This window comes from Pangasianodon hypophthalmus, chromosome 11, assembly GCF_027358585.1.
Source record: "Pangasianodon hypophthalmus isolate fPanHyp1 chromosome 11, fPanHyp1.pri, whole genome shotgun sequence".
Lineage (NCBI taxonomy): Eukaryota > Metazoa > Chordata > Actinopteri > Siluriformes > Pangasiidae > Pangasianodon > Pangasianodon hypophthalmus.
The window spans coordinates 9,814,539-9,958,717 of NC_069720.1; the positions used below are offsets into that span (position 1 = coordinate 9,814,539).

Genomic DNA, 144,179 nt, shown 5'->3' on the forward strand with positions numbered 1-144,179 from the left:
CTCTAAATATATAGACTTTTACACCTCACCATCATCAGTCCATTATGGCCTTGTCACAATCTACACAGCCTTTTCAGTATATAGGTCATATATACTCCATTACAGATGTCTCTGCATCATCAGTCCCTTGTGGATGTGTCCCAAACCACACACTTTACTCAGTATATAAGCCACAAAAGCACCATATGTGAACATATCCGAAACCACATTTTCTGTACACTATATAGGAAGTAGTATGTCTCATCATCATCAATTCACTGTGAATATGTTCCAATCCACCTTCCTTGTTCACTATATAGGCCACATAAGCATTACATCTGATCATCATCAGTCCACTATGGTTGTGTCCCAAAGCACATGCCCTATTCTTTATATACAACACATAATCACTATTATAAATCTCAGCAACATAAGTCCCTTGTGGATGTATCCCAAATCACTTGCACCTCACCTCATTTCACACACTTTATTAACTGCATAGGCCATAAAAAACACCATCACAGATGCCTCACCATCATCCTACCAGTGTGGACGTTCACACACCCAGTCCACTGTACAGGCTACATGAACCCGATGACAAACACGTCACTGCCATCATTACAGGCATGTCTCAAATTACACACACTGTAGGCCAAAAAACAATCACAAAGGTTTCACTATTACCACTCCGTCACATCATCTAGAAAGAACACAATGCATTATGGGTATACCTGCGTGTCACTGTTTGGACACTGTATAATGTGGTGCATTATGGGTATACCTGCGTGTCACTGTTTGGACACTGTATAATGTGGTGCATTATGGCATTTCAGGAGTGCAACAGATTCATTCATTCATCTTCAGTAACTGGTTTGTCCTGGTCAGGGTGGATCCTGAGCCTATCCCTGGAAAACTAGAGACATGGCATCTCTCTCTCTCTTTCTCTCTCTCTCTCTCTCTCTCTCTCTCACACACACACACACCTACGGCCAATTTAGAATGTTTTTGGGAGGAAGGAAACCCACACACACACACACAGGGGAACAAACATGTGAAACCTCACGCAGGCAGTATCGCAAACTCAACATCGACCTCCAGGGCTGTGAGGTGGCAACGCTAACTTTTGAGGCAGGTTCCTCCAGAGTACATGACTTCTATTCAATTTTATTTGTATAGTGCTTTTAGCAATAGGTATTGTCACAAAGCAGCTTTACAGAAATCCAGATAAGCAAGCCAGACAAAACAGTGGCAAGGAAACTCTCCCTCAGATGTCATGAGGAAGAAACTTTGAAAGGAACCAAACTCAAAAGGGAACCCATCCTCTTCTGGGTGACACCTGATAGTGGAGTTCTGCAACTGTATACTATAAGATTAAACAATACTAAATGTGCTGAAAGGATGTTCAGTATGAGCTTATTGTGAATAAGAGTCATGGGATGAGCACAGGATAGTCTGCTGATTATAACAGCAGTTCTTAGGTACAAGTCTACAATATTGAGGTGAGATTATACACTGAAGCAAGGGTGAGACCTGGGCATTTATGGCATCCATGTGGGACCATCCACAGCAGCAGATACTGGATATTATCCATTATATTTTTGGACATGACTACAAAATTATACTATTATACTACATGCAAGTGCTTTAGAATGAAGTTTTCACTAGCTAACCAGAAGGAAGTGTAAGACACACCCTCATATTCACACAGAGACACAGACAGTGATATGTAAGCGTGGAGTAAGTGATGATACACAGGGGTGCTACACACACCAACTATTAATGATACAACTTTCAAACTCAGGTGACTAACGTGCACTAGAGTGCTGAATAACTCATTACTCAGATCAATCACATTTGTCTGTTTGTTCATTTAAAAATGAAATCTACACAATTTGTTCATCTAAGATCTGCTTTGATGTCCTTCTTTAGTCACTTCTTTGGTTTTACACTGAATCCCACAGTCACAATTTCATATGAATGTTCTAACAGTTTTGAACTTTTTATGTAGTTTTTTGGCTTCTATGTCATTTTTCCCTTTCAGTTTTGTTCTAGTTAGATGTCATTTGGGGATTTTTTCACTCAGATTCATTTATGCATACTTAACTTTCAGTTTTAGTACTGACATTCCATTAGTAGCACAGTGGAATAAATGACTATCAACATGCCTGTATAAGCCTTAAGATAAATTCTAACTAAACATAAAATAAAAAATAGAATAAAAAAACAAACAATCAAACAAAAAAAAATCTATCTATATTAGTAGAGAGAATGCTTTGGGCTTAATGCTCATTTACTGCAAAAAAAAAAAAAAAATCTAAATATTTTCAGTTAAATTAGCTTTAATTGCAGTTATATTTACTGGTGCTACTTTTACTTTTTCTTGTTTTATATTTTCCTCTTTTCAATATTTAATTTTTTTCCTTTCATATCTTGGTCATTAATATCCTTGTTTCACATCTTATTTCTAAAAGTGAATTTAAAATTTTCCATTTTAAAAATAAATTCTCTTTCACTTTTAGCATTATTTGCCTACCAAAAATACATCTTCTTTCTTGATCAATCATGCAGTTCAACCACGTCTAGAGATGATCTTACCAAGCAAATTCTAAATACCTGATATGCTGTAATATTAGTTTTAACCAGAAGATGGAGACATGTGAGTGTGTTTTTGCCTGCAACATTAAACACACTGAATAGATCCACCTCTCTGTGGACTCATTTAAAGGAACAGCTTGGCCAAAAAGATGAAATGCACACCATTTCTTCTTCAGTTTAATGCTTAAACTATGAGGCTAATGTGGCTGCCAAGTAATGGGAGCTTACAGCTACCAATTTAGCAAACTTCCTGCCTACATTATCACACAATCACTTAGAAAGTCATTGTTTGGTTAGGAAATGCAATTTGTGCATGAACAGTGTCAAATTGCAGAATAAGTCTGTATTTTAAAAATGAATCCAGTAGTATGTAAATCCAACAAGCCTTGTCGTTCCAGTACAAAACATTTTAAGCACCAAGCTAAGGGGTAAGAGGGAAATTCTCATCATCTGCTAACTGAAGTTCACAAAATCTTGGTCACAGACCCTTCTTGATCAAATCTGTGCTACTAACAGACTGCAGTGTGTATGCGTGTGTACACGGTTCAGTCCTGTCTGTGTACTGTGTTTGTTTAGGCATTCCTGTCCACCACGTGATTCATGTGATTTGTTCACACAGGCTGCATTCAGGGCAGCAGTGTGCATGCATGAGTGTATGTGTGTGTGTGTCTGGGGTTAATCAGGGGAGAAATTCCCTCCCAGACCTTTTTTTTAAATCCAGACTCGGGCCAGCTTGCGTCCACTTTAACACAACACTCACACACCGCATCACCACAGAGTCGGCGAACAGAGAGCCCTTTATACACACTCCCACAGTGAAATCCTCACACACTGGCAGAAGGCACTAGGTCAACTAGGAAAAACCCAGCAAGAATAAAAAATCTGACAAGTACACATTTTATGGATTGTAAAACTACTTTAATGTGCTAGAGAAGGTGAAAGATGTTCAACTACAAATTTAAGCTTAAAGTTGAGATTATGAGGCTTTCTCCTTAGATTTGAACTGACAGCTCACTCTGTAATATAATTTTAAAGGAATCCTCATTTATTCACTGTTATCTTCACCCCACATGTTGTCGATCATTTTGGGTGACAGTTATCTCTTATTTATTAGCTACATTAATCTTTTAGCTCCAGTACAAAACCAAAGAAGCAAATGTCAACTAAATACATCTTGACCGATTGACAACATTTGTGGTACAGGGAAATTAATTAAGGAAAAAACACAACAGGGAGTGCTGTCATAGGAAAATAATCAACAGCAGGGTGCACGTGATGTGTCCTGACATAAGAATGGAGTTACTCTTATTACCTGAAGTTGATTATTTTCCAATAACACACATCCCGATGTGTTTTTATTCCGTTTATACCACAGCAATTTGCCAATTATTACAGTTTTTTAAAAAAAATATAATAATAACTGATGCATCAAGCTTTTTAACCATTAGCTATAGTTACATTTAATGTTGTCGAACATCTGCAAGACAAGTTAGTTCCTATTATCACTTATTTTATAGCAGCTATAAACAGTTGTTCCCTCATCAGTCTGTTTTTTTTCTCTCTCTCTTGAAGTTGATAAGACAAAAATCGCAGCTTGTCATGTTAGAGAGAAACCAGAAAGCACAACTCCTCTAACTTGAAGGCCATTACATGGTAGAAAACTTACTGAGTGACACTAGAGACTCCTTCAATAAATGTTAAATAAATGTCTTCTTACAGAAAGTCTCGTTCAGCATCCACCTTACAAGTCCCTGTGAATGAATTGTTACTATAGAAACAATATTGTATTAGAAAGAGTGCATTAATATAAACCTGCCATTTGAATTATAGCTGCAACTACTGTCAGAGCTGCTGTTACAAAATTAATACAAAATTAATCAACACCATCTGACCAATCAGATTTGAGCAGCACTGTGGTGTAAGTAAATGTTATTTTTTGAAAAAAAAACAATCATTTCTTTAGCTGCTGAGCTAACACATTTTAGGTTAGTTAAAATTTTAGAGCTTACTTTACATATAAAATCTACATGGCTGATACAGAGTCATCCTGTTACTTCTTTTATACACTTCAGACAGGAGCGAGATCATGTTCTTTATTGTCATATGCGCAGAAAAGCTGTTGTTCAATACCTCTACGTGAACCTTTGTGCAATTGTTTTAGAATAGTTGATGCTGTCAAAAGCTGACACGAGATTCTTGCAGCATCAACTTACATAAAATATATAAAATTGTCTTCGTTAAAAGCTGCTTTCTTGTATTTAGCCTAATTACTGATGAACAGAATGGAGCATTGCTACTGAATGTAGCTAGCTAGTTTGCCTAACTACATTATCAGCATACATATACGCAAGTAGTACTGATAAATGCTATTTAATTGTATTAATGCACATAATATTTTATTCCATAGGTTTTATGGCTGTCTCTTGTCTGCTTCTTCTACTGTGCCACATGGGACACCAGTCCAATACATCAAGCACCATGCACACACACACATTCACAACTAGTGTGTTTTTGGGAGATGGGAGGAAACTGGTGAACCCATAGGAAACCCACAAAGACATGAGAACATGCGAAACTCCACCTAGACAGTAATCAGGATTGAATCAGGCATCCTGGAGCTGTGAGCTAGCAACACTACCCACGTATGTGAGCACCACCATGCTACTCCTAAACTCAAAAATTAAGCTTTATTAAGTATTAACGTAAAGTATTAGCTTAAAGTAAAAGCCTAATGTATTAACATAAGTTAACAGTGTTAACATTTTGTTTTGGTTTTTGTTATATTGTAAAAAATAAGTGCAGTTACCATATACAAAAAAGTTTAAAGGATTATTGGATGGATGTTACTTAAAGAGCACTATGACTGCACCCCTAACAAAGCATAGTAATCATACATATCATACATTTCAGTGGGTGTGGTCGGGTAGCTCAGCTGTTTAGATGTCTGATGCTACAGTAGTAAAAACAGGACTGCTGCTTAGAACCTCTTCTTAACTTTTGCTCTATAAAGTTCTACATAATTGCTGTTCTGTGAAGCCATGCAGATGTGGTATACAGTGGATGAGAGTAGTGAGAGTTCATAGATTCGCTGCCTGAGATGACTGCTGTGAACGTGTGTGTGTGTGTGTGCGTGTTCAGGAGGAAAGACTGAAGCAGTGTGCAGCAGAGTAGGTGTGAGGTCAGTGGCCATGAAGGAAACTCTCTCTCTCTCTCTCTGTCTGTATGTGTGTTTTGATGGCCACTCTGCTCCATGAGAGGACTCTTGTATTCAGCTGGCTGCTTCAGAGGGCGGGAGGGTTGAATGGGTGTGTAGCTTTGCCCAATCTCAGCTGAGAGAGAGAGAGAGGGAAAAGGCACAGAGAGAGAGGGAGAGAGAAGGGAAAACTTGTTTCACAGTGCACCTTTTATCATCCAGCACGAAGAAACCCACTTCTCCTTCTTCACTCTTCTGGATGGATGAACTCCATGAGCGCCTTTTAAGGAGTAGATAATTCTCCTCCACCTGGATGTTCTCATATGAGCAGATGATCAGCGCCGGTGAGCATTTGTCTCGTTCTGTCTTTCTTTCTCATTTACAACATAATGTGAAACCCAAAGGAAAAAGAAAACATTAATTAAATGCTGCCTCGAAGCAGATGTTAATCTGGGAACAGGCTGAGGTTGGTCTGAATGAAATAATGGAGATCAGCATACTGGTGTTCTTGTGATGGTTTATAAGTAAGTAATGGTGGTTTTTTTTTTTTGCTTTCTAAATGGTTTGATCTCACAGTGTAATGTAATGTGGTCATCTTTGACCTTGTGTTAATAAACTATGATTTAATGGTGATTCATTGGACTTACTGGATGTCTGTAATATTTGCATCTGTAATTCTGCACAGTGATTCTGTCTGTGAGGAAAGTGTTGATATGTAGTATTCACAGTTATCTAGACAGAACTGACAAATATACCATTAATATAACAACTTAAAGGAGCAGTTTGTAATGTTGGGAATTCGTCTTCTCCCCATCTAACCGTGCCCTCTCTGTTGAAACTGTGTACATCTGTGAGCCGCCTTTTAATGAAATGGGGCCGAGCTGAGGGCGGAGCTAATTTCCGAGTCAGAAATATATACACTAGTGAGATCCATTACATGGCACTATTGGAACTAAGCTATTTTTGAAAATTTTGAATTAAAGACATTAGGTATTTAACAGAAACCACATCTATCTCCATTTGTATGTGAAACAATAATTTTTTGCAGTAGGGTCCGGTAAGGAAATGACTATCACTGAATCAATTACACAGAGAAAATAAGATATTATAGAATATAAAATATTGTGATATTTTATATACTTGGAATATTCTTGTGCTTGACATACTGCTGCACTTAAAAAACTGGTAATAATTACTGCTAATTATAGCAAATTAGTAGCATTAGCTATACCTGACTGCTAACTAAACACAGCACTGTTCTAATGTTAACCAGCTAAAAGTCATGAAGACTCCCCTTCACCTCATGGTTGTTTTGGTCTCCCCATGTCTGTTTGCGGTTCCTCTGGGTTCTCTGGTTTCCTCCAGCCTCCCAAAAACATATTAAAACTCATGATTGTGTCCTGTCTCCACCCCCATCTTGTCATTGGTTTGTTTTCTGAGTGTGCCCACCTATTTCTTGTTACCCCTGGTTTAGTTTGAGTATCTAAGGTGGCACAGTGGTGCAGTGAGTAGTTTTGCCACCTCATAGCTCCAGGGTCCCTGGTTAGATCCTGAGCTTGGGTTACTCTTTGTGCAGAGTTTATGTCCGTATTCTCCCCATGTCTGTTTGGGGTTCCTCCAGGTTCTCTGGTTGCCTCCAACCTCCCAAAAACATACCAGTAGATGGATTGGCTAAGATAAATTGTGTGGATGTGTATATTCATGCTTCCCTGTGATGGCTTCTCATCCAGGGTGTATTCCCACCTCACACCCTGTGTTCTCGGTTAGGCTCCTGATTCACCGTGACCCTAAACCGGGATAAAGTGGCTACTGGAAGTCAGTGAGCAAATATTGTACTTCTAGTTTCATATCCCATGTTCTAGTTTTCTCTGAGTTATGCATTTCCTGGTTTAGAACTTTACCTGTTTACATTGTTTCTGAGAATGGTTTACCCTAACTCTGTCTGCCTGTGTGTTGAACTTTTGGTTGTGATCCTAAGTTTGCTCCTAATAAACTTGACACCAAGCATACGCATTGCATAATTTGCCTCATACTTGATGGTACACTAACTAGCCTGCTAATGAAAGATACAATGGAAATCAACATAGATTTCTATTGCTTGCTGGTGATCTCTATTAGTATATCCCTGATGTTAAGTAGCTAACCATGTACATGAGACAGCTAGTTAATTTTAGGTAAACTATTGCACTGATGTCATGTCAAGGTTGTGATTAGCAAATTAAATTTTACTCAAGGTCCACCCATCTTGACAAAGAAATGCTTGTCACTCTTTAAAAACAGTACGTGAGAGAAGCCTCGAATCCTGGAGTATGTATGTTTGTGGGGCAGGTTACACTCCAGATACTGATTTTTATCTTAATAAGATTGGGCAAAGACAGAATCACGTACTGCGGTGTAGGAGTGTACATGAACACATCACTCTCTCACAACCAAAAAGACATTATATATTCAATAATTAACATGACTAAAACTTCACTTTGTAATGTAAATTTGTTAAGTACTTTTAAGCACTAAGTACTACATACATTTCACTCTTTGATGCTTTTGCATTTGAATGAGATGATTTAGGTTTCTATACAGAACTTTTCAACCATACTGAGAACTGTTCTTTTAAGTATGCACAGGATTGCAGATAAGATAGATTATACATAAGAAATATTGCCTGTAAAGTGTGCCTATCAGATACACATATACACATATTCACCACTTACTTGGCTGACAACTTAAATAATTATGTCTTTCTACAAAACCATTCACATAAAATATGGTATTCACCCATCTGGCTAAACGTCTGTGGAAAATGAAAAATAAAATATATCTTTTCTAATAACCAACAGATGGTTTGGAATGATAAAAATATGTATATATATATTATATTGTCATATATTATATTAATATTTCAATCTGAGAACAAGAGTAATCCTCTTTTTTGAGCTTTGAATTATGCAATAATTTTTTTGACCTGATGCCAGTCATCTTTCAGAAGGCTTTACTTATACAGCAATTTAATACAACATTCAAAATGTTTAATTAAGCATAGGATTGTAGATGTCATGTATATTAACACATGAAATATGCATACTAAAGCATGACCTCTCCTATAACATACTTTGTGAGGTCTTTCTGGAGATCCAGTCACAAATTAGGGCATAATAAAAGAATACAGTATTCACCTAGTTGGCTGTGACACCATGGAAAGTAAATAATGAAATACTTCTGTAGTGGAAAAAAAAATAGTTTGCTATAACTCAAACTGTGTCAATGAGCAACCATGGTGGCCCTGTCACGTTCAATAATCTGACTATTTATAAGGAGCCACAGGCACTGAGAAAATATGTGGAAAGAAACATGTTCCAACATTTTAAATACCTAGGCACAATGCAATTTTAAGTGCAGTAGATTAGACAAATAAAATAAATTTGATAGATGTTAAAAAAACCCTAATTAATGCATGTTTATCTTAGCTCATAAATTGCTGAATCAGCTTTTCATTTACTCATTTGGCAGATGCTTTTAGCCAAAGTGTATTATAAGTGAGGAGGATTTAACTGAGAGGGGAAACTGATGTGTCTTTAGCCCCCTAAGTGAACTCAATCACATGCTGTTCATACATTTCCAGTAGTTTTATGATTGCACACAAAAAGTTGCTTTTCTACAAAAAGAGTTTTCTTAGATATCTGGTCATGTTAGCATGCATCTATCTATCTATCTATCTATCTATCTAAAATTAGGAGGAAAGGGTGAACAAACTGTTCTGGAAAAAACTTAATGAAAGACATTATTACTCTAGAAATGGACAAGAGGTGTGTGTGTGCTCATACTCAACATCAGTAATGTCTAGACCTTTGTTCTAATTTACCCTGATTAGCCCTCTCTCTCCATCTCTGTCTTTTTTTTTTTTTGCTCTCTCTCTCTCTCTCTCTCTCTCTCTCTCTCACTGTTTTGCTCTCTGACTCATATTATATTACAGCTGTTTGCCATTACGTCAACATCACAGTCAGACTATTTCAAAAGAAACACACAGTCACCCTGCTACTGTAATAAAGGTACATCGTACAGTCTTCTACATACAGTATACAGCGTACATATGGAATTCATGAGCAAACAATTAAGCTCTCAGCATATAACACTACGACCACTGAGAAGATGTTTTAAATTTACAATACAAAGAATGTTATGTGGGCCTACACTGGATGCACACTTCGGCTTCAACTATGAACGCATATAATAATGATAAATATATCGTCTATCACTCATGTTAATGCTTAAAATGGAGAAGCCCAAAAAAGACATAAAAGAACATATATTGCATTTATATTCCATTAAAGGAATACACTGGCCAAAAATGAAATTTACAAAATGTACCTTTTACCCTAAGTGTAGTCCATCAGTCAAGACCTGGAATTAGCCCGAAAAGTTTGGACATTAGAAAAGGGAGACTAAATTTTGAATTAGTCTTTGCATGGGAGACAATTTCACCATGGTGCACATGCATTTCTGATTTTCAATATCATTTATTAATTTGGGTTTTTGTCACCGCCTACTACGAACACTATCCGCTCCATAATCCCCTTTTCCCTCACCCAATCTTTGCAATATGTCTTACATCAGAAATGGTTATATAGATGGTCATAGATACACTGTATGCACTTACATATTCCCTTTGTTTGTTGAATTTGATTAGATTTAATTCTGAATGAAAACAAGATCTTGGTGGCTACAGACTATTTTTAAACTAGCTCCAAAAAAAAAAAAAATGCCATCCATAGACTTTTTCCATTTGCAACCTTGTTCTGAAACTAGTCCAATTTGGCATAAAACAATGACCCTAGCAACCCTGTGTATAAGGCTAATATACTATATGTAGTTCCAATTAAAAATGTTTTTTTTATTCTAATATATTATTAAACTGGTTATGCACAAATTATATTACTGAGCCAAACTTTATCTTTAAGCTGAGTGTATGATTTTTTTTTTAGATATCCTAAACAGGTAGCTTTATTCCTCATTGCTTTTTAGCTACATTAGTCTAGTAGCTTCAGTGCAAAACAAAAAAAGCTAATTTCAGACACCAAGATTCAGCCATATCTTGCCTGAAACTGGGTAAATGCCTAGCTGACCTTTTGCTTTAAGATGCTCAGGTGCCCACCTACACTCACTAATGGAGTGTTTATGCACATTTGAAGCTTGTGCTGTTTGAAGCATCCCTTTGCCAGATTAAACAGAACAGCTACAAACCAAAAGTAGAACCTGCTGTCATAATACTACCTCTGTGTGTGTGTCCTGCAAGGGAAAAGCAGGCTTTGAAAAGGAAAACAGGATTTTTTTAAGTGACCTTTTTATTTGTATGAGTCATATGGGGTTTGTGTCAACCAGACGGGTGTTAACCAAAACTTTAATATTTGTGCTAGTACATGTAAGCATCTTGCAAATGTGTCAAACTACTGTTTGGGTCAGTTGCCACTTCCTGCCATATTATACAGTGCTGTGAAAAAGTATTTATCCTGATTTCTTCTGTTTTTGCATATTTGTCACACTTAGTTGTTTCAGGTATTCAGACAAAATTTGATATAAGACAAAGACATCTGAGTAAATACAAAATACAGATTGTAACTGAAATTTTTATTGAAGAAAAAAGTTATCTAACACCATCTTGTCCTGTGTGTGTTTGGGCCCTTAATTAATCAATGAACCAATTAGTCAAATTTAATTTAGACACACCCAGGCTTGATTACAGCCAGCCCTGTTGAATTTAAACATCACTTAAATAGAACCTTTCCAGCAATGTGATGTAGGCTAAAAGGTCTCAACAAACAACACACTAGCCAGCAAAATAAATTCAAAAGAAATTCATGAAACGAGAAAGAAATTTTAAAAAATATATTAGTCTCTAAAGAGTTACAAAGCTATTTCTAAGGCTCTGAAACCATGAAATCTAGTAGTTGGCTTATCCATATTTTAATACCTTTCACTCCTTTGCTTTAAAAAACAATTTGGGGGAAGAATTTTTACTTTCAGAAAAAAAGATTTAGTTAGCTCTATTAGCCAAAGAATCCTTGAAGAACCATTTTTTAAAAAATATATTAGTCTGGAAAGAGTTACAAAGCTATTCCTAAGGTTTTGGAATCACAGTGAGAGCCATTTGGAACAGTGGTAAATCTTCCCAGAAGTGGATTTCATACCAAAGTACCTCTAAAAGTGCATCAAAGATTCATCCAGGAAGTCACAAAAGAACCTAGACGAACATCTAAGGGACTGCAGGCATTATTCTCAGACGTTAGAATTCATGATTCCACCATTAGAAATAGACTGGGCAAAAATATTTTCCATGGTAGAGTTGCAAGGGGAAAACCACTGCTAACAAAAAGAACATAAAGGCTTGTCTTATACTTGCTAAAAGCACCTTGATGACCCCCAAGCCTGGGATAATGTTCTGTGGACTGATGAGCCAACAGTGCAAAATATATGGGTCCCATTATGTCTAGTGTAAAGAGTGTAACACAAACATTTATTAAGTTTAGGAGCAGTTACTTTTATACATGGGTGATATATAGGTGTTGCAGAACCTTTTCCCTTCAATAAAGTGTGTTTACTGGGGGGTGCAAATACTTTTTCATGGCACTTTACGCTGGGAGCATCAATAAGCTGCATAATAAAGAATGTAATAATCAATAAGGCTCTCTTAATCTTGTGATATGTTATGAAGCACATCTTAACTCATGGCAACTGTGATATACAGCAGCCAGTTACTCTATACAATACATTAGGGGTTGCATGATCATTTTACTAGTCAACCAGTAATTCAAAACAACAATTAACTAGTTGACTAGTTGTCTTTTCCGGACTTTGCTATTTGTAGGCTATTTTGAACACATCAAATTTTACCTATGCAGATACATTCAGATTCATTCCTTTGCCTTTGCTTGACAACTTTTTCCCAGTATCATAAATATCGCCAAGATTCAAACTGATGGATCTTTTACAGCACGTCTCTCAGTGGTAAATAGTAATATTCAACTTCACCACTAGGCTACTTTCATGCTGGCTGCTCAATTCCCAATGTAATGTGGCTTTGCTTCAATAGGGTTGAACCCCCATACATTCCCCCCGTATATGTCCCACCATTAGTGTATTAGTCTCATATAGCTCTGCAAATGCACATACAGAAAGTCATTTATTATGCATGACCCACAGAAAACTTTGACCTTCAGTGAACAAGTCCTGCACAGAAAAAAATAAAAATGAACGTTATAAGGTCCTTGTTGTTGCAGCATTGTTTATACATACAGTACATTCAATCAACTAATGTCATTTTGGAATTATAGTCATTCGAGAATGGCAGTTTGGGGTTCTACTCAGAGCTGTCCATCTCCTTAGATGTTTCTATTGCAGTGTAGACAATGCAAAGATTTATACACTATGACAGCTAGCAGTTGGCTTATCCATCTTTTAACAGCTGTCACTCCTTTGCTTTAAGATCAATTTGGGGGAAGAACTTTTGCTTTCAGAAAAAAGTTCTAAGTTAGCTCTATTCGCCAAAGAATCCTTGAGGAACCATTTTTTTTAATAGTGTACAAAATTCTAGGAAATCTGATAGATATGTAGTTGCCTTGCACTCCAGACTACCTTTAAAGCCCCAGGGAACTGAAGTCCATGATTGCTTTCTAAGTATGTTAGTGCTGGCCTTGTGTGACCAATGTGCAGTATAAATTATGAATAACTGGTGACATTTCAATCTCTCCCTGTACATCACTAGACTCTCTCTCCTTTTCATGTGATGTGTACAAGGTTAATCTTGGGCAAAGCTTGCATACACATTCCCTTCACCAAACACAAGGCAGATGTTGGGGAGGGGAAACATGGCATGATATAACTGGGTATTTTTAAAACCATTACACTCTGACAGTTAAAAATCAGAGGCTGTTTAGAGGCAGAAAAAGTGGCTGAAATTAAGTCCAAGATTACTGATGAATAATCTTTTTTTTTAAATGCTTTTTAAATTATGAATACAAATATTCAATAGTGCACAGTAGTGATGGGAATTCTTACTCTCTTCAGTGAGCCAGATCATTTGGCACAGTTCAAGTATAAAAGCTGACTCTTTTGGCTCCAAAACAGCTCATTGCCATTTTTTTTCCTAAACAGGACAAAATTTGCAGTATTTTGACCACTGGTAACTTTTGGTTGACACAAAATAGCATTACTTTTACAAAATATATTTAAACACCTTTAACCTTTTGCCTCCCCTAATACACTTCACTGTATACATCCGTGTACACCAGTCATACTAACAAACAGCTCAGCAAAAAGTAGGTGGTCCTACTTAGGTAGTTTCCAAGGAAGCACTTTGATTAAACTAAACTGCAAGAGTTATGGATTTGCCTGCAACTACAAAAAAGGTAAAAAGCTCAAGTGAGTCAGTTCTCAACGTTCACATAAGATCTCATTCGTAAAGCCAACATGTTTGAGAATGAAACATCAGGACATGAGATAATAAGTTAAAAAAAGGTTAGTTTTGTTTACAGGTTGTCCCTAAACTGACTGAAACCCTGAACATCACTATTGCCTGATGCTTGATTTGCCTCTGTTTAACTTGAGTGAGATAACAGACTGGAAGTCTCTGTTAGTGGGATGTCAATCAAGAATCCTTATCAAAATACTAGGCTATGCCCAGACATTCAGACATTGCTGGCATTATTCATTCTTTAATTCATTTTTAGTAACTGCTTTATCCTGATCTGGTTGCATTGGATCTGGAGACTATCTTTGGAACACTGGGTGTGAGGCAGGAATATTCCCTTGATGGGACATGACAGTGGTATCATAAACAAAATTTGTGATATTAAATCATATGTTCTCTGTGTGACTTTGGAAGCTGCTTCAGTGTTTTGGTCATCTTATATTATGCCACACACAGAGTTGGAGCTTTCAGAAAATTTCAAGTTTCCAATGGTAATTACAAGCTCAATAAAAACATTAAAAGGTTGTTATAAGTCGAATTTTGGAATTACCTTAATTCTAACATGATTCGCACACACTATAAAACTAGACTGTTTCTAAACAGGTTCGTGTCTTGTGTTCCCATCGCTCAGGAGCTGAGAGCATTATGTAAAAAAGAAGTCAAACAGGCTATGCAATGGCAAAAGTACAGAAATCTTTTGGTATACCAAATGATTAATTCCAAAGAGATAAAAGGCTTCCAGAAAATATGGCTTAGGACCTAAAAATTGGGCTGTCTGGTAGAAAGTTCCAGAGTACCTAAAATGTACCTGGTTCCCTGTAATGGTTCCGGTGGTGGTGGTGGTGGACAAACCCTTCAAGTTTCATCTTCTATGATATGCACAATAATTAGACTCAAGATATATGATTCAGTTCAAATAAACTGTTGCAATTGTCACAATTATTATTAATATTTTTTAAATATTGCTTCTGTAATACAATTTTGAGCAAAATAAAAGGTATAAAAATAAGAGATGAAGAAAAGTTTAGGAGACACTATAAAATGGGGGCTGATGCACCACAAACATTCACTATATTTATGAGAATATGAACTCCAGATTAACCTTTTGAGTCTCTATTCTCTAAACAAAGGCATGTTCTGGCTTCCAGTGCACAGTAAATTTCAGTTCAAACATTCACATTTTCCAGTCAAGTCATAGTCATGAGGCAGCATGCACTTTTTTTTTTCCCCGAACATGGTGGAGAAAAGAAAAGTGCTTTTCATCTCTGCCTGTAGCCTCCTTGCTTCCTGAGAACACTCTGGATAGTGGAGGACGTCAGGACAGGACTCCTAACTGAATTTTCTAATTGCTTTCTCTTTCCTGCTCGCTCTCTCTCTCTCTCTCTCTCTCTCTCTCTCTCTCTCTCTCTATCTTTGCAGAACGGCCCCCTCCATTAGCAGCCGTTTGGAGTGGGAGAGAGCCTCCCTCAGCGGCCATCATGCCTCTGAGAGCCACTCAGACGCAGCAGCGGCTAAATGGGAGAAGAACCAGGAGGATGGAAAGGGCCAACACTGGACAGCGCTCCAAAAAGCTGGCCATCATTTCCCGATCTCTCCTTATCTGCAGCTCCAGGAGCAGCGATGACGCCTCTAGCCCAGAAGATAGGTATGGATACGAGAACTGGAAAGAAAGGTACCAAGGAGACCCTCTGGAAGCCAAGGCTGGACATCTGGAAATGAATTTCAGCAGGAGTGTTAGCCTACAGGGATCCAAGTGGAGTGAGGATCCCAAGAAGAACTTAAGGAGGTCCTTTTCCATCAAGGTAGGACAATGAATTTCTTCTGCTGCAGCTTCTGAGCTGTTGGTTGAACTTCACCTCACAGGATGGATAATGAAAGGCATGCTTTGGGTTTTATATTAATTTCACTAGTTTATTGGAAATTATTTTAAAACAGAGCAACACTACAGTCATCTCTTGCATGAGTGTTTACAGCGATGTTGTGCCAATTCATAGCCAGAAGTAAACATTACAGTAGTAGTGCATTAAAAATGCATGAACTCCTCATTACGCACTGCAAGCTCTAATCAATGATATGAAAATCTGATGAATCTCATTTAAGGTCAGATGGATATAATAAAACATCTCTTAATTCTAATAATTAGTCTCTAGTGAGCTAGATTGTGTAGCACAATTGTTTTGATTACTCTCTTCAGAGCACTTTCCAGAACCTCACTATTAACTAATACTGCTTATATATACTTATATACGAAAAAGTACAGAGCTATTTTTTTTGCTCCATGAATCACAATCACATGGCTTGTGTGTTTTGGAGGCTTGTGTCTGTGCTCTACCCATTAGACCTGCACAAAAGAGGACTTGTTATAGTCTGTAGAGAATTGGGAACTTGTGCAGGTCTCATAAGACATTCGAGTGATGTCATGGAGGGCAGAAGCATCGTGCTGGCTGCCCGATATGCCTGTAAAACACCTGCCTGACCTTTGCACGACACTAAAACAACACTGAGGCCAGAGAGGGCATTTTTCAATTACACATATAAAAACAAGTACTTCTCCAAACCTGGGGCCAATATAACATTCATTTTTCCTTGACAGACTATTTCAGTTAGCCAGTTCATATTGGCTGTGAAGAAACAATAAACAAAGGCTAATTAAGTGAGGGCTTCGTCTTATAAATATTTGACAAAAATATTTTAATTTCAACCAGTTGTTGACAAATATTAATATAAAATTAAAATAAAGATTATATATGTATATATTTATATATACTTTACTGGTAGTAGTGTCACTTGTGATGCAGTGTGCATAACCAATCAGCAATGAACAGTACTTCTAGCCCCACCCTTAATTACTAAGTACCATTAATTAGTAAATAATTAAGTAAGTAAATGTGATGTATATAAGTGATGTATATAAAAACAGCATATAGATATATAGTTAGATATACTGATATAGACACAACCATACAGATTAAAATGATAATAGACTTGCCACAGTCACTGGAAATGCACAGTCACACTTCAGCCAAGATCGTGGAACAGCCAAAAGGTCCTGTTTATGCGACTCTTGTGCAGGTACCAAATACATTTGGTACCGGACCAGTGGCTGATGAAGAAAGTGCAATATTTATGGTAATGAAAAGTCCAGTATTTTGTACAGTGGACCAAAAAGGGTCCAGAGACGCTGCTCTTACCATTTAATGTCAGTTCATAAGCTATACGACTTAGATAGCAAGAAGGTGTGCTACCTACTTTTTGTCTACATGCATAGAAAACTGTTTTACTGTGGGTTTTTTATGAGACCTGAATGAAAGACTTGGCAATTTTATTAAATTTTTATGCAACCACAGCAATAACATGACCCTCCAGCTAGCTTTCCTGTGTGAAAAGTTCATTAACATGTGGCCTCATTGTAAGTGCTCTAATAAATGCTCAGGCTTGTGGTTCACTCTGTAATAAAGCAAATCTATTAAAGCTGCACTTCACACAAATGTTGGGGGGAGAAAGTGGATGACAGAACATAGTAGCACCCTTGTTTGAGTTTTTTTTTTTTTGTATTGCGGCAGGAAAGCAGTTTCTGGAGAATGTGCATTGCCACCGGGGAGGAGTGCGGGCCGCTCGGACCTCAAGTGGCTGATAACGACCTCCAGCCTGGTGACAATATAGTCAGTGTGCGAAACGGAGGCCAATTACACAGGTGATAAAAAACCCCAATAAAATCTGATCATCAACCTAGCATTCTTTTCTATTATGTGCATTTGGGGGATGCTGTTTAATGGTTTGTGTAAATATATATATATACACACACACACACAGGCCCACAGGCTCACACACACACACACAAACACACACATACACATATGCACTCACATAAATACAAGAGGACTAATGGACATTATGCACGCTTTTCTCACTCTCTAGGGACACTTATATCCACTATGGCGAGAGGCTGGTCCCGTTTAATGGGCAGGTTTTAAATGGCCACACAAAACTTGAGTCAGAGAAACAACCAGCCATGACAGCTGATCCCAGAACAGCTAGTGCTGAGGTAAAGCACTGGATTCACCATTTCTCTCATGTTAACATTATAATGATACTAATCTGTACCCGTTTTCAAGAGTATACCGTAGCTGAAAAAGCTAGTCCTTTATCGTTATGACAGAACCAAATGCATTTCAACATCAGAGCATCAGACTCTGCTACTGAAGGAGATCCCTCCATTGCTAAGCTAATTGCTAATGTGCAAGCAGTTTTTCCTTTAACAAAACCTTTGTTGTCTTTATATTAAATAAAAAGTCTGTCTTCAAATAACTGGCTGTTCATTTGACTATCAAATTGAATCAGATGGGTTAGATAAAAAAACAAAAACATCAGCATTTACTAAACTTGAATAACAGCACTGTGTGAGGGGAATTTGTTAGCAAGCTAACAAACACTTCTTTGAGGAAACTGGGCTAGCTGAACAGGCAGAACTTTGACCTCCAATCCTGATATTTTGTTGATGATACACAATAGTCGGTCTAGTCCAGCTGGAGTGGGATGAAGACTTGGTATAAACAATTTTTAGTGATTTAATACAGTTCCTGTTCTGAGCTGTTACTGTTCATTTTTACAAATCCCTCCCAGATCAACACTCATGAAAAGGGTGCCATTATGGAAACTTGGTAAACACTAGAGATGTGTTTGTGACTAGGTGTGACCAGTTTAAAAAAAGAATACCCTTTACACTGCTTTTCCCTAAAGGGTTTCAGCTCATGCGAAAAGAGTGGGCCACTACTTAATAGTATTTCAGCAGACTCTGTGACCTACAGGAAAGAAGTAGTTGGAAACAATGGTAATTTAAAGGTAAGTAACACTTTTATCTTTCTCACAATATATACTATTGACTCACAGTATATACTTTACTATATGTAATAAATAAGCACCTCTAGGGTGGGGGTTCGATTCCCGCCTCCACTCTGTGTGTGCAGAGTTTGCATGTTCTCCCGTGCTCTGGGGGTTTCCTCAGGGTACACCGGTTTCCTCCCCCAGTCCAAAGACATGCGTTGTAGGTTGCTCGGCATCTCTAAATTGTCCGTAGTGTGTGATTGGGTGTGTGAGTGTGTGTGCGATTGTGCCCTGTGATGTGTTGGCACCCCGTTCAGGGTGATCCCCCATCTTGTACCCCGGGTCCCCTGGGATAGGCTCCAGGCTCATTAGACTCATCAAGGTGCATTAAAGCTATTCCAGAGTCTTGTGGTGGCCCAATACCTTACTAAGACAATTTACAGTATGATAGTTTTTCCTTTGTCACCAGTCTGTATATATTTTGTTTGGAATTTATACACTCTTGATGCACCATATGGCCAAATGTTTATGGACACCTGACCATCACACCCATATGTGTCCATTCCAAAACCATGAGTATTAACACGGAGTTGGTTCTTTGCTGTTGTAACATCTGCTCACAGCATAAAAAGACATTTTATACAATTGTGTGCTTTCAACTTTGTGGCAACAGTTTGGGGGAGGACCACATATGCGTGTGATGGTCAGGTGTCCACATACTTTTGGCCATGTAGTGTATTTTTTGCATATTTAATGAGAATTTTCTTTTTATAAATGGCTTATTTGTAACTGGTGTAAACATGTAGTGTATAACTTAAAACTATGTGTCTGTGTGTGTGTGTGTGTGTGTGTGTGTTTGGGTATGTATGAAGAAGCCCATTATAGAAGTAACAGAGGTCAATAAAAGCTGTGAGACGGAAGATACTGAAGGGACAGCCTGCAAAAGGAATCGCTCAAACTCTACAAGTAATAATCACACACACACATGCAAAAAATAATTAATGTACAAACTTTTGTTATATATTTATATAAACTCAGGCCTTTTTACAGAGAGCCACACTCATCTCTGTGTTTGTTTTGCCCAGTGTATTTGTAGCGTTACTTCTGTAGCTCTTCCCCAATCATGTGATGCATCTTTTATATAAATGCTCTCTCCCTCTTCTGTCAGGTGTTCACCCATACTGGATTGGAGATTTGGATGCCATCATTATGAAGACACCAGGGCTGTTTCCCTGTCATGTTCCCACTGCCACTGGCATTTACGGAAACAGGAAGTCTCTTTCTCAACAACTGGAGTTTCCTCCCAGCGTTCCACAGGTGCGACAGTGAGATTATACAGTGCTCATAGATGTTAACCCGTATGTACTGTTCAGGTAGCAATGACCCATGGAGTAGTACTAAATATGATTTCTCTCAATATTGAGCTTGGTACAACTCCTCCCATGGACTGAACATGCAAACACAGACAGTAACCCAAGCTCAGGATCAAACCAGGGACCCTGGAGGTGTGAGGTGGCAATGCTACCCTTTGTGTCACTGCGTGAATTTTTATACATGTCAGAACAGCCCAAGGAGTAGATGATAAGTGGTGTCACGGACCTCCTCTCTGCCCTGTGATGGTTTCTGATTGGCAGAGATGGCCTCCTTTTAGTGCAGTTGTCTTCTCTGTCCATCATGGGTGCAGTGTTATAGGTGGAATGCTCCATCCTGATGAATTTGCTCTCTTGTCTTGGAACATGAAGTGTTGTGAAATGTTTTGTGTTACCAGTTAATCCAGATAATTCATCTCAGATTTGTCAGCTTTACCATGACCAATCAATGCTGCAAAACTGTGTTTACAGGCCGATATGATCTAGTCCAACAGGGAGACACCATTGCACTGCTCCACTTAATGTGATTATAATACAAGCAATCTAACCATAGACCATCTCAGCAGGTAGTAGGCTGGGATCAGATTCTCTGTTAATCGAAGGACTATTTAGTCCACACATTTGCTTTTCTAAGCAAGACTAGCATAACATGCAAAAGGACAAGTCTGACTATAATGAAAAATTGATTACCTAGCTATCTAGTAACTTAACATTACCCACTTCAGTTGAAAATTATTACATTGATTCAGTTGTTGCAAGTTGTTAGAATGTGATATGTTAAAACAATACCTTCTTATTTTTTTGCTGATGCACAGACTGTTGTGATTTTTGGGTTCTGCAGCCTACTGTTTTTTTTTTTTTTTTTGCATGAAAAGGATCAGACTACACAGTGTGTTTCACTATACTGTGTTTCACAATGTGGTGCTCCGCTTGTGTTTTGAATTACACTAGAATGCGATGTTTACCGAAGATCTTTCGGAGCCTTTCTGATACCTCTGGCACACAGTTGATAACAGTGTTGTTCTGCTTGCTCTGTTTTCCTTCTTTGGGTGTTTGTCTGTTCCTGTTGTGTTCTAATCGCTGTTTTGAGAAGAGCCAAATTTGAGTAACTGCAAGCTATTGTCAGATTTTTGCATTCCAACAAGAACAACCAACTCTGATCACTGTGGGAGGTCTGCAATAACATCTACCATCTATTTACAATTCTATGCTGACATGTTTACCCCAGCTAAATGGCAGCTTTGTGCCATTATATCCTGGTATATAGGTGAATCACGCATTGTTTTACTAACTGGGATTTCGCACCATCCTGTAGAACTCTCGAGTAGTAATACATTTTCATGTTTGAATAACAGGTCCTGTCCTCCAGACTACGAGACATTCAACACCTGGATAACTGAAAACCTTCATAGTCATTAGTGACTGATATGAGAATTGTGTCTGCTATATAACACGTTTAGCTGGTTCTGTGTGAAAAGTTAATGTACTGTTGTTTTTCCACTTGTCATGCTGGTTTGGTTGGATGTTGACTTGTTTATTTATGATTTTTCACAGGCTGTGCCAAGGCCTTCTCGTTCACTCAGTTCAGCACATCTGGTCCATTCCAGCAGCAGTGTCCAAGCCTTCATCATCTGTAATATAGTCTTAATGAAGGCACCTGGCAAGGTAATCTAGATTGCACAAACACACACTCGCATGTACACACTCTACAGGATAAAGGTCTAGTACACACTCTTACTTGCTAGCATACTGACCAGTGTGTGAGTGTAGCTGTGTGAGTGTAGCTTCTGATACCTGTAGATTCTCTTACCTTCTGTAGTTATGGATGTTTGTGCATAATAATTTCCTTCTGTAATAACTATAAGTCTGGTATTTTCTATTGTTCTGTGATCCTTACCATGTTGCTTAATTATTTTCTAAAATATGAACTCAAATGTTTGCTTGAAATATGCACCGTTTCTTCTAGGGTCTAGGTTTCAGTATAGTGGGAGGCAGGGACAGCATGTATGGTCCAATGGGAATCTATGTAAAGACCATTTTTCCTGGTGGAGCAGCTGCAGCAGATGGACGTCTGCAGGAAGGTACAGATCAATTAAAACACTTGAGACTTTCATGAACCAATGCTTTGATTGATGCATATGAGCTAGGATCTTCAACTTGATTAAGTATACATTTAATATGTCCATCAATCAGTTATGAATAGATAAACACTGTTGGGAGGAATAGTATTACTGAAAGTGTGATGTACATTTTTAAAGAAGCTCCAATAGCTGCGTAATTGTCTGTTTTTTGCAGGAGATGAGATTCTGGAGCTGAATGGAGAATCTCTGCATGGTCTTACTCATGAAGATGCTTTACAGAAGTTTAAAGTGAGCTCTTCACCAACCTTCATTCCTGTATTCATTTGCATGGTAAAAAAAATATCCTGAATGTTTGGATTAGTTTGGTATTACCAAGATTTCTCACTTCAGTCTTTTGAAGCAGCCTTTTAGAACCTTGTTTTGTACACTAATACATCCATCCATTCATCCATCCATCTCTCCAACCATCTATCCATCCATGGTACCTTCCTGAACATTCAAACAACATTTAGAAAACACATGAAATTAGAAATCACATGCATTCATTTATCCATCCATCCATCCATCCAGCCAGGTTACATATTCAAAAAACATTAGAAATCACATCCATCCAGCCATTTAGATAACTCTAAATTTGCCTCACAACATTAATCCAAGGGCAGCATATGACATAATGGGCAGCATCCCAGGTTTGTTCCTGACCTCAGGTTACTGTCTGTGTGGCGTTACCTCTCCCTTCCAAGCATGTTCTCGTCTGGTGCGTGTGGGTTTCCTCTGGGTTCTCTGGTGTCCTCCCACCTCCCCAAAACCTGCCAGTAGGTGGATTGGCTATGCTAAATTGCCATAGGTGTGAACGTGTGTGTATGCTGTCCTGCGATGAGGTGGCGCCCCAGCTACTCTAACTCTTCCCTGCAAGTTTTCTTTCCGGGCAATCAGCAGCCATACCTGATTGTTAGTTAATTAATCTTGGTCATTAGACATCCTGTTTGACTGTACTGAATACTTGCAGCCACATCTGCCCTTTACGGATAAGATTGAAGACCCAGGAATATATTATAACACTGAAGATATCGTAATCCACATCATCCATTGTTGCTCTAACCATCTACTGTATCTATGCATTCATCCATCAATCTGTCTATCTATTCATCTCTTCATGCATCTATGCTTTTTACCAGGCTACTCCAAATTTTCCTTACTAAGCATACTGGAACACCATCAATCAAACTGCAGTTCATGTGCATCCATCTATCCATTTGTCCATGTATCCATCATTGTTCAAATCCATTTTCCTCCCTCTCGCTCTCTGTGGTTTCTAAAGCAAGTGAAGAAAGGTCTGCTGACGCTAGTGGTAAGGACCAGGTTGGGTGCTGTAGTTGGCAGTCAGACTCAGGTGGCCCAGCTGTGCCGCTCCAAGTCTCTGAGCTCCACCGCAGGTATCAGCAGAGCCAGTGATGAGCTGGCTGACTTCCCCAACTTGGGCACTCACGCCAAGCCCAGAGACCGCATCATGATGGAATTCACCCTGCAGAAGGGTCAGTATAAGTGTGTGTTAGAGCAACGGACATTAACGCACATTAACAATAATATGAATTTCTCAGCATTTTCGATGACTGTGTGTGTATAGAGGTTGGTGTGGGACTTGGCATTGGGCTGTGCTGCGTTCCGTCTGCTGAAGGTGGACCTGGAATCTACATTCACACACTGTCACCAGGTTCAGTGGCACACATGGATGGGCGCTTAAGGTACGGAGACTAATTTGCACTGCATGGGCTAAATAGAGACTACATTTGTATTTAATGAGTGCATAATAATAAGCGTCTAGAACTGCACCTTAAAATTTATTGAGATGACTTTTTTCTTTTCTGCCTGTCAATCTTCTGGTCTCATTTAATGTGTTTTTCAGATGTGGAGATGAGATTGTGGAGATTAATGACACTGTGGTTTGCAACATGACACTCAATGATGTGTATACAGTTCTGAGTCAGTGCAGCCCAGGGCCAATTCAGCTCATCATCAGTCGACACCCTGACCCTAAAGTAGGTTTTGGCAGCTAATCAGTAAGCTATACCTGTAAAGCTTTTCATGCACAGTTGTAAATGGTTCTACAGTATATACTATGTGCCTATCTACTCTCAGTACTAGATCAGTGATCTGTACGAAAGATTCAAAATAGGACAATTACAATTTTATAGTTACAGTGTGTGAATACAGTATTGCTTGATATAGCCAGTGCTGCATCATCAATACTGAGACTGATTTGAATTGGCCAATGATTATACCCATACTATATGCCAAATATATAGTATATAACAAACACAGTGTGGGTTTGTATATTATCTCACTGCAAGGCTCTTTGCCTTTGCCTTATATGTTGTACACTGAAATAACTGCACTCTCATTATTTCTTTAATGTTATTTTTTGCTTAATTTACTTTCCTCATTTGTCTTTCAATGATGGAATTCATGACATCAGGACTGCTGTTATTCAATCACTAGTTTTATGTTCTGTATTCCCATAAATGATTACATGCTTTGTGAGTTGTTCTGCTGTATTTAATTTAGACCTGCCCCGGGACTACATATGGAGCCATTAGACGAACTCTGGTGCATCTCTTGTAATGTTGATTGATGTCAACATTCCTACTGATTGATTTTTCATGTCAAATAAAGTATAACAAATTCAATTTTAAAGTCATTTTGTATGTTTGTCTGTGTCCAGGTTTCTGAACAGCAGTTGAATGAGGCCATTGCCCAGGCAGTAGAGAACAGCAAACTGAAGAGAGACAAGAGTCATTGGAGTATGGAGGGTAAGTATGATTCAGCATGGCTAACCATAGGCTGTGATTATACACATTTTTGTATAAAAATGCACCATGGTTAAAAAAATCTCCCCCTCTAATGAAATAAAAAGCTCAGTAAATCAATTTAGATACATAATTTGTTCAGCAGCACTTAAGAGACTACTGTCAGTTATTTAACTGTCGGGCTTTAATGCAGTCTGAGCACTAACCTATATCCAACCTCAGGTTTTAGATGGACTGACCCATATTTATGCAGAGCACTTAAACTGTCTGATATAAGTGGTTGAACTGGTAGGTCATGATGCATTTTGAAGTTTAATCTTAAGTTTAACCTCAGGTCTGAGGAGGATGGAGCCATGTTCCCACAACAGGACAAAGTGTGAGCGCTGTATGGAGAGAAGCCACAGCCAGATGAGCTGCAGGCGAGCCCAGAAACCCATGATCCGTTCCTGTAGCGAGGGTGCATACAGCCAGCGCAGTGCCCTAACCAGTGCCAACATGCTGCCCATTCCCCCACACCAGAATGTCACTCGTGTACATAGCATGGACGCCTCCATAACAGCCAACTGTGAGGCTCAGACCAGCAGCAGACCGTCCCCGACATCATATGCGAATGATGACTACAATGTGCCCTACAACTCTCAAATGAACTTTGTCAGTTATGAGAGGTTAGATGGAGGTTTCGGGAGGACAAGGGGTTTTAAGGGTAGGCCTCGTTCTCTACCACGAAGGTACTGTAGACGGCACGGTGTCACCAGTGAAGAGCCACTGACCGACTCGAGTGGCTCTAATGGAGCTTCACCAGTGAAAGAGGAAGATCCGTTGCCTTCACAAAGCTGCCAAGTAAGAATTTCGGTTTACGTCTCTTGTATTGCATAGTGAAATGTCAGCATGAGAGGGTCAACATTTTGCAACATTCTTTGAACTTTAGCTTGGAGACTAACTTCACAGGACGTTCTTCCAGGGGTAAAATACTGGATGTTTAGTTGTTTTCATAGTTGTTTTTAGACTATTAAAGCTGTTCGTGAAAAACACCATCCAAAAATACTTAATTTAATGCTATCATAGACTGTTAACTGCATCTTTTGTGTAGTGCACTTCTGCATTAGCCCAACACCACCAAAGAGGAAGATGTGGCAAATTGGGACAAGCAAACTGTCCATAAATGGTAGTTGAGTAAGAGTAGGTGTGATCAACTTGACTGCAAGCCTCTTTCAGCATTCAGAGTGTGAAAGCACTGCAAAGTTTAATAACTGAGTTATAAAATAACTGGTCTTTGGAAAACAGTTACATTTATTAATTTCATTTACTTTGCATTTGGATAACCTACTGCATATGGTTTACACATATTAGTCTATATTATTCTGTGATTTACCCCTTGACTATATTTGAAATTCTTGGCCTTAATGTGTTGAAATGAAGCAACCAACTCAATAGTACATATTTAGTGTTGCCAGATGTGTTTGCCCTTGATTTGCTCATTACATTTACCTTTCAGTTCTTCAGTCTAAAAATGATTCATACTTAACCAACACATTTCCTGCTTTATGAAAACCACAACTAGCAGTCAATTTGCAGGATGTTTTGCTCTGCATGATGGAATTAATAAGTGGCATTGAAGGTATAATCCATAACTAGGGTCTTAAATCATCTTTAAACCAACCAATCATTGTCCTGTTCTTCCTCTCTCCACATGCTTCTAGTTGTTCTGCAGTATATACAAGGCTTTGAGAAAGATCTCAAGGCTTCTGTTTCAGAAAGTATGTAGCATTTTACTACTTCCTCTTTCTGCTCTGGTGAATATGGTGCACGAGGATGACACTAAATTGCACAGATTATTATGCGAAAGTTGCCATGGTGTCCCTTGTCTTGCTGCTTGGTATAGGGCATGCTTCTGCAGTGTGTGGTTGGGTTGTCCATGTCTGCATCAGTGGTGCATGTAGAAATAATACCACCGGATGTGTTTCTACACCTTTCTAGAGGCTATGAAAAAAGCGTTGAGATCACCCAACCGTTTCCTGTTTGTGTGACAGGAAGCGGATGAGTGTTCAGAAGAAGCTAAAGCAGCACTCTCTGAACCTGTCGCTGCTCATACAGCTGAAAACATACACAGGGAGGGCAGACAACACAGAGGTATGCTGTCAGTTTGATTGCTGTGTGTTTACTTTTATTGGTTAATATATCATTTTATTTCTCTATAGAGATTGCAAATTATATAGATGTGCCTATTTTTAGTGAGACTTTGAACATGAGATTCATTATTGAAACACATCCTTAACAAAAGTTTTACAACTAGTTTTCCTGATAGTTTTTATTCTTTAACAGATTATATCTTCCCAAAGAGACTGTCATATTTTTATTGAAAGAAAACAGTCATTGCAGATAGTGGAGCTTTGCAGTGTGATGTGCTAGCTGTGTGTTATATAGCATAGCCATTTTATTGAATGGCCACTAATAGGCTTATACTGAATACATGACTGGCATTTCAGAGTCTCAGTCTCCCAACAACCCGTGCAGTCCAACCAGGAGAACCAGTCTGAGACGTCAGGACTGTGTGGAGTTGAACTCTGATCAGCCAGTTGACCCTTGGGTGAGGCTAACAGACAGTCTTGAGAAGCGTCTGAACCATCGAAAAATCATGAGTGACCATAATGGGAATAATGAGATAAATGGCACAGTCTCAGAGACCACAGACCCCATCTCCAGCTCAAAGCCAGAGGAAACTGCTGATGTTAAAAAGGGGCCTCCAGTGGCTCCAAAACCTGCTTGGGTACGCCAAAGTCTTAGAAGCATTAAGTCTGGGAGGTCGCCAGCTGAGGCCTTTAAAAATCAATCAAAAAGCCAAGATACTGGAAAGACCTTTGGAGTTAGTCTGAGGGCTACCTCATCAGCAGCAAATCTATCTTTCAAACAAAAGCTCAGCTCATTTGAGACCTTTTCTAACACTGATGGAGCAGAGAGGACAAGCAGAAGATCGGCTCCATCCTCATCGCTTCCTCAGATGGAAAAAAGTCCAGCTAGGTTTGAGAAAGCTCAGCCTGTAGAGACCAGCAGCACATGGAAAAGTAGAACCACTGTGATTAACACACATGACAGTGACAAACCTTCTTCAGTGATAGATTCAGCCACCACCACCAAAGCATTTCCTGAAGAAGAACAAGCAACCTCAAAAATAACAGATTTCCAAAATGAGACCCCAAAAACAGATGATACAACTGCAGCCACAAAACCGACTGAGGGTTCCGCAAGCCCTCCAGTAGAGATTCCTTCTTCTTTGGAGGATGAGAAGGAAACAAGTCCTGTTCAGAAAGATGAAGAGGAAACAAGTGCTGCTCAGAAAGATGAAGAGGAAACAAGTCCTACTCAAAAAGATGAGGAGGAAACAAGTCCTGCGCAGAAAGATGATAATGAGGAAACAAGTTCTGCTCAGGAAGGCTTACCCCACATTGATCACTGCCCTAGAAGGTCCAGCAGTTCTAAAGATCCTCCTTCACAAAATAGATCTTCATTGGAGGGCCACGGCAGTCACACTGCAAGCTTAAGAACCAGGAGTCTACCCCTGAACACCACCTCTTTGTCAGATGCCCATGGCCAAGGTGGACTGGAAGGGGAAACCCTAGAGATCATCCTGTCATTCAGCAACCAAGTGTCCCATGCCCTGATGCGTTCCATGCAATCCCTTCCTCAGTCCCCATGCCTAAAGCTTGGTAACCCATGGAGTGCGTCATCTGGATCCCCTCACCATAACCCCACAGAGGAAGACATTTCTCTGTCTGAGACCTTAGTCTCACTGGCACCAGACAGCACTGAGAAGGGCTTCTCTGTAAGGTATGGTTTTCTTTCAAGTATTCCCGAAAACTAGTCAAGGGTAGCTGTTGTCTGTTTAAGACAAGGTATCTTTGATTGCACGTTTGACTTTTGAAATTTCTTCCATCCTGTGCACTAGAAGCATGATAACGGAACTGTCTGATGTAAACCTAGAAGAGGAAATGAATCTTGGCCACCTTAGCCTGCAATGCTATAGACACTTTTATCTGAAGTTCTTGCTCTGTAAAATGATAACAACATGCAAGCACTTATCAATTGCTCCAATAAAGAAATACAGCTTTATCTTGAAGAAGGCAATTGAAATCTTTAGAAGAATGCTTTGAAGTGTACAATTGAAACGTAAAAGGAGTTTGAAACTCCTGACAAAAATAGGCAAGTGGTCAAAAGCAGGTATCAGATCAGCAGCTCAGGGCAACCTCTTACTAAATCTGTTTTTGATTTGGCTCCCAGCCTGGCTGAGCTGAGAGAGCGCACTATTGAGAGAGGAGAAGAGAGTGACAAGGCTGAAAGCGCATCTGAACGACCTCTCACCACACCCTCTGAAGTGTGTGCCCAGTCTGTGATCTCAGCACTTCCACCTCAGGAGATCCAGCGGCTGATCCAGGAGGTCAAGGATCTTGATGAGGACACCCTAAAGGTGACTTTTACAGTGATGTGAATGATGAAATGTTACATACACAAGATGCATGCTATTGCATGTTCTAGATTTTCCATCCAGCTCAGGAAACCCCAGGAATATGCATCGTAATCTTTATTTTACATGGTGTCTCTTAGTGGTGGGCAGTTTGACTATATGCTATCAATATTGCAATAGTTTACACCACAATGGGTTTCTCTAATAGTATAAAGGATATCATCAGTACTTTCATAACACCACTGTTAATTGCTTACAGTTAAAATGTTTGAGCCTGTTTGTGTACCTATTGTTCCACTTGTTAAATGTATTGTGGTTTTGCTGGCACTGTTAAACAAACATTAGTATTGTTATACAAACTGTAGCATGCCCTGTGAAATGCATATGATATTAGACAGTAGTTCTGGCTGCAAGGTTTATATTAATGTGCTCTTTTTAACACATTATTGTTTCTATAGACTTGTATGTTGGACATGCCATGTAAAGGGATAAAAAATTGGATGTAGTCATTGATATGGTGACAGTTTCTGAGAAGAGAAAACATTTTTGGAAGGAGTCTCCAGTGTCAGTACTTTGTTAGTGGTTAGTGGTTAAGCTGTAACTTTTCAAGCACAGGAAATTCTTCAGAATAGAGGGTGTTACGGTTTTTATTTCTTATAAAATTCAAGAGAGATAAAAAAAAAAGAGGCTGGTGAGGGACCGACTTATAGCTGTCAATGTAAATAATAACAGGAACTATTTTTTGTGGATGTTTAGCAACTTTAAATGTAAGCATAAATGGCTAAACAATATGATTTGACATTCTTTAATTAATAAAACAATGTCATTATTGGAAAATTGCTGAGGTATAAGAGGAATAAAACACTTTGGGATATGCTTTTATTGGAAAATAAACAGCTTCAGAGTGAAAACACATATCACCCAACCTTATTCTCTATCAGAAATAATCTAAGAGGTTAAAAAAAGTATTGAATGTGAAGAATTGAACGTGAATTGCAGGATAAGGATAAGCACTGTAATACATGGTATTAATACTTGGGAGTGCATCCACCTCCAATATAATTATCAGCATAATGAGATCTATAGCAAAGTCAGCCCTTATCTGTAAAGAGCCTTAGTGCAGGAGGCTGCAGAGACAGAAACACATTAGCAGCTGAAGTAAGAAATGGTGGACCATTAATTGCTATCGCAGAGCACATAAAATAGTTGTCATTATATCAAGATCCCTTAGTAACAGAGGAGACATACTCCATGAGCTTTCAAGCCTCTCTTAGTGTATTATTTCTCTGCCCTCCCTTTCACTGCCTTTGGTAAAGTGCAGCTTCTACACTTTGACAGCGATCCCTGTTTTCCCAAAGGAGCTCTTGGCTAAGCTGGATGTCTGTAGGCATTTCTTTTGTTGAGGCTGTATATCTGCACACACTTTTAGTAGCTCTTTTAGAGCAATTACCTGCGTATCGCTAACGTGATTGATAACTTCCTGAATTTAATGTACCACAAGAAATTTTTTTGACAGTCATTAACCAAACCCTTGACATAGCAGTGGTACATAGCACAGGTTAAAACAGAAGCTCCCTTTAGCAAAAAAAAAAGGGATAAGGGTTATTTTAAGCTGTTAGCCTTGCAGCCTTATAAGTAAGTTAACAAACCTGACAGGTTTACTATGAAGGATCTGGAAATCTTCGTAAGCACAGTAATAAAAGTGAGATCTCTTCCTGAATACTAATCATTTTCTAGCACACCATATACAACCACATCTGGCAAATGGATTACAACAACAGCACTAAATTACCAGTGTAGTAGCATACCACCTTTAAGCCATTTGGACCTCATATGTTTAAATGGCTTGAACATACTGGCTGACAGATTTACCATTACTCTCATGCAGCAACTGGAAGACATCCATGTAGTGATTCTTCACAAGGAGGAGGGAGTTGGCTTGGGTTTCAGTATTGCTGGTGGTATCGATCAGAACAAAGCAACTACAGTGAGTAAGACCTTTACACCCATGTTAGCATCCACTACAGCATGGCTAATCATCTCCACCCAACCACATGGTTCACTTTAAATAATGTTAACTGACAGCTAATTGGGATCTTATAAAAATAAACTACCAAGCATTGAGTTACTGAACACCAGTTTTTCAAATGTTATCCACTTCTTTTTGGGATTGGATTCAATTTCCAAATCTATCTTGCAGGCTACATCAGGGCTGTAATCCAATCTCAGAACATCTAATCAGATAACTTTTGGGGAACTGACCCACCCAGTTCACTTTTAGCTCCATCAATCCCTGGAAGCTAAGTAGATTTTAAAACAGCACTTATTAGTCCTCAGTGCTGCTTGAAGTTCATAACACATGCTTCTGGCTCAAAGCTTGTCATAATTTGCTAATTTGTTAGGTTAGTAAATCATTCCCATCATGTGTGACAGCTCTGCGTCTGGAAATTTTCTTACGTTTTGCAGGTTCACAAAATCTTTCACCAAGGCTTAGCTGCTCTGGAGGGCACCATCGAGAAAGGAGACGAGGTGCTGTCTATCAACGGACAGACAATGAAGAACGTGAAGCACAGCGATGCTACAGCAGTACTCCGGCAGGCGCGTGAACTGAAGCAGGCAGTGGTGGTGGTGTGCAAGAATAAAGAGGCAGAGAGTAGCATAGATGCTAGCACTACCGAGGCCAGCTGCGGTACTGACACAGAGCAGAGCTTCACAGGTACACAGCTACACACTTAACTGCAGTGTATGCTGTCCATTTTTTTCAGATAATCAGCCTATGTATCATCCATTCAGTGATATTTAGTATAATTGCTAATAAAGTGTATGGTATCAAGGCCAGGTCTTTTCATCTTCTGCTTCAGTAGATGAGAGTGGAGACGTCCTGACTCTAGAGTTGGAGAAGAACGCAGGTGGAGTGGGTTTTGGGCTGGAGGGAGGAAAAGGCTCTATTCATGGAGACAAACCTTTGGTCATCAGCAGAATCTACACAGGTATAACCCTTCAGTTTCTTAAACGCTGTGTTTAATATGCAGCATATAATGAAGTTTTAAAGGAGCAGTTTGGCAAAAAAAAAAAGATTTTTTTTTCTTTCAAAATTCTTTCCTTTAACCTGGATCAGTGGTGTCAAACTCAATTTCTGCCCAGGCCACGCCCCCATTTTTGTGAGGCCTTGAAGCACATAATCTAAGGCTAACATAAGATTAACACCAATAATTTGAACATAGAATGGGACATTTCTAGGACAAAGAATGGCTAACATTGCATCCTGTTGAATAGTTTCTATTAGGTGATAACATTTATTATACTGATTAAAGGTTTCTTTAATATACATCTGTTTTCCAAATATCGAAAAAAAAAGAATTCACACTGGCTTATCTCATACATACTGTACATGTCCTTAGTCACTTGTCGCTTTCCCCCCATCAGCCTTTTGTCATTGAATCACACTAAAAAGCCAACACCGGACATGTTTGCGAATTGTTTTCAGACCCGAGTGTGAATTCATCGCAGCAGGCGCAGCAGATAGGTGTTGGTTTTAACTAGCATTTCAGAACTGTGAGATGCAATGCACATGTCAGCTGCATGTTGTACAGTGGTGTACAGAATGCTATGCTGTGGGTCTGGTGTGAATTCTAGGTATTGCTGGTGTCATGTAAAAAAACCTACAGCATTTTTACATATAACTTTTATAAATGTATTCTTTGTTTGCAAGTTTGCGTGTGCCGGCTGAAACAAGGTAGTATGTCATGTTTGGCCTGTGAGCCAGGAGCTTGACACCTGTGCCTTAGTAGTCAGTCAGCTACCAGTTTAGCATAAATCATTGATGACTAAATCATCACACACTTGTAAATGGTATTATCGAGCCAAACAATGTGTTATAAGCTTCTCCTACTTGCTAGCTACATTAGCTTCACTGCTAATGAAGCAAGCATTAGATACCAAATATGCATTGGCTGATCCACTACATTAGGAGGAAGTAAAATTTTGTTAGAAGTAATTTTCTTTCTTGGCCAAAATATTCCTTAAAAACCTTGCTGTAATGAGTATGTTTATGTGTGTTGGTAGGCAGTACAGCGGAGCAGAAGGGCCTTCAGGTTGGTGATGAGCTGCTGCAGGTCCAGGGCTCCACAGTGCAAGGTCTTTCACGTCTCGAGGCTTTGACTGTCCTCAAAGGCCTTCCTGATGGATCATTCACAGCCATCGTGAGGAGAAAGAACGCTGAACAGAGCTAAATTCTGAAAGTATTACCAGATAGCTTGAAAAGTGTGAAAGTACTGAATTTTAGGAAACATAGTCTTAAACACTTTCAGTGGAAAATCCCACTTATGCTGGTCATTTCATGCAATTTTAATATCAGGATTATATTTACGTAGATAAGGATTATTATTGAAAATATCTTGATTACAGTAAAACATATCTAGTATGTCCTATTATAAGATTATAGTAAACCAATTATAAGATTATTAAACCTATTTCTAGACATATATGACAAATTTCAAGCTTGTTTTATTGGCAAAATAAAACAAAATTATCTGCCAATAGAATAAGAAAGACTAAAAGATTAAGACAATACAAAATATTGAAATGAGTAAAAATGTCTACAAGTAGGTTTAATAATCTTATATTTGTTTTATTGTAATCTTATAAAGGGAAATACTAGATCAATTTGACTATATTCAAAATATTGTCACTTGCTAAAATGCATTTTTTTTGCAGCACTCCAATGCATTACATCAGATTGCATGTGGTTAGTGACTGCTGAAGACTGTGCCTTTAAGGAAACAGCATGCAGAGTTGTGATTTTGAAGCGACAACCAGGGTTTGCATAAAACAGCAGAAACAAGGAACGATACAGGAAGTTGGTGGTCAAGTGTAATTTTCATATTCAATGTGTCACACTGTCAGATTTCAGTCTGTCTGGAAAAGCACTTGATTCATGAAAATCTTATCAGTATTAATCTGTGTCCAAATACGGCCAATTTTGATCTTTAAATATTAGCTATTTAGCACAATTATTTAAGCATCTTTGAACAGCCCATCTGCCCAAGACTCCAAATTGCATTTAGAAATTACATGTTGACACTAAACCCCAACTATACCAATCCACCTACTATACATGCTAGAATTATTGATATTGATTTTAATTAACTCCAAATGAAGAATTTTTCAGGTTGGTAAAATGGTACACTCAAATTTACACCCACTCCGACTAGATATGAGTGATCATACATATAATCCGGAAATGAAATTGATGAATAAGGAAATGGTTGTGTTTCTGCCAATTACGTTGTGTTAGGCTACGTTCACTGCTTTTTATCAGCCACTCAGAACACTGGGCTGATGGACAACTCTGGCATAACCAGTCAGCCAATAGGAGACAGTCTGTTACGAGTTTCAGACATGCCTACAATAAACCAGCAAAGCTTATCAGTTCATTTTCTAATGGATACCAATATATCCATGTGAACGAAGCCATATAGTACTGTGCTCACTGAACTACAGGGGAACGAAAAGAGGAATATTATAAGAAATAATAATTTGCTATGCGTATCTTCCAGGCTTTAAGAAATGCCATGCCATTTATCTGTTTTTGTGTCAATAACTGGTCTAATCCTAGACTAAGAAAATGGTCTATAGAGAAACAACTCTTCTGCATGAATTAACCCAAAGCTGAGATTAATACATGTCCAAACACGGTCAATTTTGATATTTGGATATCAGCTATTTGTCTATTCAAATGATTCACAAGCTCTTATTGGTGTTACTTTTTTAAATAAATAATTGTAAATAAAGATTCAGAAGTTTAGCCACGTGAAAACAGCGTAACAGAGTACAGTTTCTTTGTTTGCTGATGCATAGAAATATTGCCTTTGTACGGTTGTACTAACATGGTCAGGGATTCCCGGAAACTTGACTGTACTCAAGTTTGCCTGTTTTGTTAAGAATTGCACAAACACTGTAGAGTAAGATATATGCAAAAATATTTCTATGGAATCTAAACAAGTGTATTTGACCAGATTCTTAATGGAGTAGATTTTGAGCTCACAATAATGTCATGTTTTCACACATGCTTGCAAGAACCAAAGATAGGAGACTTTTTATGGCCTGCCTTTACATTCGATGTTTTATGACCATATAGGCTTTGTGCCTGATTACAATAATTGTCATTTTATTTATTTAAGTTCTTAAAAGAAACAGAACATCCAATTTTAATATAATTGAAAAAAAAGTTCACATTAAAGATCAGATGCTGTTAATTTTTTGTCTTTGTACAGAATAAGTTACTAATATATCAGAAAGCCCTGTTTATATTGTTTAAAATGTCACTGTATTACTTTTTCCCCCCAAAAATACCCTAATAAAATAATTAACTACAAACATTTGACCAGTCTGGTGATTAAAAATGATTCAGATTAATACTGGCTGCTGTGCAGTGTGAAGTGATTGTGACTTTTCATTTTGTTCTGTGAACATTTGCTCTTCTATGGCAACTCTTAAAATAGCCTAGCTAATGAATAGCTTGGCTATACACCTTGAGGTAATTAGCTGAAAAGTTGGTGAGTAAATGAAAGTCCATTTTGAAAGGATCAACAAATGGACTTTTCTTTTTGCTGTAAACAAATTTTTCAACCCTGTCTCACAGAAAAAAAAAAGGTTCACACACAACTGCTTTGCAGCACCTTATATATGATGAATATCAAGGTTTTGTCACAAGCATACGTTGCATATCAACATATGAAAGTTTCACTCAAATGCTCAAAAAAGTCTTTAGACTGTAAATTCTTTAGGCTCCAGAGTCTTTCCAGGTTTTTGTTATCACATGACTTGGAGGCCTGATTATGTTTACAGAGGAGAAGAGAAGTTAGGTTTGTTTTATGAGCCTGGTCAGTCTAATCATATAATTGTGAGAAGCACTTTACACATGAAGTGGGTTACATTCTATATGTTTAAAAAAAGAGATAAGATTATTTACTTCTTATCAGTCTTATTCAATATGCAATATATGCTTGTGACAGAAAGTTGATATTCATAGTATATAAGGTGCTGCAAATACGTTGTGTGCATGTATGTATGTATGTATGTGTAATATATATATATATATATATATATATATATATATATATATATATATATATATACACACACACACACACACACACACACACACACACCAAAAAACAACAGTACCACCAATGGTCATCATGAGTGAAAATAAACAAAATGGTATGTGGTATGAAGTAAAATCTGGGCCTGATTTCTTTCTAGCCCTGACTGTAAATTCATGCAGCAAATCATTAACTATTGAGTGAAAACACCCCCTAGATTTAGTGTCCACTGGGGTTAATTTATTTAACCCTGTTACACTGAAACGTCCATCATCAGCAGTGATTAAGATGGCTCATGTGAAATACAATAGTGGGTGTAATAAATATGAATGAGACGGATTACTTCAATTCAATGCCTGTGGAGGAAACACTGGAACTAAATAGAGTTATCACACATTGTCCTATCAAAGTACAAATAACTAGTGTTGTGGTACTTGGTCTTGATACCGCACATCAATGGTCTCAGTGTTGTCATAAACTTCACTGAAATTTTACTTGGCCTTGTCTTGGTCTTGGCCTATGAAGACTTGAAATATTTTTTCAACACCACCCGAGACCATAATATCACTTCCATTAACAAGTATTTGTTCCCATTGTAATGCTCCTGTTACAGTACAAAATGTCAATGTCTATCTGTGCATGTGGAGTTATATAGCGCCTATAAATTTCAAGTGACTACATTTCAAAATACTTCATTATCTTATGTTCAAAATAATATAGCGCAAGTACGCACAGCTGTATTTGGTCACAAAGTTATATGAGCCTACATCCTATGTATGTAATGTGTACTTAATTGTACAAAATGATAATACCAAAGTAGATTTTAGATTTTATCATTCAAGAGAAATCTCATGTTAGGTTAAAAGATACTACAACTAGCAAATTAACACATCTGAGCATCTGATCTCGGACTCGGACTCGGCCATGTGTGGCGTTGGTCTTGTCTTGGTCATGCCCCGCTGTCATACTCAGTCCTGAGACTTCACTGGCTATGCTCTTGGTCTTGAACCCAAATCTACAAATTACACCAAGGAACAAACGGTGGAGCTGTTTTGTGTACAGCAGGCAGCTGTAGCAGGAAGTGTAGTTTTCTATTTACCATATTTGCTAGAAAGGACATGGCATGATTACGGACTTATTGCTCTTGACTCTATTAGGAATTAGGAATTAGCACGAATGGTGCTGCCTATCTGTCTTTCAGTGAATGTGTTCCTGTAATAAGTTGATAACCTGTTACCTGCATCATTCCTGCCAGATCATTTAAAGTAATAATAGTGCAAAGAATCTCAGGAGTATCTGGAGTGTCCATCAGTTGGTCCCTTCAAAGCACTTTTTAAAGAAACTGTGCTTTGACTCTTCCAAATGCAGTGCCCTTACAAATGGCTGTCCTGAGCATTGTTCCTTCAAAGTCCCCTGTGTAGGCATCATCACTTCAGAATGGACCACACCGACTTGTCTTGCTGACAAAAGACAAACAAGTCAACAGATGCCAATGGTCTAGAAGGTCATCATTTATTCATTGGAAGCTGCTGGAATACATTGTGTGGGATTATGTAAAGGGCTCTGTTTTGTATTTAGGCAAACAGTACAGTAAAGGCATTTCGTCTCATTCCAACATCTATTCAACAAAGACTGTAAAGAACACTGAAAAATTCAGAAAATCTGGAATAATCACTAATATTTATTCATTTGGTCAAAGCGTTTATCCAAAGTGATCCAAAGTCAAATCTAAACATAGAGCTGAACAGGAACTGCATTGGATTTCAGGCAGTCCAGGGATTTTAATCTTCTGATCTGTAGCCCAGAGCCTCAAAGCGGCAGTTAAAAATCAAATCTGCAAAATTTTCCTTTAATCCCAATGACAATGAGTTGAGAATATGTAGCTCAAATCATCTGAAGCAAGTATATGTATGAAGATATAGGATATTATTGTATGACGATATCGTTATGGAAAGGAATTTGAAGTGAGAGAAAGTTTACATGTCAGCTAAATTACCTGCATAGTTACAGCAAATGTCAGTCAGACATCAAACATGTTTTGGCTGTTTTAGTACATTTGGGATAAGAGGAAAATTGTGTAAACCTGATTTTTTTTGCTGAACCATTCCTTTATCTGCTTAGCTATTCAGTAATAATAATAATAATAATAATAGTATTTTAAAAGTTAAATTACCACATATGTTCAGTTAAAAAAAAATAAAAAAATGCTCCATTTTCACAAATTTCAATTATATATAATTCTAAAGGATCCAGGCACTGGAGATAATGCCTCCTTAAAATGAACAGCAAACACATTTCTAGCCAGTGGACATGCATTCAGGATAATTAACTTCACTGAACAACACACAGTCATGCTCTTGAATGGAACAGTATAAACACAGAAGGAAAAACACACACATGCACATTGCAGCAGATTACACACACAAACAGCATTTGTCCCTTTGTGCAACTTTGAATGATTCAAGCTTTCCATCAGTATGTAAACATCACAGTGAAATTCCTGACTATTGTTTATTGTCCTTTAGATCTTTACCATTTAATGTTTGGGAATCATGCAAGTCCTCCCTTCCTATTATCTCTGTACAAGATTCCCGTTCTTTATTTTGAGAAACGTGATGGACTGCATAAGTTATTATTTTTTGGAAAGAAAATACTCAGCACCTACGTGAAGTGCAGAATTACGAATAAAGCCAGTAACACCTATATAAATTGTTTTAGCTGTAACTCATCTGCATGTCATTTTCTTTTCACTCTTCAAATATGACTAGGCATGCAGACACGAAAAAAAAGACAACAGGCACGTACCGGGTACAACTAGCATTAAAGCCAGGGAACAGGAATGTCAGACAAGATTGAAAATTGAGGTAATCAGTTCAGAAGTAATATAAAATGAACCTAAAAGCTGGAATTTGCAAGTACTAAAGTAAAATGTGAGGTTCTTAATTATAGAGTATGGAGTTTATATGTTTCTAAAAACTAACAAGTAGCCATTTTGACCCCATCTGTGTGACTGCATGTCTGGAGTCGAGCACAGTTTGGTGATCTCTACCTGCAGAATAAACCGCGTTAGAGCTCACCAAGCAATGCTGGACTACAGACATTGGCTGGATTCGAGTTTTATGGCACATCAGTCATTATGGATGTGTGTGAACATGATATGGGACACACACCATAGGATAACTACTCAGTTTTCCACTAAAAAAATGACCTGCTTTAATTTAGCCATGTTTGGGTTCGTTCAGGTAGAATGAGTACACGTAAGGTTGAGTGCAAAAGTGTGTATTTCTCATTTCTTCTAAGGGAATGCACAAGCATTTAAAACTCTTTCACATAAATAATAACAACAAATGATTAATTAAAAATATATTCAGATTCTTTAGATTCTGTATTATTTATACCTAAAATTAAAAAGGAAAAATTCCAATGTGTATATAAATAAAATATTGGACAGTGAAGTCTAATATTTCATTTTGATGATTAAAATTCTAGGAATTACAGTTTTTGAGCAAAATATTCTGGATGTACAAAATGTACTGCTTTGGACTATTATACACTGCCTGGCCAAAAAAAAGTCGCACAATCTAATATTTTGTTGCACTGCATTTAGCTTTCATTACGGCACCTTATGCAACTTCACAACATTTATTTCCATCCCGAGTTGCATTAATTTTTGGCTGAGATCTTGCATTGAGGACAGGAGAGTCTAACCACTCTGTAAAGTCTTCTCCAGCACATCCCAAAGACTTTCAATGGGGTTGAGGTCAGGACTCTGTGGTGGCCAATTCATGTGTGAAAATGATTCCTCATACTCCTTGAACGACTCTTTCACAAGTTAAGCCTGATGAATCTTAGCATTTTCATCCTGGAATATGCCTGTGCCGTCAGGGAAGAAAAAGTCCGTTGACGGGATAACCTGGTCATTCAGTACATTCAGGTGCTCAGCTGACTTCATTTTATTGCCGCACAGTGAGGCTGAGGCTCGACCTGACCAGTTGATGCAACCCCAGATCATAACACTGCCTCCAGAGGCTTGTACAGTAGGCACTATGCATGACGGGTGAATCACTTCATCCATTTCCCTTCTTACCCTGACACGCCCATTGCTTTGGAATAGGGTAAATCTGATTTTATCAGATCACATGACCTTTTTCCATTGCTCCACAGTCCAGTCTTTATGCTCTCTAGCAAATTGAAGTCATTTTTTCCGATTAGCCTCACTAACAAATGGCTTTCTTGTGGCCACACAGCTGTTTAGTCCAAGTTCTCATCACATTGTGCGTGTGGAAATGCTCTTACTTTCACTATTAAACGTAGCTGTGAGTTCTCCTGTCGATTTTTTTACGATGTGACATCACCAAGCGTTTTAAAGATCTCCATCACGATCATTCAAGATTTTTTTCCGACTACATTTCTGCTGTAAAGTTGACGGTTCACCACTATCCTTCCAGGCTTTAATAATGCACTGGACATTTCATAACCCAGTTCCAGTGATTTCAGCAATCTCCTTAGTTGTTTTCTTTGCTTGATGCAGGCCAACAATTTTCCCCTTCAGTAACATCTTTTCCACGACAATGGGATACGTAAACTGCCATGGTTGCTTAAGAAATGAGAAGCTACACACTGCATCAGTTAAGGTTAAAAGAATTGTTGCCAGCTGAAACATATTAATCACTGCAGTAATGATCCAAACATAGGCTCTTAAGTATTATAGTTAATTTAAATTACAGTAATGCTCTCTAGTGATTTGGAGGTGAATGTGGAATAAACCAATTTCTTAAGTCTTCTAAAATGTCTCATAATACTTGAATCCACCCTACAGAACCACACTTGGGGTCTACTCATTGCATAAAAATTGTCATATTGCACTATTTTCTCTGTAGAAGTAAAAAATGGTTTTGTACTAGGGATGCACACATCCCCTTTTTTTTTTTTAAAAACATAATACCAGTATCAGAGCTGTTATCTGATACTGCTCCGTTAGTGACTATGTACATATTAAAAGGTGTTTAAAGGTGTAGCTATGGAGACACCCTGTTAGCTTCAAGTTGTTTCAGCTAATGATGACAACAAGTGTCATCCTCACAGTAATCAAATCGACTCTGTGAGCTTCTGTTGGTCAGTGATGCAAAATATCACAGGCACGTACATGTGCAAGATTTGTGTTGTGTCAGGCAACGTCACACATTTATGGAATGTTTAAAACATCAGCGGATCAGATCTTGAAATTTTCAGATTGTAAAATGGCAAATCAGATCTGATACCAGTCCAGTGATTCAGGATATCTTCGGTCTGATTACGACACTCAGTATCAGATCGGTGCATCCCTATTTCATACCGAGACTTTCTTTCTTTCTTTAGGTAGCAGAAAAGGCTCTCGAGCCATATGTTTGCACCACATCTTATTTTCCTTAATGTCTTCACAAATGTTATTTTCAAAAGTACAGAATAGAAAAGTAACTCCTATAAAGGGCCAGGCTTTGATGTCTAAAGATAACTAAGCAATAAAACATAATGTGATATGCTGTTATAGGAAAATAATAAATCAATTAAATTAATTAAATAAGGACATGTCATACTTTTTTTATCAGTTGAATATTATGGAATGTGTGCAAAACAAGTTGGTTCCTGTTATCACTTATGTTGTAGCAGCTATAAACACCTGTTCCCTCAGTTAATAAGATAAAAAAATCTCTGTCCTGAAAACTCTCCCATGGAGGAAAACTTAATAAGCAATACGTATGTTTACATACATATACATTTGTCTTTGTTAAATAACAGTGTGTAATCTGTTTAAGTCTATTAGGCTTAGATTATGTGCCATACAAGTCCCTTTGAAGGAGTTGTTATGATAAAAATGATAGCGTACTAGTATAAGTAGAGTGTGAGGTGTATGTCGCATTTCTCTCAACTTTTTGCATCCTTAAAGTGCAATAAAATATTGACTTTAGTTTTGGGTTATAACTGTTAATAATTTTACTGCTATCTAAATACTGTACATGTATTGCATCACATACTGTACATGTACTGTATTGCCTCTGTGTGTGTGTGTGTGTTAGCCTACATTGCTGATAGTTTATAAAACATACTGTTGTAGTACAGTGTATTGTTTTACTTTTTTTGTGTTAAATATGGGGCCTAGAGATATTTGCGGTTTTTCCACATTTGCAGGGGTTAGGGGTGCAGGAGGGCCCACTGTAGTTTCTTATAAAGCATCATATCTGCAGATGCATTCTGTATCTGGTCTCCAAGAGCAGATGAATTAGTACCAGTACTGAAAAATTATTTTCAGTAATTTGAAATCTTAATAGGAAATTTTTAATATCCTATTCAGATAAGCACAATGACTTAAACTCGTTCCCACCCATGGAACACTTCTGACGTAGGTCAAACTCTGAAAAAACTAGAAAAGTGAATATTTATGTAGTAGTAGTTATTTTTGTAGACCAGCATGCTGGTGAGAATGCTGGTGATCTGATATTTGTGCTATTACCTGTCCATGCCACATTTGTGCTTTTATCTATAAGTGACAATTAAAGCAATTTGTTCAAATTTGTTGTTGAGATTTCTTTCACAGTAATGTTTTTATAATGTGATGTAATGTGAAGTAATTTATGGCCAGTGAACCTCACTACTTAGCTCCTTTATCTCATGTCCTGTGTGTAATTCTATTATTACCCACAATCCCAGTTTGCATGTAAAGTGGGCTTCTGAAGACATTTATGCTCATGCTGGAATTTTTTCATTTCCTCAACCACAGCTGCGCTACACTCAAACCAAATATGAAAACAAACCTGAAATTGCTCTGGCCTTTTGAACAAAAGACTAATAAAAAATGTTTCTCACATGAGCAATACAAGCAAGTGGAATAAAAATAAGTACCACGTGAGTCAAAACAAGGCTGACTACAGTAATATGGGGAAGGTGTGGATCCGCGAGGTTTTAGGGAGAAATTATTATTGGAAGTTATATTCCAAAATTTGATTAATATTAAAAATATAAATCATGAGGGCTAAGAAACCATTAAAATGTTGGTTGGATAGGCAGTAGTGCAAAGTATCTAGTACCAAACCCTAGCTATTTTTGTAAAACAGAAAAAAATATATACGTGGCAGTTCCCTTCTTATATCTTTTTAAGTGTTTGGATAAAATGGAACTTAAAAGGTTCAGAAAACGTAACATGACACTCACTGTTCACCTGGTTAGCTTGTCACTTGATTAGCGTCTTATCAGTTATAAATAGTTCCAGATAGTTAACTGAGTTGTACAATCGGTGAAGCTTATGACTTTGCATGTGATTTTTTGTGTGTTAAGTTTCTAAACAGCCATTTTTGACAAATGTTCAGGGAAGTTACTTTTCTGTTCTGCTCCTTCTGAAATCATATAATACATTTAAAAACCCATGAAAACTACATGTGAACCCAGTGAGCACAATAATGTTTAGAAGAAGTCAGAAATCTCAGAAAAATAAATGGTTTCAGAAGAGACAGCTCTTCTGGTCTCACACAAGAGGTCAAACCTTATAATGGACTAAAAAGGACATATTTTGTAGAGGTCACATCAAGGCCCAGGCCAGGACTGACTTCAGTTTTAAATCAATAATGAACCCAGTAGTGGTCAGTTAGTGCTCACTGGGAAACACAGCATCAGAAAATACCTTTTTGTTGAACAGTTATGGAAATGTATATTCTAGAGAAAGTGCCTTTAGTGCTATTTGAGAGATTTAACAGCTTTAGTGAGGTTTGTGTAAAACTCAATCATACTGACGGGGAAGAACGAATCCACCACGGAACGAGGAAGCAGACCTCCAAGATCGGTCTGGAAGAAGCTGATGAGCTGGGTTTTACCTGCTTCCCTGTGAAAATTCACAAAATTCACATTAATAATAATAATAATAATAAAACACTTACAATACAATGTGGCACTGTATTTCAAGTACAGTATGTATTAAGTCAATTTAAGGATCAAATATTCATATAAACTTATTGGTACGTAATATAGCCTATGCTCACGTGTTACTCTAGTATTATTATTGCTTTACTACAAGTATAAGTATTGTCTACTAGTCTTCTTCATTGTGTCACTTACAGTTTGACTGACTGCTTTGTGATGAGCTCATGTCACAAAAAAACAGGCAGATGTTTATTTCCTGTATAAGAGCGAATTGTGAAGAGTGAATTTCCCCAAACTGCAGCAAAAGTAAACGAGCAAATGGTGGCACAGAAGATCTCGAGTGCATTTGCTGTTAAGACCATTAAAAGCTTAATATTTGCCATTTTGAGCTTGGCCCATTCTTTTGCCCAGGAGTGTATAAATTATGCAGTAAACCAGGCTTTATCAACTGGTGGATCGTGGTCTGGATGCAAACCCATCAAAGTATTTCAGTGGACTGAACCAAGTCCTTGAAAAAAAAAACTTTTTGTAGCTTTTATGTAGCTGAAGGCAGCTCATCGGACCAAGCTAGCTACAGGGCTAGAGATATTAGATTAGAAAGAGAAGACTTTTCACAGACTTCACAGACTTTTTGCAAATGGGCATGGCTTGTTTAAAAAAAAAAGATGACAACAGAAACAGAATGTTTGAAGATGACTGGACAGAGAAATGTGTTCATTCTCCCTGCATCATTTGAAAACGGTGGTGTCTCATCAGTTCAGAGTCCACGGCACTAGTGAAAAAGTGGTAGTGTGAAGTATAAAACATAACCACTACAGACAGTAGTATTTGTAGCCATATGATAACTGATCATTAATGCTTAAGCATTAAAAGGTAACTGTTGTTGCCATTCAGTCAGGGTAATTGCTCTTCCGGACCCTGCAGTAGACTGTATACTTTTTGGTTACTACCATTTCTTATAACCAGCATGCCCACAAGAGACAACCCTGAACATCAGCATGCATGTGTACACAGTTACTCTTAACCCTTGGGTTAGTCGTATCTCATTCTGTGACTCTCTAAGTTCGTTTAAAACTATCTTGCCTTTGTTTCTGGCCCGCTGGTGGAAACTTAGACTTGCAGCATTTTCCTGATCTTTCTTACAGCCAGATTGAATTCTATCTCGCTGTAAATTGCTTCAGATAAAGTGTCAGCTGGATCAATAAACATGAGCTCAGTGTTACTGAAACTCAGTTCAGCTTTGTAATGGACAGTTTTAAATGCTGACTGTAAAAACAATAATAGCTCTTTGCTGCCATCTGCCTTCTTTGGCTGGAAATTCATTTTGCCATTCACAGGCGCTGCTGTTAGTAAATAAGGTTTCTGAAATTCAGTTGTCTTCATAGCTTACCCTGGTACAGGCACACAAATGCAGCCGCATGGATGATTAAAGCCACGCACGTAGCCAGGCTGGGGAGGGCAAGCTGGATGGCTCACATGAGTCGCTAGAAAGACGTAAACACAATACAGTAAGAATTTTAAATAATCGCTTATAATGAGATTTACAGATCTTATTGTAAATCAAATAACAAATACTGATTCAGAAGCAGGACTACGTCATATCTAGAAGAGGACTACAATGTGGAAATATAAGTGTGGATTCTGTGCCATTCAGTCACAATACAGGAGGCGTGGCCTCTGTATATGTCAGTCACTGTGAAAGAGATGTAGACTTGGTGCCTTTCGGTCCAACTAAAGGAGATGTGGGATCTATATTTGTCCATCATTGTAAAGTAGGCGTGTCATCTGTCACTGTTAGTCCTAGTGAAGGAGGTGTGATTTTGAGCCTGTCAATCTCGGTGAAGGTGTGGCCTCTTTAACTGTCAGTCCCAGTGAAGGAGGTGTGGCCTCTTTATCTGTCAGTTCCAGTGAAGGTGTGGCTTTGTGCCTGTCAGTCCTGGAGAAGAAGGTGTGGCTTTGTGCCTGTCAGTCCTGGAGAAGGAGGTGTGGCCTTCCATTTCTCAAAGCTAACAGTCTTATATCACTTAAAACTGAACTGTCTGAAACAGCTTTAAATGGTATCATAATAAATCTCTAGCTGCTTAAATGTATCTTCTAGACACAAAATCATCCATCATGTATTGCAATGTGCGTTAAAATACAGAGATACACAGCTGAATAAAAGGATAAAACAAAAGGATAAACATGATACCATTTGATGTAATCGTGCCGTCTTCATATTGCTTGACTAAAATAACATCGACAAAGTCCCGTGGTGATATAACACCCATAGCAGCAGAGGGAGTGACAGTTCTGCATACTGTGACATCCTAAGGGAGGAATATCAGAAATATCAGTTAGACACGGCTGAAAACATCTGGGTGTCAAAGAAAACAAAACTGTACACTACATTTATTTTTGCCTTCATAAATGTGATGCCTCAGGTGAAGATGCACAATCTATTAAATCACTAGTGTACTTAAACCACAGCTACAGCAATAATCTTGTATGTGTGTTTAGTAAATCAGTGTCACAATATGGTGTGGCATTTCGGAGTGATAGACTATGGGATTTAAACTTAAGCTTATCCGCTGAGAGATTTGGTGTACAGAGGAACCAGCTAGACATGAGAACTCATGAGAATAAAGTCAACAGCTGGCACAAAACCTACTGTAGAAACTTGTTCAAGGAGCTCAAACTTCTTCACATTGTTGTCCCATTTGAGACGAAGCCCATTTGGATCTGGTTTCAAACACTCCCAGACTTTCTGTGGACTGCCGTTGACTATCCCCTCTCCCTTATACCTGCAAAACACATGATTAGTATTGATATAACTGAACAAATATAAAAACTTAGTAGAAAGACTTGAACATTCCTTGGTGAATGCTCCAATTCCCTCTTTTATTCTGAGAGCTGCAATTTGCGTATTGACTATATACCTTAATACTATAAACCTTAATATTATAAACCTTTGCCTTTGTTTACTATTCACAATAACAGATCTGAAGATTTGAAGTGTCATCTACACATGGAAAAACAAGTTGCTCAGTTGTTTGAGAGCACTGGTCCATTGTTCAGTCAAAGGCTTATCTTATTTAAAAGCATTGCACCAATGTTTCAACAACTGAGGATGTGTTATTCTGCCTTCACGTCCTCCAAGAAAGCTTACAAACTTGGAAGTTGTGATTAGGGTTGGGACGCTGTTGGCTAGTCAGTAATTATATTATCGAAGTATAAATGTGCACCTATATGAGAGGTTTACTCTGTATACTCTCAGAAAAAAGGGTACTAAACTGTACCTTTCCTTGTCACTGGGATGGTACCTTTTTTAGCACTGAGAAAGAAAACACAAATCTACTTTATCTTTTTTTTTTTAACCCATTAACCATGATTGAACCATACTAACCATATAGTATACCATAGTACCCCTAGTTATAATTAGGATCAGGGATGGGCAAAATGACAAATATATATATTTTTTACATTACATACATACATTTCTATGATACATGATATATATCACAATATATAGGTTTGCTAATAATTCCCCAACAATTCCATCATGTTGCACTTAAAAATTAAAACTATATTCAAAAATAAAGATTTCATTAATTCATTCATGCATTAAATAAATAAAACTCAGAAAAAATTAAATGAAGTATCAAATTTTAACAATCTGCTTCCAGTTTGCATTTATTAAATTTTTTTTTAAAAGATATGATGATACCATGATATCTCAGAAAAATGTATTATGACATCATTTATCGTGATATTATATCATCATGTTGTCCAGCCCTACTTAGCATGACACAGATAGAAAAAATGAAAACAAACAAAACTAAAAAGAATGATGCCTTTGCGAGCTTTGCATTACCTACCAGTTAAAATACATCTTTAAATTGGTGATTGTTCTGTGTGTGCTTCTCTGAATGTGCATAATGGACATCCAATAATGTAATTACTTTAATTATTAAATATTTTTCAAGCTACCTCAAAAGTGTAACACACAGTGTAATAATTGTAATACAGGTCTCCTTTTGGTTTCAGTGACAATGAAAATGTCCAGTACTTACTGACAGTATGGGTAAACCTGCACTTAATGAAAGAAGTAAAGATATCCATCCATCCATCCATCCATCCTGTGTACCGCTTATCCTGGAGCCTATCCCAGGGGGTTCTGGGCACAAGGCAGGGGATCACAGGGCACAATCGCACACACACTCACACACTACGGACAATTTGGAAATGCCAATCAGCCTACAACGCATGTCTTTGGCCAGGGGGAGGAAACCGGAGAACCCGGAGGAAAACCCCTGAAGCACGTGGAGAAAGTGCAAACTCCACACACACAGGACGGAGGTGGAAATCGAACCCTCAACCCCGCAGCTGCGAAGCAACAGTGTACTGTAAATGTGTAACATTGATGTACTGACCTTGATTGATTTTTAATTTGTTTATACATTTATTTGAGTTAATAATTTGTATCTGCAGGTGCTGTATAATAACAACATTGATCTTCAGAGGCACAGGCATGACATTTGTTCCAGTGTAATGAAATGTGTTGTTATAACACGTCTTATATCATGTAATGTGTTTTACTTACACATTTCCAGGGAATTCAGATGAAGGTCGCCAATAAACAGCAACTTCATTCTACACAGAAGACAAACAGCAATGTAACCCAAAACTGTAATGTAAATACAGCACAAAGGAACAAAATAAATCCGTACTCACCGATTTCTTACAGACTTTCCAGCCGGATTCGTCTTTCCTGTAGCTTACAAGACGATCTGCTACAGAATTGGCCTTTTCCTCATAATCCATAGCGTGATGTTTTATTGCTCTAACCGCTGCACAGAGGAACCGTGGCTTTTTTCATTAGCTGAACGAGCTAATACCGACAGACAGCGATATAATTTACACTCGCCTCGCTAAAGCTTGCCATAAAAGCACAAACTGACACTTACAGCCCCTATAAAACCCGTAAATCCCTCATTCAAATAAAGGAAATCCTGAGGACTCATTCATTCGTTTCTGTCCAGTCAAGTGAGGACATGGTTCTACAAGTACTGCGCATGCGTGGAAATGACGCGCATGCGCGGTGCTAATCGGGAATTTGCAATGACATACTATATGTACTATATGTACTGTACTAACTGGGGAAAAATAAATAAATAAACTGGGACATTTCGACAAATAAATAAATGAAAAAAAAAGTTAAAGTTAAGTTAAAAGTTTCATCTCCAAAATATTGTTATAATTTGGCAAAAATGTAGGTTTAAATGTAGGGTATTTTTCATATAAGCAATATATAGAAATATAGAAAGGCATATTAAATGCCCATGTATTCTCTTTTTCAATAAATTTACATCAAATTATTAAGACCAATTTTTCCACCCTAGATACTTACAGAAAGATGATTTATTCCCCTTATACCCTCCCCACCTCCCCCCAAGCATTATGTATGTCTTTGTTGTTGTTGTTGTTGTTGTTTTCATGGATGTCAGCAGAATTTTTCTATGTATCTTTATATTCTTTTGTATTTTTGTATCGTATGCTTTTGTATTTTCCCTTAGTATACTCTATATATAACACATAGTCCAGTAAAATACATACTTATTTTAATTAGTATGAAGAGCAGTGTGCATTAGTCCCAGCTTCTTTCACATAACTGTAATGATATTTATATACTGTATAACTGTCATCTCATTTATATTTCAATTCTAATGACAGTCTCAAAGCAGTTTCTCTATGGTGTGAAGTACATGTGAATTATTACGTTTGACACAGACATGGATTTTCCTGTGTAGAATGGTGTCTTGCATATTGTAGAACTTTCCATCATCATAACTTTTTACGATGACTTTCCTTTCCAAAGCTTGTTTTATTAGTTGCAGATCTTCATCATGTGTGATATGCTTGTTCTTCCTCTTCTGTTTTGCATAATTTGGCTTTTGCTGCTTTTCTGCCTTGCTATCTGAATTTGTTGTTGTTTCGTGTGGTGTTATTAGTTATTGTATATTTATTACCAAATATGGCTACTAAATATGAAGTATACTAGGTTTATCTCTATTTTGTTTATTCTTACTTTTCCGTTTCTAAATTTAGCTGTGGCTTTAGTCCCAAGAGGATCTTTATTCTTATTCTCAGAACCTAAAGATTCAGTTTAGACACTGATTCATCTGCTAGAAGTTTATCTTGAGGGATTTTTGTCTTTAGCCCAACATTAGGTCACCTGATGTAAACGGACAGACTGCAACCAGGGACTTTTCTTTTATTTAAATTATTATTAACTGAATCTAGCTAAGGGCCTCAAGCGCCCTCAGCCATCCTCCAGCTCCATTGCACATATGCGAGACACTGTTATTGCACTTAAAACATATCACTGTACCCTGCCATCCTAGTCAAATATGCGAACAAGTGCCTGACAGGTCATACTGATTAAACTATTTTCATTTGGATTTATATACAAGGCTCACTCTGTCCAAGTGCCACGAAGGAGCAGACCGTTTTGACCAGATCCAGCTTCCTCACACACAAATTGCTGCCTCATGGTGTCCTCAGATAGAGCTTTCTAAAACCACTTTATTTTTGATCTCATAAATGATATACATTTAAGAAGTCATCTTGGTGCTGGGACTGACAAAATTTCTCTAAACTTTATTTGCCTCAGTTTCACCAACATGGTCATACACTTTTTAAAAAGTTTGTAATTTGTAACTGATAGACTTGCAGCCTTGCAGGGTTAGATGTTCTGGATGTTCTTATTACTTCATTTGTAACAGATTTAACTAAATTCACCCACATCACAATTGTTTGTTAGAATTCATACAAATTTCTCATGAAACCAGGTTTCACAGTTTCACTGGTCACAGCCATGCACCTGTAAATGATTTTGCCCGAGTAAGGAAGCATCAAGTTTGTCACCACATTGTGTCTCTCTGCTCAGCTTCTAAACTCATGCACCCTCGAGGACTGTTGCATTATAGGTCCCTACTTTGTTCATGTCAATAAAGTAGAGATTTGAAGGAAGACCACATTGCTTAAAGCAATATATTTGTCATAGATGAAAAAATATCTAGATGCCATACAACATTTGTCCAAAATGTGTTTCCCATTAGAGGTGATGTGGGAAAAAAAATGCTTAACATGCTCAATAAATGTGGCTAAAAAGTTGTCCCTACTTGAATACCATGCTATGTAATCCAGAAATGCATGTTCCAAAGTGTTGTAAATAAGTGTATAATAGGTGTGTATAGTTCTTAAATTCAGATGAAGTTTTTCATTCTGTCTAGTTCACAAAGTATGTAGTTCTTCTATAATATTAATTAACAACACTTACCTTTATCCACCGTGTATATCTCAATAAAAAAATTAAAGATTATGTGTGATCTGAAAATTTTCTGGAATATAACTTGTGTCTATTATATTATTTATGCCATTGGGAGATTCAATTCTAAATAATCTTTATATTACATACTGTATATAGGTCTTGATATAGATCGCTTTATAATATCATATACACAATATATTCCATTTTACTTTTGCAAAAAATGTAGGTCCTACATTTTGGTTGTTGTAGTTTTGCCTAAAATATGTGCTTTAAAACATGATAAGACAGCATATGTGCAACACAACTACTGGAACCTTCAGTGTTGTTATTATATAAGCAGTAAATTTAGTCAAACATTTGAGCACACTAGATCTTTTGATCCAGTTGTGTTCAGTTCAGCGCTGGTTTTGGTCTTCTTTTTAGTCATCTTAGTGCTGTGTTTTAGGTATTTCTCTTTGTTGTGGATGACTTGGATGTACTGGTCAGTGCTGCTGTTCTGCTGGTCACTGCTGGACTCTAGTGAGGCCGAATCTGACTCGGTCAGTGACGGCTCCCCCTTGCGTTTGTTCTTGGGTTTGACATGAGGTTCCCCATGCCTATGTGGTGTTTCCGTGACCTTAATACTTGTCCGGGAGCGGGTACGAGGGCCTTCCTCTTCCCACTCTAGATAATCTTCCTCTTCTTCCTCTCCATACACTCTCCGTGCTAGGCGGCTCTCCAGAGTTTCGCCAATGTAAAAGCGTGCCGGTGATCTCTGATGGAGATCGGAGAGTGACCTCGGCCGGTGTGAGTGCCCTAAAGACCCTCTCTTTCCACCGTCGTTGGCTTCATCTTCTTCCTCTTCTTCGCTGAGGTGGGGTTGCTGACTCCGGGGAATGTAGCACTTCACATTGCGGGGGTAAAGCTCCACGATCTCGGCTGGCTCGTCCACCACGCGGTAGTGCCTTGGCAGACGCATGGTGGAACGCATAATCTTCTTGCGTGGTTCGTGCTCGTTTAGGATGACGTACCGGGTGGTGTGAGCACGCCGGCCCAGGTAGCTCTGTGCTGTGACAATACCAGGCTCTGGGTGCATGGGCCTGAGGCTCTTCCTGAACACCGGGTCTGAGTGGACACTCTCAGAGAAGCGCACAGAAGGATTGTAGGCCATGTGATGGTATGATTTGGAGCGGCCTGGATAGGCTGGATGCCTGAGAAACAGATGGATTTTAGTAACATAACTGTGTGGTATAAAATCTCCTATACAGTTTTGATTGTCGTGCTCTCTTCAAGACCCTCATGACGTCTTTTAGAGCCTAGATGCCTAATAAACAAAAGGCAAAAAAAAAAACAAACAAAAAAAAAAACAATCTGGCAAAAAGAAAAAAAACAAGCTTAACAATATTCTATTTGCCCCAAGACATGTTTTGTGTCCAACATTTGCTTCTTTAGTATTACACTGGAGATATCAGTCAAACGTAGATAACAAGTAATGTCAGTCTAGTCCCAAATATTTTCCATAACTACACACATTTTCATAGAACACTGTTGAGCAACATAGAAAAAAAAATTTTTTCTCAAATTTCCCCTTGTGGATGAATAAAGCCCATCCATCCATCCATCCATCCAACATTTGTAAGTGAATGATTTTGTAAATTATACAGATCCATCTTCAAATAACTGTAGTGTTCAGATGCATGGTAATTTTTTTTTTTATTACGGTCCTACTGGATTTTGGTGAGCTACACTTTTATTACTTGTTAGCTACATTATCCAAGTAGTTCCAGTGCAAACCTCAATAAGCATATGTCAGACATCAGATGTATCTTTGGTTATTTGCTACTTTTGAGTTAAGGTGGGAAACTGTAAAGTTGTCCTTTTGCCAAACTCTCCATATAAAGTATACACAAGTGACCCAAACAACTCTCTTTTTTAAACACTTAGATGAATGAAAATGAAATTGCGGCCTCAAGCTTTTATGCTGCAAAATTGTCAGCATGATGGAAGATGCTTAAAAGCTTTAAATTATGACAAATGAATGACTTGCACTGCCATGAAGCCTTCTAATGATTACGGATTTGTCTTCCTCAGAGATGTTTATAAGCAACAAGACATTTTTTAAAGGACATATTCAAGGTCAATATGTTTTTGGGTAATCAAACTACATTTTGGGAACCTTTAAAAGAAAGCCAAACCTGATGGGGATGTATTCCACCCTGTGAATCTCCCTCTGGGGAATGGAGGGGCTGCCGAATACTCTGTAAGCACTGCACAAGCAGAGATGGACGTGGGAGGTTTATGGAAAATGTAAAGCAATGTACTGAGTGTTGAAGGGCCAGAGAACAGGAACGGTTATTAGAACAGACCTGCTAGGCTTGGGTCTCACAAGGATGGAGGGACTTCTGTCATCAGGCCGAGAGGCTGACTGGGCAATCGTGCGGATGCTGTTGCTGCGACGGCCAGGTGAAACGATTTTGTTGACGCTGCCGTTGCGACGTGGAGGGGAAGCAGACCGGGCTGGTGACTCCATGCTAGTGATGTCACTCTCCTGCTCGGGTTTTTGCTCACCACCCTCCGGTGGCTGGAGACGTGCTGCAAGGAACAAACCCACAAAGGACTACGTAATGCTAATTGTGTTAATGAATGACGAAAAACGTTTGTAATCATGACTCCAAATACCATGTCATTAATAAACCATATGTGAAACATTTGCTTTCATAGTTTAGCACTTGACCTACAAGGCTAAAAACTAAATTAAGTAAATCACTGTCAGTATTCTATAAATATCTGCCTTCTCTCTCCATGAGCAAGTCACTGTCACTACCAATACAAAAATCGACAAATTTCAAATTAAATTAACACTGAGAAGCACTGTAATGAGAATTACTATCTCTCTGCATACAGCCATGCTTTCTGATTGGTAATTTAATTTGTAACCTTTCTGTATGGGTAATGACTCGATTATGGACTGTGACAGTTTCTGTATAGGATTTCAAACCATTAATCATGCATCTGTTCATGATGAAAAATTGACACAAACTCAGGAATACACAAAAGCATATTATATAATTAATATACAAAAAATTGTATACTAATGCACCAGGGTTTAAAACAATAAAGCAGTTACACTTGAGCCATTGCTCTGTCTATAGAATACCCTAATCTCCACCTGTTATATTGCCAAGCCAAGCTTACTGTTTTTATTGCTTTATTTAACTGGCTTTACTAACTCTGAGTCATTACCAACATTAGAATTCTGGGAAGACGCATTTCTTTTAAAGGAGCAGTTCAGAAAAAAAAAAAAATCCTCTAATCACAGTTGTAGCTAAGATATGTTTGGTGTCAATTTCCCAGGACAAGTTTGCTTTTTAACAGACCTATGTACTTTAGCTAAGTAAAGGAAGCTTATAGCAGACCCAGTTTACAACCCTGAATGCCTTAACCATCACAAATCATCTGCCCAATTAATACAATGTGCTAATGTTTGATGCTTTTTTTCATTTATTTTAGCTCTCTGTCATGTTTTCGTCCACGTTTATTGATAACAGTATGTCATATATGGTTAGATGCAGTATAAGCGAGTCTATATGAGATTAATGGACAACTTGATGTGGTTTGAGGTGAAAGTGTGAAGATTTTGAAATGTTTGTCCATTGCTAGCTATAAGTTTCCATTATTTGTTAGACACATTAACCTGAATAGCTCCAATGCAACACCAGAAACAAATGTCTCTTTTGGATGATTGAGGAAAGCTGTCAATATTGCGTTGACTCTTTTACCTGCGGCCAACTGAAACACTTTCTTCTTGTCTTCTGTGCGTTCCTGCGGCAGTGAAATATCAAAATCACATTTCACACATTCTTAAACTAACCAAACAATGCAATAACTTTTTCTTTGTTTAGATTTCAACCTCAATCTTTTATTAGTGATTGACTCACGGTCTGAAGCTGCATTCTCAGCTGGTTGTTGGTGAATTTGAGAGATCTGGCGATGGACTGCAGGTAGTAGATCAGCATGCTGAAAACAATAAGACCATGAAGAACCACACAGATAACAGCAGCCTCCGAGGACTAAATGATAAGCAAAGCGAGAGATTTTATCATCTGTTGAGTTTATTTATTTTCCTGAGGTAATTGAGCCTGGATAAGTGCTAGCGTGACTTACAAGAGGAGCAAGAGAGCTGGCAGAACCACCACAGGACTTGTGACATAACTCATCACTTTACTAAACCACGCAGGAAAGTCCTTGTCTATTGTCTCGGAGATGATGTCATAAATCTTCTCTTGACCACTGTAGAGGCAGTAGAGCAAACAACAGCAAACTGTGCATGATTTCACTTTTATAATGATGAATTTTCTAATTAGTTAGGAGATAATCATCCATGTGAAACTGTTGTTTACCCAGCAGAATTGTTGGTATCACTACTATTAAGCAATAGAACATGAGCGGTCGTGTGCTATCATGAATAACATCATGGCAGTGATGTGATACAGTGAGTACCATAAGTCACCACAGCTATGATGTTATTTGATGTCACAGCCATGATGTCACATGACCTTGAGTGTTCTACTGCTTTTATTTAACTGTTTACAAGCTTAAAACGTAATGCTCAGAAACTATAGACATGGTTTCAAATGTCTATTTTTGATATCATCAAGTTCTTCCACCACAAAAAAAGAATGTTCTCTACAAGGACTTGCTCTAAAAAAGTAACATTACGGTAACTGTAGAAATTAAAAACTTAATTTTGCTGAGTCTTTAAGCTAATGGATACTCTAGAAGCTTTATTAGCCAGATCCTCAGCATAGCAGCTTATATACTTATCATTATATACTTTCTGCAGAAAAACACCAACTGAAATTCTATTCTTTAAAACACTGTATCACTTACTTACAAATGAAACATAAAGTCCTGTGGGAAAGGAATTTTACCTTTGTGATCAATGTAAGCTTGCTGAAGATTCCTTTGCAAAAAAAATTAAAAAAAATTTTTGGAACGAAATTTCAGAATTAATTTGTATTGAGTTCATCCACTTCCAGTGGCAAAGGCTAGGTGGTCAGTGACTCTTCTTCTGAATCTGACCTTCTAGTCAGTAATTCTGAATCGGTGTAGGTTATATGGATTATATGGATTTAATACATCCTTACTTTTGGTATTTGTTAAAGTATGGTTAACGACATAGCTTGGAGTAATACCATTGCTGTTACTTATCAGAATGGTCAGTGGAAAGATTTGGTAAAAATGTCTTAGAAAGCTTTTCAACCAAATTGGGTGTTAGGAACTAACTTAAATATATCGTTCAGCAAAAAAAAAACAACAAACGAATGTATAGAAAATACCCTTCCACTGAATGTAATCAATCAGCCAAGACATGCTAGGTGTACAAAGTTTGTTTCATTAGATTTGCATTGGTGTGAAGCTAACAAGTAACAGAAACTGTAGTGTGTGAGGTGATCATCGCACAGTCGCCTCAAATTACATCATTCGGCACAGTAATAACATCTGCACATTTATACATAATTAATATTAAATTAATTAATATCAAAATAGAATTATATTATAATCCAAATCACTTCTAGAGTACAATTCATTCTTTACATTTTAATCTAAATAAACCCAATGACCCAATGATTTAGCTTCTAGATGCATTACTAATGCTGTAGTTCTGTAATGTTAGTTTGTCCACTTTTATAGATAAAAGTGTCTTACATGATCGGAAATCACATACACAAGACATTTCTGATACCGAACAACTAGAAAAGGCTTGAAGCCAGTGATAATTTAGACATGTGGTTTGCATGATGCTAAAATGGTGGCTATAAGCTTCTCTTACATGTTACAAAATTAGCCTTGTAGCTTTACTACAACACTGAAGACAAGCTAGCCTCAGACACCTAATAAGTTTTTGCTAATGGACTACATTTGGGGAAAATGACAGTTGTGCAAATTTCATTTTTGGATGAAATAATCCTTCAAAATAGAAACCTAACTGCACAGATGCAGCACCGATTCAGTACAGTGAACATACTGTCACTGCAGGGAAATTAACCTGCTCTGAAATCGTTTCTCCTGCTAAACATCACTCTGGATATGGTGAGATTGTATGCTGCTGCTGGCAAAGATTAAGCAGGGAGGCTTAATGAAAGTGGCTTTAACGGTTTGTGCACACACACATATTTCCCTTCAGATGGCGGCTTATAAGTCTGACTCATTTACCTAAAAGGTCCGCAGTGCTGTGATGGCCTGTACCTCACAATCGCAAAGATGGTTGGTAGCATGCAGAGGAAGAGCATGAAGAGGAGCATGGCCAGGTAGAAATTATTAGATCTGGGAATTAAAAAAAAAATAATAATAATTCAGAGGTGTCAACATTGCTAACAAGAAAATCCTAGTAGGCAGACAAAAATATACCACAAAACTGATATTGGACTGATATAAAATGTCCACTTTTATTATTGATATGAAAGGAAAACATCAAACCAGCAACTTCTCTGCTCAAATAGGGACACAAATTAGTTCAATACATTAAAATCAATGAAGAAGGCCTATGCAATAGATATTGAAAGAAAATATATTATCCAGTGATTCACATCACATTTTATCCTGTGCTTTTATTATTGAACAGCCTGCTTCTCAACATAGAAATGCAAAATACTGGCTCAAAAGCCAGAGGTGTGCAAATTCACAGCTGTAAGTTCACCTAGATAAAGTCAGCACAAAGCAAAGCAACCACAAACATGTTTTTCCACATCCCATGCCCTTTCCCTTTCAGTGAATTGGCACTGCTTCATATAATTCCGCTAGGAGAATTTTATTTTTCCTTTATTTGGTCTGACCACTGCTTTAGCTGAAAAAAAACATAAAAGTGTCATTTTTAGGTGGCTCCTGTATTGCTGTAGCAAGGGGTTATTTCATTATTCAGAAATCTATACAGGACTGTACATAACAATTTCTGTAGCATGGCTGGGTTGAGAAATGTAAATACAGTAACCTAAATTATCTCTCATGGCCTTTCATGAATATCTTGAAAATGCACAGCTGTTATGAAATACTCAATTGGATCCGAATGACTGTTTTTTTTCTTCCCTAATTACTGTATCGCCTGATGAGCTGCAATCATTTCGCTGCATTCAGGGTTTCATGGCGTTATATGAAAGACCCAATGTCAGAAGATGGATGGTGGGTGAAAGAGATGACATTCTCACCTCACATCTGTGACTGACTGATAAGCCTATAACAGTCTATGACAACATGGCCATTAAATAAATCAGATCAAGAAAGCAGAAGAGCAGGATGGAGGAATACACAGCTCGGCAGCACTGCAGAGCCGATAGAAAGAAAGAGAGAGAAAGGGAGAAATGAAAGGGAGCAGTAAGCTAAACTGGACCACTGAGACTTACTGATCTTTGATCTAAATGGTGCTTGATAAAGTCGTGTTTCACACTAAATTAATTTCATTTAGTCAGAGATCCCAGCTAATATATAGAGAATGCGCTCAGTGACTCACACAATGACTGAAGGTTCACTGCTTCACAGATTTATATGGCCTGTAAAAAAAGGGGATTTCAGCAAGAACAAGTAATAATGCTGTCCAGCCTCCGATCCTACCATCTAAAATTTAGACAGAGTTTTCAGGTTTTAAAAAATGTTCTCCAAACTACAAGAAGTCTAAAGAGTCAATATAAAGTGCTGATGATGCTGTTTCACCACTTTCACACATCACATTCATTCGTTTTTCCTCTACATTCACACAGTATGCTCTCAACTTCACCACTTTACCTCTCATATACACTAGCTTTCTATCTTGCATATACATTCACTGAGCACTTTATAAATTTATTATATTTATACTCAGGGATACCTGTACACCTACTCATTCAGCCAATCGAGTGGCAGCGGTGTAATGCAGAAAATCATGCAGATACAGACCATCAGCTTTGGGTAATGTTCAACTCAACCAGAATGGGGAAAAAATGTGATCTCAGTGATTTTGACTGTGGCATGATTGTTGGTGCAAGATGGGCTGGTTTGAGTATTTCTATAACTACTGATCTCCTGGGATTTTCACAAAGTGGTGAAAGTGAGAGATTTATATTTGTGAGAGATAATCCAGTAATCGTGACAGTATTTTATGTGAATCTGCAAAAATGTTTAGATGTGAGAGCATTTGCTTATAAGGCACCTCACATACAGTGGCATTCCTGGGTTTTTGGGAATAAGGTTGTAGGGCTTACATTGCATGTAAGGTGACTTATAGGTAAATGATCTCACATCTATATATTTTTGAAGATTCATGTATAATGTAATCCCAGAAACCTTATTCCCAAAAACCCAGGAATACCACTGTATGTTGCCGTAAGTTGTTCTATTATCTTCTATAGATAAAAATCAGTATATTTCTATAAATCCCATGTACTAAACACCAATATTTAGTGCCACCTTCTGACCTGGAAGCCCGGAAGACCTGTTGATGAGGAACATTACAGGTGAGCACAGCCCAGCTTCTCAGGTACATGAGTCCGATTAGCTTCAGCACATTGAAGGCAGGCAGGCAGGGTGAGAAGAAAGCCCCCATCCTACAGAGCCAGGGAGATGACATAAAGATTTATATGTGCTATTGGAATGCTCTCTCATTGCCAGAGCTACTGATACTGATCCCAGCCAAAGGCAAGCCATTATTAACAGATTACAAATCTGAGGGCCAATGGAGCACCGTGTGTCCTTGTGAGAACTGTGGGTAAAATGAAATCGAGCGAAACAGAGTTTAGAGGGCAGGGAATTACGAGGTGGAAAGATGCGGCAATGTATTATGATGCAGAAAACGATGAAAACATCATTAGATACCAAATGCATTCATTGGAGTTTAAGTAAAAAATAGAGAAGTTATTACAGTGGCCTTTCAAAACAAATGCTAAGTTCATTATTACTCTTACATACCATATCATTCCCTGGTTGTATATTAGATGTAGGACATTTTCAGCTATCTTGAATTCACCATATTCAGGCTGTGAGAGAGATGTACATGAAGTTTATTCAGTATGCAGGAAAAAAAAAAACTTGACAACAAAGTAATCATTAGATTTTACAAGCTGCATGGCATCGGTAAACAAGTTACAGGAAGTAAGGTTTTACATAAAAACACTCTTACAAATTTGCTCTCCAGATCCCAGCAGCAGCAGTCGCTCAGGTATCGAACCACCAGGCCCCGGATAAAATCGATCAACAAAATGCTAGCCACGGTGAAGATCATGTCAATGATCGAGAGCTTCAACATTTCCTGGAAACAAAATAAGCAGGAGACACATTTACTCTACCTAGCAGAGCACTGTCCCCATCTTGTGTAACAGTACTCCTCCAGAAGAGTCTTAGAAGAGCTCCTTAAGGAAGACTATTAAATCAGCTGTATGGATTGCATCATGGAGAATTGATGTGCGCTGTCTCTGCCTACTGATAGTTTCATTAAGTAACTGTCTGGCTCAACGATTCAATCCATGCATCCATGTATTCAATCCATAGTCATTTCATTGCCATCCAGAGGAAAACAATTACTACAGGACATTACATTTTCATTTTTCTTCCTCTGTCAGCATTAATGCCATATTTATGATAGCTTTTGAGCAAATTGATGACATTGGTTAGCTTAAAGACTGAGCTACTACAGGAGCTGATAAGTGCTTGTTAGCTTTAGTGCTAGAAGAAATTGCTTGGTTAATAGAGTAGAGTATTTAAAATGTGGGTTCATCCAATGTGAATCCACAGCAAATGGAATTAAACTAGTGTTGGCACTCACTATACAACATTTTGCCAACATTGGAGTGATGTTGGCAAAGGCACACTTTTCATAACAAACTGCAAAAATTCACCCAACATTAGCCCAGAATTAGCCAAGAAGCACTTCTCATAACAGCCCTGCCAACAAGGTGGATTTAAAGTTGGCTGAAAGTCTGTTGGCCCTGGTGGCCCAATATTGGCCCATGGACAAAATTATGTTGGGCCAACATTGGCATCCAATGCTGACCCAACGGAATGACTTGTGTTAGCCCAACATTAGCCCAATGTCTGTTTGCTACCTGGGGAGACATCTGCTTACCTAATGTTCATAATACTGGCATAGTTTATTCTAGTGTACTACTGTATTATCATCTAACTTTTTTGTAAATGGTTTTCTATGGTGTACTGACACAAACATTTCTTTAATGGACAACATAGTATAATTTTAAATAATATTAATGATAAGTTAAATAAATTAAAATATTACTTTTGATTTAAATAGGACCAGCTCTGCATCTGTTTTGGTTAGTTAAACCTCTTCTTCTTATACTTAATACATATACATGTATTAAGCTTTACAACTTTTCCAATTATAGAGCTTTTTATGTGAAAAACATGTGTGCACACTTTCGTCAGTTGTTAAATCTCACCTGCCCAACATACGTCTCCCAGCACTGATCCTGCTGGGTTTTGCCATTGTATTCATATAGTATGGACTGGTTCATTCCAGTTAGGACTGGTGCTGACGGTCCAGACACAACAGTGTGCTTGACACTGAGGTTGGTACGGTTTAGGTCTATTACAGCCATGGTGAAAGTACCATTCCTTCCCTCAGTGATCTCTGGGACAATGGTAGACACGTTGGTCTCTGCAGGCTGGGAAATGGTGGCCAGGTAAGACGTGGAGTCAGACCAGTTCCCTGGAATCTGAGACAAAAATGGAATTAAATAAAGCTATCTCGGGAATTTAGTAGGAGCTGAACATCTTGTCATATATGAATATGCATGGATTGTTAGGGCACTAATTCAAATTTGTAGGAGCCCCATCATTCTACTTGGGTCATTTCTTGTATACGGTTCATCTGTAACCAAGACATTAAAAAAAAAAAAAAAAAATGGTGCAAATATGGTGCATCTGAATATGTCATGTACTGGATATCGTAATAGCTATGTCTCACATAATTTAATAGAAACTCACATTTAATCGATTTCCGGTGTAAGGTAAAATTACGACAAAGTAATAATGGAGACAGATAAAACACACACAACATAGTGTATTACTAATTTGTCCTGGTAGTGCCAGTAATGATGCTACACTACCCATCAGCCACAGCATGTCACATGATCATGTCACGCACCAAATCACATGACCACAAGAACCTGAATCACATTACTTTTCAATTAGCACTAGTATATCAGTTTTGTATAGCACTCATTGTCTAGCTTTGCCACCCATGTTATGGTTTGTTCCTTGTCTGTTGTCTAGAGTCCATGTTCATGCTTATAGTCTTGTTTTGGTTATTTGTTTGTGTTTCACTTGCGAATTTAATAAAAATCCTACATTTCTATCTGCCAAAAAGTTCATTTAAAAAAAATCCAGATTTATTCAAAATGTCTTAATTAGGAGAATGAACTAATTTGTTTATTTTTTAAAATATTGGATGTTTTTATTGTCATGCCTGGATCTGCGACCAATCCAGAAGCCACGACATCTTAATAAACCACCAAAAATTCATCCTGGACTTCCTGCCATTCACCCTTTACCTACTGACTGCACAGACCTATTTCACAATCCCTCTGATTAGACTCTGTACTCTGCACACTATACATCTCCACTCACAGATATTCTTTGCAAGGTTTTGCCAATTCTCTATTTCACAATTACACAATTTAGTGTCCCATTTATTTACTCTGCTTGCGTTTTGGCTACATTGCCTTGCTTGCCTGCTCATTGACCATAGCCTGTGTGATTATGCCTGTCGCCTGCTGATTTGGATTTCCTTTATAAACTTCCACCTTGCACTTTCAGAACTAATGCTACCAAACTGTACTTTTCCTACTTGTCATTACAGTGGTACTGTAAGGTGACCTCTTTTGTACGTTTAGTATGTGTCTGTTGAAGAATTAGAGGATAATTCAGAAAAGTCACTTACTTCAGAGCTCATGCTATTCACTTTGTCCAACAGGGCGATTATCAGACTATAGAGGTTTCCAAGATACAACACCAGCACCCTGATCAAATCAAACCCAAAATGGATAATCAGATAAGCCAGTTCACAACCTTAACATTTTCTTTAAACTTTTGCACATCTTAGTCATATCAGACCTGGCAAGTTGGAAACGAAGGCTGGTTCTTGGATGGTACATCTCCAACTGGGCCACCAGCTCAAAAGCAGACGGAGCGATCATAGTAATGAGGGAGACCACTACACTCACCTAACACACAGAGAGGATACACTGTAATATAATATACACAAGCAGGTCCTTATTCTTTTTACATCACTGCTAATTATAGAATTATTAATTACCACTTATAGAATGTCCACATTTATCTATATATTCAAAAATTTAACTTTGAAATGTCTAGAGGAAAAAATGATGACACATTATATGAAGTACAAAATCATTACAACTGTGCTTTTTTAATTGCTTATAAGCATCTTATAAACTCTTAAAAACCCTTTATAGCTTCATGCCTCATATAGCTTTAATAATATGCTTTAATAATTCCTTGATAATTTATAAATATGAGTTATAAAGTAACATTATGTGTCCTTTGTTTATAACAAAACAGCCATTTCTTTGTAATATATTATTTTTGACATTAGTTTTCAAACTTCAATAATGTGTCAGTATGTGGTTTTGATCAAGACTTCAGAGTTTCCATATTACAGTACGAAAATATAATAAATTGTGTCTTGAAGGAATGAGGAACATATTCACTATATAAACACTCCGTGATAACATTTTAAATGTTTATGTTTTTTTTTTTTTAAAAATAATTGTTAATAAATAATACAGTTATAATTATTATGCACAGGTCAGTATTCATTTCTATAAAGGCTATATGTATAATGACCTATGAATACATTCATAACATATAAGGCATTTTTTATAAGGCATTTTTACGCCTTGTTATAATTACTTATGAAAATGCATTATACTTTATAGCATGGGTTACAATGCATTATGAATATTAAACAAAATCCCTTGGTAGTGTTCACCATCACCAACCAAAGAACCTTTTAACAATTAACTAAATGTATATACTTATCATATGAGTGTAGATTATTGACAGACATATTCTATTATAACTTAATTGTATTATCTTATTAGTTGTATTTGTAAGTTCTGAGTAAAGTGATACATATACTAAACAAACAAACAAACAAAAATGTTTCATATACTGATGATTTTCTAATAATGACTTGGAAAAAAACACCCACACGGTGGGGTTGAGTTTAATATAATGTGTTACAAACACTGGTTATAAAGCTATATGCTAAGAATTCATAATACAGGTTTCTATCAAGTGTAGTGTATTTTCATAAATGATTATTCATAACAAGATTTACAATATCTTATGACTGCATTATAATGAATAATGAATGTCTTCATAGTTCATTATATACATTGTCTATGGTTACCAAATCATTTTCTTCTCTGTTTGAGAAATCCTTGTATTAATCTGAAACCTGAATATTCTTTTCACACATTTGCTATATTGTTTGCTGCATTGCTTAAAATGAGCACCTCTCCACCTGCAAAATGTGAGTAAATTTTGGCACTGATGGGTAACTTCATTAATCTACCAGTTCACTTTGAAACACAAATCAAATTTCAGTAAGACCTCATTCTTTTCCCACAGAGTTAGCTCTGCTTTCTGCTGCTCCAGCTTCTGCGAGCGATCCACAACAAAGTAGATGATGTAGATGCTGCCAGCCAGCGACAGCAGGACCAGGATGTTGGCTAGAATCCGCAAGCTGATCAAAACCGCTCTGCATGGGAAGAGCCAAAAAAAAAATTTCCATCTCATTTGTATGCATAGATAGAATTTCACTAATACAAGCAGTTAAATTTAAATTAGATTTCAAGTAAATAATCCGTATCACAGGCTTATGTAAGAAGAAGACTTGATTAAATAATTTCCTCTTGACTAGATATTAACCCTCATTGATCCCAGAATGAGGATGTTGGTCGCAAAATAAAATTTAATTGCATGCTAAATTGTATAACGGGTACAAATATATGGAGATTGATTGATGAGGAAGCTCTATAGAAATACACATAAAATCAAACTCATCCAAGTCATTGCTTGAATATATAGCATTATTGTTATTTCATACCAAGTTTCCATAATAATATGACATAATTGCTTAGGTTTGTTCCATTTTCTATGCGTTGGATAACAGGATGAACAAACCTATTAATAATGTGAGTTACTGGTTCGAAACAAGACTCACTGGAAGTGAGTACAATTGTCAATTTGAGGAGTATCTTTAGTAACAGGCTGATCCAATCACGGTGCAAGCAATGCTAATGTCTGCCTATTGTTTTCAAAATGTACAAGTTCATCAACTCTGATTCTGGCCTTCTGGACAAAATCATGTAAGCTTTTAATGTATTACTATTTTGTTGCTACTAATGTATGCACTATATCTATCTAATAGGGGTGTGTCACAATGCCATCTATCTATATCTGTTTAGTGCTCCAGTTTGGATCTCACCTACTGGAAGCGGGTGCTGTGGGCCTCAGCTATTTCAGCCACTTGAATTCAACTTCAGCCATTATTAGGCTTAACCAGAAGCCCAGTGGAGCTTTCTGACAAGTTTTCTATCTAATCAAACAACATCTTTCCCAAATCAATGAACTGTTGACAACAATAGCTACAGAATAATATTTTATTAGATTTACTTTAGTTTTTGGGGTTTTTACATTCCAGAATCTACTACAAAGCGGGGATGCAGCGCTGCTGCTAATCTAAATAGGGTCCTTTTCCTTATAATGTTTGTATGATGTCCCTGGAAGACTTTCTTTCAATAATGATGGAGGACATTCATTTAAGAACAATGAAACACACTCACTAAACATGCAAGTTAATATTTTTTAAATGAATAAAATTATTATTATTATTATTATTATTATTATTATTATTATTATTATTATTATTGGAGACTCCAACAATGAAATATGCTGCCCTGTGTGGTGCATCCATCCTTTATATATATATACCCATCACCTACCCATTAATAGGCAATCCTTCCATCTATTTATCCATCCACCTAAACATCTATTTATCCATGTTTTGAACCATCCACTCATCCATCCTTCAATCCACCCATCCACCAAACCATACATTCACAAATCACTTTCTCCAACCATTTGTCCATCCATCTTTACTTCCTCCACCAATTTTGCCCTTCACTCATTCTACCATTCATGCACTCATTCATCCAGCAATCCATCCATCCATCCATCCGTCTGTACATATGTGTCACTCTCTTGGTTTCCCAAAAGGTCCATTAGATGGCAATTCCATATGTGACTTTATATGTTTGATTTTTTCTAACATGATTAGAACATTAATACAGATTTTGGATGCTAGACAGTAATTTTTTTTAGCCTTTGAGCGTAAACTGTAGCTGCTGGTCAGCAAGGAATGTATGGATCTACAAACCTTTGAAAGGACTAATAAAATAAATGAGACAGCACAGTGTCAGTTTTGGTGTGCATTAATTTGCATGGTTGTTAGTCAAACGCATGCATTCCTATGTATGTATAAGTGTATCTGTGCAGGTGTGTATGTGTGTATGCATACACACAGCTGAGTAATCCACTTTAATATATGAGCAGCTCTGATGGTGATTTAGGAGCAGTCATCTGCTGCAGTAAAAGCTGTGGGTATGAAATACGGTGGGAGGTTTTGTGCTGCGATTGCAGTCGATGTGGACAGAGCGAGTAAATCAGAGCTCTGCACTCTACACTAAGAACAACACTATCACCCTAATTCATCCACTGATACTGATCATTTCCCTTCCTTGAAAGCAAACATTAACAAACACTCAAATGACCCTCACTGAGAAGGGAAGAAGGGGCAGAGCTGGAATCTCCACAGTCAGCACAGGCAGAGAAATTGGGTTTGAGGAGCAATTTGAAACAGTAAATGATAAAAGTTCTGAAAGAAGTGTTGAAAAGTTGGTAAAAGCACCCACAGGCTGGTTTCTTTCTTCTTCTCTTGCTCTTCCACAATGGCCTCCTTCAAAATAAGACATTGAAGAACATATCAGTACCACCTGAGATGCACTATAGACAACACAACAAACACATCTACATGTAATACAGCTGAGTAAATAGCTCCATTTAGTAATGGTGATGGGCTGTAGATCTACCCAGACCTGCCGACCTTTACACATTTTGTGTAGGAACTCCACATATTAACACTGGGATACTCTGCTACGAGTTATCACCCAAAAAATCAGCAAAAAACCCAGCTTTCTTTTTTCCCTAATAAAAGCTACAAATGAGCCAATCAAAATGTAAATCTAAAATGACTGACAGTTGCACAGGTGTTCTGATCTCTCCAATATTAATGGACACCCTGGAAGCCCCGCCCACGTCCTCCATCTCACATTAGAAATCTTTTATCTCCTATTGATTTTCCCGCTTGAAAGATGCACAAGCACATTGTCCTCATTTTCTGTCAAGGTAAATGGAGAATGTGTTGAGTTCATTAGTGTGAAATAAAATCTATGAATTTATGTTTCAGTATACAAGTATACAGTTAACATCAGTTAAATACACATTATTGCGCAAAAGTCTGCACCCTGTTTTTTTTTAGTACAAACTTTGTTATAGACTTTTATTTTATGACTTCTATATTATCCAGTCAGTACAAAAAACATTTCAGATTTCGAAACATTAGTTTTCCATCACAAAATTAAATGTTACAGAAAAATGTTTGTATGTCAGTAAAGGAAGCAGCGTATTACGTAAGAGTATTATTTCATTTATTACAGTTTACTGCTCTTTATAGTATTTTTAATGTAGAAACATTTAATTTCATTATTTTTGAAAGCATCTTTGGTCTACAGCATTTCTTTGCATGTGCCTAAGACTTTTGCACAGTAATGTATTTATTAGGGATGCCACTGAAAAATTTATGCTAAGAATAGTCAAAAATGTCTCTATTTTGGCTGAAAGAGAAAACGAAAAGAAAAGATGATCAAACAGGCCTACAATAAAGTGGACAAAAACATAGTGAAGGCTGCTTGGTTTTGCTGCAGAAATAAGAAGCAAGTGAGACAGTCAAAGTCTCCAGAAGAACTGTGGCTTGTTCTGCAAGATGCTCAGTAAAACTTACAGCTTATTTCCTTATAAAACTGCACATATTGTACCTGAGACTACTATTTATATACATATAATATATAATATACTTATATATATATATATATAGCTGTCTTTGGTGTGTCTTTGGTATTGAGTTTGTTTCATTTATTACAGTTTACTGCTCTTTATAGTATTTTTAATGTAGAAACATTTAATTTCATTATTTTTGAAAGCATCTTTGGTCTACAGCATTTCTTTGCATGTGCCTAAGACTTTTGCATAGTAATGTATTTATTAGGGATGCCACTGAAAAATTTATGCTAAGAATAGTCAAAAATGTCTCTATTTTGGCTGAAAGAGAAAACGAAAAGAAAAGATGATCAAACAGGCCTACAACAAAGTGGAAAATGTAACACTACAAAAAAAAAAAAAAAAAAAAAAACTCATGGTAATGATATCTAGAAAGTGATTAGAAATTCTGCTTGCTCTCTTGTGCTCATCAGTGCAGCCATCTTCAATCAGTATGGTCAAGCCCATTACCACTACCTTACGCAAGGTCTGTCTATAGCTCTGTCTACCTTTATGTCTACCTCTATCTATCTTTATGCTTCTAATATACTACTTGATTGATTTTCATTTGGAAAAAAAGATCATACTATCATTCTAAATGATCATACTATCACTAGTAATAAAAAGAGCTTCAGTCATGGTTGCTTTCTAACTTTTGGTCTGATGCACACTGCTTTGCAGTTATATTATAAATATTGAGACCAGTGCATCCCTTTACACCCATAATCAGTAATACTGACAGGCTCTCCATATGGAAATTATCACTGGTATGAGAGAACATAAAATTCCCTGGTAGATTATGCTGTAATAAAAGAAGGTCAGTGGATCATTGGGAACCAAATCATGCAGATCAGGATGTCTGTGTCATGGGTTATGGCATACACTCACCCTGATGTTATTGACTATTGCTGCTCCTTTGCTCTCAGCAGCCTCAGGATTACCGATCAAGTAGTCCCAGGCACAGAAGATTCGCCAACAGAATGTGTAGTTCTCACTGGAAGCGCTGGATAGACTTAACCGTGAGTTCTTCGCCATTCTGGAGAAAAGAAATACATTCATTACATTCATCCCAGTGTGATATAACATTTATAGTATGATATTACAATAATATGTGATCATTCCATGAGTGGCACGACTGACTACTAAATTGTGTTTTGTTTGATTTTCAATACCCACGTATTATTTGAGATAGTTGTCATGTTGAAATGTCAATACTGAATATGTCCCACCACATTTGTTAGGAGTTTTAACATGTAACACATAAGAACTAAAGGTAAAATCTTTACTGGATTTCTTTATTCTGAGTGTATTTCCTGGACTACATTTGTTCATTACTTATGTAAAATCATTTTCTCTAAAGGAGTATGTAAGTATGCAATTTCAGACACAGCTACTATAGCATGGTTTGGCATTGAAGGTTGACTCTAGAAGATTTAAAGATACACAAGACAAACTGTGGGGATGTTCCACAACATTATATGTAACTACAAACAGTTAAAAGTACATTGTTTCATTCATTAATAAATTTAAAAAATGTCATTTACATGTTTTTGTAATTTAATTGTAACTGTTGTCAAATTGCTGTGGTATAAGAGTAATAGAACACATCAGTACATGCTGTTATTTTAAAAAATCCACTTTAGGTTAGTAGCAATAACTCTGCTTTTTGTCAGGCCACATCACACCACTCCATCATTGATTATTTTAATATAACACTGCACCTCATCATATTTTATTCCTTACTTATTATTGAACCGATCACTGATTTCAAGCAAATCTGTAATGATTACTTTCTTAAGAGAGTGATGAAACTGTAGGCAAAAACAGCCATCCCAACAAGAAAGTAGGCCAGGGGCAGGCGGTAACCGGCGCTGCCAATCTTACGCACGTTTCCGTAATAGCCATAGAAAAGCACGGAATACTGCAGGTAACCCTAAAAATGGAGAACAAATGTGACCACAAAGTAGTCCAACATTGAATACTGTCCTTAAAAAAATCAGACAAGCTACAAAAGGTAAATGAGTAAATGTCTTGCCCCAAGTGACCAGATGGTGTCAAGGTCCTGAGCTGAGGCGATTTGGTCTTTAGGGATGGTTTTGCTGCGTGTGGTGCCAAAAGGAGCACCAGCGAGGAGCTAATGGAGAGACCACACATAAGGAGGAAGGGGGGAAAAAAGGATGAGTGATGGAGGCTGATACCGGAACAGGGAAATTGCTTTGTGTCCCTGTGTCAGGGAGCAATATAAATCTGGCCTCTTTTTACTGACAAAACATAGCATGGAGACGTGAGAGGTCATATTAAGGGCCAAGTGCAGAAAGGAAACTTTGAAGCCACATACAAAACACTTTGTTATATTGACGTCATAAATTTTCTACTAAAAAAGCAAAATTGTATTGAATATAAGAAGCTAATCAGTAAAATATCAATAAGTAAAATGTAGCTATATGCAAAAATCATGGAATAATCTTACAAACCAGTATCACAATATACACTAATACATGGTGTACACATTGTTATTTTTGACACTTTTTGTTACGCAGGTTAACGACTGCCTTGGTTCATCACAATACATTGCTCTAAATTGTATTGTATTAAATTATTTGCTGCTTAAAATGTATTCTTTGCAACATCAGATCCACATATTGTTTCATTCGTAGACATACACCCCTAATGTCTGTGTATTACACATGAAGGACTAAAAATACTATAAACCTATAACATAAAAACTGACAGAGTTCTGCTTTTTAAAGACATGACAAACCTCAGGAAGGACAATAAAAGCTCCAGTCATAATTGTGAGGACGATGTTAATCCCAAATAACCATCGTAGGAAAATAAAGTATGAAGCCACACCGGATCCAAAGTGACCTGCAAACAGGGTAAAAGTCTATATATCCTAAATTTTACAGATTTCTGAGAGACTGGTAATCTTCAGATGAGGATTTATTTTTTTTGTGCTATCAAGAAAATAAACGTCCTAATCTTGAGATCACTGGAGAGAATATTGTATGGTCTGAGTGCACTTCTGTGGACTACATACCACAAGGATCAACAAAGTAATTTCTAAACATATGCAATTATGGATTATATAATATAATTCATATGTTAAAATATGGCAAAACATATTTTCTTACTTTCAATCTTTTTAATCCTCATTTCCCATGGGATGAATAAAACAAGGATGTTGTAGAGGACTCTTGAAATCTTCTTTAACAGCTGCGAAATCAACAAGCACAGATAAGGCTCTCTTACAATCAGACGAGACATGCTTTTACAGGCTTAAAGTCAGCAGAATCCAAACTTCATGTATAAATCATTACAAACTCACCACAGAAGACATTGTTTTTCTCACTAACACCATTTGTGCATGAAGCAATTTCATAAAATTGCAAGTGTTCATAAAATAGCATAAAATATAATTTTATATACAATTTAATTTGAGCTATATTATCATCTGAATCACTTCCAACTTATAATTCCACTTTAAAACTCTCGGTCACCATCAGTGAGGAATGCACAAATGAAATTACGGTTTAAAAGGGGCTATGCAGATTATCAGATAAATTAGCAAGATCTTAGGTTATAAAACATAAGACAAACGTATATGTGCAAGGCTGTTTGGTATGCACAAAATGTTTTTTTAAAAATTAAATCATACATAACCCATACAACCAAAAGTATGATCTAACATTTGCAATGTCCTTGTCCGAAGATTTAAACTGGGAAAACTTTTCCTTCAGTTGAAATCCAAAAATAATGAGCAAAAGTCTGTTATACTATGTCAGTCTATAAAGACCCCCATTGCCAGGCATTTTCATGATTTGAATCATAGCATTAGCCAGTTAGAATGTGTAGGAATTGAACAAAGTAACATATCACAGAGAAGAGGAAATAAGAAAATTGATCTAAAGGTATTCATGTAATTACGTCTTTGGAGAAACAGATTTACATTAACATTCCTACGTGTCCATTCACTTTTTAATATAGATAAAGTATAGTTCACTGGGAATAAATAAAGTAAATTAAATGATCGGCATTGCTTAAATTGTATATTTTCAAAGAACACCGCTGTTGTTAAGTGTCACATGGTGTTCTGTAGCCTTGTTAAGCAATCAAACGAATGTCCTGTTAAGCAGGTCACATGGGACCTTACAGCCTTTAAAAGAGAAGTGTGATCTGATGAAGGCTTAAAGCTGAAACATTTGTGTAGCTATTCCTGTTAATCACTGAACTGAGCAAAATGTGTGCAGACTTGAGTATATCTTTAAGATCGAATTATCTTTAATCATTTAAAGATTAAGATTTGTATGTGGACCCCCTGTAGAAGTAATGGAATCTATCAACAAAGCGAGACTGCAGTATTAGACTTTATCCAAATACAGGCCATTATGACAGGCCATTTTTATAAATAACATTGAGATTCCTTAACAACTTGTTTGTTGCGAGTGTGTGACAATTTATGCATACAGATTGCTGAGCGCTGTAAATTTTTATTTTTGGCTGAATTATTCCCTTTACCAAGGTTTGCTCAGTAATAGAATTCAGGATGCTTTCAGTTAGACATGCTTTTAAACCCATGATATGACAGTGACATGAGATGAGCAAAAGCGAACATTTTCAAAATAAATGTGCAATATTTCTAATTTCAATATTCAACCGAGCCATTTTCATAATTAGTCATTTGTCATCAGATCCACTTGCTAAAAAGTCAATTAATTTTAATGCCGCTCAGGCAGCCTTGCCGAATGCCGCTGGAGCATTTTAATTAAATCGAGCCGTAACAACAGGCTGTAAATCTGAACGCAGAGTCAGGGGAGAGTGAGTGAATGAGAGCAGTGCAGGAAGAGAGACAGTCAGGAAAAGGTGCAGGACCTCAACATAGACATCCCATGAAAGAAAGACAACATTTCCATTTAACCACTTGCTAGATGCTTTCACCCAAAGTGAAGCAGAATCCAAGAACAGAGAGCTGAGCATCTGAGGGTTAAGGGTCTCACTTATTTGCTCTCTGCCAGTCGGGGAATTTGGAACTTATCACTGTCCAGTCACTAAGAACAGAAAGTGCTGAAGGTTCAGCTGAGGTGCTGCTTCTTAGTATTCATCTGCATTTTGAGCACCACTGAGATGTTTCAATATTTATGGCTACACTGGAATGTTTCTTTGAGGTGAAGTTGAGGTGGGAGCACCTGCCGCTCTGCTGTTTACAGGGTTTTTGTGAAGTAGTTTTGGATTTTTTTTCAAAGATATTTTCAAAGAGTTTTTTTTCACCTCCACACAGACAGTAATATGAGCTCAGGATCGACCCATGGATCCTATAGCCATGAGGCAACAACAAGCTTTGGCACACTGCAGCCAAATATATAAAGAAGTCCAACTTTCCAACCGACTAGATGCTCACATTTCCAGTCTTGCCCTCAAACTATTTTTTTTACCTTGAAAGAAAGAGTTTTCTATTTTCAATCCTACCCCAGCCAATGTTTTTTTTTTGTTTGTTTAATTATGTGCAGTACGAAACCAAACCAAAAAGCACAGGAACAACAACAACAACAAAAAAAATCAAACCTGCTCTGATTCATACTCGTGTAAAAGTGCCCTCAGACTTGTAGATCCAGTGCATAATAAGAAACTACACATCAGACACCAAACATGTCTTGGCTGATATTTGTGGAAAGTGTAGAGAATTCTTCTAGGTGCAAGTTCACTCTCACCTGTACAATATGGAGTTTAAACTTGCAATCTTCTGGTCAAAAGAAAAAAAAAAAAGCTTTGAAAATTGAGATCGGACAAATCTGCAACTGGAAAAAACTTGAGGTTACGTGCTGAAGGGTAGGAGTCGCAAAGGGATGCCAGTTATTCTAACCCGAGGGAAATCATAACTTATATATATAAACTTCATAAATTTGAGAAAGAAAAACATACGTCTGCGCCTGCAGCCTGGTATCCTCGTGTCCTGGTCAGCCTACCTTCATACTTCAGCACAATCTCCCTGGCCTGCCTGAAACAAGCACACACACACACACACACACACACATATGCAGATAGCCAGAATCAGCAGTCTGGCCCATAACACATTATTCCTCCCTGTGATCGTAGCAGTGATTTACTGTTGTGCTCGGCTCTGATGAAGCCATTAATACCAAGCTTTAATGCTTCACAGGACATTTCACTGCTGTAGGCATTCCTCTAGGATATGAACCATGCTTTTAGCTGGGTTTTCCCCTGAATGGAAGTTTTATGGACTAAAACCTGTAAAACCCACATCTTTGCTCTCTTTCCTAAAAGATAACATTACTGTATTACAGTACGATGCGATCTGTTCTGTGAGAGTTTCACCGACAAGCATGAAGTGGTCAAGGCCAAGAATGGCTTACTGAGATATTTATAGCGTCTTGGATTTTTAAGTGTATGTGTGACTGATATGATACACAAAAACATCCGTTTTCTTACAGACGGCTATAAACTTGTCATCTCACAGATGAGTTGCAGTGTAAGCTGGATGGTCAGGAGCTTTATGCGTTACTGCTGGCTCTGAATGTCATGGACCTTGAAAGGAAATAAAGCTGCAGATACCTCATCTGGATAATTTACAAAGGGGCATTGAACATCACTGAGGGCAAAGTTGTGGAAGCGACATGCGGGCAACACAAAGTCAGTTATAAGTTGGAGTTAACAATGTCGCTGGGTACCTTGTGCTTTTTTTTTTGAGCATGTCTGTGTGTGTATATGACTTGTGTGTCTCAAAGGTAAGCGTCCCTGGCCCTTGAGTCACCTCAATCAGTCAAATCCAGTTAAGCGTAAGATGATGTCTTATACTCAACATGTGACCTCGGTAAAATGAGAAAGCCAGAGATGGGATAATGAAATAATTACTCAAGTTAGATTGTTTTCCAGGCGCCATGTCATAAATAAGGCTAGAGCTCTCATGAGACAAGTGTTAATTGTTATTTACCTTGCGTCGGTACATTTCCTCTCCATTAGCATCAGATCAGCAGCACATAAAAGCACTCATGACCTAACATGTTATAAATTAAGGAGCTTTCTTTCCATTATGTTTTCATGTTGTAATTGTTGGGTATTTTTTTTAAATAATACGATCATGAATAATTTATCCTACAATATAATGTAATATAATCTTAATTACCCAACATCAGTCACAGTGGCAATAGTTGGCAATATGATCTGATTATATTATAAATATTATTGTGACCTTATTATATACATATTATTAGCTTATTTAGACCAGCTTATAAAATATCATAAAATGCAACAAAGAAAAAAAATCGTCAAGGATTCTTTGGATAGTTAATGATTCTATCTATCTATCAATATCTAGATAGATCTATATCTAGATCTATATCTGTCTATATATATATATATATTCTATCTATCTATCTATCTATCTAAGACTCTGTATAACGTTGCAATAAGGGAAGATTATGCATGACATCATAGGGTTTGTTTTTTGTAAGCTGAATATTTCAGCCATAGGTATGTAGTACATTTAGCTTTGCATATACATATAATAAAATCCTAATTACACAACACCTCTAATTCAAAAATAATAAAAACTCTACTGGTGTATTCAGGGTGCCGGGTTCAATCCTGAGCTCAAGTTACTGTCTGCATAGAGTTTCACATGTTCTCTCTATGTTCATGTGGGTTTTCTTCTGGGTTCTCCTGAAACATGCTGGTAGGCAAATTTTCTATGCTAAATTGTATGAATGTGTGTGTGCTTGGTGCCCTGTGATGGACTGATGTCTCCACCAGAGTGTATTCCTGCCTCTAGCCCAAAGTTCCTGCATAGGCTCAGGATCCACCATGACCCTGACCAGTAAGCGACTGCTGAAGATGAATGAATGAATGAATGAATCTATCTAGTGGAGTAAATATATATTTGGCAGAATTGCAGTGTAGTACAGGTAAAGAGAATGAATCAAGCTTGTTTCTCATTTGCATGTCCTCTGACTCCCATCAAGTGATTCAGGTCATTTTCAGTTCATATGTTTAACATAATGTATATAAAGTATCGTACAAACATACAGCAGATCTGTTTAACCCATTAAGCAATCAGATTCAATTATTCATTTTAAAGCATACATTTCAGTAGCTGTTATGAAATATTCAGTAATGCATTGAAAGTAATATTAAAGGTATGTAGTTACGTGTGGAGTATGGAATGTAATCTGGACCTGCTGAAAGATTGTTGGTATTCAAGGGGTTAATATAAGCAGAGACTCACTTTAAGACTTTGAGCTTGCGTCTCATTGGCCAGGGTCGTGTTCGGATGTTGGCAATGATTTCCTTCTGGTACTGAATATTCTGGAACATTTCCTCAGGATCATTACTGTCCACCCGCTCTGCATCCTTATCTTCATCATCAGAGGAACTGGTATAGTATGGGATAATGGTTTGCATCAGAAGTTAAATTAATTAAAAGAAATTAAAATCTACACATTTCTTGTGTAAGGTCTTTGCTTTAATGTCATTGGCCTAAATAGATAGACTCTAACCAAAGTCAAGACATGTCACCCAGAGATTACATCTAAATTATCATATAAATAATCAGGACATGTTTTATAATGGTATTCTTTAGACTCTTCAGAATAATAGAAAACATCTATTTATGGCCACAGGTTTTTATGAAATCAAGTCATCAAAAAAATGAAGATAGACAATAAGTGCTCAAGGCAATTGGATATAAATTCTAATTACAATTTTTTTTCTATACATTTATAAATTACTAAAGAAGTATATTTTTGGGATCTTATAAGTATACTTCTTTAGTAATTAAGACTAAAGAAGATAAGCACATCTGTGTAAAGTCCTGTACTGACTGAATGTTAGGCAACAATCTGCATGCAAAGACCTAATTATCAACAAATATAGTATAATATTAAATGCAAGTATATTGAATGCATGTTCTGTAATTGCGTGAACTACAATTAAAGCAAAAGTGTGAAAGGAAAATTTACTTTTCCCAATATGGCTTTGTCTCTGAGCACTTCTCATAAGGATACTGTAAATTATGTCATTATCAGATTAAATAAACACAGTCAAGTAGTTGTCTTTATTCATGTCAAGTACAACTAAAGCAAAAGTTTACAATGGAAATGTGCAAAAAAAAAAAAATCACCTTTTGTACTGACAGTGAATAAGATCAAACCATTTAACTCACAGAAAAAGACAAAGGAACCCTTTTTCTAATTTGTGAGAATTCAAAATTCAGACTTACACTGGATTGTCCTGGTAAGGTGTGTAGATCTTCCTGGAGCTCTTTCTCACACTCTTGTGCCGTTTGGAGGATGTCAGTGGTTGGGTCAGTGATGTTGTTTCTCTCACCACGCTCATGGCTCCAGAGTCAAACTTCCCATCTGAGTGTGTGTGGGTTTATGGCTGAAGTCTTTCAGTGTATGTGTTGTGTATCTGAATGTGTGTGCGTGAGTGTGTGAGTGTGGAACATCTGTACAGTGCAGGTGCAACCTGTCTGATTGGATCTCGCACTGAACGGCTGCTCTGAGCCCCTCGCTGTGTTTAACCTCACACAGCTGCTCCAATCACAGCCAGCTCAAGCTCTTAAAGGGCCAACGATGCTCTAGTTCAAGCGATGTACGCTTAGTTTACAAATATAGTCCCATAATTATATGGAACAGTTAATATGAGAGCTATTCTCTATCAAACCACTTGGGTTCAATATGACCCATAAGCATTTTACAAAAATTCTAAGTCAAAGAGAACTTGTGAATTTGTGGTTTTGGCACAGGAAGTGAAACACACAAAATGTTTCCAATGGTTATTAATGTTGCTATTCTATTTATTTGGATAGTCAAGCACTGCTGACAATATGGGATTGCTCAAGGAGAAGTCTACGTTTATTTTCCTTGTCATTCCCTGTACACATAAACTGGTGCTCTTCCTCCACAGGTGAGATATATCTCTCTTTTTGATACACAACACAATCCAATCCAACTAACTACTCTTACCGCTTCTTCATTCCTGTCCATATATGGTGTCCTGACTCCGTCCATTGATACCTTTTCATTTTTACTGGCTCTAGAACAAAACCAGGCTTACATTATATGATGAAAGTGAAATGTTCATCTGACTGCTTCTCACACTGCATGACTCAGTCTTTTGGGAAAATTGCATCAGGCAATATGACATCCAATTAAATTTTCTGTCATGTCAGAAATTCATTGTGACCACTGACAGCTTGGTGGAATGCATTTATTTGAAATTTTATGCCCTTGCACATTGTGCAATTCAATTTCCAATCATTTTCACCAAACCAAAATCAGCAGTTTTTAAATCTTATTAAGTAATTGGATGTATACAAATACTTTGTTAAATAAGTAATCAGAAGTATTACATAGAATCGATAATAGCTTATATGATATCAGCTAATTTATACCACAGCTCTGTTGAATTCTTGAATCAGATTGGTCAGACTGTCAATAGTGCTGGCTACAATTCAAATTACAGGTTTATATTATTGCTTTCTAATGAATTATTATTTTATTTGTAATGGCTAAATTACTAAATGACTTGTAAAGTAGATGCTCTACATAATCTAAGGATAATATTAAACTGATTAAAAAGTGTTGTTATTTACCGAAGAAAAACATTTGTTGATATGGTTAAGCTTTCTGTAAGGAGACATTTATAAGAGGAATGAAACACTTTGGAATCAACTCTGCGTCACATCAGGCCATATCACACCACCCCTTCATTGATTATTTTTCTAAAACAGCATGCCTTATCATGTTTTATTCCTTATATAGCACAAACAAGTTTTGGCAACTATGAATCATATACAGTATGTTACCGTTTTTCTCAAGCTTAGCTTCCTAATTTGGACTTTTGCCATAAATACACAGCTAAAGCCTTAACTAACCCAACAACAGATTGTTGTGTTCACTCCTGTTGTGTTACAGTATCACTTTTAGTGTTCCCTACAGTATATGTGATTGGAATTTTAAGCAAGCACACATGGTCGAATATCATTGGTCTACATAAATGGGCCAGAGGGTGCACTGAAAATATCAGATATTACCATGGATATTGTACAAAGAAGTGAGAGTTAATACCTCCCTTTTGGAAAAGAAAAGGCAAGCGCTCGGATAATATGGTAATCTGCCATATGTGATTCTTTAATTGTGCTCTCCTATTAAATAAAACAGAGGGTCCATAGAGCAAAAACTGTGCAAAAATTGTGCAAAATGACATTAAGAGATGAGCACAGCTCAGTGCTAAGAGTCTTCTGAGATACAACTTCCAGAAAGGTTAGACAAACATGATGCGTTGATGGTCGGAGAATTGAATTGAAAAGCTTTGAGTAATCCTTCCTGATCGCTGGAATATGCACTGCATAATTTAGAGTGTCCCTATAATAGTTTATGAATTAGTGTTCCTGTAGGCTGTAAAAGAGCTTCATAAAAATGTATGCACAATTTTAATGAGGAGCCTGGAGGTGGGAAAATCAGGTTTACGCAATTCTGGTCCTCTGTTTGCAAAGCCCAGCACAGTTTTGTGACTTTCCTTCTCTAATGTAGTTGGTTTAATGATCTCTTCTTGCAGCTGTCATGACTTCTGAAGTCCAAGTTTTCTAATGTCAGAGTTCATGAGTTTTGATGCAGTTGCTTAATATGGCAGAACCCCATGGAAATGTTGTTTGCAGTTAATGATAATTACAATTGCATGGATTTTAGAAGAAAATTCCATATAAATGGTCCAATCTTGTGCTAAGTCATGAGTTGTGACGCATTGTAGATGTTTCTAACAATGAGGAAAGTTTGGTTAGTATAATTACAGTGTAATTAAATCAGAGGCAAATGTTGATTTCCTGACTGTTTTGACTCATTTCCACTGTCGCTATGCCTTTACATTGTCTACATAAAAGAGTTCATAGCTAAATTTTTAATCTCAGTCATTTGCCTGCTTGTATCATTTTGAAAATGTAAAGCATTTTTTTTTTTTAGCAGTCTCTGATGGCTTTGCCTTTTCTGCTACATAAAGGATCCTACAATCACAGGATAGCAAAAGTGTCCGGCATTTTTTCCTTGCCACAGTCGCCTCAGTCGCCTCAGGCTTGCTCACTAGGGATAATTTTGTGTAACATCTAGGACTGCTTGCATGTTTTTGTTTCTGTTTGCAGGCTTTTTGTTTCTTATGTTCTGTAAAGCTGCTTTGAGACAATGTTCATTGTTAAAAGCGCTATACAAATAAAATTGAATTGAATTGAATTGAATTTCACATTTCGTTTTTCAGCACTTCTTGTGTATCATCTGGGTATTAATTATATACTATATTTCAGTTAATTTCTCATAATACTTGCACTATGAGTGGTCAGGGTAGCAGTGGAACAAATCTTAGATAGATAGATAGATAGATAGATAGATAGAGACAGAAGGAGAGAGAGAGAGAGAGAGAGAGAGAGAGAGAGAAAGCATTCATACACCTTAAAAGCACAGTGAAAGTATCTATACACCATATTTCATTGAAATCAGAACAACTTACAATGGTTTAATTAAGGCCCACAAATGTTCACATAATAATCCAAATAGCTTCATTCTCCTAGCACTATCAGTGAGCTACATGAGTCTTGAGAATCCAAATCCTCCATAAGTAATTAAATGTTTAAAGGAAAGTAACTCGAGTGAGTGGAGTTGCCACAAGTGTTAATTTATGTATCATCATAATTAATATTCGAGACAACATTTCAAGACAACATTTGAGGAGAATGAGAGAAATCGGCTATAAGAACACCACTGTGACAGCTGGAAACAGGTGGATGTATGTGTGGAATGTCTTTATTAGCTGGGACACGATGGAGATAGTGGAGGTGAATCCATAATTTTCATCCAAAATACACATGGCAGCAACACAACATACTCGAAGTCCAAAGGACTGGAGTAAAGTAAAGTAAAGCAGAACAAAGGGATGTAGAGAACTAGGACAGTGCTACTATTGCCGGAAAGTGTCTAAAATTGCATATGTGTGTAATATTGTACACAAAATTAATTACTATGTAGGTGGGGTGGCTGGTGAGAGGCAGCAGTTAGAGAAGAGCAAAACAAGACAAAACAGAAGGGAATTGCAACACTCCAAAAGAACAACACCCTGATACTGTAATAGAAAACACCAGGTTAATCTCAAACATAGACTTTGGATAATTTAATTTAATTTGGAAATCAACAACATGCAATAATCCATAATACCATTAAGTTTGAAATATGAAAAAATCATAAATTATTCTTGTATCAATCCATTGGGAAAACACTTACAGGAATGGACAGTATACAGTCAATTATCTTTAAACACACACACACACACACACACACATACACACACACACACACACACACACACACAAATGCAAGTGGCATTTACTGACAATCTAAAAATTCCCTCTAAAGTGTACCTTTTATCATATCAAATTCACATCTATTGGGCCATTTTGTTGTCTCACTTATGATCTAGTATCCCTTGATGTCCAAAAGACATCTCAGATGTCAGGTCACAGTGTAGTAACTAATTTAATAAAAAAAAAAATCAATCAAACCTGTGCAGTACAATGGATCAATATGTAGTGATGTTAGACCAATTGCTCTCAAAGATTTTTTTCAGTCTAATGCTCCCTCTGTGCATAGTGTCACTGCGGCCACCTCAAAGCTTCCAAAACATTTCTCCACAGCTAGAATATACAAGAGACGCGGCACTGTTCCGATGACATTACAGCTCAATAAGTGAGTGCAGGATGGATTTCAATTGTGATTGTTTGGTACATACTATTTTTGATTTTAGTAATATGTAATAATTTGTAGTATTTTTAAACATGAAGCAGATTTAATATTATTTTCATTAATTTATCTTCAGTAACTGCTTTATCCTGGTCGAGGTCTCTCAACCACACTGGCAGACCTGAGGCAGGAATACACCCTGAATGGGACACCAGTATATAGCAAAGCACCATGCACACACATATTCACACACTCATTTACACCTAGAGGCAATTTAGAGTGGTCAATTCACCTGGCTACATGTTTTTTGGGAGGTGGAAGTAAAACCGGAGAACACAGACGAAACCCACATGGACAAGAAGAGAACATGCAAAACTCTGCATAGACAATAAATAACCAGAGTTCAGGATAGAGCTGGTGGACCCTAGTGCTGTGAGGCTACAATAATACCTGCTGCACCACTGTACCACAAGCAGATTTACTAAATAAACAAAATTAAAAATTACTAAGTAAAGACATCTTCTGAGATTTTTCTGCAGCTTTGTGACAATGTAGAAATGAAGTACAATGATGAAGAAAAACTGATCAATGCACTTAGAAGGCACTTAGTCACATTATATAGAAAACAGTTTTTCTTAGTGCCAGTGACCACTATGAGAGCAATTTCTTAGAAGTACTTACACTTCTTGTAAGTGTAACTTATTACATAAATTAAGCTATTAAACACCAAGATCGGGGGTTATTCTACCTACCCAGGACACAACTACACCTAAAGTGCAGACCATTCATTTTACTCTAACCTTTGAAACATTAACTAGCTCAGTTAGGCCACCCTCAGCATTGCTTTCAAACAGGCACATCTTTGACCTTAGTAGGTTCAATAGCAATAAAGATTAAGCCAAAGTGCCTTACAATTAAATTGAACAGTTAAAGGCTGAGCCATTCACAAGGGCCCAGCATCGCTTCTCTGGCAGTGTGATGATTTGAATTCATAGTGCTTAAACCGTAACCACTGAGCCACCACTACCTTCATATCACTTACCCTTAAAATTTTACTTATTGTAAAATATTAAATGTTTTAAGGAAAACAACCTTCTACATAAAGATAAAGGTTTTTTTTTTTTCAACAATACTTTAAATGCATTTTGGATTCTCTTTTTACATGTAAGAAGAAGTAATATGCATAATATGCATAATGTTTAATATGCCTTCCATGACATTCGAAAAGTTGAAGGATAAAAGTGTTTAAATGTAGGTTGAATCACCTAAAGAAAAGATCATGACATGATCTTTCAATTAACATGTAATTCTTAAAATCAGAAATCAGAGGAACCTCTCCTTTTTCGTCCAAAGTCACACCTAATGATCCTTCAGTTTCTGTTAGTGGTGCAGTAGAGAATATCATCATAATCTTTATGGTTACTCTGGGAGTCCCGACTCAAGAGTGGAGATCAGAGCCTGCACTATAACTCTGAGACACAATCAAGCCGAGCCAAATTGAATCACAAAGCTGTGAAAGACCCAGTGGCCGGGCACAAGGCGATTGTACGCCCCTCTGTAAATCCAATAGCATGGTTTTATCTACTTTGCAGTAAAGTGGATTCGCAGCTAAAGGACAAGACAAAGACATTAAAGCCTGTGAGAATAAGGACCATGGAGTAGGGTTTTACTCCACATCCACAGCTATTAGGAAAGGATCCAGAGAAGTTTCTAATGAAACAATTAACGACATAATAAAAATAGTACATTGTGTAATCACTGAACTACCTTATGCCATGATGGTGCATGCTTCTCAAAAGTGACCTTCTGACGTAAAGTCAAGTTATGCTTATTTATAAAGCCCAAATTTAACAATTGATTCCACCCACCTCCTCACCATCCACAAACTTTACTCAAGGAAAAACCATTATTGAAAAAAAAGAAAAAAAAAGGAAGACATTTTGGGAGAGACCAAGATCCTAAGGTATGGGAGACTGGTCATACAATAGGTCATGAATGCAGAGATAAACAACACAAGAGCAATTACAGATTGAATCAATGAAGAGTGATGGCTCAGTACCACACAAAAGGTGTGAGGAAAGATCATGATCATGTAGATACTACTGGCTCTGGGTTCCTGATCAGAAGGTCTGGGGTCCAAGCCCCAGCACTGCCAAGCTGCCACTATCGGGCCCTTGAGCATGGCCCTTAGCCGTCTCTGCTCCAGGGGTGTCATATCATAGCTGACCCTGCGCTCTGACCACAACTTCCTAAAAAGCTGGGATGTGAAGAAAAGAATTTCACTGTGCTGTAATGTATATGTGACAAATAAAGTTTTTTTTCCTTCTTCTTTTACTTCTTTTTCTTCTTCTATTAAGCTGTGGGTTTTGTTAACACAGGCTATCTAGTCTTAGAAGTTCATTTTCCCTGATGTCTTTGTGTTGATGTGAGGCTGTCTGCAGCAATTCTCAAAAGAAATCTTGGGTTTAAGAAAGGATGTGGGCCTAGTGCGGAAGGTGGGATTTGTTGGAACCGAGTGGGAAAAATCATTTGAACTGGCTAGCTCGCTGCATGCGCAAGCTAGAATTTGTGCCAGCATTAAGATAATCCCATGTTACTACATACAGAATGTTTTATTCTGTTTATATTTATAATTATAATTTATATTTATATAATTATATTTATATAATTTAGATTTATATCACTGCTATAGGCTATATGTCATCAGACATGCATAATGGACACAGCTTTCATAATCTTAAAATTACAATAGAGCATACACTGTTGTTTGTGATTGTCATCTTGTTGACATAGTAGAGTCAAATCTGGTTCAAATGTTGGATAAACAGCATAAATGACCATGTCTGCCAACAACTGATAATCCTAGTAAGATGCCAAAAAAAGCTAAAAAGGCTCAGAGGCCAAATGCGACACGACACTTTTAAGTAACTGCAACCCAGTTCTGCATTCCAATATCCACAAACTGTCCAAGCCATTCCTGCCTGAGCCCTTGGCTAGGATAGTCACAGCATCAGAACAAAGGGCAGGTCCTAAACCACTAAAGGATGAGCAGTGGGGTGATTTACAACCAAAAACAGTGCTCACTGGCCAGCAAAACCAGATCAGTGCATCCCAGGGATCAGCCCCAAGGATTTTTGGGGATCAGAGTCAAATTCAGTCCTCAACAAGATTGTTACTCTGAACTAAGATAGTCTTTCCCTCATGGACATAGTTGCAATCTCAAAGGTAGACCCAACAGTTCAGAATAAAGAGTTCTACTCAATGTACCTTTTAATTCAGAAGAAGAAAGGTGATAATTCAGAAGAAGAAGGGTGAGAGAGTTGAACTGGTACCTAAAACCCCTTCTTTGCTAATGATGTAATTCATGTCCTGCAACCACAGGACTGGTTCTTGCAGGTGGATCTGCATGATGCCTATTTTCATGTTCCCAAAACATTGCCCCAGAACACACATGCTTTTGAGGTTTGCCTTCCAAGGACATGCATGCCAGTTCAAAGTTCTACTCTTTTAGGTGTTCCAGTTCAAAGTCTCTCTAGAGTGCCATGAGTGTTTGCAAGATGTATGGAGATGATATGTTGTCAAAAGGAAAAATGGGGCCTACATGACAAAAGTAATAATAAAAAAAGTCTCTGTAGAGGGCTCTATTGAAAAAAAAAGTTTCACATCTGATTATGATGATATTATACCTTTTCCCTAAAATTTGATCAGTTAAAAAGCAGTTAAAAAGTTAAGCAGGCAATTTATGAGTAATTTGATTCCTGAGCTTTATTAATAACCTTATTATTCTATAGTGTGGTTGACATTTGCATGGAATTGCCCCGAGACAGCTTCCCCAAATACACAGTATATTTTCATTCCATTTCAATTATTCATTCAGCAGATGCTTCCACCAACTGACAAAAAACAAGTGCATGGTAGATATAATAATTGATTAATATATTTAACAGTGAGGAGCACCAGTCATTGATCACACTGTGATAAATATAAATCAGAGAAAACTGATGGTTGTAATTAAGGGCTCTCAGATGTTACACGAATTCATATGCAATATTTTATTAACAGACAAAGCAGGGTCAAGAACAGTCAGGGTCAAACCCAGGAAATCCTCAGATTTTAGACAAATCCAAATCCCAATCCAAAATGTAGTAAAGAGGCAAGGCAGGGTCAAAATACCAGAGCTCAGATGTTCAAATAAATCCAGAGAGCTAGACAAAGGCAAGGCTAGGCAAGGTCATTCATAGATAATCTATCCAAAAAACCACAATTCCGAACTCATGAGAATGGCAGGCAAGCTGTAAGGCTTCATTTTGACTGGACAGTCCATGTGTTTTTACGGGAAACAAACAGGACATAAGTGGAAGAACCGAAGATGTGATTCAAAATTCATGGGAATGTGCTCTCAGGTGCCTTTAGAAGAGTGCTTCATCACAAAAACTCAAAGAACTTGATTGTGCAAACTTCATTAGGCTGCAATTTGTGCATCCTTATATTGTGAAATACATGACCCACAACATAATCAAAGACGTGATCAAAGCATGATGAATGGTCCATGGAATAATGCACCATGGCGTCACAAAAAGTTCTGAACATCCACAAGGGGCTGCAGCACTTTTCTTCATGTGGGACATTATAAGGCATTGTGGAGCTCCACTGCTTGTATGATACCAAATCCTCCATGTAGGGCAAGAAACGTCATGGCTGGTGTAATGACCTGCAAAATGCCTGCCTTTGTAAAGAAATACAATTGTGCACCATCATAGAGGGGCAATGATTTGCAAAGGTTGTTTTGCTGGCTTTTGCAACAGCTTCAGTTGTTTGTACAACCAAAAGCTCTGAACCCAAATGAGGACTCACTAAATCAATAATATACTACGCAAACCCTTTAAGATCCAAACAATACCAAGATCATGAAACAAGTTATAATAGTAGCTCTTACATATGCATATTTTTTATCACTACTTGCTATATTGTTTGTATATGTTTTGAGAATTGAACAATGGAGTGAAATGACAGTGAAATGATATTTATATTATAAATGACATTATGTCTATAAGCAGATGTTATGAACACGCATTGATTTACAGTCCATTTTATTAGGCAGCCCTGCTTCTCTCCAAAATTGTCCATGCACATCTGGGATGTTCTGTCTAGTATTATTCAACAACTTGCACTACATTGTAAGCAGATTGTTGTTTTCGAAACTTTTATGCCATTAAACAGAATTTATCTCACATCGTCAAAGTCTATAAAGGCCTAAATTGCTTGGAATAAATAGCACATACTTTCAAATTCCACCACAGACACCACTAATGAAATGGATTTATGTTTCCATCTTATTATTCAGCCTTGTAATCACACTGGCTGCTATTCATTAATAAAATGTGAGTATAACATATAGGAATGTTCGGCTTGTACTGGAGCAGACTTGCAATCCAGCTGGTATATAATTTTTTGTTTGTTTGAGTTTTGAACTGTTCATGTGCTTCTACCCTATCTGTGGGTGGGGTGTTTAAGAGAATGAGAGGTAGTTGGTAGCCCAGTATGCACTGCAGTTGCACTGCAGTGGTGTGAGCTGGGTGGTTGAATGGTGTGGGGAGTGTTGGACCATAACAATAATTCCAGATGGTTTCGGTTCAACAGCATTAAACAACTATTCATTCTCTGGCAAGACAACTCAATAATCATGTCCCTCTGAATTCAGTGATTTGTACAGGCTCGTTCCATGTCTGAAGCTCTAGGGTGTACTCAGCTGCAAACTGTGATCTTCGATTTAGGGATATGAGATGTTCAGCTTAAATTATGAGATGTAAAAAAAAAACCAGAACCCATAAAGACAAATCTCAGACAATCGTAAAAATACAGATTGTTTATAAATTAGGCCAAAGGTGTAGCATCCAGGATTCCTAGTGAAATGTAGATACTTTCAAAGTGGTCAGATCATATTTAGCCAATCAGCCAGTCATCTGAGACTTGGAGACTTGGAGTCGAAACAGAATGTATGAACCATAATGAGGTTTTTATTTTTTACTGAAATTTCTATTAAGCAGCTAACTTTGGCTGCTAGCTAGTGAATGACTGCCAGCAAGCTAACACTAGCATAGCCTAACTAGCTAGAATGTTACCTAACTAATTATGCTGGACAGATACTAAATATCAACTGTTTAACATCACTGTAGAAAACTACCTATTTCATTAGAACATTACAACAACTTTTTTATTTGTTTGACTACTCTGAATGCGCCTACTTTTCCATGGGAATCCTAGATGCTTCACCTTTGGCCTAATTTACATAAACTCTGTATTTGGAGATTTACTTTTACATTTCTTTTTTTTTTAAAAAAATCGCACAGCCATAATCCATAATTTTGAATTCTGTGTCTTTAAAATGGTGGCATCGTGGTGTGTTGCCTCATCAGTCGAGGCGGAGAGGTCAATTCTGAGCTCAGGTGACTGACAAGTTCTGCAAGTTCTGTCTGTGTTTGTGTGGGTTCCCTCCACGTTCTCTGGTTTCCTCCCACTGTCAAAAAACATGCAGGTAGGCAGATTGGCTATGCTAGACTGCCCCTAGATGTGCCCCTGCACTGGACTGCTGACCTATTTGAGGTAAATTCTCTTGTCTTGCGTTTAGTGTTGCTGTGATTGGCTTTGAATCCACCATGACCCTGACTTGGATAAAGCAGCTACTGAAGGTGAATAAAATAATGTTTTAAAAGGCAAATCTTACCCCTAGTAAGTTCAAAACACAGGAACACCAGCAAAATGTAAATGAATTAAATACACCACAAAAATAAATAAACAAACAAACAAACAAACAAACAAATACTACTACTACTACTACTAATAATAATAATAATAATAATAATGAGACATGTATATCATTCAAATATACAAAATTAATTTTCAAATACGTTTGTCAGCTTTCAGGTCCCTTAGTTTTTTTTTTTTCATTCGCCTCTGTTCTGCTGAAATAAATTATTAGATAATTGTGTTATTGAACTGATTTCGTATCTCTGCTAAGGGTGTTATTTAATCTAGAACAACATTGTGTCAATAAATCTGGCACTATGATTAACTGCATAAACATGGGACTTGTTGCATAAATGAACAGAGAATTTTCTGCCTTTGTCCGTACTGGTGTAACATTGCCATCTAGTGGAATGTACAGATACAGATAATAGAGGCAGGACTTAGACTCATTTAATCACTTTTCCTTTACTATGTGTTCCGATCTTTAAATGAAATAATTCTACCTTTTCCACATCAAGGTGTCCAGTGAAAGCTTAAGAAAATGAATAAGGGTATTGAAGGAACAAATATTTAAGAAAAGGTATAGGGATGCTTAAAATGAACTGACATTACAGTGGATAAATAACTCCAGCAAACCTTCAGCAATATTAGATTATTACCTGCCTACAGATCTGCTACTACTGGAATACAGAGCTACACACACAGGCACCTATTATTGTTCACAATCAAGTACAATAACTCTTTTCACTAGGCTAGTCTGTCTATACTGTGCAATCTGCACATACTGTAATTACAATACAATATGTATGCAATAAAAAGTTTTCAGGCTTCCGGTTTGTTGCAGGGCAGTGTAGTGGAACAGTTGGTAGTGTTGTTCCCTGGTGTGGATTTTGACCCTGAGCTCCATTTCCTGTCCATGCTAAAGTTCTGCCTGTGTCTGACAGGGTTTTCTCCAGGTAATACAGCCCAGTTTCCTCCCACCTTCCACAAACATAACCTTGAGCAGAGGTTGATTGTGGAGTGTGTGTGTGAGTCATATACCTCCTCTAAATCCACAAAACACATACAGACTGGATTAGCATACTCCCATGACTCCTTACAAAGCTGTGGTAGAGCAAAGAGCTGGTCCACTGTTCCATGGTCTTGGCTAGACTCACATTGTACAGTGCTTTTAACAATAGACACTGTCATAAGGCATTCAGTAGATCCAAAATTAGCAAGCCAGAGGTGACAGTGGCAAGGAAAACTCCCTAAAATAACATGAGGAAAAATCTTTTAGAGTAACCTGACTCACAAGAAGAACATCTTTTTCCATGACCCCTCCATACTCCTCCCATTCGCATTTCTGCAACTGCGTTTACCACAGTAATTCAGGCTGTCTCAACTGAATAAGAAAGTGCCTCTGTTAATTAGGTGTTTTTTTTTTTTACTTAGAAGGTGTTTTCCTCACCTCTAATGTCCAAAGGTTTACTGGCAGGACAGGCATAGAGGCAACCCCCTTGTCCACTGGGAAAACCTCCAAGAGCAAGGCCCTCAACATGGGACTGGTGAGTATCCCCACACCTGTCTGAGTGCGATCTCCTGTGGGAACTCAGGAGTAGGAGAGAGACCTCCCATGACTGAGAAGGTTGGAACTGTAGACTGTACTGCGTGGGCATGTAAGGCAAACTATTTCCCGTCCATATGTTTTTCATCTCACACACTAACTCAGGCTTTCTCCCCACCAATGAAGCAACATTCAAACAAACGCCTAGTCTATCTAAGACCCCAACCACCCTTTATCTTGCAGTTGGTGATACCAGACGATGGTGCCAATTTGGACTGAGCAGCTGGGGTGAAAGCTTAAGGGCGCACCACTGGTTTTGCTGAACCACCAATAAGCCACCACTAACTCAGATAAATAACCACATAACTACAAATGTGGTACCACATTTTAAATATGTATGATTTAATGTGGCAGCACAACAGAACTATCATAACATGATAACAAACTTGCATAGCTTATCACCCTTTAATGCATCTTGATGATACTCAGTAATGTAATACAGACTCTAGCATGTGCGTGAGCTGAGTTTGACTTGTACATGATGATCACTGTGCTGATTAGTCTTACTATTGCTCTAGATTTGGAAGAGACCACATTTGCAGCAGGCAGACATGAAAGAGTCGTCATGCGAAAGTGAACTTCCTCTGAACCTGTCTCGTTTGCTTGCACGTTATGTTGGAGTCTTCTGTGAGCTGCTGCTGCCCCAGACGTTCGCTCCCTGTATGTTGTCTGGTGCTGATTTGGTACAGATGGCACAGATTTTTTTCGTTTGACATAAGGTCTAGGGAATTATAGTATGTTGTTCAGTTTCAGCATCATTGCTGCTAGTCTGAGTTACCTTATCTTTGCAAATTATCTGCCTGGATAACAACACACACACACGCACTTCAAGATGATCCCATGGCCTAATTTCTTTAAAGGCAAGAAAACAATTCTAATTTTGGTGTTCCATTAAATGAGATCGAAGCTGAGTGTAAACCAAGCTTATAGTCTAACATATAAGACTGAATATATCTATGCTAGCAGAGGCTTCATCCCTTGACAAGGCTAGCCTGGTTTCGGAGAGCAGCACAGCAGCAACTACGTGACTAGTGTTTGCTAATCACATTAGGTACTGTGCTTAGATTGTGAATTCTATCGCAATCCAGCAGGTTTTTGTTGAGAATGTGATGAAAGAGGGAAAAAACTGTGCCTCAGGCGCATTTATTCACTAAAATATAAACATGTGCATTTTGTCTGTCTTTTGAAGCTCCCTGTCCACTACAAATGATGTACTGAACCATGTACATGATTTCCATAGTGTTTTTTTCTTTATGGAAGTATTCTATAAAAAAAAAAAAAAAGTCATTGCTCAGCTGCCTGAACTCTCTTGAGGCACACAGAGTTGCTATGTACTTCCTCTTGACCTCAGTGACCTCCCCGTCCAACCCACTGAACCTCCAGCACATATGCATGTATTATCTGTAGTTGAATATAAGTACTCCACATTAATTTACTTATACTTTGTTTTATTCAAACACTTTTGTGCACTTAATTCAGTCAGCTGTAATTGTGTATTTGATGATAATGATCAACGTCCAAAGCCAAATTTCTTCAATTCAGTTCAGTACAGTGATTCTGATACAGAGTTATTGGATGTCTGTGTCTATTTGGAACAGCTTCACTTCAATAATATGGTGGTTGTGTTTTATTCTGTCTGAAGGAATGTACTTGATGCTAAGCACCGTCAGTAGATTCAAAATGAAGTGCTAAACAAAAGAAAATCTCATTTTAAAATATCATGAATACATAAAATATATGGAATCTTAAAATATGTATGAGCCCTATTCATTAGTGACTGGTAAACTCTCAGAAATAAAGTACAGGACTGTACTTTAGAGGGGACAAATGCTTGTCTCTGGAATGGACGCCTCAAGGATGTAACTTTATGTAGAGGACCTATGGGATGTAGTGTAAGTTTAAAATTCGTACCTTTGAGAGTGCATTTGTATTGTTTGCACCTTGGAGAAAATGGACCTTTACAGTATCGTTTTCTTCCGACAGTGTAAGAAAGTCACATAAGTTCAGGACACTGCATCTCCAGCTCACCATTTCCAGGTTACTTCCTTCATATAGAGATATAAAGGGAACACATGCATTAACAGGATGTAAAGTCTTGCCAATCTCAGTGTCTGTGTAAATTCCTAGCTGTGTTAAGTTCTTGCTAGTACTGTTTTTAAACTCTTTGCCTTACCTTTTGATTGCTTTTTTGGATTTTCCTTCTGGTTAAACCTATCATGTTTCACTATGTTTGACCCTTGTTTGAACTGGAATGATGTCTTCTGGAATGATGGATCTTCAACCATTTCCAGAGTTATGTTTTATTAAAAAAAAAAAAAAGAATAATTAAATCACATACTGTCCACTTTTGGGTCCACCAGCTCATTTTTCTAGTGGGCACTGGAGACACTTCCTTTATTATCTCACTTATCCTTTGCTTTATTCTCTAATTCTGTGCTTTGAAATGTTGTTGCTGTTATAATCATCTCATGCTAATTTTTAATGTTCAGTTGTGTCCATGATCATTGACAAGATACACAGACACCAAATATGGGAAATTCAAGTTTATTCAGTTCTGTTCAATCTCCCTGTCCTTTCGGCTCAGTCTCACTTCAGCAGAGCAACATTAGTTCTAAATTTTAAATGGTGCACTTTAGCTTCCTCACATTAACAATATACCCCGTGTATCATAATGTAACCTGAGAATATATAAAAATAAATTTGCATATAGAGAGAAAAATACTAAGCATGACAGCAGGCAGATAACACCAGCAAAACAATGCCCACTGTTCAGTGATCAATATCACATCATTACTACTATATGTAGCTCTGAATAAATAAAATGATTAATCCTCATGTGATATTAGCTTATGGTGTGTTTAATTGGAACATCTGAATTCATGAATTGGGATTCATGAACATGATACAATCATTCGGGTGTTTAAATTGTAAGAACACTCTTGCTAGGAAGCTGGTAAATATGATTGTCAAGCTAGCGACTGACTGAGGCTAATGATTTAGCTAGCTAGCTATGTAGAGAATGTGATGATATAGCGACAGTGGAAATGACAAAAACATTGGGAATATCCACATTTTCCTCAGATTTTTTTGATATATTATTAAGAGAAGACTTCATACAAGTGTAATTACACATAGCATCAACTTCCAGTAAAACTCTATATTGTTAACAATGTGTCACAATCCGTGAACTCATCTCTATAAAAATAATCAACTTCTGAGAAAGTGAATGCAAGAACAGTGCACCATTCACATGGAGTCTTCTCATAAACACGGTGAGCACGACCCCATTATAACATAGCATTCAACACTGTCTGAGCATAAAGCAAATCTTCTGAGGCTCTAAGCATTATGACCTAGGGCTCAACCCTGTCAGAGCTCCAGCCACTCTAAAACACTGCCTCCTTTGTCACACTGTTTAGGCTTTCACACAGCCACTTCACTCCAGCTGCACAATACCACTCTGTGTGGTGACCTTGTCTGGATAATAAAAATAAAAAATTATCCTTTCTCTGTAAAAGGCAGCTTCAGATTAGAGATTCTGCTATGTCAGGTATACTTCAATTCTAGTAGTGTAAAGGACTTGCCTAACTTGATCTCCATGGAATCAAAGGGTACCAGCTACTACAGGTTTACTCCTTTGTGTGTGTGTGTGTGTGTGTGTGTGTACGCATGTGCGCACAGGTTTTCCACAAATGCAAAGCATAAATTCAAATGTAAGGCCAGATGGGCATGAGCATGAACAGAAATCTTTACGATACTGGATGATACAATATTTTAACTATATACGTGCATTAAAAATGCATTTATAAGTATGGCGTTAGGTCAGGAACTCAAAATAATTTGGACGTAAGAGTGTTTTCTCTGGAGAACTTCACATCACATTATGTATATGATCGTCACAAGATGTATATGATCCTTTAAGGATTTTGAATAGACTAGAATGTTGTCAATGTAGGATTCTTCTGAACACATCTCTGAGTATTTATTAATTCTTGGAAAATGAACGGAGTGTTGAACAATCCAACTGGCATAAACAAATATTGTCAGTACTGTGACATGAAGCTAAAGGTGGTTTTCCATTTGCCAGCTCTGGACCAGATTGTATGCACTCCAAATGTCCAGTTTCATGAAGATGCAGGCTTATTTCAGTTCAAGAGTTAAGAAGACAAGGAGTAATAGATAGCAATACTTTACAGCTATGGCATTTGTGGCCCAAAGGCCTGCATTACAGGCATAGAACTCAGCAATGCAGTTGCATAAGTCAAGAACACTCATAGACAATGAAGTCAAGCTCTCTGGAGCAGTAGTACAACTGGAACCACCCTCCTCCTGCGTTCTTGAAGGAAATTATATTGTTGGATTGAAAGGTCAATCAAAGATAACAATACTCGGATTACCAGATGATAGGAAAAGGTTCGATTCCTCCTGGGTGAGGAGGAAAAACTGTTTGTAAGGCCAGCCATGGTGGGGATGGGGCAGGTGAGCTGCTGATTTTGGTATGAGAAATCTTCTACAGCAGCCCTAAGGGAAGTTGTTGTTGGCTCAGCAGTCTGCCCTATACAGCCATGGCTTCGGACAGGCTATCCAAACTTGTCTCCATGTAGATGGCTATGTCTTCATCCTCTCTGTTAGAGCCTCTGGAGAGTCCAGGCTTTGACTCACTACAACCTCCTTCCTGACAAGTATAAAGAACACTCCAAGCTAGATTTAGTGTTAGATAATGATATGATATATATTGTGGCGCCGATCCCGGTCGCTCCCCACTATAATGTGTGTGTGATTCTCCCCTCCTTGTTTTATTATTATGATGTCATTCATTGTTTGTTTACCTGTTGACTGGAGGGAGGTGTCAGGGTGGGAATAGTTAGGGATTATGATAGGACAGTGTTAATAAGGTGGTGGGGGACAAGTATTTTTATTTTTTTTTGTCTTGGGGATTAATCTGGTTTAGAGAGAAACGGTTTGTTTTCGGGTAGTTAGGACACCTCCTGATACCCGTGTTCAGTTTGTAATATTATAGCCAATAAATAACGGCCTGTTGGATGCTGGACCATTGTCTCCTATCTCCCTTCTGGAAAGAGACACAACGCCACAATATTATACACAATGATATACATGATAAACCCATTAAGAAATAGTTTGGCCTAAAATGAAATTTACAAAATTTATTTTCCCATATGTAGTTAATCAGCCAATATATTTTTGTAGTCCAAAGTAAGGCCAATTTAGTTAACAAGTAATTGAAGGAAGAGAATGTAATGAAACTACATCCTTAAATCAGCAAATGTTCACATTGAGTTGTTCAGTATCTCAAGTCATGTTTATTAAGTCACGTTTTCTGACATCTCACTGCTGTGGAACAATCTGTGTTACAGCCTATATGTGATGTGTGAAGGAGAACTGCATAGTTGGAAGTATGTGCTAAACTGTAATTCATAGTAACAGCTAAAATAGTAGCTTATGAGAAGCATTATAAGTTGAAGAATGGTTTAGGTCATGAGTGCTAGAAACGAGTGAGAAAAATGAAACATTGTCTGCCACATGCATGATATGCTTCTCTAGGGCACATCGCAAAAGAAGCATAGCATGTGCCTATACACAGTTCTGCCAAAAATTCAAAATGCTGCCATCACACTGAACACTGACAAATGTGATTTGTTGAAGAATGAGGTCCACTTTCTTGGGCATATCATATCCACAGATGGGATAAAGCCAGCCAAATTTAGCCTCCCACAAATGGCAGCGAGGTAAGTAGCTTTCTTGTTACATTTAATCAGCTACAGAAATGAATTTCTTAGCTAGCTGACAAAGATAAACCAATCATAGACTTGTTGTATAAGTTAAGATATTAAGCTCTCAGCAGATGCTTCTTCTTTTCAGGTTATTTTCTTTTTTCTTTTTGAAAAATGTGCAGGACAGTGGAAACACACCCACACAACAGCACTATGCTCAGGTTGAATAGGAAGTACTAAGCTTGACATGGACATGCCAGAGACTGTGAGACTTTTCTGAGTACAAACCTCTACTCAGTATCTTGTTTGTGCAACTGTTGCACACTCTAACCCCCAGAATTCCACTTTTTAGTATGAGGCTAATGAGGTACTCCTGTTGAGTGAACATGTTCCAGGAAAAGACCTGCGCCCTGCCACGCACACCAGTCAAAACACATCTCAGTACTGCAGACAGAGAGCTAATGGAAAACACCAATATTTATGTAGACACACTTATGAATGTCCTGCCTGCAAGTACCTTATATTGTGACAACCTGAAAGAGCATCTTAGGCACACAGTATTAGTGTTCCAGTTATGGACACAAGTGAAGTGTCAGGGACCACTAAAGCTATAGTGGGTTTACCATCACTTCCTAATCCATTCTTTTAGTTTTTTTTTTCTTTTTTGCCTCTTTTTTGTGTTGTAAATATCTAAGTTCATTTTGTAGAAGATAAGAGGGACTAGTTTAGACTGTCTCCAACAGGTGAGATGTGAGATAATGTGTTACAGACTTTATCTGGCGTAATGAAGAAATGCATCATGGGAAGTATTTGGAAGCACTACAATTCACTTCAGCAAATAAACACATCAATTTTTCCTACAACAGCGTTGAATCCACATTTAAGTAGATAGTGTGTAACCAGAGTTTTTGTAAACAAATACCTGGTTAGCCCACAAGGTGTCAGTATAGATCAGCAGTGACTCATTGTACCACCTTTGTTGGGTCATAATGGCTTTAATCTGCCATCATTGCCTTGCATACAGTCACAAACTTACCATCTTAATCCAGTTTGTTCACTGTTTGTTATCAATGCTGAAGCATGCATGTTATATTCCCCACTGGTTTACGTATGCTGAAAAATCAGCCTTATTCCTATTGCACCAGTGGTACTGTGTTATATAAAAATTCAAATATGATCCAGGCTTTAGTAGCTCGTCCCTCTGAATAGTCCTATTGTAATTTGTAAAGCTTATTTGTCACAAACACTCTACACACATGGTTTAAATCTGATCAATCCGTATAGCTTCTAGCCAGCATATTATGAATAGCTGGCATGCATTATGCAACAGGAAAGCAGTAAGTGACCCTCCAAAAATAGGGCACTTTTTGAAGCACCAAATAACTCAAGCACTTGATTGGCCCTTGGAACAAGTTCAGATTACACATACTGAGAGAACCTAAATTGGACTTGCTAGCCAGCTGTAGGTCTAAACATTTCTGAGTAAAGAAAATACATGAGCTGTTTGATGTCTGAGGTAAAGTCTTTATATTCGTGCTGAAAAAGTATCACTTACGAAGTCTGTCAGGGAAAATTAAACATGGCTATTAATTGTAGCTTGTTAATCTCCCAGATGCACGGCTAATGTGGGTTTACTGACTCTTGAGGAGAGAAGAGAGTGTCTTTCGCTCCTTTGGTTGCTGAATTTGACCCTATAACATGAAAGGGCATTATTGATGGCGCTTTTCTTTCTGAGGCTGGAGTGTAATGAAGCTGACGCAAAGCTATAGGCTTAAGAGGCTGGCTAATGCCACACTGCATCATTACAAATAAAGAACAAAAAAACATCCTACAAGGGCAGATTATACCACTAAAGAAACACTAACTTAGCTAGTAAATAATGAGAACTTGTGGCAAGCATATCACAGATCTGATTATCCCAATTCTGCTAATTCCTGCTAGCTTTCATAAGAAGTGTTAGCACTGTTTGTGAACAGTTTTTTTAAGTCCAAATTAAGATACGATACAAAATAAATGGAATTATACATTGAATAAACACAGAGATATGCAATAGAGTAGATTATCAGAAAAAAAGGTCTCTGTTTATAGATGCACATCTGTGTGATTTACAGTAAAAATAGCTGAACCCTTGGGTATTAAAATATTTAAATGGTAAGCGTATGCATAAATTCATGTAAATGCACATAGAGAATATTATAAGAATATTTATAGCAGTTATAGTAGTAGTCTATTGCAAAATGGTGTAATCAGCAAGTAGGTATAAAGATACACCTATACAGTAGTGTACTTTAATTTGGAAAAGCTGAAATAGTTTAGTGTTAATGTTATGCTATGCCAGTAAAAACAAAAATGAGTGGACTGCTTTTATAAAGTACAAACCCACCAGGTGATAAATAAAGATTCAGTTGTTTGATAAGCTACTGATTAAGCTACTGAAAGTTAAAAGTTATGCTATTAAAGAAATAGCTTGGCACAATATAATATTGTACTGAGATATATAACTAACAAGTAATGAAAGTCTAAGTCAGCCAAAAAATATTATAAATATACACATATTATACATATCATATAATATCACTTGCTGATATGGTTTATGACTTACAGCAGTGTATAAAAACTTTAGTGTGTGTCTGTCTGGACAGTGTAATAGTTTGATGGTAGCCATCTTGGACAAATTTTCATACTGTTTAGCCTTTATCTACTAGTGATGGATTGAATGGCATGAAGCTTAAAGAAAACCTCTACCCTCAAACACATTAACCATGTTCATAGCAATTCTGTTAGTGCTGTTAGTGCTGTCTGCTGCTCTGACGTCACACCTGAACATTGCTAGCGCAGTTACAATGGTGTTTAATAGGAGAAAAAAAAGAATAAGCTCAAACATGAGGGATAACAGTCAGGTCCTGTTAGTTCCTTAAAACAAAAGAGAAAGAGCTTTCTCACTTACCATTTTCCAATGAGGTTCAATATCATATTAATGAGAAATCCAATTAGAGGAAGCAGCAAACATTGAACTCCAAGATCCAGAATGCAAATCTGGCATATGATGTAGTTGCACTGAGTTACAGCAGAGACTCAGCTTGGCTAGTTAACAGTCTGTGAGATGGTGAGCTTAGAGGTGTTGGTGGTGGTTTTAGCATGAAAGTTGAAGCTTTGGAACCTTATCTAACCTTTTGAGCAGAGTGTGCAGATGAGGATGTGAGAGAGCTGGACAAATTACAGGACTAAAGCGCCGTTGCATTTCTTTAGATAGATATGAAGCAATGGCTAATTGACAATAGTGCCACTATCAGCAGGTAGTCAAACAGAATTGTTGGTTATGTAGGAAACCAAGTTTTCCGAACTGAAAATAGAACACCATGTTGATGAAAGAAGTTTAAACCAAAAAGTCAACCCAGAATTTCATTACAAAATAAATCTTGGATGTCAATGAGGATTAATATGCCAGTCGATCAGGGCAGATTTTTCCATTAAGGCAAAAAATTTACCCACCAATTTACCCAGAGCTTACTGAGAGTCAATCTGCTTCTTCTTAAGACAATTTAAACCTTAAATACAATGTTTCATCATGGCCCAGACAGGACCTTTTTGGGAGCAGCCATTAAAAAAACAGCCATTCACGTTTATTCTAGGGCTGTTTAAGTGTGTGTGTGTGTGTGATTCGAACTACATACAGCACCTTGTCTCACACCTCAGGGTTTTGAACTTACCAATGCTTTTTTCCCCTCACACACTTTCATCATCTGGCTTATTCTTTACTGCCCCTTTGATTAAAAAAATATGCAGGAAATGAAATCAAGCTCTGTGTAACTTTGTAGTGAGGTGACAAAAGATTTCCTGTCAAGCGATACGGTTCTGTTTTCTGTAATAGGCCCAGAACATTTGGAATTAATTTTGTGTTCAAAAGCAAAATCTGTCTGAATGAGCTGCGCAGACTGTGTCAGACAAGACAGTAGGGTGCGTGTCTGTGTGTGCAGATAAAAGGCGTACACAAGTCTGAGGAGCCGATCTCGATTCCGTGCTTGCGGTTAAGAAGAACTAGATTTGATGGGATGGCGATACACCAGTCATTGTTTATGGCAAACCCGCTGATCCTGGAACACCCAGGCCGTGGCGGCATCGTCATGCAGTGTAATCGGTTAGAATGATTGTTGAGTGTGTGAATGGCTTTCTGTTCTGTACGTGCTCACAGTAGGTGGTAGCTGTTTGTAATTCTGCTCGGCTTGAGAGGAGAGAATCATTGCAGACAGACAGCATTAATAAGCACAGACAGACAGCTCTCATGCAGCATTCATACTCATACTGCTGCCAATGTTCTGCTCAGTCTCTCTCTCTCTCGCTCTCTCTGTCAACGGAACAAAACCTGAGTGCAGACAAAGGAGAAAAAGGGTGCCAGGGAAACATTTCAGCAAGCATGTTCACCCCTCATAACTACAAGTACACGCATACACTCCTTGAAAAGCAAGGACCTACACATGCTGCACACACCACAGAGCACATAAGGACACAAATGGAGGTGGAGAGTGGGATAATTGAGCCGAAGCCAAGCTCGATCTCATTGTTACTCATCAGTGCCGACTGCTCAATGTCGTCTAGACGCCCGCCTCTCTCAGCAGCCCTGCTGATAAATCTGAATTCTTAATATTGCCAGGGCAAATATAGACTTCAGATCTTGGAATAGCAAATAAAAGGTATTAGACAAGTAATGATTTCATGGTCTGTCACACATTCTGTCAGACCTAAGGGCACAAACCGTTGAGGTTTGGTTCCAGTGGGTCTGATAAGTTTGTTGAAGTTCTTTATTGTAGTTTCCTGGCTCAACACTTCAACCCCGTTGGTAGGGGTGTGGTGAGCAAACCTTACAAAAGGACTGCACACAAGTAAGAGTGTAAATCTTGCTAGTTATCTAGGTTATCTAGGTAGAGATTAGCTTCTGCACTGATAGCTTTTCTTTAAATAACCCACAATTAGCTATCATTCATGCCATGTTTTATGATCCGATATGAACTTTGTGGGACCTACATCGACTTTTGGTGTAAATTCCTTCCAATAAAAGGAATACATACTTACAAGGCATGCTGAATAGTTGAAATAGGACTATAACAACGTTCAGTGCATGTAATGTGAACTGTCTAAAGACACACTTCATAAAATTCTTATTCCTATTATTCCTTCACAAGATTCAAACATTACACACGACTTTGTGTTGATGTAGAAAAACAGTTGACAAGCAAAATGTGTGATATTTGGAAAGACAAGCCCTGTGAGATGCTTTGTGTGTTGACCTGGAATGGCCTTCGTGGCTCTCTCTCCCTCTCCAACCACAGCAAATCAGGTCTTCTGGTGCTCCATCTAATAACATTCAATTATCCCTCCAATTATTCATAGACTGCACTCGCTCGCCGCCTCAGGGACTGCGGCGCGATTGGATGTCGGCTTGAACAGAACCTTATTTTCCCCTCTGCAGAGTGGCAGAATGCAGTAGCTTTGAGGAGAAAGTGCAGGGGAAACGGAGGAGGTGTGGAGGGCTATCTGATTGGAGTAGTGCATTCAGAATGTCACGTCTGAAATCACTGTGTCCACGTGCTGGAAAATAACAGTGGAGACCGAAGCTGGAGCTGGCACTCGATCAAACAGGCTTGGAGAAATGGAGAGAGGAGAAATTACAGGGGAGGCAGCAGGCGTCCGACCCCCTGCTGTCTCTTATCCCTCCTCGGAAACTCATTTGCATCCCTTCACCCTATTTTCGAATCCCTCGAAATCATCTGAGAGGACGCCTCGATGAATTCCCCCTCCCTCCCCATCCCTATTAGAATAACTACATTTCATGACATGCTGATAATGTGCACCATAACACCTGTTAGCTAGCATTGCTATTCAGGTATCAATCTGGTGCTAACCATTAAATACTTGACACATCCTCAAAGCTATGCAAACAGCAGCCATGAAGTTGACCTGAAGAAGATAAAATAGGGAATGAATAAATAAGAGGTTCAATTTGGGTCAAATGGATTCACAAGAACAGTGAAGTATGAATAAAAGGGAGGCTTGTTTACAAACAAGCGCAGATTCCCGGAGGCGTGTTTAACAAAACGCAGTGAGATGGGTAATGATGACCCGTCTCGCTCGCTCAACATGGACAGACTCTGAAAACAGGTTGGAGATGAACTAAAGCACCTGGCTGACAAAGGCATATCTCTGGAGGCGAGCAAGGAAAGATTCAAGGAAGAACTAGAAGAAGGAGATCCTATCCTGACAACATCCTGCCCTGACAATGACTGCTTTCTCCACAGGGCCATGGATGCTTTTAAGTTACATCAGCATAGAACTAAGGTTTTAATTCAGCACAAATGGTGGTAGAATTTCCAAAATGTGGGAAAAATAACGTGTTAATATGTTCAACATATTAACACAGAGCTACATCTCATACTGTGTAGTTTTAGTCCAAGTTCTCACATTAGGGCTGTCAAAACTAATGGAATTTGAGGCATAATTTAGTTTGACATATTTTTATATGTATCAGTTTCTGTTTAAAAATAATAATAATAATAATAGTAATAAAAAACTATTTGCCATCAAAATACACTGTTTGGGATAGCTCTTATTCTGTGGCTGAATCTCAAATTATATTCTCTTGGCATATAGGGCACTACATGGGTTTTACAACTATGCTATACAGTGTGTAATGAGGCTTTAGTGAATAGGAAACCTTTTGAGATTTGGCTAAACTGTGTTGGGGAGCTTAGAAATATTATGGCAGATTTTTTTTCCCCTAGATCTTGGGTTGCCTCAGAAATGTACTTCTCTTGCTTTCTCCCAGTGAGACCTGTGCTTTTCACTGACAGACATTACAGGAGGAAAGGGCTTGCCAGCAAATGTGAACATTTACAAGAATATGTCATACTTGTGCAAAAAAAGGTTGCAGTAAGTTGTGTATATGATAATGCTAACTCTTAACACTAACTATATCATCCACCTAGCAAACAGAGAATGATATGCATAATGAAATATTTATTTATAGATGTGAGATATAGATATAGCATGTTTTGTATTTTGTTTTTATTAGATAGTGTATCATGTCAGCATTTGTTTATTTTGATCTCTATGGCTTATTCTGAAATGTAAGTCTTATCTTGTGTAATGTGTAAATGACTAGTGTTCACTAGATTCTACTTTCTGACTCTTAAGTAGTGATTTCTACCTTTAATTTACATGAGTTATTTTTACAGTACAGTACTTTTACTTGAGTAAGATTTTAGCTACTTAATCCATCTCTATTTTCAAACTACTGTATGTAGAAAATTACTAAATTTGCTGGCATTTCAATAAATTTAAATTTAAAAAATGGCATATCCGAAATCTTGTCAGGACCTACAAGATGTACGTCTGTCAATGCAAAGTGCTTACATATATATATATATATATATATATATATATATATATATATATATATATATATATATATACATAAATATATGTATGTGGTTTTTTTTTTCCAAAACTGAAAGGGTAAAATCATTTCTTTGTGGTTGCTGTGGTTAATATTAGATTTAGAGTTAGTTGTAGGAAAGTATTATTGTACTGTATTTATTTTGATGTTTAATGCATTATTGAGTCAATTTTTAAAAAAAAAATTTACAAACATAATTCCGAAAAAATTTATTTTTACAGAAAAAAATAAACATTTGTATGTCTAAATGTCATACTACGTCACAAAAATATCATATTTTTCATAAAACTGTATGACATGTCCCTGAGACTACTGATGCAATATTAAGGCAAAGGGTTGTCATGCCAAATATTGACTTTATTTACTTTATTGCTTATTACTGCTCTTTATAGTAGATTTTTTTATGCAAACATTTAATTTCATTATTTAAAAAAAAACACTTTTTGCTCTACAGCATTTCTTTACATGTGCAACAGACCTATACACAGTACTGTAGGTATAGCTCAGACAATATACAGTATATGTTACATCTACTGTATATAAGCCTTTGTGCTGAATTGTCACAAAAACATTAAACAAATAGTTATGTGTGTGCATATGTGTGTGTGTGTTGTGTTATGTGGCACTGTGTCTGATGAAATGGAGTGAAACTGGCCCTTATGAATAATGAGAAGCAGTAAAAGTGGAAAAGTCAGTCTTAATGAATAGTCTCCTGAAGTGTTGATTATAAATCACCAAATTCCGACCCAACTGTTTAACTACTATAATATAATGTATGGTGCAGCAAAATATCCATACAAACCAGCAGAATAGCAATATAGAGGATATTCAAAAACCTGGACATTTGTATGTTTCTTCATCTGTTTGAAAAGGGTGATTGTTTTACGTCCTTATGCACTGTTTTCATATCTAGACAGGTCATTAAGCTGATATCATGTCATCATCTCACATTATAGATGTACGCTATCAGTGGTTCATTCACTAGACAGCTGCCTTACTATTTCTGTCCTTCATAGGTACCTGCCTAATCAGGCAGCGTTTTAACCTAAAGAAACCTTGGCATTTGGGACTCATTATAATGTTTAACACTCTGTGCTCACTACTTTACCGGCTTACCAGAGGATGGATTCTGAAAGAACTACTACAGTGGAACTATTTGTCTGGTGCTGGACTCAACTAGCCAATTGTTTACTGAATAACATAGCTAGCTAGTTATTTTAGGCTAATTAACAAGTTAGCCACATAATCTGTTTGGTTGCATAATGTTAGATAAATCATTTCAACCATGGAATGACATTGTTGGATGTCTCTGTGGCTGAATTCTTGGAAACAGCCAAAAATTGGATTTTGAGTTTTTCTGCCAATAATGTACTTTGACTAATGATGTAATCTCTACTTAAAGAAAACATATCTTACCAAAATGACATGGAAATGTTTTTATTTAGGCTACTTTCTGCTGCCTATTTTGGGTGTCTGCCTGCAAAGATCACATCAGATAAGGATCCAGTTTAACAAATGAAGCTGTAATTGCAGTCAATCTGCCTAAAGATGCTTGCTAGCCAAGAGCACTTTTCTCACAATTAGAGAAAATCATGATTTCTGGCTAATTTTTGGATAATTACATGCCATAGCGAAATGGACAACAGCCTAATCAATCCTGTTTGTAATCAGAAAACGCCGGCGATGTTCCTGCACTGTCACATCATCATCAAAACAGAAAGTTGCTGAGACAATGATGAGGCTCCTGTTTAAATGCAGCGAGTGAATTGTACCTCAGTTCACAAGACAGAGACTGATGGGAGAACTCATTTACCACTGTAAATGTATTTAAAATTCTTTAAATTCTTTAAACATTGGCAATGTTGTTTTAGTAGATTAGGTTTTAAATGGAAAGGTATGTGGGACGTCATTCAATAATGCTGGAATGGAACCTTTAAATGCAGTTTTCTCCATATTTTCTTTGGGTGGTAAGCAAGGTTTAAAATGATACAATTTTCTTGCGATTGAAATTCATGAAAAAGGGAAATATACGGAAGAAAATGTTAAAATGTGACCATGTGGTTTTCCTAGGCCACCACACACATATCAACACAAATAGGACTGTTAGAAACTAAAGTTAGGTCTGCCATCATTGTCAAAATTTTCGTGGAACTTTTATGGTCTGATGAACAAAACTGGGATTGCCTACACAGAGCAAAATATATATACTATAAGGCTCAAATTCAGCCATAATGACATGTAACATAGGCGAGCTGTTATAGGCTATATGACTAGAATACTAATAAACATTTATGCCAGAAAGCTCACAGAATGAAAGAACATTTGAATATATCTTGATCCTGAACATACTGTCCACAGTTGATATCTGTATCTGTATATTTGTTCTTTAAAATAGAAACCATGTCTTCGTCCATCAAGTGGATGATTCTTTACTGAATTAATGCAAACAGGAAACGTCCGCTCGCATCCTCAGTACCTGCTTCTAATCCAACTCAGCTCTCCTTCCTTTCTTTTTTTTAACGTCATCTGTTTTTAATTCAACGACTGCAGGAGAGACATGCTGCGCCTAAGTGCCCTTTTGCCAATAAATACTTTTCCTATTCGCTTTACTTCCTTGGGCAAATATCAAGGACTTTATGTTTAGAAAGAGAAGGAGGGGAGGAATGGAGAAGGTGAGGTGGGATGGAGGGATGAGAGCTCAGTTTAGAGAGGAGACGACTCAGAGCATTGGTCGTGCAAACTCACTTCCTTCTCTCCCTGTGGCTGAGAAGGTGATGTTAGACCACTGGTCTGGTTTAGATCAGGGCCTCGTGTCATCGGCTGCGGGAACTCCAGAAAGTATTAGATTCCGCAGAAACAAATTAAAGGCCCGCCTTTACTTTGCTCTCACTTACTTACTCTCCCTTTCTCCCAGAGAGAATTGTGCTTTCCACTGAGAGACATTACAGGAGGAATGGGCCTGCCAGGAAAAACACAACTGCAGGCCATTTCAGAGCGTCGGAAAATGAGGAGGCTGCCAGTGAACAAAGAGTGGTAGTCAGTTTGCGGACGTGATGGCCGACATTCCCAGTTCAAAAAGCGGCATGAAATATTTAGCTCACCCTCCACGCAGGCAGGAAGCCATGCTACGGGAACCTGCAGAGGAGTCGAGGTGGAACTATGTGTGAAGTGAAGTATATTTTCAGAATAGAGACAGAGAATGTTTTGTAATGTATCATATACAGCTGTGAAAAGAATATATGAAGTGAGAATTTCAGGTCTGCCCTCTTTATTAAGTATTGCTCAACCATTCAATTGAAATACTACAAAGGGCTAATTAAATTGGGAGTCACACTCTGAATGAGGCCCTGACTAATGTCAAATAATAATAATAATAATAATAATAATAATGTTCACTAACCAGATACTATATAAAGGAGGCCACAGAGGGTTTACAACTACAGCCATCTGACCAGATATCATTTGCATTGAGGATCATTCACAACATACCAGTGACATTACATGGCAATGGCTTCTTAATGGGTGTCACGATGGTACGAGTGTATCAGACAAAGCACTGTTGCTGGGATTTTTAGGCACCAGTGCAACATCCACTAAGGTTACTACTGTCATTCTGAGCTGAGAACGGTCCACCATGCATATAACACCTGGTCAGTGGTGGTACTATGGTAGTCTCTTTACACTGCTGGAATACCTGCCTCTTGTGTGCTTTTTTTCCTTTTTAAAAATATGATGCCAACTGCCAAAAAAATGTGACTGCCATACAGTATTTTATACAGACCCATACACCATGAAGTGCAATTATGAGTTTGCATAAATGTCTCAGTGGGCTGCACAGTAGCTCAGCAGGTAGCGATGGCGCCTCACACCTCCAGGGTCCCAGGGTAGATCCTGAGTCTAGGTTACTGTCTGTGTTGAGCTTCGCATGTTCTCCCCAAGTGGGTTTCCTTTGGGTTATCCATTTTCATCCCACTGTCAAAAACCATGCAGGTAGATGGATTGTGTACTTTAAATTGCCCCTTGGTGTGAAAGTGTGTGTGCATGGTGCCCTGAGATGGACTGCCATCCCATCCCATACAGATGAATCCTCCTGCCTCACACCCAGTCTTCCTGGGATAGGTTCTGGATCCACCACAACCCTGACCAGGATTACTGCCCTTACTAAAGATGAATGAATGAATGAATGAATGAGGAAATAAATGTCTCAGTTCAAACACAGCTGAAAAAAATGAAAAAAGAGATGAAAAAGGAATCCAGGAAATGTAGTTAGGTCCCTGTACAAAGCACACTAGAGCTCATGAAATGAGGATGAAAATAATTGTGTTAGGATGGAGGCTTATTGCAATTCAACTGAGAAACTTTGTCATTATCTGCCTTAATTGGCTGCTGTCAGCTGAAAGGTTTACGAGGCAGTTTAAATATCTGCTTAGTCCATTCAACATCTGTGCCTCTCAAAACAAGGGGAAGTCATCGTAAAGGTTCTAGCACAAATATCTAGCATCTGTTACTTTCAACATGATTATTTCATAGTCATATTTTATAGCAGTATTTATAGTAATTCATTATAGTAGTCATTACATTGCAATCATTTTTAAACAAATGACTCAATGACCCATATCAGAAATGAATTATGTCATCTTTTTATATAAAACTATAATTGAAAGGTTTTCAGTTACAGTAAAGCTAACAACAGGCAGGAATGTGTTACAAGTATGCTATATAGCTTTGCTCAGACAAATAAACTAGCACTGCCAGGACTCTGGAGAACTCTCAGCCATTCCTCAGTGAAGAACAAGAAGCCTTTATTGTCACATACACATTACAGCACAGTGAAATTTTTTCCACATATCCCTGTTTGTTAGGAAGTTAGAGTCAGAGCACAAGGTCAGCCATGATACAGCACCCCTGGAGCACATAGGGTTAAAGGCCCAACAGTGGCAGCTTGGCAGTGCTGGGGCATGAACTCCTGACCTTATAATCAGTAAGCCAGAGCCTTAACCATTAAGCCACCACAACCAGAAGCCACCCCTGCCCAATAAGGCTCGGTAGGAAATGGCCTGCATGCAGCTCAATTTGTACTTCTCTCCAGTGGCCACTGCAGCATCCATGCAAAACATTTTTAACATTAGTTTAACATTAGCTATTGCCCCTGAAATGGATGTCCATTTTGAGAAAAATAGAACAAAGCGAGGTATTTGGCAGAACAAGGTAATGATACGAGTGAGCTACAGCTGCAATAAGGCTTCTTAGCGAAATAATCCAACTGTTGTATTGCTCTGACTTTCACATACCATAACGAATGGTCATATTCAACGAGTTGTTTGGATTAAATCAAGTAAATCGTGGGATCTGCTTACAACCTCACATTTTCAAAGAAGAGAATATTAAATGACATATAACACGGCTGTGGCAGGGCAGTGGTTCAATTATTGGGAAACAGCTAGAGTATTTTTAAGTGGACTATTCTTAAGTGTTATATCAGTACTGTTATACCATTACCACTAAACTAGTCCCTACAATTGACTGAGATATTTTTTAAACAATAGATAATACAATAGATCACAATGAGGTTTTGTTAGTGGATTTCAGTGGACATTTAATAGCTTTAACTGTTAGTTGTTGTAGTACAAAACAATAAACACTTTATTATGCAACAATGCTATGCAAATTATTGAGCATGAATTGGTTTTAGAATGAATGGTGTGTTGGTGTCATTCAGTGGCATTGGACAGGAATCTTTAAATGCAAATTTTTTCCTTTTCATTTTTTTTCCAGATTTTAAACTGCTAGTAATTTTCTTGTGGTACAGATACATGCAAAGGGAAACATATTTCAATTCAAAAGGCCTATAGTTTCCAGAACTATATGTAGTAGGAAATGTCAAAATTTCACCATGTCAAGTTATTGTCCCTAATTCTGAATGGTTCAAAATTTTACTGTGATCCACATTGCAGAAATGTGACCTATTTCTTATTTAAATATACCGCAATGCTGAATGTGTACGCCATTTGCTAATTTCTAATTTATCAAATCCTATACTTTCCTTCTTACATAAACTGCTCTGACACAAGTTAGATTGTTTAATTTATTGAGATAAATATATTAGTTTACAGTTATCTCTCTCTTTCTGTGTATAAGTGCTTGCTCTTCTTTCCTCTCGCTTTTCTCCTCAGTATTTACTGAAAAGGCATACAGCTACCATTACTGCAATTGGCAAACAGATTTGGCTAGCAATATTACAAGTAGTTTGCATTTTATAAACTGACAATTGCCCTCATAAACACTCACTTTTATATCATACTGTACATTCTTGCATAAACTTAAACATTTACATCATAGCAATGGCAGAACTTAGTCTATAACTCAGCAAGAAGATAATGTCTGGTAGTCTAGTGTCTCTTGAGAGCTGAACGTAATGGGCAGTTAAGTCTATGGGCAAATGAACACTGTCCTCCTCAACTTTTCAAGGTCAATTGATCATCACTGCTGATTGGCTAGTCTTCAAATATGTGTTTTTTTCTGCATAGTAGGCTATATTCTGTCACTATGTTACCAGGAAATCATTGAAAATCATTCTCATGGCTGGATCAGGAAACTGTCCCAAGGTTGCGATGGACTTTAAGAAGAAACATAGCAAGCACATCACACACTGCTGCCAAACTTCTTAACAAATTTAAACACACTGGAAGTGTTGCAGACCAACCGGGAAGTGGACGTCCACGAACAGCCACTGATGAAGACACAACCGATGTGGTGCTGGCGTACGTAGTCCCCTATGTATGGAGACTTTTGGCACATGCTGTAGTTTGCCCAGAATGTCACCTCTGGTCGCTAAATCATTACATTTTATATACAGTAGCTGAAAATATATATAGTAAATACTGTACAACAGTTTCATAAAATGAATGTTGCATAGATACTATAATATGGATTTATATGATAGCAATTGCAGGTTTATGAAGTGCAGATTTTGGTTTGTTTGTTTTTAACCTATTTTGAACCTGAAGCTTAAAGGGTTCAAAGGGCTCCTCAATTTAATTGATCACTCCATGCCATCTTATGTCACTGGGCATGCTCAGCATATGAGCCAAAAGTAATAATAAATAATACAAAAATGTCTGAGACAAAACAGTGCAGAAAGTAATAAAATGTATTTATCAACGCCCCCATATTGACTTGTGCCAGTCCTGTGGGAGAGGCACAGAAAGCGAAAAGGCGGCGTTTAATAAAGAAGGGCCCTAATTACAGCCACTGCAAGGCACCATGGGAAAACGCCTCAGATCCAGCTGGCTCGTACCTGCCAACAGTATCTCTACCAATTAGACCTCTGAAGTTAGCATGCAGGTGTTAGCAGAGAGTCCCACAAGACTGTCAGAGGGACCACCAGACCCAGTTGACGCTTTATAACACCAGCTCACACCTGACACGAATGCGCTGTGTGAAAAATAGGGAAGATGCAGACCTAATAATAATTTTTCAACTGCATGTATTTGTGCTCAACACCACGCTTCCTTTTCTGATATAAGCAGAACCGAATGTGAATGCTAAATCACTTTCCGAGACAGGGGGTGTTGCTAATTCATCAGCTGTGTCAGTTGCAAGTGCGTTTGCACCTTGTTACACTTAAAAAAGTCATTCTTACAGACACACACAGTTCAGTAGAACTGGAGTAACTGCGCTGAGCTGAACTGAAAGTAATTTATGGAAGTAATATTTAACAGTGGTTAATCAAGTCTGATTGCCTTTACAGTTTGTCTGCATAAAATTTGACATACAACAAGAAATAAAAATAGGACCTGTCAGAAGTTTTTTAGATTTGGACACAGCTTTTAGATCTGGAAACAACATTGCAGGGCAGCCTGAAAGCTAATAAAGCACAATTTGGAGCCTAAAAACACTTTCTGTAGTAAATCTTTTGCAGCACAACAAAATATTCCTTAAGGTTTGGAACTGCAGTGCAAGCTGTTCAGGGAATAAACTAACTTAATCATTGCCTCAGGTATCCAGTCTACATAATCACAGCCATGTGTTTTAATATATGTATACAGTATAGGGTTCAAATGTCTGAGTATGTTATCAAGAACTGGTTTTATTTGATCAATAGTCAAAAACTAATCTAACATTTTAAATAAATATTTCTTAAACTAATTAGTTTTCTAAACAGTATGGTTCTTTATTGATAGAAAGCAGTAGGGAAGATAACAGCACTGCTGAGTCAAGTGATAAAGTAATATCACAAATTGTCATCATCAAAGTATATTACTTTTGTTGTTGTTGAGTATGCTTACAGTTTGCTTTTTATATAATACAATATTAAGTGTACTTTAAGAGAGGTATACTACGTGCCTTTCCTTTTGAAACTAAAGTGAATTGACTTGTGACTTGTGGCCAAGTATGGTGACCCATACTCGGAATTTGTGCTCTGCACTTAACCCATCCAAGTGCACACACACAGTAGTGAACACACACACACCGTAAACTGCGGCGCCCGGGGAGCAGTTGGGGGTTCGGTGCCTTGCTCAAGGGTCTCACCTCAGTCGTGGTATTGAGGGTGGGAGAGAGCGCTGGTCATTCACTCCCCCCACCTACAATCCCTGCCGGACCTGAGACTCAAACTCACAACCTTCAGGTTCACCTTCGGGTTGCAAGTCTGACGCTCTATCCATTAGGCCACGACTGCCCCCAAAAGTGTTTAATGGCCCGTACGGGGATCGAACCCGCGACCTTGGCGTTACTAAGTATAATTGAAGAGTACACTAGGTGCCAAGCACATTATGTGTTTACTTTATTTATATATATTACACACTATTTGTTTACTTTACCGACATACACCAATCAGCCATAACATTAAAACCACTGACAAGTGACGTGAACAACACTGATTACAATGACACTCGTCAAGGGCTGGGATATATTAGGCAGCAAGTGAACAGTCAGTTCTTGAGGTTGATGTGCTGGAAGCAGGCAAAATGGGCAAGCGTAAGGATCTGAGCAACTTTGACAAGGGCCAAATTGTGATGGCTAGATGACTGGGTCAGAGCATCTCCAAACGGCAGGTGTTGTGGGGTGTTCCTGGTATGCAGTGCTACCAGAAGTGGTCCAAGGAAGGACAACTGGTGAACTGGTGACACTTGGGCACCCAAGGCTCAATGATGCCCATTGAGAGCGAAGGCTAGCCTGTCTGGTCTGACCCCACAGAAGAGCTACTGTAGCACAAATTGCTGAAATAGTTAATGCTGGCTATGATAGAAAAGTGTCAGAACACACAGTGCATCCTGGGGAAGAGATGGCACCAGGATGCACTATGGAAAGAAGGCAAGCCAGCGGAGGCAGTGTGATGCTGTGGACAATGTTCTGCTGGGAAATCTTAGGTCCTGGCATTCATGTGGATGTTACTTTGACACATACCACCTACCTAAACATTGTTGCAGACCAAGTACACCCCTTCATGGCAACGATATTCCCTAATGGCAGTGGCCTCTATCAGCAGGTTAATGTGCCCTGCCACACTGCAAAAACTGTTCAGGAATGGTTTGAGGAACAAGAGTTGGAGGTGTTGACTTGGCCTCCAAATTCGCCAGATCTCAATCCAATCGAGCATCTGTGGGATGTGCTGGACAAACAAGTCAGATCCATGGAGGCCCCACCTCACAACTTATGCTAATATCTTGGTGCCAGATACCACAGCACACCTTCAGAAGTCTTGTGGAGTCCATGCCTCAATGGATCAGAGCTGTTTTTGGGATATGGCTAATATACGTATATAATATGCTATAAACAGCTATGAAACATATTTTTGAATATACTCAATATTTACTACATACATTAAATTCTTTGTTAGGTTTATATGCAAGCAAGCATACAACATGCTCGGAATGCATTTTAATCTATTATTTTAAAATGGACTTGGATGAAGAGATTTTAAAACTTCTGTACTCAAATTTATTTTCAAAACACTATACAGAGTTTACTTTAAAGTAAAGTACAGTCAATAATGAGTATGTGGCAACTGTCCTAATAGTATTTTCAAAGTATTCTTTAGAAATTTACTTTTATGTTCCAATTTATCCTGAAATAAGTATAGAATTAGTAGATTTAAAGTAGTAAACTCTATGTGTACTTTTGGTGTACTATAAAACTGTATAAGAATGCTTATAATAGTAAAGTATGCTATATTTTTGTAAGGGGTATTAACTGAATGTTTTTAAACAAGGATATCTCAAGCAACAATTTTGCATTACACTTTGTTAACTGCTTGAGTAAAGGCAGCTCTTGGTAGTGGACTCAGGCCCTTTTAATACAAAATTTAAAAGAAAGACACCAAACATTTCTTGATGGTACAATACATACGGTATATATAGTAGTATATTTAAATTATTGCCAAACTATATCTCTACCCATTCAATATCCGCCTGATCCTGCTATTCATTTTACTGGTTGCTAACAATCACTGCTCACTCAGCTGAATCAGTTGTATGCAACTTATCCATGAATACACTCTGGACTGTTGTGCATTTTTCAATGATGATACACGCACACTAAGTCCATAGATGGCAGTTAAAAGTGGCTTTATTTTAGCCCCTGGCTAAAAGAGATTCATGCAGCCTTAACTAGGATCCCTAAATGAGCTGTGTCAGTTAGTGGTGTGTGGGAGTGTGTTTGGTTAAAGCCCTCGGCTTGGCACCAGTTAAAGCACTGGATTTAAATTCAAATGTTACTGAAGGGCTTACAAAAGCCTTTCTCAGTATAGTCAACACTAAGCTGTGTTTTAAAAGGTTCTATACAGGGACCAAGATGGCTGTTTCTGAAAGGCATAATCATTCTTAAATTTTTCTTTAATACATGACAGATCTGCAGAGCTTTTGTCTTTATTCTGTGTAGCAGCATGGTCACATGGGTAACAAGTAAGGATTAAAACACGATGGGCCGTTCTATTGTAGGAAAATAATCCCCTGACAGTCAAGCATTGATTATTTTCTTATAACAGCATGCCCTGAAAATATTTTATTCCTCTTCTACAACAGCAATTTGCCAAATATTAAAATTTTGGAATTTATTAATGAATTAAATGCCATGCTTTTTAACCATTTGTAGTTGCATTTAATGTTGCAGAATGTTGACAAGTTAGTTCCTGTCATCATTTACATTGTAGAAACTATAAAAAGTCATTCCCTCTTAAGCCTCTCTATTTTTTCAGTTGAGGTTAATAAAACAAAACAAAACAAACAAAAAAAACAAACCATAAAATCAACCACAGCTTGTCATGTTGCAGAGAAACTGGAAAGTGCAAAGTCCTCTATCCTAAAGACTCTTATGTGGTGGAAAACTTACTGACAGTGCTGACATAGGAGACTCCTTCTATAAATTTTAAACAAACATATCTTTACAGAAAGCTTCATAATGTCAACAATTATATGGTTTTCTTTATTAAACAATAACAGATTTTTTTCATCAATTTATTATTAGCCTTAGATCATTCTAGAGAGTCCACAATACCACAAGTAAGATAAGATAAGATAAGATAAGATAAGATAAGATAAGATAAGATAAGATAAACTTTATTGATCCCACAGTGGGGAAATTCACTTATCACAGCAGCTCACAGACAGTTAAAGTGCAGGAAGAAAGAAAAGGAAGGAAGAAAGAAAAGTTAAAACTATAACTATATATACACCCTTAGGAATAATAAAAGAAATAAAATTATATAAAATTTATAAATAAATTTATAAAATAAAATCTGTAAATTATTACTACAGAAATGATTATGTATTAGAACAAGCACATTAATATATCTTAATATTTGTATCCTTCGAATTGTAATATCTATAACTATCAGAGTTACTGTTATAGGAAATTAATCAACACCTTTAAGCATTCAAGTCCTCAGGACCAGATGCTGTCTAGTAAATAGAGCTGTGAAGGTTATAATAAATTCACATAATGATAAATGTCTAACACAGTATCCAGGTTTTCATTAAGTCATGGTTTTACAAGTCAATAATGTTTTATAGACACCTATAATCTAGTATATATTGAAGAAAACACACTGTATATTATTAATTTAATTTTACCGTTTGCCAGTTCTTGGAAAATGGTCATAATTATTGATGCTAATCAATGCACTCAGGAGTGGAGACAATATTTCCAGTTCAAGGCTCTCTATGTCCAAGAACTACAAGCATAAATTATGTGGTTAGCTCTAGCCAAACATAGGATTTGGTTTGGTTTGTTTTTGATGCTCACACTTCACTCCCTTTGCACCATTCCTTTGTGGTAAAAAACATGGCAGTTGTTTAGGGTAGATTTTGCACATTAAGAGGATCATATCTTGACCGCTGTTGGCTGTTATGGAAATTATGTCAAGCCCTTCAAAATGGCCTGCTCTATTTTTCAATTTAGATTGTTTAGTTCAGTTTTAGTGAAGGACATTATTAAAGAAAAGGACTACAGACAACTGCTTGTTTGAACACAGAAGTTCCCTGTGGGGGGCTACTTTTGATTAAAAAAAGGTTTGCCAGGGGCAGTGCAATGGCAAAAGTGAAATCTGTCTCACTTCACAAGCTCACACACACACAATGTGTACAATTTTGTAGAAATGTTAAATTTAAAAATGTTATCACCAAATGCACAGAACTGTCTCTTCGATTATGAAAACAAGCTGAAAAAGTATCCTACACAGTAAACACCTCTATTTTAAAAATGCCATGTTTGTGTTATATCAAATTAGGAATGCAAAAAAGCAAATATCAAATTAAAAGTTCAAGCTGGTTGAAATTTTGTTTGGAAAGCTGGAAATTTGGAAAATTCTATAAATTTCAGTGTAGCAGGTGGGGTTGTAGTTAGTGGCGGGAGTCTGTAGTGGGAAGGTGGAGTTTGGGGAACGAGCTAGAGGGGTAATTACTAACATGGCACAAATGAGCCCAATCTTCCCACAGATATTAATGTGAGCTCTCTTTTTCTGTCTCTGTTTCTCTCCCTAAGGAGTGATCTGTTTGTGTGGGTGTGGCAGAGAGCTGGCCAGAAGAAGTGCCAGCTTTATTGCTTTCCGTTCACTTTAGTGTCTGTGTACTGTGCCAATGAGCATTAAAAAAAAAGCTCACGTGTGATCTGACCCTGGGTCTGCCATGCCTCTGAGCGGCATGTTGCTGACACTGTTACTTTGGTGCACTGGTTACATCAGTCTATCCTCAGCTTGTAACTGCAACAGCAAGGGATATTCATCAGATCCTTGGACAAGCAGGTCATGGATTGAGCCATCCTAACCTATCTTCTGTAAGAGCCAAATAAGAAGAAACTTTATGAATGGTAAGTAAAGCCTATGAAAGTAGTCACAACCAGACTTGCTTTTTATTTTTTTCCTTTGGCGAATGGAGCAAAAATCTGTTATTTTGGATGTGATGTCTTGATGTGATGTGATGTGATGTTATAGTGGTTCACTTAACAGCTAGCATTGGCTAGCTGGTTGATTAGACTTTTTGCAATTGTGATGGAAAAGTGACACTGGCAAAAGTCCAATGTGATTGATATTGTAATTAGTATTTAATAATTAATAATTAATACTGTACTTAGTAATTAGTAGATCTTTTATTTAGGGGGCATGGTGGCGAATTGGGTAGCGTTTCAGCCTCACAGGTTTAGGTTCGTTCCTGGGCTCAGGTTACTGAGTTTTGTACGTTCACTTTGTGTCTGTGTGGGTTTCCTCCACATTCTTTGGTTTCCTCCCATCTCACAAAAACATGTCAGTAGGTGGATTGGCCACGATACATTGCCCCTTGGCATGAACTAAGTGTGTCATTGTGTGTGTGTGTGTGTGTGTGTGTGTGTGCATAGTGTCGTGCTAAGATCTGGCATGCAGGATGCATTCCCGCCTTGCGCTCAGTGTTCCCAGGATAGTCTACGGATCCACCATGATCCTGACTAAAGGATAAAGTGGTTCCTTTATTTCTATATTTAATCTCGCTTAGCATTTGTATTTTGTGAAAGCAGTCGCCTTATACCAATTCCTACAAATTCTTTATGGGATCAGGTATGTTCATTCCTTCCAAGAAGGCTTCTTATTAATTTTCAGCTTTAATTAAATAAATCCTGACAGTCCACAACTAGTTAAACCAACACCAGTAAATGAAATATGAACCAAGACTTGAGTCTTTCCAGGTTTGAGCATTATGAACCTGCATCGATATATTCTTTGGGATCACTAATGGCGTGTAAAAGATATTTACAGGAGAGTAGGAGTCTTTCAGACCAGACATGACACCACATAGAGCAGTGTATGCTGGCTTTCTGTCATCTTCTGTTGTCCTAGGATCAGTAGAAATAGAGATAGATATGAACACACCACCATGCTGAAGAGGCTCTGAATTAAATATGATGGAAAGTATATGAAAAGCTGCATAGATCATGAGAGGAAAAAAGGGAAATGTATTTTCCATGATGGGTAAGTAAGCACACTGATGCAACAGCTTGAGTCTCTTATTTCCTGGCGTTCGTCCCCTCGGGGGTTTGGCTGGACTTCTAACAAGCAAGGCGCCGGTCATATCGCCAGTATGCCACTGGCGTGCCACGTGTTATGTCAACGGTGTGTTATGAGGACACTCTAAACCCCATGACACACACATACACGCATAGGCAAAGCCATTACTTATCATAAAGGCACAGCAGTGTGTGCAGACAGCATCAGTCACAAAGCCAGTTACCTACATCTATGGATATCAGCAGCTAGCACATTATACTATTCCCTGTGAATCTTCTAGAATGTCCCTGTGGAGCTGATTTTGGGTTTAAGGGAAGAAATGAAAAAGACGAAACAGGCAGGGATTCTAATTAAAGAGCGATGGAAGTTGTGTCATATGCAGCATTAAATAGCACTTGACAAGGTTCAGAAATACTGATGAGCCAGAGAACCAAGCATTAGTGAATTCCTTCAGAAAGACATAATGGTAATCTGATCCAGGTGGAAAGCTTGTGTGCAAATTGTGGTAAATCCCAAAATACCAACCAACTAAGAAAGCATATGACTGGTGCACTTTGTGACCTCTTTCCCTAATCTTAACCAATCAATTTGATTTGTGAAGATGATATACACTTATACAGTGAGTACAATATGTGTCCCAATACTGAGACCTCGGATACAGATAAAGTTACTAGTCAAAACCTTAAAACCGAGTTCAAATACCAGTCATATGTGTAAGATGAGCAAGACTTTGTATGACTGCTAAACCTCCCCTAGTCCTAACCATGACGGTGTGCATTTTGATGCTCAGAACTTATGCAAATATCCCAACTGATTCAGAAGTTTACATATCTATACTCAGATTCAGAGGTTTATTATTATTATCATCATACCCCATTTTCTCCCATTTGGTCATTGCCATTTCTCACACACTAACTACTTCTCGCCTATTGCACAACAGCTACCAGTTGAGGTGTGTGATGCGTAACACATGCTTCTACAGAGATACATGCCACCGCATCTTTTCACAGGGCAACTGAACACACATTTTGAGGAATATGCTAACTACTCTCTTCAATATGCATGACCTCACAGATGCCTTCATTTCATTACTTCATTTGATTGTTGGTCCCACAGAATATACCAATGATTAAAATATGCAATCTCACAAAAATAAGACAAATGCCTTTTTGCTGCACCATTTGGGAGCCCTAATTAGTAGATTGTTAAAGTGATTATTTACCTCAGCCAGTTGGATAGGATTTGCTCTATTGCAAATTTGTGTACACATAAAGGTTTCATAACATTTGAGCCATCATTCATATTATTAAGATAACTTATGTAAACATAACTTACAAGATCATCAGTTTTAATATCTAATATTCTATATTTGTTAGAATTTATATGAGACAAATAGCATGAACCCATGTGTATGGTTTAAGTTTGTGTTTATAGCTTGCAGAATTCACTAATTGTTGTAATTCCTCCAAATACTTATTATAATTCTTACAAATTCTTCATGTGAACACGAATTCCAGACCACCATGTTGAATGGGCCTGTAGCAGTATGTGATGGTAATCAGTTAATCCTACTTCAGTACCCAGAAAACTCAATGTGTGTGACTAATGCTTGGCCGCCCTGCTTGTGTTTGGGTTTTGCTTGCAATCAGGAGCAGAGCACACAAAGATTAGGTAGTCTATGGTTTTGCGTGCAGATGCCGAGAGGTTGAAGGTTTTGTGGCTTCCCTCCCATTTGGCTGGCGGTCAGCTATGCCACATCCCAGAAGGGCGCATGAAACACCAAAGCATGTCGGGTCCGATTTGAATTAGCTAAGCGTACACCCTGGCAATCTCAGAATAAGCATGGGCAGGGTTGGACCAACTCTATTTCCTTCTGAATTAGATGAGTTTGTTTGCCTGCGTATCAATAACAGCAGGTTTTTAGCTTCACAATGTTGACTAAAGTCAAGACTTCTAGCATACTTCTGTCACATAAATATTTGTACCATGCTTTGGGAATTTAGGAATGTTCAATATGGAATAGAGCTATACATAATGTAGTACTAAGGTTACAATTATTATACTTTTTTCTTACTCTTTTATATACAGAAGTTTTCACTTGGCCTCAGCCTTTGCTCTGCGCACTTGACACTGGCTTCAGCAAACTAAGTTACAGTATGGGATTTTGGGAAGACATCTCTGGCCATCTGAAGTTAGGGGCATCTTGGGTAGATTGTCTTGATCAAAGCCAACCTATCTGTCATACTTTGGAATATTTGATTATCTTGAAATTGTGACTTCATTCTTCTTTGTAAGGTGTTACTTTTTCAGTATTACAGTTACAAAGAATGTACATAACAAGTTGGCAGCAGCATTTCATCTTCATATAAAGCTGCACTCTTCACACCAGTTTCTAATAATATGATAGTCATTTGCAACTCGTTTGGTACAGCTGGTGTATTTAGGTAATAAATTTAGTAGTTGATTGATTTGTCCCTAGAAAATAGCATTTCTGCTTGTTCTTATTAACTAAATAATAAAAGCTCTCATGTAAAGGCATGAGTCACCTTCATATTACTTACTTTAGGTCAAATGCACTGTTTTCTCCTTCAGCTGAAAATGGCATCAAACTTTTCCTCTTTACAGCAAATGACACAAATTTACAGCATATGGTTGGTCATTTTGGGCTTGTTTTTACAGCTGGAGGCTTCACTGAGGCAATTAACTCAAAGTGGTATTCTCATGGCTGAAAGAGAAATGAGTCCCACCCAAGGCCTGCACATTTCCCTCACAGATTTCCAAATATAGCCTTGTAAGTTTAAGTTAAATAGTAATTAAGCCAAACTTCCAGTAGCATTTTAACATGACTTTTTTAACCTTATACCAAAACACTCCCACTGTCTTGCTTTATTCTTATTAGTGACATTACAGTTACAATAAAGAAGATTTATTTTTTTTTAAAAACAATTTTAAATAAGAGGTATACATCATAGATAAGGTAACTTATCTACTAACTACTAAATAAATACTAAACTAATGAACAAATTGACTTTATTAATTACTGCACTTATTTTTGCAAACAAAGCTTTATAACATAACTAACCAGAATGTTTTCTTGCCTGACGCTCAGTGTTCCCGGGAAAGGCTCCAACTCTACCGCTGACCAGGATGAAGGCCTTACTGAAGATGAATGAAAAAAAAAGCACTTTAATCTTACAAAGTGCTCTATGAAATACCCATGAAAACCATAGCTGATAATTTAAGCCTACAACTGAAAGGAATGTGCAAAATCACATACACTGAACCTCAGTGTTGCAGCTAAAAGTGTATTTTGATTCTTTTGCTTTAATATTTTAGCTCTAGAAAACACATTTTTATAGAGATAAATGTGTCTAGGCACCAGACACGCTTATGTGGCCAAAAGTTTCTGGACACCTGACCATCACACCCTTATGCGCTTTTTGAACCTCCACTCTTCTGGGAAGGCTTTCCACTAGATTTTGGAGCATGGCTATGGGGATTTGTGCTCATTCAGCCACAAGAGCATTAGTGAGGTCAGGCATTGATGTTGGGTGAGGAGAACAAGGGTGCAGTCAGTGTTCCAGTTCATCCCAAAGGTGTTCAATGGGGTTGAAGTCAGGGCTGTGTGCAAACCACTCGAGTTCTTCCACTCCAACCTTGGCAAACTATGTGTTCATGGAGCTCGCACTGTGCACAGAAACATCATCATGCTATGACAGGTTTGGACCCTTTTGTTTGAGTGAATGGAAATTGTATTGCTACAAATGCAGCTTTGTGGCAGTTTGAGGAAGGCACCCATATGAGTGTGATGGTCAGGTGTCCACACTTTTAGCTATAAAGTTTAGGTAAAATGTGATTGACTCTTTTTTTTTAAGTGTTGGTGATTAGTTAAATCAAATCAATCAGCTTGAAGATATATCAGGACCATTTCATAGCATAAAAATGGGGGAAAAAAAGCTTCGTGATAGCGTATTTTCTCTAATGTGCTTTGAAACTATGGTATATATCAGTGGAATGCATGTGTGCTGTTCACCACTGTTCAGACTTATTTTCATGGCTGCAGCAATGTCTCTGATTAAGACTGTGGGTAGTATACTACTGTACTTGGACTCAGACTCAGCAGTTACACACAAGTTGATATTTAAACTTACCCAGATTTCTACTTGAACATACGTATACCATCATTTGCCTATCTTAGAGCTCATAGAAAGCCAGGCTTGGAAGTTCCCCCGACATCATGTCATATGACCACCATGGTTTATAACACTAAGCTTATTTTTTTAAAGAAGATTTATGCAAAATATTATCTTATCTTACTTATGTAAAACCAGGAAACAATAATAGTTTCTGTTATTGGACACTTCTGTTAGTTTAACTGACTTAGAATAGCTGGCAAATATGCTTCGGATTTAGTTCGATGTTTATGAGGTTTAGTTTAGAAGTTCCTTTTTTTCATTTTATCCTTTGCTGCTGAGTGGTTTGAAATATTAAATTGTTTTAAGAAAGACAGAAAGAACACCTTGCTCTTTATATAGGTTTTTAAAGCCTATTTTCAAGTCTCTCGCACTAGCACATGCACACACAAAGACACACGTGCATATACTCACTGATCTTCATTGATTAGTTCAGTATGGGGTTCATTGTCAGTACACTTTCTTTACAAACTGCTCTCAGTGGTGTCAGAGGCTTTAATCGAGCCCAGTAAGAAATGTTTAAGCCATAACACTATCCATCTCTTTTTGCTGGAAAAACTTAAGTCAGCCCTTTAACCGTTCATCCTGTTCTAAATGGAGGGTTTGATGTTCCAGCTCCACTTCAAACAGGACCTCAGTCTCCCTCTCCCTTCTCCACATGTAGACGTTCTCTCCACGCAGCTGGGGTATCAGTTTAACATCTTTAACAGTTTGCTGACCTAAGTTTATGGCAGGATGAGAGAGAGAGTGTGTGAGGATGACTGAGAATTAGAGAAAAAAAGATGTAGAAAAAGAGGGGGAGTTTAGGACAAGCATAGAAAAAAGGAAGGTCTCTTGGGCCATTTCGAATGTTTATTTGGGATGTCGGACGTGCTTCTCAGTGCCAGAATCACATCAGGAAATAGGCCAGACGAATTCTCAGGCCTGCCCCGTGCCCTCCGGTGACCCTGCATTCATTCCTCCAAGATGTAATGCTAATAGTCTGGTGAATGCAAACTGATAGCTCAAACTTTTTTTGGCTGCTTATCTAAAGAAGGGCTTAATATCTGGTTAATGGACTTCCGAGCCACCATTTGACCCCTTCAGGAGCAGCCACCATGTCAGCTGATGTGACTCATTTGAGGTCTGATATTAATACTAAAGTTGAAATCAATCACTCAATGCATGTGCCATTTATCATGAAAACACTTCATCTATTCCACCCAACAGCCAGCTAGTGGCTAAGCACCAGCACTGTGTGGCAGTTTTTGCTTACTCAGTACCTTTAGTCAAGAATGTTAACAAGCTAACACTTCTATCAAACCAGAGAGATTTCAGATTGATTTATACTGTCTTACAGATTCAATTACTAGTCTTGATTTCACATGAAATTTAAAGGAATTGTAAGGTGATTTTTCTTAGTTATACTAAGATATATTAAGTATATATAATATTTATCTGTACATTAAGTGCTAACTCTGTCCCACTGAGATGGAGCTAACACATATACAAGTAGTGCGGGGTGGGTTTGCCAACACCACAATACCACAAAGCCCAGAATACTGTTTAAATAATACATTGGAATTAGGTATATCCCATGTCTATACTGAACAAACCATCTGCAAATTACACACCCTAATCCACCAAAAATATCCAGCAACAATTTATAGCATATATGCATTTTCATATGCAAGGATAAAACATACATGCCTTACCTGCCCTGTGCTTTCATAGTATTTCACAACAATAGGAGGATCTTAGCTGTGCGAGCAGTAAATGGCTTGAGAGCTGTGATTTGATCCATCTGTTGATATATTTCCTTTTTAACCAGGAAGTAAGAGTGATGATGTGTTGAAATGTTTGACAAATTTACATAACAGGTAACTGCATAAATTCCACACTCTTTGAAATTAATATGCTCCAACCATTTTTTTCAACCAAGGGAATAGTGTGTGGGAAGATGCACAGCCAAACACTGTTAACAAGCTGCTACTGTAGAGCATTACCTGACCCCAGTACTAGACTAGGAAAGAATCAGTCATCAAAACAACATTTTCCGATGAACTTTAAAATTAAAACAAGAATATCTCCAACACTTAATTTTGCTGGATAGATTATTATATTGGTGTCTATATCCCAAAGGGTAATGTACGCAGTGAAGGAGAAGAAGCCTTTATTTGTTACATATACATTACAGCACAGTGTAGTTCTTTTTTCACATATCCAAGCTTATTAGGAAGTTACAGACAGAGCACAGGGCCAGCCATGATATGGCACCCCTGGAGCAGAGAAGGTTAAGGGCCTTGCTCAAGGGCCCAACAGTGGCAGCTCGGTGGTGCTGGCGTTTGAAATGCCAACTTTCTGATCAGTAACCCAAAGCCTTAATCATTGAGCCACCACTGCCCATATAAAGGCCTCCTTTGGAGATGCTCTGCAACAATTTTGATTTCAGGAGCACTTGAACTAAAATGATGGCGCCTTGATTAAGATGAGCATGTTTCTAGTTTGCTATGGCCTCAACTTGAAGATTATATAGAATTGCCTAATGTAATGCTGTTTTTCTCAATCCTGGTACTGGAGTACCATGACCCTCCAATGTAGTACCATTCAACTCATCAGCTAATTAACAAGCATGAAAAAAACATCAAAATGTGGCAGTGGTACCATGATTGGTCTGGTCTAATGGCATTTCGTTAAACAACATTTATTTGAAAGCGTGATGCAGCTCTTGAATTTTACTCAGAACTTGATTACAGTGGAGCACTTGTATAACTCTTCTCCAGATTGTGCCTTATATGATTTACCTGAATGTAGCACAAGATAAGTCCGTTCCTGATTCCTTACAACCACTCACAACAGATTCATAACATTTTACTGATATGGATGACTGAAATCATGAGATTATTCCTGTGAGACTATGATGTATCATATAAATGTTGCTTACTGCAACACTGCACATGTTCTGCACATACTACTGGCCTAACCGAGGACAGCCAAAGTTGTCTTGCCAGCAATATGTGACAAGAGACAGTAAATAAACAGTCTAATTGTCTTTTTTTCATATCCATGAGCATTACTAAAACGTTTCTACAAATTTACAGGTTGCACAATTATGATACGTTTGTATATTATGACTTTAAACCAAGTTATTGTGGTGTATAGAAAGTGTGATTGTGTGATTTATATGGTGTTTATGCTTCACTTAAAAAATAAAGAGCAGCATGCAGGCTTGAGTTAGATGTGTTTCTAAAGCACCTCTGATGCTGCTTGTGGGGGATTGAAATGCTTGTTAATACAGAAGCATAACTGCTCCTTGGTCATAATTGGTCATAAGTAGAGCAAAAAAGCTCTCTCTCTCTCTCTCTCTCTCTCTCCCTCTGTCTGTCTGTCTCTGTGCTGCCTTGATTCTTAACAAGGACAGCCTCGTTAGGTGAAGATGTAAAGAGTTTTTCACAGAATCTATTGGGGGGAATTATTTTTTAGGGGAAGAATAAACTGAAGAAAAGCCATAATTAACTGTCAAGAATGTGATAAATGATACAGTGCAACAAGCCATATGGACTTATTTAATCCTTTAATCCCTCTGAATCAAACAGTTGGAATCCATTGTAATAAGTACTGCAGCAATATATATACATATATAACTCTACATAATAGTACATATATATATGTACTACACTCATCATCCAAAAAGTTCTACATGATGATAAAGTGAATAAAAATGAATACACATATAAGTCCTTTATTTGTAGCCAGGGAAGGAAAATACATGAGAACAGATGAGTTGGTAATGTGAATATGGTAATTGCAAGCATGTGGCAATCTTTAAAAACGGGTGCATGACTGATTTGAGGTCACACCATGATTTGTTCTTGACCTAATACCTGCAATTAGCAGCGAGCCATAGATCCGTTTCATGGAGGAACAAGTCCATTAGACGGTGAACTCTTTTACACTGGGATGATAGCAGAAAGGAAGCTGGGTGGCTCCGTCAGCATCCCAGCATGGCTCAGAGTAACTCAATCCAGACCTATGCCAGGAATCAGCTGTAAAGACCACCACTGGAAACCCTGGAGGAAGCACACACACACACACACACACACACAAACACTTTCAGCTCTCTCTCAGACACACAGACAGGCCCAGTAATATGTGGCTACTGCCCTCCATGTTGTACACTTATTTTGCTTGAAAGTCTTAAAAATGCATATTTAAAAAAGATTAAAAAAAAAAAAAAAGGTTTGACATGATTTAAAAAGCTGGGAATGCTTTATTATTTTTTTCCATTAAGTGTGAACAAAATAAAAATAGCTCATTTTTTAAAATTAGTTAATAAATGTATGCTCTCTCCATATATCTCCTTGATGGAGATGAGTGTAATTTAAGCAGTTAGCCTTTTTATTATTGGCACTGGACATACAATATTTTAGCTTCTATAAATGTTACATAATTACCTAGTGACTAATATGACTTGAAAAGGAAAGTTACAGTCTGTGGTTATCAGGATTAGGAAACTGGTAATGCCAGAAAGCAAAGTCATTGGCTTAATAAATATCTCATGTTTTTGGTTTGGTTTGACACTGTGCCTAATTAAAGCACCCAAAAAGCAGTAAAAATAATTAGCTGAAGGATGTGTAGGAGGGGATGGTACTGAAAATAAAGTTCTTTTAGTCACTGGTCAGAAATACAGAGACTAAAGTTTCAAACCTTTGGCAAGCAGACGTGGAATTACAGAAATCAACCAAGCGTTGAAAACACACAGCCCCAGTGTTACTAATTACATAGTAATGTAAAAGTAAAATCATATTTGATATATTTTGTATGCTGTATCCATCCATTCATTCATTCCTTCATTCATCTCATTAACCACTTTATCCTCATCAGGGTCACAGTGGATCTGGAATCTATCCCAGGGAAACTTTGCATAATGCAGGATTACACTTTAAATGGGATGCCAGTCCATTGCAGGGCACTATGATGCACACATATTCACACCTAGGGGCACTTTAGCATAGAGTGTCCACCTATCGGCATGGGGAAGGAAACCCACATGAACATGGGGAGAACATGTGAAACACTACACTGAGTGTAACTCAAGCTCAGGACCCTGGAGCTATGTGGTGTTAACCCTACAGCAACTGTACCACCGTACTGTATACAGCATTTATTTACTTATTTAGTTAGTTAGATAATTTGTTCATTCTTCGGTCTGGAAATTCAGCACTTCAGCTCTGTCCCTAGGCTCAGTTTGCTCCTCATGGGTCAGTTTAGCAGCTTGCATTAAAAAAAAGGAAAGAAAAAAGCCTGCAATCCAAAATACACAGAATATTTGGTTGACCTTCCGCACTCGGGTTAATTCAGGGTCATATTTCACTTTAGAAAAGCTGCGTAAACCATGTATACATGTACATCTTTTTATGAACCAGCAGGAAGGCCAGTGTTTATGGAGGTTCCAACATCTACGGTTTAGCCCTAGCATCAGACCAAACATGAACATAGTTTGGCTGGCAGAAATTCCAGTTCAGTTTGAAGTGGAAAGTAAGTGGGATAGAAAAATGTGCATTACTTGCCATGAATTAATAAACCTGGTTTTGTGAGCCAACAGAAATCAAATGGGTGGGACTCTGGTTTCTTTGGATGAAATAAATGAATAAATAAAAACTGCTTAGTAGCAGTTACACCAGAATGTTGCCTCATTGTTTTCTTACTGATCTACCACATCTATAAAAAAAAAAAGAAAAAAAAAAAACAGTCATCTCAGCCACTGACATATGCTAGGGTTTTTGTGGTACAATTCAGTTTTTTCTTTCTGCTTGCTAGGATTTTCTTGTTAGCCGTAGTGGCAGTTCTGTCTTAATCAAAGCAAAGGGTTTAGAGATCACAAGTACATAGTGACGAACTGCCTGCTCCCGTGTTTAGTTTTGCTTGCCAGCTCATGTTGACCAATGGCTAGAGAGGAAGTGAGCTCACTCTTGCTGTTGCTGAGCAAGCGTGTCCTCTCCGAGACATCGAAGCAGCTTTATTCACTCGGCTCTCACTTGTTCCCCAGAGGAAACAAACTAAAAGACGGAGTGTGTTCAGGCCACTGTTCCCTAGGGCAGATCCAGTGTCAGGCAGGCAAACAGAGGATATTTTTGTTGTCTGAGCTTTGCCCTGTCCAGTGGAGCAGACATGGGACATTTGGTTCAGGCTTATGATGTACATGATCAGGTTTCTGATCTAGATACTGGGCACTTTATACACAACTTCACTTAAGATGACTTTAAACTTTGCAGATCATAGTTTGATAAGTTGTAACGCTTGAGAATAAGTGGCAGTTGGACGTCATTGCAGAGACTTTTTATTTAGTTGTTCTTATATACTTGTTCCAAAATCATAGCCAAGGTTAAAACACAAGCAGATGTTGTAATCACCATCAAATCCATAATGATAATTTAAAAAAAAAATGAAGTAAAAGCATTACTTGGGACTGCAGAAACAGGGAAACAAGATGAAGGAAAACACTGAACATATAGCTTCCAGTTGCAGTACTACTATATGCAAGATTTAGGAAGCACAAAAAAACAGAGAGATATAAGCACCACTAGGTATATTTAAACTGCAGGAACCTTTTCAGGAACCCAAGAACTTTTTAGGACCTCAGGCACATTTTCTTTGGCGGAAACACCAGTGGCCAATTTGCAGTTCCAGAAACCCATCAGGATTATTTATTTATTTATTTATTTATTAATGCAGACTAGGAATTTGCCTTGTACTGTGCATTTCTAATATTCACAGAATGTCTAGCTCTATTACCTGGCATTTTATAAACCTACAATTATCTAACATGCGATTATCAAAGCATGTATCAAATCCTAAAAGTCACTAAGTATGCTTTGTACATTAACAGTTGGTTTTAAAAGCTACATTAATGTTAACATCATATTTCAGTTTTAAATGTTATTTGCTGTGTTGCAGTAATGTCACAAAGTTGAAATAATGCGCAGTTGATGTCACTTATATTATTTTACATAACAGCCTGCATTCCTGCAGGATGGTAAAAGTTCAAAACAGAAAATAGTTCATGAATTTTGTAGTTGTCATTCAAGAAAGATTCAGAGCCCTTTAGTTTCTCAGATTCTGGTACATGTTTATAAATAAGTACAAAGTTATACAGAGGTAGTAAGGTAACAAAATTAATTCACAACTTGTAAACATTAATTCTGGGGATTTACTGAATAATTTTCCAACTTGCTATGATCTAAATTCCTTTACTAACTTTAGCTAATTGTTCATTTCATACTGAAGTAGCATTGGTTGCTTTAGTAATTTCATGAAAGCGAATGCTGAAATTCTTTTGCTTAAACAAAGAAAGAAAGGTAACTTGAGTAAAATTTTAGCATTATCCCAGTACTCATAGTTATGCTTAATGTGTAAGTTAATGCTTACTCATAAGCATTAATATAGAAATTGAAATCTTAATGCTGCAATCATTTGCTATAGGGATTTTCATAAATACAAATATGCACATGAACCTCTCCTCAAGTCATAATTACAACCTGAGTTTTCAACTAGATGGTAGGTAATGCTTTATTTTTCTAAATCAAACTCTGTATTCAACATGGCAAGCAGACAATGTTTTATTGCTTTACTTCTTAGCTCATAAATCTGTGTCTATATGTGCATCTGTCAGCTCCTGCTCTGACTCGCATTTTCATGCTACTGACACTGGCAACCTCAAAATAGTGCAACTACAAGAACAACACCTGAATCGCACTCATTTATTCCAAACACAGCACACTGCTTATCCAAATGAATGCGCCGACATGCACATGTATCCACACAACAATGACCTCTGTATTACTTCTTGGCAAAGCGTTGGTTACTCAATCCGCTCTACTCTAAAAAGCACTGCATTTATGCAATTCAATTATTAGCATAATTACCTAATCAAATTAATATGCACCTTGTCTCTTATTTTTCATCACACAGGGGACAGTGAACTGAGAACATGGGAACCAGACACCAGTGACCCAGCCAGTGGCTTGTATGCCACCATCAGTATCAGGACAACAACTACTTCCTAATCATGGACAATCCAGAGACATGGGAATCTGGTGTGTCTCCAGCTTTTACCCTATTAAGTGGGGATGGAATGAACCTTGGGGGACAATGGTGTCTCAGCTAAGGATGAGGAAAAAGATTGTTCATCCCAGGACTCCTATTCACAACACAACCATACATTTTGTCTTCTTTTAAGGCAATTAGTACTGGTTGCTTTTTCTCTACATGATTGTATAGTGTACTGATTTATAATCCCACTATCCTGTGTCATCTAGAAGAGGAGTCTGGTTCCTCTGGTTCCTTTTTCCTTGCCAGTGTTGCCTCTGCTTATTATGGATCTGAATCTACAGCCAGCTTGCTGTGGGGCTGTTTTGTGACAATGTCTTTTGTTAAAAGAGGGATACAAATAAACCTGAATTGAATTTAACTGGATTGAAAACTTCCATTAACATTGAAATCATACGAATTTTCCCATGTCACCCAACATAGGTCTGACTGTGGTTGTAAAGGTAAACACACAAACCCCCTTCGATCTTCAGGCAATATGTGTTTTGAGAGTGGTGATCTGGAATCCATAACATTGTGGCGAAGAGGCTTAGCCCACATGCTTGAGTAATCGAGCCCTTCCCATCATCCATCACCATGACATTACACAAATGTCACTGTAGAAAAAGTCACAAGCGACCAGGCACACACTGAGAGTAGGTCACCTATTTCTGAAAGAGAAGCAGAACCACAGCTTGAGCTGGGATCAACATGAGAATCCAGACTGATACTCCCTGAAGGAATCCTTCATCCGTTGAATGATGTTTCAGGCTCTGCTGTGAAAACACATTTAGAATGAAAGAATGAAATGGTTGGTTGATATAGCCTATTTGTTTTTATCATGGTATTTCAACATTATTTATAGCATGGCATAATTTTTTTTATGAACACATCATCTCAGCTAATGGATATACAAAAATACTGTACATACATAGTATACAAACAACACCAGAAAGCACAATTAGGGCCATAACAAAATGTTTCACATGTCAAAAACAATTGGAACTTTACCCTAAACTGGACACATAAGCACAGTCCCCCCACACAGTCTGGGGATCAGGGGGGATTGGGGGGATGTCTGTGAAGGCTCCCAAAGATTTTTAGAATTGCAGTTTTGTTGATTTTTGTGGTTGTCCAGTTTCAAAATCAACTGTTAAATGTCACCTTCATAACAAAAAGCTGTTTAGTAGCAAAAAGTGAAAAGTGATCTAAACAAACTGTGTTTGAATCAAAATTCTAGCTACAAACGCTATATATTGCATAACATAACACAACATAACACAGTATACAACATAACATATAACATTAAAAAACAGCATATCATAGTATATAACAACACAAAATTACATAACAATACAACATACCAAAGCATGATATTTATCAAATGAGATCAATTTTTAATATATTGAATAATGAAAAACAATGTGATACACATAATAAATTACAGTTCAAATTCCAAGTTAAATTTTAAATTAAAAAGTGATCTAAACAATCTGTCTGAATGAAAATCCTAGCTACAAAAGCTATATACTGCATAACATAACACAAGATAACACAGTATATAACATAACATATAACATTAAAAAAACAGCATATCATAGTATATAACAACACAAAATTACATAACAGTACAACATACCAAAGCACGATATTTATCAAATGGGATCAATTTTTAATATATTGAATAATGAAAAACAATGTGATACACATAATAAATTACAGTTCACATTCCAAGTTAAAATTTTAATTAAAAAGTGATCTAAACAATCTGTTTGAATGAAAATTCTAGCTACAAAAGCTATATACTGCATAACATAACACAACATAACATATAACACAACATAACAGCACAAAACAAAACACAACTTAACACAGCATATAACATAACATTAAACAACACAGCATATAAAATATATAACATAACACAAAATAACATAGCACAACATATCAAAACACAGTATTTATCAAATGAGATAAAATTTTAATATCTTGAATAATGAAAAATACAGTAATATGATACACATAATAAATTATAGTTTACATTCCAATTTAAACTTTAATGAACTAAACGAACTAAAAGAACTAAATGAAAATGAATAAACACAACCTAGTTGTGAATCAAAATTCTACCTACAAAAGCTGCATACTGCATAACATATAAGATAACACAACAACACCACATATAACATAGCATAACATAACATCACATAACAAAATGTGTAATACAATTTTAGTAATTGAATAATTAAAGACAATATGATACACATAATAAATTATAGTTTAAACTCCAAGTTGAACTTTAAAATGAAAAGTGATATTAAACACACTTAGTTTTGAAGCAAGAAGTGAAGTAAACACACTTAGTTTTGAGACAAAATTCTAGCTACAAAAGCTATATACTGCACAACATAACATTAAATATCACAGCATATATCACAAATTAACATATAACACATAAAATGACACCACATAACACAACATAACACAGCAAATAACACAACATGACATAACATGACAGCATATAACATAACATGCCATAACATATACCACATCATATATAATTAGACTCACATTTATCTTTTTTATCAATTTAATATCATTTATCTTTACATTCCAGTTATAATTTGAAAAGTGATCTAAATAGCCTGTTTAAATGAAAATTCTAGCTACAAAAGCTGTATACTGCATAACATAACACAACATAACATATAATGAAAAACAACATATAACACAACACAGCATATAACACAACTCAACACAACAATAATACAGCATATAACATAATATTTAACATAAAACAAAATAATATAACACAACATATCAAAATATGGTATTTATCAAATGAGATACATTTTTAATTTCTTAAATAATGAAAGACACTATGATATACATAATAAATTACAGTTCACATTTCAAGGCAACCTTTAAATTGAAAATTGAACACTTAACATATAACACAACATAACCTAACATAATTCAGTGTAACATTACACAACGCAACATAACACAACACAACACAGCATATAACGTAGCACAATATAAACCACACCATATTATATGATTAGACTGGCAATAATACACATAATAAAAGAGAGACAATAATACACATAATAAATTACAGTTTACATTCCAATTAAACTTTAAATTGAAATGTGAACTAAATACAACCTAGTTTGAATGAAAATTCTAGCTACAAAAGCTGTATACTGCATGTTATCTTATAACATAACATAACATATAACCCAAAATATATTATTTGATTAGACAGGATTATATCAAATTATATAATACATTTCTTGAAAATGAAAGACAATAATATGGACAATAAGTTGCAGTTTACTGTTTGAATAAAAATTCTAACTACAAAAGCTATATATTGCATAACAAAACACAATGTAATATAACATAGCACAATATAAAGCATAACATAACATAACCCACAACATATTATTTGATTAGACAGGCTTTTATCAAATTATATAATACATTTCTCGAAAATGAAAGAAAATGATATGCATAATAAATTGCAGTTTACAGCTTGAATTAAATTTCTAGCTACAAAAGCTATATACTGCATAACACAATACAACACAATGTAAGATAACACAACATATAACACAACATGCCATATTATATTATTAGACTTGCAGTTATCAAATTATAATATGCAAATCGTAAACAATGATACACATAATAAATTACAGTTTATATTCCAAAATTTAAATTGAAACATGAACTAAATACAAAGTAGCTTTGAATCAAAATTCTAGCTACAAAAACTGCACAACATAACATAACATAATGCATAATGTAACATAAAACAACATAACACAAAATAACATAACATAATATAACAACATAACACACAACATATTATTTGACTAGACATGCATTTATCAAATTATATAATACATTTCTTGAAATAAAAGACAATGATTATGCATAATAAATTGCAGTGTACAGTTTGAATGCAACTCAATGTAACATAACACAACATAACGTATACAGCACATAACACAACATGTCATAACATAAACCACCCCATATTATATTATTAGACTTGAAGTTATCCAATTATAATATATTACAAAACTTGAACTATGATACACATTATAAAGTTAAAGTTTAAATTGAAAGTGAACTAAATTCACTAGCTGTGAATCAAAATTCTCGCTACAAAAGCTGTATACTTCATAACACCACCACACATAACATAACAAAACATCATAAAGTATATAATACATTATATTCAATATAGTGAATAATGAAAGGCAATATGGTGCACGTAATACAGCATATAGCATTAAGTAACAACACATTATAAATTACATTTTACATTCAAAGTTAAACTTTAAAATGAAAGTGAAATAAACACAACCTAGCTTTGAATCAGAATTTTAGCTACAAATGCTGCATACTGCACATCACAAAATAAAATAACGTATAAGACAACATAAAATAACACAAACTACACTGTATTATTTGATTAGATTAGCATTTTTCATATTCTATAATATGTTTCTTGAATAATGAATGACAATAATAAACAATAATTTATAGTATACAGTATGACTTAGAAGTCTAGCTAGAAAATCTATATAGTGCATAGAATTAATAAACAACTCTACATAACATAAAACAACATAACACAATGTAACATACCATAACATAAACCACACCATATTTTATGATTAGCATTTTATGAAATTATATCATACATTACTAATTTTGAACAATGATACACATAATAAATTACAGTTTACATTCCAATTTAAACTTTAACTTGAAAGGCGATGTAAACACAACCTAGCATATAACACAGCATGATGTAACGCAATGAAACACAACATAGCATCACAACATACAGTCTAAACACAGCATAAAATAAAACAACATACAACACAACATAACACAGCATATAACCTAACACAACATAACATAACATAAGCAATATTGCACAAGCAAGGGTGCTGTCTTACTGAATATTAGCACGGCTGTGATTCGGCCACAGATAATCACAGCCACGCTTACATTCACTACAACACAATTGCGAGTGTTGTACTGCTTTTATACAACAATTTTGTACACTTCTCCAGCTATATGTGAATATCATTATCATACAAACACTTCTCTATGCCTGAACAAGTTTCAGATCACTTCCTACATTGTTTTTGTCAATTATGATCTTAAAGTTCACTACACGTAGAAGGAGTAGTTGTATTGTATGTTCAATAGCATTTAAGCATCAATTCTTATCACCAGATGTGAGGAAAAAGAGTGCTTTAGAAAGACATTCAGTGTGAACTGACTTTTAGGCTACAATGCAGATGTAGGGTCATGGCTGTAACACAACCCCAGGTCATGTGAACTGTTATAGTTAATTAATTATCTATCCTTATCCCAGGGGACTTGGGCAACAAGTGACTTGAGGTCACAGTGCTAACTTCTAAGCCAGATTGCCCCCTTAAATAATATCATGTTATATAATAATAGAAAAAACAGATTTTAACATGAACTCCACTGCCATACTGAGATTATGAATCATTCTGTTTTTCCTCTCATTGTTGGGGCAATTCATGTGAGATATAGACGTCATGTCGGCTCTGGGTTCAGCCATGATACGGCCACCCTGGACTTCATTACCCATCTGCCCCATCAGACTACAACAGATCACATGACTTTGTCTTGTGCTTGATCACACTCACCTGTTTTGTGTTTCCCATTGATTAGTGTCCCTATTTAATCTTTGTTTAGGCCGTAAGCTTCTTTTATCCATAGCTTGTTGTGGTTTTGGTGCTATGGTCCCGCTCTTTATATGATTCTTGTTTTGATTTTGTTTGTCTTTTGCTTAATTTAATGTATTTGTGTCTGTCACTACTTCTTTGTGACAATATACTTCTATTTAATTTTTTTTCATGTCCATTTGATGGCATTTATTTTTAAAAACACAACTCTTCAGGAAGCTTTGAATGTATTAACAGAGCTGTACCCTTGTGCTTTAGTGGTAAAAGCCACTAAAGTTACAGATTCATGTAGTTTCAGCTCTGTTATTAATTTAGTTGATAAAATATAGTTCATAGGTAAACATACAGCCAAACGCTTTTCAGTGTTCGTCAGCATGTGCTAATTTGTGATTACCATAAGGCTAGTAAACCATTTGCAATAATGTTTTGAACCTGACGGCAGCCTTTCTGATTGTAAAACAGCTTATTGTACAGTTTGACCTGCTGTCTAAGAAGAAACTTCCCATTTATGTTTTCTTTATGTTGTGCAGACAGTAATTAATTGATTTACATTTGGTTCCCTAAACTAACATTGTTTAATGCATCAGTTTACATTACCAAACAAACTTCATCATTAAAGCCATTAATAAAGTAATGTTAACAAAGTAAATTAACCTATTTATAAATTGGTGTGTGCTTAAATGCAAAATACACCTCTAATGACTAAAATAAGTCCACATAATTTAGCAATGTTAATTATGGTGTATTAGTGCTGGTTTGTCCAAATTAGATTTCAAGATGGTCATGGTCAAAATATGCAATGATCTCAGTGTGAAAAGTTGTGAAAAATAATTAAATAAAATAAAATTTGAGTATATTTTGTGTTGAATAGAGTGACTGGTCCTCTTCAAGAAAAACGGCCAGAAGGCCACAAAGCAGTTTAAGCCCATGTGACCCCTTTAGATGCCATTGATGTCCATGCGCGCATGGCTGAGCACGTCAAAAACCGCAAACATACTCTTTTTTCCACACTTTCTGAGCTTCTCTGTGTCCTCAGCATTTAATTATGGTATGTCCGGGGCTGTGTGCTGTTCTTATAGGGACAATGATCACATGATCCATTACAGACCTGCACACAAAGCCTGCTTATAAAGACTGTGGGGTGAGAAGGATGACACAAAAAATGAAAGAAAAAAAGAGAAGCTCTCTTTCTCCACTGACATCTCCCTTGCCATGCCACAATGCCTTTCCTACATGCTGCACACACAAGATTTATGAGCCTCTCTTCTCAATAAGGGCTTTCACTGAAAGCCACTGAGGCAAAGCCAGGGTGATGAGGGGTCAGGGAGAGTGTACACTTTGACCCCTGAAGTCTGAATTGGCATGACTTTGTGGTTCATGTGTTGAATGGACCTGAGTGGAGGAGAGGGAAGAGCAGGCTAAAGACATCTGGGTAATTGGTCTGTGTTTTCTTAGGAGGCTCTGAGAGAAAGCAGAAGTGTTTTGAGAAGACATAAAGAAGAAACAGATCAGGCTGGAGGAAAGGAGGGGGAAATTGTGAGATGCTGTCACGCACGGTTAGGTGTGTGATTGAATTTTGGGAGTGGAGGCTGGAGAAAACAGGGCTCAGTGGTGTGTGGTAATGGAGAGTAAAGAGCTGAACTGGAGCAACACACGGTCATTACTTGTTCCTGGGATAAACCAGAAGTATTTATAACCTTTTCAATTGTAGATGGTTCACATGTACGCAGTTGATCCCAGGAAGTCCTTCAGCAAGAAAACTTTACACTTATGAGTCATTCAGGTAGACTGGGATTAGCTGGAGATAATCAGGGTCGCAGTGGATCCAGAGTCTGTCCCACAAACATCGTACATGAGGCAGGAAGAGACGCTGAATGGGACGTCAATCCATTGCACAGCATTGTGCAAACATACTCATAATTTTGGAGGCAGGTAGAGGTAAGGGAAAGCTTCATCTTTAAGAACAAGCCAAATCAGAAGGCAGAATCATGGTCAAAACAGGCAGAAGTCAAATGAGAATAGAGCAATACAGAGAAACTGTATCAAAAACAGAAAGCAAAACAGACAAAACTAGGAAATAACACTTAAAATTGCAAATAGAAAGAATGGCAAAACTGTAAAGAACAGGAATGATTGAATTGTTTATATACACACATTTGATTGAATGTAAACAGGAACCGAAGAGTTAGTTACTCAATGTGCAAGATGACTCTTTAGTTTGCTGGAAACTCGACACTTAATATCACACTCAAGTCAAGAAGACCTATGACTGTATTCATAAAGAATCTTATTTTACCACACAAGCATTAAATGTTTTTTTTTTTTTTTTTTTTTTTTAAGCTAAGAGTTTCTTCTTAAAACCTATTCACAAAACTGTTGAGAAACTTTTATTAAGGGATTCAGCCAAAATCATACTTGAGTAAAAGTTAAAAGGTTTTAAATGTACTCAAGTATTAAAAAGTAAAGAGTACATGTTTTTAACTGATTAAATGAATTTGTCATGTTTTCATGTGAAAAATAACTTTTATTACTAATCTAAAACTTACAAGATGATTTTCAGGCAGCTATGCTGTTTTTCCAGGAAACATCATTCAATCTCTGTAGTCATACATATGACTAATGACGTGTAGTTTTATAATGAATTAATCAGAATAACATATCATGTAGATACCCAATATTTTCCATGAGCTAGAATTTGACTTGCTGCCTGGCCAACTATGTTAGATACCAGAATTGATGTTAGTCTAACTTGGCACTAGCAAAGAAAACAGGCCATGTATGATAAATATAGCCCTTTAACATTAGCAGATTAATAAAACTTACCTCATCATGCTTTGTGAAATTACTTGGAATCTATACCTTCTAGAGAACCAAAGGAAATGCCTCATATGAGTCTTTGTTTAGTCCAGCATAATGGAACATTTTACTCAGGAAGGGCCAGGAGTGTTCATCCTCAGTGTTGGCCAAGCAGTTGGGTGGTAAACATCCATCTTCAGACACACACAGATAGTCATAGTGTTAACTATATTACAGATGATTAATTGATTCATGGTTTTTGATAATTTTTTCTATGTTGATGAGCTTGATTGGATGCTAAACTGAGCCCATTCAGTTGATACATAGTATACAGTCATTGGGCCTCACTTATCAAGTTGGATACAAACTGATTTACTCATAAATTGTAAATGAAATGTAAATTTACACATAAGAAGTCTAATGTAAATGTACACTAATGGAAACCTCGAGTGATCATATAAATTGCACAGATTACTGCACTATTATATATAGCCTACAGTATATAGAATATACTCTCAAATTTTAATTGCTAGTTTATTTACGTTTACAGCATTTAGCAGACACCTTTATCCAGGGTAACTTATAGAAGTGTATTGTAGTCTCTATCAAAAACATATCCTCATGCTAGTTCACTGGGACAAGGGCTAAGAATACTAAGAAACTTTTGTGAAACCCAGTCGTATTTTTATTATTCGCATTTAATTAAAGAATGTGAAAAAGAAAGAAAGAATGTAAGCCAAGAACGTAAACCGATTAATTAAAACAAACAAAACTGCTCATTCAGTTATGACAAAAGAAATGCCACCATATAAAGGAAGGACAGGCTAGTCTGTCTGCACATAGCCATAAGCCATAAACAAATGCCTCAGCTGATGGATGATTCAGCACGTCACACTGTGTGGCTAGGATGTTTAAAGACCGATATGATTTTTTTTTTCCGAGGATTAAAGCTGGTTTATAAATCTTGTAAATTTGCCAATACATTTTCGTTTAATGCTGTGCAACACTTTAGATACAGCATGCTGGCTGAGACACTTAAAACAATTTAAAAATAGTAGTTTCCACAGGGCGATGTGCATGGTGTCCATTATCATCTGGGTACAGTGCAGACCTTTTTCACGTCAAACCACTTTCTTGACACCTCCCTTAATTCACACTTTGTTCACCTTTTCTGTAATTTCTCTCTAGATTTTGACCTTTTCAGGTGCTGTTACACTGCTAAATATTTTTAATGGCATAAAAGTGAGTCAGAATAACTTCCACTTCGGCCTTCCTGCCTTTTCGTTCTTTTAATAGTCATTTGTGAGCTTTAACTTTTATGGAGTTTTCTGGGTGTCACTAAATGCAAATCAGCTATGTCAGGAACCTGTTTTGCACATTACAGTTGACCAAAGTATACATGAGAGTAAGAAGAAAATCAGCATTTATGAAACCTATGAAATCTGGCGGAAGTTTAGTTTAGTTTGGTAAACATTTACACACAATTGTACTAAAACATAATAAAGATAAATGAGGTCCATTGGCTGGAAGAAAGAAGAAGAGACTTTTTATCTGTAATAAGTACTTTGAAAGTCAAAAAAATAAGGTAGTAAAATGTAATATATTTTTCTGGGAAATGTAATTAAGAACAAGTATTCACTTTCAATAACACTCAAGTCAAGTTTACATTTACCAAAATAATACTTACAGAAGTACAATCCTGAAGTACAACTACTCAAATATTTTCCACCCCTGACAATGTATGTGAAGAAGAATCCAGGAAGTAAATGCTGTGTACTTCAGTAACATAGTGGATAATAGTGCTCAAGGTTTCCAGAGAAAAAAGATGTTTCTAATAAAAGTCCTTCATTAGCTGTCCAAGAAAAGTGCCTCTGAGGCTGTAGGATGTGGAAGCAGTTGATATTCAAAATGGTTTATGATGTAACAGTTGTTGTCAAAACATTCATTCCATGTGGCTTCAAAATTCCGAGCGTGCTCATGAGCTCTTTCTCCTTATGTTTCCTCACTTTATTGCTCCTGTAATAACTATTAGCAATATATACAGAGATGTCATTAATGCTATGTCCATCACTATTGAATTGTCTCGCTAGTGGAAAAGAGCAATCCTACATTCAATGATACTCTACTAAATGATCAGCCAGTCTGCTCTTGGTTACTCCAGTGTACAACTGATTTCTGCATTTCTCACAGGAGAGACAGTAAACAACTGATGCGCTGAAGCATGAGGACTGAAAAACTGATCCTTTAGGGTCTGTGATTTTATATCCACTGATAAAGGTGTACATTGAACATCTAGAATGGATGTGTATAAGATAATATAATGTTGGTGATTTCATACTGTATATGGCTTTGTAGTATAAGTACAGCTAAAAGAAAATGGCATTTAGATTTTTGTTTACATATGTGAAATAAATGATACATGAATTTTCATTTCATTATTTTGTATTATTTCTGTCTGTATGTTTTTTTTTTTATAATATACCCATTTTTAATAATTTCTCCTAAATCAGTTAGCTACTTTTTACTCTTTAAGAAATCGGTGCATTTATCTTCATTTTAAAACAATTTGATTATTGTTGTATTATTATTATTTGTTTTTTATTCTGAGTAATTCACAACGCATTTTGGCCCTAAAAGCAGCTCATAATCTCTCTTATGTCACTTAGACAGAATCACGAACAATACTTAATGGCTATAAATTACAAAGTTATGATTACTCTGGGGTATAGTCAGCTACATAAGCAAGCATCGATTGATGCTCTAGTTAAATTTTTTTCAAGGAATACTTCCTGTGCTTAAAAAAAAAAAAATTCAGACATTTTCCTAAAGCCAGTGCCAAAGCGTAAGACGATCAAGCAAGCAAGGAAAAGAACCGCAGTAGTGTGTGACAGTTATGGCATCAAGTTGTGTTATGCATCAAGAAATATATGAACCATTCATTATGTGTTGCATTAAAAAAAATTGGCAACGGAACCATTTTGTTTGCAGTAAAAGCCCATGTAGAGCATTTTTTTCTGGGTGATGGATAGGAGGAAAATCTTCCCCATGACCATATCACAGTGATCATATCTTTGTTACTTTCCACCGACAATGAAGAATAAAAATTAATAGCATGGACACCTAATCTGTTTGTTCTGGATGCCTGGCCTACTAGATATGAATTATATATAAAATCACTAAAATAGTGATTTTATATATATATATATCACTCTTCTCTAAGTCCAAAGAATGTATTATCTACTGATTTAAATATCATTTTCCTCAATAATATGGATAATGAATTATTGCTTGTTATTAATTTATGAATAGCAGTGTGTTAAGAACATAAATCTCAATGAAATACTGTATTAGGCAGCAAACTCTATTAAAAAAAATACACTGAATGAGTGAAATAAGATTAGCAAGATAATTTCACACATGTTCTAGATAATGTATTGTTTTAGGTTTTAAATAGTGGTTGTAAAATAAGTTTCAACTTAAAACTGGTGCCTTGTTATGGACCGGCGTCCAATCCAGTGTGTATTTCCACCTCATGGCCAGCATTCTCGGGATAGGCTCCCGATCCATCATGGGTCTGAGCAAGATAAAGCTGCTACTGAAGCCGAAAGGACAAATTAGCAAAATATTTTCTCAGCCTTTGATAAATTGTAAAATTAAAAAGTTTTTGGTTGTGGACTTAAAATCTTGCATCCTACTGTATGTGTTTTGCAGTCTGAGAAACGCCATTGCATATTGTTGTGGCTGAAATCTGGAAAACAGCCAAAATGAAAAAGATTGAGTTTTGACCAAATTGAGTTTTTCTGCTAGTAATATAATTCGACATCTCTATGATATCAAATTATATTATTCGACATCATAGAGAACATAAATGTATTTTTTAGAATCAGATACTTATTGCAAAGCTCCTACTCCATTACATCATCAAAAGAGAGAAGAGAGCTTACACATGCTTGTACAGATGACAACAGATTGAAATGACTTAAAAGAGAGACATTAATAACAGGAAATTTAGCCAGTGATTAATCAGCAATTATTTCTTGACTGATGTTGGCTTTTACCTCAGATGATGAGACAGAAACGGATGTGTATGATGCTGATAAACAAAGTAAGAACTTATTTTGAACTGTAAAAATGCTAAAATTTTATTTTTGATTCGAGATACCAATTTAAGTTCAGTAAAATCTATAGTCTTTAGTACAACATATAGTAGATTAGGTCAATTTGACCATGTGAAGGGTTTCCCAGGTTGCCATATACATACATGCACTGCACTATGTTGGCAAAAGTTTGTGGACAGTTGACCATCACACCCATATGTTCTTGAACATCCCGTTCCAGAATTAGTCCCCACCTTTACTGTTATAATAAACTCCACTCTTCTGGGAAGGCTTTCCACTAGATTTTGGAACATGG

General features: G+C 37.2%; 3 protein-coding genes across 7 annotated transcripts; 1 reads left to right on the forward strand and 2 right to left on the reverse strand.

Moving 5' to 3' along the window:
- The first annotated feature begins 5,921 nt into the window (after positions 1 to 5,921).
- Positions 5,922 to 36,147, forward strand: il16 (interleukin 16). 5 transcript variants are annotated; one of them, XM_034308703.2, is made up of 23 exons: positions 5,922 to 6,111; positions 15,648 to 16,030; positions 17,792 to 17,922; positions 18,147 to 18,273; positions 18,969 to 19,070; positions 19,925 to 20,018; positions 20,221 to 20,369; positions 21,977 to 22,087; positions 22,389 to 22,503; positions 22,718 to 22,833; positions 23,825 to 24,038; positions 24,131 to 24,248; positions 24,410 to 24,542; positions 25,226 to 25,313; positions 25,645 to 26,150; positions 27,011 to 27,067; positions 27,341 to 27,440; positions 27,797 to 29,135; positions 29,586 to 29,772; positions 31,658 to 31,756; positions 32,236 to 32,485; positions 32,631 to 32,759; positions 33,835 to 36,147. In XM_034308703.2, exons 1-23 carry the CDS (start codon positions 6,081 to 6,083, stop codon positions 33,999 to 34,001), a joined length of 4,746 nt encoding a protein of 1,581 aa, XP_034164594.2. In that variant the 5' UTR covers positions 5,922 to 6,080; the 3' UTR covers positions 34,002 to 36,147. The 5 variants fall into 5 exon arrangements, with proteins under 5 accessions (XP_034164594.2, XP_026786280.3, XP_034164596.2 ...); XM_026930479.3 differs by having other exon boundaries at positions 5,923 to 6,111; positions 22,718 to 22,791; XM_034308704.2 differs by having other exon boundaries at positions 5,925 to 6,111; positions 32,634 to 32,759.
- A 2,215-nt stretch (positions 36,148 to 38,362) lies between these two features.
- stard5 (StAR-related lipid transfer (START) domain containing 5) lies at positions 38,363 to 49,797 on the reverse strand. The gene is made up of 6 exons (XM_026930358.3): positions 49,479 to 49,797; positions 49,348 to 49,397; positions 47,416 to 47,548; positions 46,957 to 47,074; positions 46,156 to 46,249; positions 38,363 to 44,727 (listed from the first exon to the last, which is right to left on the reverse strand). The coding sequence occupies exons 1-6, from the start codon at positions 49,566 to 49,568 to the stop codon at positions 44,583 to 44,585; spliced, it is 630 nt and encodes a 209-aa protein (XP_026786159.1). The 5' UTR covers positions 49,569 to 49,797; the 3' UTR covers positions 38,363 to 44,582.
- Positions 49,798 to 50,781: 984 nt separating this feature from the next.
- On the reverse strand, positions 50,782 to 78,775 carry LOC113536465 (transmembrane channel-like protein 3). Its single transcript, XM_026930379.3, has 23 exons — positions 78,455 to 78,775; positions 77,462 to 77,608; positions 75,142 to 75,217; positions 72,357 to 72,438; positions 71,984 to 72,090; positions 71,258 to 71,356; positions 71,013 to 71,155; positions 70,111 to 70,258; positions 68,040 to 68,083; positions 65,677 to 65,824; positions 64,153 to 64,262; positions 63,980 to 64,058; positions 62,478 to 62,753; positions 61,205 to 61,333; positions 60,994 to 61,061; positions 60,504 to 60,632; positions 58,273 to 58,383; positions 56,221 to 56,346; positions 55,995 to 56,073; positions 55,836 to 55,878; positions 54,423 to 54,648; positions 54,252 to 54,323; positions 50,782 to 53,267 (listed from the first exon to the last, which is right to left on the reverse strand). The coding sequence occupies exons 1-23, from the start codon at positions 78,568 to 78,570 to the stop codon at positions 52,427 to 52,429; spliced, it is 3,399 nt and encodes a 1,132-aa protein (XP_026786180.2). The 5' UTR covers positions 78,571 to 78,775; the 3' UTR covers positions 50,782 to 52,426.
- Between the last annotated feature and the right edge of the window lie 65,404 nt (positions 78,776 to 144,179).

What these genes read in the sequence shown, in the direction of transcription:
- il16 (XM_034308703.2), top strand. Translation starts at nt 6,081, where the DNA reads ATGTTCTCATATGAGCAGATGATCAGCGCCG. An exon ending in CACATGGATGGGCGCTTAAG is followed by an intron (nt 24,249 to 24,409) that starts GTACGGAGACTA and finishes TGTGTTTTTCAG; the next exon opens with ATGTGGAGATGAGATTGTGG. An exon ending in CAAGGCTTCTGTTTCAGAAA is followed by an intron (nt 27,068 to 27,340) that starts GTATGTAGCATT and finishes TTTGTGTGACAG; the next exon opens with GAAGCGGATGAGTGTTCAGA.
- stard5 (XM_026930358.3), bottom strand. Translation starts at nt 49,568, where the DNA reads ATGGATTATGAGGAAAAGGCCAATTCTGTAGCAGATCGTCTTGTAAGC. An exon ending in TCTGAATTCCCTGGAAATGT is followed by an intron (nt 47,549 to 49,347) that starts GTAAGTAAAACA and finishes TGTGTTTTGCAG; the next exon opens with GTATAAGGGAGAGGGGATAG. An exon ending in CGGCACGATTACATCAAATG is followed by an intron (nt 46,250 to 46,956) that starts GTATCATGTTTA and finishes ACGTCTTTCTAG; the next exon opens with CGACTCATGTGAGCCATCCA.
- LOC113536465 (XM_026930379.3), bottom strand. Translation starts at nt 78,570, where the DNA reads ATGAGCGTGGTGAGAGAAACAACATCACTGACCCAACCACTGACATCC. An exon ending in CTTTTATTGTCCTTCCTGAG is followed by an intron (nt 71,357 to 71,983) that starts GTTTGTCATGTC and finishes TCTCTCCATTAG; the next exon opens with CTCCTCGCTGGTGCTCCTTT. An exon ending in AAGAAGAAAGAAACCAGCCT is followed by an intron (nt 65,825 to 68,039) that starts GTGGGTGCTTTT and finishes CTTCCCATGCAG; the next exon opens with AGCGGTTTTGATCAGCTTGC.